Source organism: Garra rufa, chromosome 1, assembly GCF_049309525.1.
Source record: "Garra rufa chromosome 1, GarRuf1.0, whole genome shotgun sequence".
Lineage (NCBI taxonomy): Eukaryota > Metazoa > Chordata > Actinopteri > Cypriniformes > Cyprinidae > Garra > Garra rufa.
The window spans coordinates 47,675,692-47,819,870 of NC_133361.1; the positions used below are offsets into that span (position 1 = coordinate 47,675,692).

At 37.9% G+C, this 144,179-nt stretch overlaps 1 protein-coding gene across 1 annotated transcript; it reads left to right on the forward strand.

Moving 5' to 3' along the window:
* Positions 1 to 13,108: 13,108 nt before the first annotated feature.
* Positions 13,109 to 68,825, forward strand: ngfra (nerve growth factor receptor a (TNFR superfamily, member 16)). The gene is made up of 6 exons (XM_073842042.1): positions 13,109 to 13,338; positions 20,736 to 20,898; positions 37,958 to 38,320; positions 49,154 to 49,376; positions 51,912 to 52,114; positions 63,179 to 68,825. The coding sequence occupies exons 1-6, from the start codon at positions 13,303 to 13,305 to the stop codon at positions 63,229 to 63,231; spliced, it is 1,041 nt and encodes a 346-aa protein (XP_073698143.1). The 5' UTR covers positions 13,109 to 13,302; the 3' UTR covers positions 63,232 to 68,825.
* Positions 68,826 to 144,179: the final 75,354 nt, after the last annotated feature.

Sequence of the window (144,179 nt, forward strand, 5' to 3'; positions counted from 1 at the left end):
AAACTTCTGAAACATCCACAGATTGTAATCTATTGATCTCACGGCTCACTACAGTATGTCTTATCCAGCTAATTTGCCTGGATGCTGTGTACAGAAGTCAGATAAAGCACAAAGAAGATGATTGATGCAGCTTGTAAGGTGCTCTTGTAAGCACAGAGACAGCAATTAGTATTATCTATTGTTTGACTGTATTAAACAACTTAATGCTCCATGAATATGTGCATTAAAAAGAAGCTGAACTGAACTAATTGGTCTGTTGATATTTAGACATCCATTTACATAGACATTTGTTTGACTAATGGTTTGATTACAGACGTGAACTCTCCAGAGAATGTCTTTCTGGAGTAATTCATCTGGAGAAGGCAGTCCTATCAAAGCATCTGATACCAGCTTCTCCAAACTACAATGTTCACTCTTTGTTAGAACGCAAAGAGAAGGACATATGGACAAGGAAGAATAGAGCGATGAGATCGGGTGTTATTGGGGGAAGGAAGGAAGGAAGAGGAAAGGAAAAGAAGAGTGTCAGATGAACTCTGATGGACATTTGATATGTTACGCCTGCGACCACCACTTCAGCCCTGATACTATGTGCTCTCTGTGGCCTCCGACTGACCTCAACATCAGTATCTTCAAAACCTGAAATAAGCCGCCTCCTATTCTCTTCAACTTCCTCAATGAGAAATCAGAAAATATGACTAGACTTCTAGTTGTTTAGAAATCCTAACAGTCTTCATGAAGACAGGGAGGACAAGGAGCTGTTGTTCACCATACAGCACCATGATACTTTAAATGAAACACTAATGAACCCCAATCATATTTACGTTTGTTTAGCACACCAGAGTGACTAGGAGCATGAAATTGTCCAGGAGGAACCAACACAAAGGCCAAATTCCCCTAATCATCCATCACAAGGAGTAACACAAAAGAATTTAGTTCTGATGTGCATAACAGGGCTGTTGACCCTGCTGAAAAAAAAACAGCATATGCTGGTTAGGTATATTTTGGTGCTGGGATGCTGGTTTAAGATGGTTTATGCTGGTCCTTTGCTGGTTAATGCTGATCATGTTGCTGGTCAAGGACCAGCATAAACCAGCAAAGGACCAGCATAAACCATCTTAAACCAGCATCCCAGCACCAAAATATACCTAACCAGCATATGCTGTTTTTTCAGCAGGGGAGCTTCACAAAATAGAAAGTGGCTGTAAGAAAAGAGCTGAAGCATTGACAATCCCCATTCCCACCATCAGGCCAATAATTAATTAGTTCCAATTAACTAAAGATGTTACAAATCTGCCTGGAAGAGGATGTGTGTCTATATTGCCCTGATGCATGGTGAGAACGAGAGTTTAAGTGGCCAAAGACTCTCCAAGAATCACAGCTGGAGATTTGCAGAGATTAGTTAAGTCTTGGGGTCAGGAAAAAAAAAGTGTTCTGGAGTGTTTTAAGACAAATCATCCTCACTTATCCAAAGAAAAACTCCAGCATATTCAGTTGTCAGACACGACTGGAACTTCAAACGGGACTGGATTCTATGGTCAGATGAAATAAAAAAAAAAGCTTTTTGGCAAACAGGGATAAAAAGTACCAAATGCCCACGGTTAAATATATACTGTTGTGGGCCTATTTTTCTTGGACATCTTGTTCAGATACATGGCTTTTATCATATATCATGGATTCATGGATTCAAATACCAACAGACTAAAAAAAAAAAAAAAAAAATCTAAACCTGACTGCCTATGTTAGAAATCTTATAATGGCATGAGGTTGGATCTTCCATCAGGATAATGATCCAAAACAAACATCAAAAGCAACACAAAAAATGTGTCACTGAGCACAAAATAAAGCTTTAGCCATGGCCGTTCCAGTTTCTTAACCTGAGCCCTACAATATGAGTGGGGTGAACTGATGCGATCTAGGAATCTGAAGGATCTGGAGAGATTCTGTCTGAAGGAATGGTCTCTGATCTCTTGTCAGGTGTTCTCCAAACTCATCAGGCATTACAGGAGAAAACTTAGAGCAGTTATCTTGGGAAAAGGACGTTGCAATAATTGGGTGTAAATGTTTGTGGCCAACATGAACTAAAAAAAACATTTACTTCATAATGAAATTTTCCGCCCACTATCCATTGATTTACTTCAAAGAAAAGTTCGAATTTTGTGCATTTTTTGAATGAAAGATCAACAAGATAAACAATGGAGATTTATTTATCACGCCCACCTTTGCTCATATTTACCAAGGGTGCCAATATTAATGGAGGGCACTGAGTAAACCACTAAAAGTACTAGGGATATTTAAGTAATCATGTTATTTATTGAAAATTATTCAGTGAAAAAATTACACTTGCATAAACTTAAATATTTAATAAAATTCAATTATTAAAGAGATTTTTTTTTTTGAGTCATGAAGACAAAAGGTTTGCTTAGATGGAGCCCTGAAACTCATTATGACAAACACTGCTTTGTCGTGTCGTGCCATGGAATAATCCGCTGTAGTCATGTGACTGATTGTGTGTGGTGTCTAATGATGTGTGTAACTTTGGCAGAAAGGATACATGTTCTGTTCCACCAGCAGGGGATATGGAGACCACAGGCATGAACACACATACAAGCTGAGACCACACACTCTCACACATGCATAGACAAACAAACACACATGCACATGGTCTAAGACACATAATGAAAGAAAAGCCCACAAAGTCACTTCTGTACAATAAATAAATAAATACAACTAAACAATAGAAAGAGAGGTTCACAAATAAACCTGAAGTGAATAACGAAAGAAGAGAAAGTTCTGATATACAGCACATATAAGCTGTTCAAACATGACGAGCATGACCTTTGACCCTCACAACTTCTCACCTCATCTCCCACTACGCCTTACACCTGACCTTTTAACCCTTTTATATTTTGTGTGTCACAAGAGGTCATGAGGTTACGAAGATACATTTCCCTTTGACACTCACATGAACACAAGCACACAGTAGTCAATTAGTTTGCTTTAGAAATTGATTTGATATTGATAAGCTTTTCACTGCTGGACCACAATGCCATTCAGTTTTTTTTTTCTTGATGTGAATATGTGTGAGATACTTTCAAACATCTGACCTTGCCTTTGCAGATACACACACCTTCCACAGATGTTAAATAAAATCCCATCCTGTATATTATCCTGACATATTTGCGTTATAGGTTCGCTCTGCTGATTCTTTGTAAGACTAATCATAAATAATGCAGTCGAAACGTTTATGCTTCATTGCAAAGGGGTCAGCGTGTTTGATGTTGCATCTGAATATATGTCTGGCTGCAATTGAAATTGATGACCTGGAGAGACTGCAAAAATATATCTTAGTAAGAAACATTCTTCAGTGCTCATATGGGAGTGTGTGAATATACATGTGTGTGTGAATGTGTGTATTCTCCTTATGGCTCAAATTGGGAGCAAATGGTCCGGAACACGATAGAAATGACCGATTCGCAGAATTACAAGGCTACATGTCATGCGTGAACTTTCGGTCATGGAATAAGATATCATGAGCCCTGTAATAAAACCTTTATCTAGTCATCAAACAGATTCTGAATGAGTAGCCATACACATTAGAAGAGAAGTTTAGCATAATGGATTGTAGCAATATGCTGAACTGATTTAACCCCAGAAGAGGAAGTATAATTGTTTGCTTGATTGAGGCTCAAAAGCTCTCATGTCTGTTTCTGATATTTATGCCTGTTATCTTCTCCTACTGAGATTCTCAACTGGTTTTGATTCAGATTGTATACTGGATAATAAAACCAAAAGTTGCATCAAAGTTTCAGCAAGCTTTTGTATAAACAACTTTTACATTACATGAAATATGAGAACTAATACACAGTGCTTTGCGAAAGTATTCTTAGCCATTGATTTTTTTCACATTTTGTTATGTTGCTGCCTAATGTTAAACTGCTTTAAATTACATTCAATCTACACTCCATATGCCACCATGGCAAAGCAAAAACGCGTTTTAACATCTTTGCAAATTTATTAAAAACAAAAAAACTAAAATGATTCCATTGCATAAGTATTCATATCCTTCAAGAGCATTCATATTGTTTGTAGATGTTACTACACTTCAAGTGAAGGTAACCTGTGGCAAATTCAGCTGAATGGGTATGATTTGGAAAGGCACACACATCTTAATAAAACGTCTAACAGCTAAGAATGCATTTCAGAGCAAAAAGCCCTGAGATAAAAAAAACTTCCTGTAGAGCTCAGAAACAGGATTACGTCAAGCCACACATCTGGGGAAGAGTTCAGAAAAACTTGTGCTGCATTGAAGGTTCACAGAAGCATGTAGTCTCTGTTACCCATAATGGAAGAGGTTTGAAACAAACAGGACTCTTCAATTATTGAAGAAATGCTATGGTTAGAGTGGTGACCAAGAAGCTGATGGTCACTCTAGTTGAGCTCCATGATCATATATGCAGATGGCAGAAACTTACAGAAGGACAAACATCACTGCAACTCTCCACCGATCTGGGCTTTATGGTGCTGTGGTCAAACTCAATCCTCTCCTCAGTGAAGACACATGAAAACACAGTTGGAATTGCAAAAAAGCACCTAAACGACCCAGAGACTGTAAGAAACAAGATTCCCTGATCTGATGAACCTCAATTCCAAGCATCATGTACACAGTAATATCCCAACAGTAAAGTGTGCTGGTAGCAGCCTCATGCTGTGGGGCTGTTTTTCAGCGGCAGGGACTGAGGGACATCGGCCAATGAATTTTGAGCACCTATTTGACAAGGTTAATGGAGACTGATTGGAATGAAACTTGGTGGGCATGTTCGACTCATTGCCCTAAAGGTCTGTAAGAATAGAATTTTGTCCTTTAGTTAGCTATATCAACGTAATTTAGAAAAGGGGTGTGGCCACATATACCCAAAAGCTCATAAAAAGCTCATGAAAACATGTGGCAGATGACTCTTAACAAGCATGCAAAATTTAATTGAGATCTGACCGTAGGTGGCGCTATAACAATTAAAATAGTGTCAAAAACATGATATTTGTATTGTAAAAGCACTAAAATTGCAATAAAATGTCCATATATTCACATATACACTATATCTTAATATCATATGATAGATCTCCTCATTCTGAACAACTTGTTGAATTTTCTTGTTTCTTGGTTGGCTATAACAGGGTCATTTAGGAATGGGGTGTGGCAATATATACCCGAAAGCCTATAAAAACTATACAAAAATTAAAAAATTTACGAAAATTGGTGAAAATATGTGTCAGATGACTCTTTGCAATCATGCAAAGTTTCATGGAAATTGGACCATAGGTGGCGCTATAACAGTTAAAAAGCTTCAAAACCACACAATTTCTATTTTAAATGGCCTCAAATTGCTAAAAAAAATGCTCATATATTCACTCAAACACTAGATCTTCATATCATGTCATTTATTTCATGTTGGCCTACACCCTAACAGCACAGAAGCCAAAAGGCCTTAAATGCTCGAACCCCAGTAATTGCTGCTTGCAGCTATATTTTTTTAATAAATTTGTGAAGTTGAGACAATTCTGATTTTGCTTTGTCATTATGGTGTATGTAGCGTAGATTGATTTTGCAAGGCACTGTAAATACACTGAAAAAACTGGTGAAGAAACAATCTTCCCTAAAAAAAATTTAGATAAAGTTCAGTAAATTTCACAATTTATTACAAAGGAATGGCAATATTGAATTAAATGTTTAATTTTTAAGTAGAAAGGCTGTAATAGTACTCCAATAACCATAATCCAATAATCTTTATTTACACCTTTGAATTTAGCATTTTTACAGCATATTTTCACAGCAAAATTGTTATTATGAATATTCACTTTCTGTTTGGTCATTAGCTATATATGCACTGATGGACAATGGAGGTGCAGTTTTATTTTATTTGTTAACAAATAAAGCTTACAGATCATTTTGTGTTCCATGTCATTTGACGTTCATTTTGATTCAGACATGTTGAATATTGATGGTGTCTAAGTGGTTGAGTAGTTTACTTTGTATTTAGTCCATTTCCACCATTCTGAAGAAGCCTTGGCACCCCTTATGAACATCATAAATGGGCGTTATGCCGTTGACAGCGTGATCAGCCAATCACAGCATTGTGGTTTTTTGCCTATATCTTGCATTACCCTCCATGTTTTAGGATGAGAACACAATGAATCTGAACTGAGGTGGCCAGAAATGTGGCTTCATCAGGACAAATAAGAGCAAACCACATGTACAGCTAAAAATACCAATGCTGCACTGATTTTCATTACTATAGCATCTGTGTAAACCACTCTATTTTGCATGGCAAAGCAAAAGAGACTAAATTTCATCAGACTGCGTGTAATCAATTGCAGTGACTGGATGAACTTGTGTTTGTGTGTGTGAGAGAGAGTGAAAGCTCAAAGCAAGACCCAGAGAGAGGAACGTTTTATAAAGACACTGAAGCACAGAAGAGCACATAGGAATGCAATGATATGACTTTGATGGGTTCATCACTTACCAAATTCCTCCTCTGTGCATTTCAATCTCTGTTTCCTTCTAGCCTTCTGTTTTTCAGATAAGGTATAGGGGGGCCTAGAAAATGACAACATGATAAACAGTTAGGATGAAAGAGATGGTAATATATGTGCTTTTAAGATGCTCTCCCACTCTCCAACAGCTTGGCTGGACTCCACACAGACACACACACACACACACACACACACACACACACACACACACACACGTGTAGTTTCTGAAGGAAGGTATATTCATCAAGTTTAATTTTTTTTCAGTAAGCAATCACAGGTGATGTTCTCTCTCATGTGGCTGGCATAAATGCTCACATGGACATTTTTCTTTCTCTCCAACTAAAATCAACACTCCTCTTGCAAACACAAGTACATTTACATGCACAGATTACAGAGTGTTGTTGCATATTCAAATGTGATCCCTCACATTGTGCTCCTTATTGAACAAAGATTAATGGATGCTTGTCACATTTCCAGGGTTCTCAGAAGCAGAGGTCTTTATAGTTGCATTCTAATATATATATATATATATATATATATAAAAGTGAGTAAATAATGACAGAGCTTTTATTTTTGGGTGAACTATCCCTTTAAATTGGCCATCACTCCTATATGTCAAGGCAATAAAAGATTAGTTTTTGTAATAAATAAAAAATAAGTTTAGCGTTTAAAAATAAGCATAGCCAGACTCCATGCAAATGCACAATGATGTACAATACCAGTCAAAAGTTTTTGAACAGTAAGATTTTTAATGTTTTTTTTTCTGCTCACCAAGCCTGCATTTATTTGATCCAAAGTACAGCAAAAACAGTAACATTTTGAAATAATTTTACTATTTAAAATAACTTTTCTATTTGAATATATTTTAAAATGTAATTCATTCCTGTGATTTCAAAGCTGAATTTTTAGCATCATTACTCCAGTCACATGATCAATCAGAAATCATTCTAACATCTGATTTGCTGCTCAAAACTATTATTATCATTATGCTGAAAACAGCTGAGTAGATTTTTTTCAGGTTTCTTTGATAAATAGAAAATTCAGAAGAACAGCATTTATCTGAAATAAAATGTTTTGTAACATTATAAATGTCTTTATCATCATCACCATATATATTATCACTTTTGATTAATTTAAAGCATCCTGGCTAAATAATTTCTATAATTTCTTTCCTGAATTTTTTTCTTTTTTTACAAATATAACATTTGTATAATGTTACAAAAGCTTTTTATTTCAGATAAATGCCGATCTCTGGATCTTTCTATTCATAAAAAATCCTGAAAAAATGTACTTGACTGTTTTAAATGTTGATAATAATAATAGAAAAAAAAAGTTTCTTGAACAGCAAACCAGCACATTAACATGTGACAATGAATTACTAAAGTAATGATGCTAAAAATGTAGCTTTCATCACAGGAATAAATTACATTTTAAAATATATTCAAATAGAATTTTAAATAGTAAAAATATTTCAGAATTGTACTGTTTTTGGTGTACTTTGGATTAAATGAATGCAGGCCTGGTGAGCAGAAGAGACTTCTTTAGAAAAGATAAAAAATCTTACTGTCCAAAGCCTATGCCTGGTAGTGTAGGCAGCAACTATCAACAGCAATGGAGAATAGTACATTGGAGTATGATATGAGCAACCAAAAGAGCACAAGCTCCAGTGATTTTTTTCCCCACTGTCTGTGAATGCACTCACTCATCGCTTTGGCACTGAGCCACAATGCAGGACAGGACATGACCAGCATATTTCGCTGCTGGTGACCCGTTTCTGTTGCACATTTGCAATAACTGGCAAGGCGAATGCCATCATGGAGTCGGCATGCTTTAGATCCGTCTGTCATATGGATGGAATCAAAGAGGCACAGCTTTCCGGGTGGGAAAACTCCACATCTGTAGTGTGGATTATTTGTAACAGGCAGCAGTGGAAACGCATTTTTGTCTGGAGAGTATTCATCGTCGGCTCTTCTGTACTGTGTGTGCTGGGAGTCTCAAACACTGAGAGATTCTGTTGTACATATGGCAATAACAATCCTAATGTTGCTTATAGACTTTGTCAGCTGATTGTTTAATATAACCTGCTCTTTCCCCCATCCAAATATAGCAACATCAGCGAACACTCAGCAGATTCATTACGCTCGACCTGCAGGACCCACAAACTGCATATTATGAACTGATGATGAACAATCAGATGACGCCACAAGTTCTCTCGCAAGCCAGAAGTGCGTGAGCTGCATGCATTCAGAAAAACACATGGCAATGCTGCCATATTCGCAACTTTGTACTGTAAATAGGTTTGTGCGTTTAACAGACCGTCGGCCTGAGAGTTCCTGCGTGCAACCATTTACAAAATCAATATGTGCATAGCAACAAAGAAAAACGTCTTCTTAGATTTGCAAGACAGTCCATCAAGTAATTGCCAATCTTCTAACACTCCCTCAAGTTTTGTTAAGAGTTCCCTTCCACAATGGCAATTAAAATCTGCTGTCAATTAACTCAATGACAATGGATCGTGATGCCATTAAAGAAGTGTATGAACACTGGTTGCAGATCAAAAAGTGGACAAAAGGATCCTGTTTTTTCTCATACTAGATTGAACACACATGTTGGTAAAATGGGATGTGAATGTTGCTTTTTTGCTGACTCATGATAAAGCAGGTCAGTTGATACTGGAGCCATGATAAATGGCTGATGGAGTCGTATATTTAGACTTATATAGCATATAGTAATGTCGCCGTTTATCTATATTTACCAACGGAGATCAAATGTAACGGCCGTGTACTATTTTCAGTTTAGGAATGCGCTGCATGTAATCTGCCGTCGTGAGAGTAATAGGTCTCCATCTGGACATACTTGTCCTTTCTCAGGGGAGACAGGGTTTTGAAGACACAAGACAGTAATGGCTACACCATTAAATATAAAGCAGGATAATACTATAAAACACATACTGTCTATTTGGATTGCACTAAGACATCAGCGATAATACCAGACTCTTTTAATCTGTGTGTTATTGTTAAAACAGAAGAGATAAAAGAGCTAAGACTATTCTAATCAATAAAAAATGTTCAAATACAAACTGTGCATTATGAGTATTACATTGTTAATTTATGTCTCTACCGCCAAGGAACATCAATATATCCTGACAGATTTAATTTTATCCTGACTGGATTCATTATCCAGACTGAATTAATTGCACCGGCAGAAAAAAAAGAGGCTGATCTTGCTGTCTTTCCTGACTGCTCGCTTGTTATCCATCGATCACGAAGCTCTTTCTGCGATGTCTTAATTTCAGAGAGTGAGTTAACTCAAGTGTGTGTGTGTGTGTGTGTGTGGGTATGGAAGGGGTAGTGGTGGTCGTCTTTGACAATGTAGGATGTGGATTTATTGATAAATTAACAGATCGATGGAGAACTGCTTCCGACTGGCTACATGATCCCAGTGATACCAGATCTTCATGAGTTCAAAACACCTACTATCCAGATTGTAAAAGTGATGATGATGTGAGACTGGAATCCAGATTGTTTAGCTAAAGACTCACTGTCACATGCATTTATATGTAGCTGAGTAACCAAAAGTAATTATACTAACTTTAAGCAATTACAATTCATTATCAGTTCAATATTAATTCATGTCATGTAATGAACGCAAACTCTGAAACTACCACTGCTCATCACTGTTTCATCGTTTATATAAATTATGATGTTATCTAGAGGTAGTGTAAATTAATCTGTTCAAATGTTTATAAACGATGTGTTTCTAATTGAGATAAACATTGCTCTGACAGCTAAAAAGCTGTTTTCCTGCTGATAAACAGATGTTTGGAATCCTCTTTAACAATTGTAAAATAGATGGTCAGTTTCCGAAGCCCCATCCCGGTGTCATTTGATCTTAAGATGTGAGTTGATGCCAGTCAGCAGTCTCTGTAAATCTGACGATTGGAAGACCACTTTAAGAAAGGTCTTGCTCGGCTTTAATGGATTGGTTAAGCTGATGTTACAGGTCTAGGTTACCTTTAAAGCTTATATCAGCACAAAGGATCGTCGCTCCTTACCCTCAGCACTTTCTGTCATGGACGGGGGGGGAAAAATATCACAGACTAACATTATTTATGCATAGATATTTTCATAGACCTTTACAGTTGAAGACAAAAGTTTACATACACCTTGCAGAATCTGCAAAATGTTAATTATTTTACCAAATAGGAGAGATCATACAAAATGCATGTTATTTTTTATATTTAGTGCTTACCTGAATAAGATATTTCACATAAAAGACGTTTACATATAGTCCACAAGAGAAAATAATAGTTGAATTTATAAAAATGTCCCTGTTCATAAGTTTACATACATCTGATTCTTAATACTGTGTTGTTACCTGAATAATCCACAGCTGTTTTTTTTTTGTTCGGTTTTGTTTATTGATTTGTTGTTCATGAATTCCTTGTTTGTCCAGAACAGTTAAACTGCTTGCTGTTCTTTAGAAAAATCCTTCAGGTCCCACAAATTCTTTGATTTTTCAGCATTTTGTGTATTTGAACCCTTTCCAACAATGACTGTATGATTTTGAGATCCATCTTTTCACACTGAGGACAACTGAGGGACTCATATATAACTATTACAGAGGGTTCAGAAGGTAAACACAATGCATTAAGAGCTGGGGGGTGAAAACTTTGAAGATCAGAGTAAATTTAACTTATTTTGTCTTCTGGGAAACATGTATCTTCTGTAGCTTCTGAAGGACAGTACTAAATTAAAAATATATGATATAGATAAAATAAGCAAAAATGTACACATTTTAATTCTGTTCAAAGGTTTACACCCATGGCTCTTAATGCATCTTGTTTTCTTCTGGAGCATCAGTGAGTGTTTGAATCTTCTGTAATAGTTGCATATGAGTCCCTCAGTTGTCCTCAGTGTGAAAAGATGGATCTCAAAATCATACAGTCATTGTTGGAAAGGGTTCAAATACACAAAAATGCTAAAAAACCAAAGAATTTGTGAGACCTGAAGGATTTATTTATTTATTTTTTTCAGTGTAGGTCTCAGAGAAAGTAAATGGGAGAGTATGAACAAGTATACTGATTTGGGATTAAAACAGCTCATATTATACAATATGCATGCATGCAATTGAATTAATTTTCTAAATAAGCAGAAAAATAAAAAAATAAGTTACTTGAGAAGCAAAATTGCATGATTTACCAAGACATTTCCCCCAGAGAATACATCTTAAATTAAGTTTATTTTTAAATACATTTTCTTTTATAAAGGTTTATGCTAAACCCCATAAAGCCTGGCATATGAAATAATAATCAGACATAAATTACCAAAAAAAAAAAAAAAAAACTGTTTATTGAGCCTTTAGTCAAACTCTTGAAAAAAAAAATACAAAAATTTTGATACATTAAGTTGATATGACTCGTACAGTATTAAATAGAATATGATCATCCAAAAATCATTAAATATTATAAGATTTCATAGCAAAAGAACACTAATGGTGGACATTTTTAGAACTATAAAGGGCTTTTACTTGCTAAAAAATATAAACTATCAATCAAGTAACAGAAGGCATGTAGAATATTATGTGCACCATGTTTTACAGTAATGTTTTGACCACATTTATAATTGAGATGCCTCCAAAATGTGTGCATGAAATATAATACAGCAGGCTTTATAGGGTTAAAAAAAAGAAAAAACGCTAATATGGTAAATTTACTAAATTCAAGATATTAATTAGTTTTGTTAGTTCTTCAGCTAAAAATAAGAAGAAAAGAAAATTAAGAAAATGATTTTTGCAGTGCATCAACCTGCTTCTACACGAAAATATCAAAGCCATATTTACAACACATGTATTCATGTGCAATTTACACGTGTCCCATAAACACCGAACAGGTGGAAAAAATATCGGAAGAATGGAGGTGAAAAGGAAAAACTCGTAAAAACCTCTCATCCCTGGCACTTAACCGTCTATGGCCTTATCACGCCTCATATGTCACGTCGGTGACTCACTGGCTGCAGTCGCCCTCCTGTGGCGTCTGTTTGATTACACCAGTCCCGTGACGTCACACCCATTACACTCATTCACTCAAATCATTTTATTTATTTATTTTTTACATTTCATTTTTAAAGGGCTTGGTGTGCAGATACACCTGATTTAAACAAAAAAATTCAAACAATCCGATTTATTCAATAATTAAAATACGGAACGTGTGGAACGGAGTCAGTGTACATGTGAGTAAGAGAGTTATATATATATATATATATATATATATATATATATATATATATATATAGATATAGAGAGTTATATATATATGCACATAGATATACATGCATGCATATAAAGGCGACGCCAAAGCAATACGTAAAAATAATGAGTTAGATCAAACCAGCTCGTTCGGTCTTCTGCATATGCGTTTCTGTTGAAGATAAAGTAAGAGAGATACTAGAAAGAGAGAGAGGGAGCAAGAGAGAGAGAGAGGTGCTGATGGGGGGAGTTGGCAAGCACTCGTGCCCCCCTCATCTCTGCGTGCACGACTCTCTCCTCCGCAGTGCACTGCTGGACAGCGCTGAGTGCGGAGTACAGGACAGTACAGGACAGTTAGCGCGCATCAGCGAGGGGACGCGCTTCCGTACAGTCCTAAAGTCCCAAACACCAGGCACGCACCAGAGCAGCACCCACATGGAGCTAATATGAACTGTCGGAGGGCTGATCTTCACTTCACGATTCACACTTACTGATTTACAGTTTGAGAGGCAAGGGACATTATCAGACATGGACACCTTGGTGTGGATCTTGATTTGTGGAGCGGTAAGTGTTTAGATCGGACCGCATGAGCGCAAGTGCGCGCAGCGAGCACAAGCTGGGTTTCAGTGAAAATGTAGGTTAATTGACATCAGGTGAAGCGCTTCGTGATGCTTCGGTTATGGTGATGCGGATCTGAGGAGCGCCTGCGGATTCGGCTCAACTTGTTTTCGGTCTGTGGTAGTGATGACTAATCTCAGCTGCCCGGTTTCTGGAGAACAGGTGTCAGCCTTCTGTACTCTTACAGTCGTTTAGAATTAATCTACACGTTTACTATGTTTATTATGTAGCTACCAGAAAATAGTCTACAGTTACTGCACAGAAATGTGTGCCTAACTGTAACCAAACTTTTATGTCAAGTTGCCTCAGTTGTCGAATTTTTCGACCGGCTTAATTCATTTCATGTTTGCCACATTGTAGCTAATTTAAGTAGGCTACATTATCGAGTTTTACAAATGTGTGTGTGTGTTTAATGTGTCCGTATTATAATGACGTTCAGGGGAATCAACATTTTTCAAAGGAATTCCCTCAGGTAATTTTCGCGCCGCGTTCTGCTGAAGTGCACCTTCCACAACCTGAAATTGTCTCTTAAAAACAAACGTTCTTTACTGGCATCGAAGGTTCCATAAAGAACCTTGAACATCCATGGAACCTTTCAAATGCAGAAAAGGCTCTTTATAGTCGAAAAAGGTTCTTTAGATTTTTTAAATGGTTCTTTAAGAACTGTTCACTGAATGGTTCTTCTATGGCATCACTGCAAAAATACCCTTTTGGAACCTTTATTTTTAAGAGTGTTTAGTCAACGACTTAATGACTTAAAGAGTTTTGGAACATTTTTTTAAGGATGTATTTGCGGTATTTAATCTGTTATGAAAGCATTCCTGCTGAAAAAAAACAACAACAACAACTAAAACCAGCCTAAGTTGGTTGTCTGGTTTTAAGCTGGTTTAAGCTGGAAGTTGCTGGTTTTAGCTGGTCTCCCAGCCTGGCCAAGCTGGTTTTAGCTGGTTGTTCCAGCTGGACCAGCTAAGGAAGTGGCCAGAACCTTTCTAAAACCAGCTGCTGACCAGCTAAGACCAGGTTGGATGACCAGCTAAAACCAGCCAACCACTTTAGACTGGTATTAGCAGTTTTTTTTCAGCAAGGATAAGCAATGTTTTGTAAATGTTTGGTATGATAATTATTTGAAATTGCTACTGTTGCCATGGTTAAGTCCTCGGGCAAATGATTTGTGTTTGCGAACGGCAGGTGAAAATACATGCCCTGAGTAACTTTTGTGGATACCTAAACATTAGTTATTAAAAGTAACCTGCTAAAAAAAAGCCAGTTGGCTGGTTTTTGCTGGTCATCCAGCCTGGTCAGAAGACTGGTTTTAGAGGGGTTTTGGCCACTTCTTTAGCTAGTCAGGCTGGTCTTAGCTGGTCAGGCTGGAAGACCAGCTGGCCAACCAGCTAAAACCAACTTGGCCAGGCTGGCAGACCAGCTTGAACAGTTTAGCCAGGCTGGGAGACCAGCTAAAACCTGCCAACCAGCTTAGGCTTGTTTTAGCTCTGTTGTTCAGACGGGAGGCTTCACCTCCAACAAAACCCCCATAATTCATACCCTGCGTAGGTATTTAGACTATTTAGACTTAAAATGAGAATTACCAATGTAACAATAGTTTCCACCAAGCATTGTAATGATTGTTACTACTGAAAATCATAAAAAATCTCTCAATGTTGCCTAATACAGGATTACAATGTAAGAAGTTTTTTTTTTTTAACGATGACAGTGGTGCCACTGTAGACAGCTACCTGTGGTATTTTTGGCGTGAACTTATCATGGTACATTTTTGTAAGGGATACGTCTGATGCTCAGGGTGAAAAACTCAAAGTGCGTAAGCATGTGACCCCGAGGGTCCCCTACCAAGTGCCCTACGTGACCCTCACCACCTCCAGTCTCGTGTAACACGGACCAAATCAATTTAAGCATGCACACGCTCTTGACTAAACACAATTACACCGTGACCTCTTTTCAGTGATCTGATTTGCAAAATGGCAAACGGAGCCGGCAATTGAGTTTGATCCAGGTGCACGGAGTCAGTGAAGAAGCTCCGCCGACACATGAGCCAGCAGCGCTCCGTCTGGAGTGGGATCTTACAGCTGCACGAAGGCGCTACGCTCCCAGTGCACTCTGGCGGGGACAGAACCGGCCTAATTGGTGGTGAAAAAAGTGAGATCGGGTTGAGCCTCTTGATGTTTGACAGTATTAAAGCTCAGTAGCATTTACTGGCTAGTGCAGATCACTGAAAAGCACAGTAATGACAGGGCCTGCATACAGTATGTAAACTCAGGACAAACCATAGACTTCAAATAACCCATTATTTGAGAATATTCATGGATTTGACCAGAGGAAGATTTTGGCAGATTTAATTTAGTTAAGTAAATCCACAGACACTCGTACACACACAGATGTCTTAAGCATTGGGCATGCTCCATACTGGGGAGTCCATTAAAGCATGCCAAGTTAACTCATCGGCACGCTTACTCAAGCGAATGCAAATTGAGAGAAAAAAGAAAGGAAGACAGCCAGGGTTTGACGAAGAGAGAGAGAGAGAAAGAGAGAAAGAGAGTAAATGAGGGGGTGAGTTGGCTGCTGTACTGGTGCATCTGTTTCTGAATGAGAACGAGAGAGGATGTGGATGAGGGGAGGAGGAGGAGGAGGGCAGAAAGAGGAGTCTTAAAGGGCAAAGAGAGTGTGTGAAGAGAGAGTGAAGGTAGGAAGGGAGATAAGATTAGAAACAAGAGGTGAGGTTTGAAGGAAAACGTGCAGGAGATCAGAGAGGTTTCCCTTTTACTTTGTGGGGAGTCTAGATGGTGACGATCTGTCTGAATTGTATGTAATTGTTACAACTTGTAATGTGCTATGGTTGCTATTAAAGGATGTTTGTGTGTGAGCAAGGGAGAGAGAGAGAAAGAGAGAGAGTATGCTAATTCATTAATGAATGCAAGGAGAAAAATGTGCTGTGAGTTTAATTACCCTGTGTGTGTGTGTGTGTGTGTGTGTGTGTGTGTGTGTGTGTGTGTGTGTGTGTGTGTGTGTGTGCGTGCACATGCTTGTTTGTGAGTGTGTCTTTGAAACGCTCTAAATTCCACAGGTTAATGAATTAATCTGTGCTTCTTTTCATAGCCATAATAAACAGAAATGCTTCTACAAGGCCCACTTAGTCCTCAACAGTAGGGCTCCAGAAGTGAAAATGCCATTCATTTACACCAGACAGAAATAGATTTTAATGATATTGCATAAATCTTTCAAAACAAACCTACCTGGTGCTCAGATATTAAGATATGATATAAGTTGCTACAGCGGTCACAAGCCAGTGGAATTTCAAGTTCATTATTATATATTGCTTAAAGGGATAGTTCACCTAAAAATAAAAAAATACCCCATGATTTACTCACCCTCAAGCCATCCTAGATGCATATGACTTTCTTCTTTCAGACAGATATTTTGAAACGACGTTTTAAAACGAAATCGCACAAGTGCAAACAGGACCTTAATGAAGAAACAGAAGTATTCCTATGGAGAAAATGAATAGGAAAAATACCTCTGTTGTGGGTGGTCACCGCAGAGCTCTACACACATAAAACACACCACCTATCAGCACTGAGCTAAATCACATGACCAGATTGAACCTACAGAGAGAGGAAAAGTTAAGCGCCGCAGTAGTAAATTAAATCAAAGTGAAGCCTGCGCCCTTACTAATGAGCCTCCAAGTCCTCTTAAACGCACCGCTCACACACCTCTGTTGTCTGAGACAAAACGAGCCCATAAACACCTCTTGTAGTGCCAGTGTGTACAGATGTTTATGACCCCTTGGGTTATTGTCAATACTCAACAAACAGATCAGGACCTGTGAAAGAGGAAGCACATAGAGGAAGGGTAGGGCTAATAGATGTCTTGGGTAAAGAGGGTCTGCGGACTCTGATCTGTGAGACCTCGATGTGTAAAGTATGTGTAATCGTACCCGTGACAATACGACAGAAACAGCTGGACATGCAGTAGACATATGTATAACTCTGAGCGCCTGTCTCATCTTGCTCAACACGCCCCAGCTCTTGGACACACCAGTGAAATGCAATCAGCATAAAATGCTGGGATGCAGCTGTTAGCAAACTGTGGTCCCCATTTGCAGCAAATATGAAGGAGGTTATAGACAATAAGGGGATTATCTGGCAAAATTACATAGACAAAAAAAAAAAAAAAAGGTTTCAGTACAAATATTTAAACATTCTTAAATCAAGAGTAAAATTAAGTCTTGTTTTCTGAACTAGTGCTGGGCAATGATTAATTGCACTTTTTGTGTACATAATATATGTGTGTGTAGTGTGCATATTTATTATGTATATATAAGACACCCACAATATATATTTCAAAAATATTTATATGTACAGTCGTGGCCAAAAGTTTTGAGAATGACACAAATATTAGTTTTCACAAAGTTTGCTGCTAAACCGCTTTTAGATCTTTGTTTCAGTTGTTTCTGTGATGTACTGAAATATAATTACAAGCACTTCATACGTTTCAAAGGCTTTTATCGACAATTACATGACATTTATGCAAAGAGTCAGTATTTGCAGTGTTGGCCCTTCTTTTTCAGGACCTCTGCAATTCGACTGGGCATGCTCTCAATCAACTTCTGGGCCAAATCCTGACTGATAGCAACCCATTCTTTCATAATCACTTCTTGGAGTTTGTCAGAATTAGTGGGTTTTTGTTTGTCCACCCGCCTCTTGAGGATTGACCACAAGTTCTCAATGGGATTAAGATTTGGGGAGTTTCCAGGCCATGGACCCAAAATTTCAACGTTTTGGTCCCCGAGCCACTTAGTTATCACTTTTGCCTTATGGCACGGTGCTCCATCGTGCTGGAAAATGCATTGTTCTTCACCAAACTGTTGTTGGATTGTTGGAAAAAGTTGCTGTTGGAGGGTGTTTTGGTACCATTCTTTATTCATGGCTGTGTTTTTGGGCAAAATTGTGAGTGAGCCCACTCCCTTGGATGAGAAGCAACCCCACACATGAATGGTCTCAGGATGCTTTACTGTTGGCATGACACAGGACTGATGGTAGCGCTCACCTTTTCTTCTCCGGACAAGCCTTTTTCCAGATGCCCCAAACAATCAGAAAGAGGCTTCATCGGAGAATATGACTTTGCCCCAGTCCTCAGCAGTCCATTCGCCATACTTTTTGCAGAAGATCAATCTGTCCCTGATGTTTTTTTTGGAGAGAAGTGTCTTCTTTGCTGCCCTTCTTGACACCAGGCCATCTTCCAAAAGTCTTGGCCTCACTGTGGGTGCAGATGCGCTCACACCTGCCTGCTGCCATTCCTGAGCAAGCTCTGCACTGGTGGCCCTCCGATCCCGCAGCTGAATCCTCTTTAGGAGACGATCCTGGCGCTTGCTGGACTTTCTTGGACGCCCTGAAGCCTTCTTAACAATGTAGTGGAAAGTTTTTTTCGGGATTAAGTTAATTTTCATGGCAAAGAAGGACTATGCAATTCATCTGATCACTCTTCATAACATTCTGGAGTATATGCAAATTGCTATTATAAAAACTTAAGCACAACTTTTCCAATTTCCAATATTTATGTAATTCTCAAAACTTTTGGCCACGACTGTATATATTTACATTCATATAATTTATATTATATATAAATATATTTAATATATAAACTTCCTAAATATATACATGCATGTGTGTGTATTTATATATACATAATCAGTATGTACACAGTACACACACTATTATGTACACAAAAACTTTTATTTTGAATTCGATGAATTGCGATTAATCTTTGCCCAGGTAAGAAACATGAACCTGTTTTCTCTTTGAATTAAGTTTATTTTTCTTCCCCGACTGGGAGATAATTTGATTGAACTTTATTTTACAGTATGTGCACTTAGATGTACTTACCTAAGAAAGTAATAAATGGGTTAAAGTTAATGGTTTAGGGGATAGGTACATAGATTTTACATAGAGTTATTGTAATTACTATAAAAAGGACAAGGTATGTACATATGGACCAGGACTGTAAAATAAAGTGCTACTGATACGTTTTCTTGTATTAAGCATAAATTTAATTTTGGTACTTTTTTAATATATCCTAAAAAAATGTTGCCTTTCATGTAAATGTATCTTATTTGAACCTCGTTTAAATGAATGTTCTGTCAGTTGTCACAATTCAATATGCAAAATTAAAGGATTAGTTCACTTAAAAATTTAAATTTCCTGATAATTCACTCTCCCCTATGTCATCCAAGATGTTCATGCCTTTCTTTCTTTCTTCAGTCGAGCAGAAAAGGTTTTTGAGTAAAACAATTCAGGATTTTTCTCCATATAGTGGACTTCAATCGGCATCAACGGGTTGAAGGTCCAAATTGCAGTTTCAATGCAGCTTCAAAGGGCTCTACGCGATCCTAGCCGAGGAGTAAGGGTTTTATCTAGCGACATGGTCTGTCATTTTCTAAAAAAAAAAAAATCTAATTTATATATATTTTCAACCACAAAATCTTGCACTAGCTCAACCTCACATATTAGTAGGTGGAAGTACCGACCCAGTGTTTGCAAAGCGAGCGTGCAAAGAAAGTCAAACGCCTTTTACAATAAAAATGGTAAAGTCAACGATGTCGGATGATTATGAAATTGGAGGATTAATAAGATGGAGTTTTTCACCCTACCCTACCTTTTTGAACTGACAAACATGATTATGTAATATGTGATGCAATGTGATTATATAATGCATGAAGTGGCGTACGCACATTGCAGAGCTAGTGCAAGATGAGCATTTGTGGTTAAAAAGTATATAAATTTTATTTATTTATTTTTTTAGAAAATGACCAATTGTTTCACTAGATAAGACCCTTATTCCTCAGCTGGGATTGTGTAGAGCCCTTTGAAGTTGCACTGAAACTGCAATTTGGATCTTCAACCCACTGATCCCCATTGAAGTCCACTATATGGAGAAAAATCCTAAAATGTTGTTTTTTTTCAGTCGAAAAAAGACAGACATGAACATCTTGGATGACACGTGGGTGAGTAAATTACTAGGAAATTTCTATTCTGGAAGTGAACTAATCCTTTAAGACAATTTAAAGTTCACAGTAACCACAACCAAATCTAATCCTAAAACTAAGAAGTGTGAATTTGTGGGTGGTTCAGACTGAATTAATTGCAGCAATTAGTGGTGAATAAGAAGGAAATAGCATTTGAGGAATATCACTATGACTATATTGCTTTGCAAACACTTTAATTAATGTATTAACATCAAAATATCTCATGGGTTTTATGGGTAATTGGAGACTAGGAACCTGTGGACCCCTTGAGAGATAGAATAATAATGTCATTTCTTTCTTCTCTCTGCAGCTGGGGCTGGTGTTTGGCTCTAAGCTGGAGCGGGCCATAGAAGAGGAGTGTGAGTCGGGCGATTACACTCATGACGGGGAGTGCTGTTTGCAGTGTCCTCCAGGAGAGGGAGTGGTCAAGGAGTGTGGGGCCACCCAGACCGAATGCGGTCAATGCTTAGACAGTATGTACAACTTCTCATAAACGCAAACAATACTCACATGCAAACCCACACACATGTAGGCCATGCACATGCATACTTCATGTGCTCATAATCTTCTATGCATATGCACACATAAATATTCACAGCATCACAAACACTTACTTTCACGCAAATAAATTCATTAACACATAATTAGTGTCTCACACGTACACACGTATGCTTATTAACACATAATTATGTTCTCTTGCTCCCTCACACACAGGCACATATAGACTCAAAGAACAGGCAGAAAGCTGAGAGTAATTATGCAATTAGCCGGATATGGTATATGAGCCTCTCTCTCTCTCTCTCTCTGTGTGTGTGTGTTTGATGCATTAATTTAGGCCAAATGTTCAGCGTCTGTGAGGAAAACCAGAAAGAGAGTAACAGAGAAAAACAGGACATGATAGATGGACACAAACTGACAAACTTTAAATGAGAAATGTCTAGTCTCTTATGCTCACCAACGCTGTATTTATTTGAGCAAAAGGACACTAAAACTATAATTTTGTGAAATGTTAATAATATTTAAAAAACAGTTTTCTATTTTAATATATTTTAAAATGTAATTTATTCCTGTGATGTTAAAGCTGAATTTTCATCATTATTACTCCAGTCTTCGGTGTCACACGATCCTTTTAAAAATCATTGTAATATGCTGATCCGCTGCTCAAGAAACATTTATTAATATTATTATCAGTGCTGAAAAATTTTGACATTATGCTTGTTATATTACGACTTTATTTTCATAATATTTCTGCTTTATTCTCATAATTTCGAATTTATTCTCAAAATATTACGACTTTATATATTGACTTTATTCTCATAGTATTTTGACTTTATGCTCATTATATTTAGACTTTATGTTCATTATATTTCGACTTCATGCTTGTTATATTTTGACTTTTTTGTTGTAATATTTTGACTTTATTCTCGTAATTTTGAATTTATTCTCAAAATATTATGACTTTATGCTTGTTATATTTCGACATTATCCTCATAATTATTTAACTTTATTCTCAAAATATTTTATCTATAATATTGTGAAATATAATTAATATTCAAAATAACCGTTTTCTACGTTTATATATTTTAAAATGTGATTAATTCCTGTGATGTTAAAGCTGAATTTTAAGTATCATTATTCCAGTCTTTAGAGTCACATGATTCTTCAGGAATCAGTCTAATATAATGATTTACTGCTCAAGAAACATTTATTAATATTATTATCAATGCTGAAAAAAAAAAGTGGAAACAATGAGTCTTTTTTTTCAGCATTCTTGATGAATAGAATGTTTAAAAATATAAATAGTATATTCTTCACATTCTTCGACACATTTACAAGCTGCACTGGCACATTTAGAAATTACAAGACACATTTTCACGCATTTTACAGCAGGTCTCATTCTTTTGTTGTGAGTGTTTCCTAAAAGGGCTCTATCCTACTTTCTGCTCTGGGTAAGAGAAACGTTCACAGACCTCTGTGAGCGCTGTGAAGCACTTAGGACGACAGGCCTGAAATAGAGGAGGTCTTATGTTTCAGGACAGGACACTTTACATCAATAACCCAACTGGGTGCTTTTTGTTTTTTTCTATCTGTGCGGGATATAAATAAAGATGGTGAATGTTATATTAGAAAAGCATCTGCATTCATTTTTAGTGTCTAACAAAACAAGCTTTTTGTTTACTGATAGACAAAAAGACATTCGGTGACCTTTGTGCTTATTTCCTGACCTTTTTTACCCGATGTTGGCAAAGACACACACACACACACACACACGCACACACACACGCACGCGTGCATCTTTCACGCATCCTCGCTTCCTCATCCCGGTCTAGACACAAGCATACATCAGCAACTACTGAAATATTTAGCTGTCCATTTTTCTCTGTTTTCCTCTTCCCTCTCACACACACACACACACACACACACACACACACACACACACACACACACACACACACACTCATGTTGGGTTTACATGTTTTATGGGGACATTCCATAGGCGTAATGGTTTTTATACTGTACAAACCGTACTTTCTATCGCCCTAACCCTACCCTACACCTAAACCTAGCCCTCACAGGAGATTGTGCACACTTTTACTTCCTCAAAAAAACTCATTGTGCATGATTTATAAGCCTGTTTCCTCATGGGGACCTGAGAAATGTCCCCACAAGGTCCAAATCTACTGGTATTCCTATCCTTGTGGGGACATTTGGTCCCCACAAAGTGATGAATACCAGGTACACACACACACACACACACACACACACACACACACACACACACACACACACACACAATGGCAATGTGTGTGTGACAGTCGCCATTTCTCCACATATCAGGTCAATGTCTTTGATTCACATACACATATGCTAGCTGACAGATATCAGTTTCAATTGATTACTTTGATTTATTAATAAAGCCTGAGAAGTCAAAAATCTTTCTTGTAGCTCCACTGGTGGAGCTTGGCTCTAACAACCACAAGGTCATTGGTTTGATTCCTGTATCCTGAATCTCTCAAACCCTGTTAACAACATGTTTAAACATATTTCAACACATAATCAAATAAATTAAATACATGTGCACTACCAGTCAATTTTACTTTTTGTACAGAGTTTTTTTTATTTAATAAAAAGTCTCTTCTGCTCATCAAGGCTACATTTATTTGATCCAAAATACAGCAAAATCAGTAATATTGTGAAATATTTTTACTATTTTAGTAGATAAAAAGATCCAAAGTTCAGCATTTATCTGAATAAAAAAAAGTATTATATAAAAATGTTTCTATTTCAGATAAATGCTGTTCTTCTGAACTTTCTATTAATCAAAGAAACCTGAAAAATAATATACACAGCTTTTTTTAACATAATAACAATAAAAACATGTTTTTTGAGCAGCAAATCTGAAAATTAGAATGAATTATGAAGAATCATTAGACTGGAGTACTGATGCCAATAAATCAGCTTTGAAATCACAGGAATAAATTACATTTTAAAATATATTCAAATAGAAGGCAGTTATTTTGAATAGTAAAATATTTCATAATTGTACTGTTTTTGCTGTACTTTGGGTCAAATAAATGCAGGCTTGGTGAACAGAAGTATGACAGTGTTTTAGTGGCATGTTAAAAAATAATTTTGAAGTATTAAAAATTTTTACTTTATTTTCAAAATATTTCGACTTTTTACTCATAGTATTTCGACTTTACTCTTGTAATATTTCAACTTTATTCTCAAAATATTTCGACTTCATTCTCATAGTATTTTGACTTTATGCTTTTTATATTTCGACTGTATTCTGGTAATATTTCGACTTTATTCTCGTAATTTCTAATTTATTCTCCAAATATTTTGACTGTATTCTGGTAATATTTCGACTTTACTCTTGTAATATTTCAACTTTATTCTCAAAATATTTCGACTTCATTCTCATAGTATTTTGACTTTATGCTTTTTATATTTCGACTGTATTCTGGTAATATTTCGACTTTATTCTCGTAATTTCTAATTTATTCTCCAAATATTTTGACTGTATTCTGGTAATATTTCGACTTTATTCTTGTAATTTCGAATTTATTCTCAAAATTTTTCGACTTCATTCTCATAGTATTTTGACTTTATGCTTGTTATATTTCGACTGTATTCTGGTAATATTTCGACTTTATTCTCGTAATTTCGAATTTATTCTTGAAATATTTCGACTTTATTCTCGTAGTATTTTGACTTTATGCTTGTTATATTTCGACTGTATTCTGGTAATATTTCGACTTTATTCTTGTAATTTCGAATTTATTCTTGAAATATTTCGACTTTATTCTCGTAGTATTTTGACTTTATGCTTGTTATATTTCGACTGTATTCTGGTAATATTTTGACTTTATTCTCGTAATTTCGAATTTATTCTTGAAATATTTCGACTTTATTCTCGTAGTATTTTGACTTTATGCTTGTTATATTTCGACTGTATTCTGGTAATATTTTGACTTTATTCTCGTAGTTTCGAATTTATTCTCGAAATATTTTGACTGTATTCTGGTAATATTTCGACTTTATTCTTGTAATTTCGAATTTATTCTCAAAATTTTTCGACTTTATTCTCGTAGTATTTTGACTTTATGCTTGTTATATTTCGACTGTATTCTGGTAATATTTCGACTTTATTCTTGTAATTTCGAATTTATTCTTGAAATATTTCGACTTTATTCTCGTAGTATTTTGACTTTATGCTTGTTATATTTCGACTGTATTCTGGTAATATTTTGACTTTATTCTCGTAGTTTCGAATTTATTCTCGAAATATTTTGACTGTATTCTGGTAATATTTCGACTTTATTCTTGTAATTTCGAATTTATTCTCAAAATTTTTCGACTTCATTCTCATAGTATTTTGACTTTATGCTTGTTATATTTCGACTGTATTCTGGTAATATTTTGACTTTATTCTCGTAGTTTCTAATTTATTCTCGAAATATTTTGACTGTATTCTGGTAATATTTCGACTTTATTCTTGTAATTTCGAATTTATTCTCAAAATTTTTCGACTTTATTCTCGTAGTATTTTGATTTTATGCTTGTTATATTTCGACTGTATTCTGGTAATATTTCGACTTTATTCTCGTAATTTCGAATTTATTCTTGAAATATTTCGACTTTATTCTTGTAGTATTTTGACTTTATGCTTGTTATATTTCGACTGTATTCTGGTAATATTTTGACTATATTCTCGTAATTTCGAATTTATTCTTGAAATATTTCGACTTTATTCTCGTAGTATTTTGACTTTATGCTTGTTATATTTCGACTGTATTCTGGTAATATTTTGACTTTATTCTGGTAGTATTTTGACTTTATGCTTGTTATATTTCGACTGTATTCTGGTAATATTTTGACTTTATTCTCGTAGTTTCGAATTTATTCTCGAAATATTTCGACTGTATTCTGGTAATATTTCGAATTTATTCTCGTAATTTTGAATTTATTCTTGAAATATTTCAACTTCATTCTCGTAGTATTTTGACTTTATGCTTGTTATATTTCGACTGTATTCTGGTAATATTTCGACTTTATTCTCGTAATTTAAAATTTATTTTTGAAATATTACGACTTCATTCTTGTAGCATTTCAACTTTGTTCTCATAATATTTAGAATTTATTCTTGTAATATTTCGACTTTACTCTCATAATACTTTGATTTTATTCTCAAAATATTATGACTTTAATATTGTAATCTTAGATTTTTTTTTTACATGGCACTAAAATGCAGTTGTACTGAAAAGACTTCTTAAAAAAAAAAAACATTAAAAATCTTACTGACCAAAAACTTTTGACTGATAGTGTATATTTTGCTAAAAAGAAAAAAAAAACTTTTTTTTATTACTGTGCATTTATTTTATGGTAGTATTTGTTGTATTGTCCAAGACTGACTGTATTCATCATCTGACTGCATTAACCCAACCGTAACATCTCCGTGATGGTTCGGGACAAATATACAGATTTAAATAATAATAAAAAAAAACATTTATTGTAATGTAATAAAAAAAAAAGCGTTGTCTAATCAAACAAGAATTACCACTGATAATAAATACAAACAATTAAAATGTGTTTCAATTGAAATTTGATAGTAAAATATAAAATAGGTTCTAAATACATTTTCTTTATTTAAAATCTTTGGATTTGGGAGGAAAGTGACCTGGGAAGGTTTTCATAAAATGTACCCATATTTTAATACAATGCATAATTGAAATGCAATTTGTTGGTTTGAAGTGAACTGTACACGAGAGTCAGTCTATTACATATTCATTTTGTGATAGTTCTGTGGGATCCGTGCTAAACTGAAATCAGTCAGTGTGTCATTTTAGACAGAGCTGACTGATGACTGATGGGGATTTGGGAAATAACAGCATTAGATAATGATACTTAAGCACAGGCAACATCAGCTGCCCTAACCAAACCATACAGAGACTAAAACAGCTATTATTCATCTGAGAGAAAGAAAGAAATAAATAGAGAGAGAGGTTAATGCTACTGAACATTTAAGCAGAACTCAGGACTGGAGCCTTCGCTGTTTTTATTGGCCTATGCAGCCGCTCTACTGTTCCACACAGCTTTGATTTATTACTTTACTGCTATTATAACAGAAACAGTCTAATACTAATAAGGAACAACTGAATTGTGAAAACAGAACAAGAGAGAGAGAGAGAAATACATTCCAGTTGGTTCCGATAAACCGATATGGTTGTGATTATAGATCAGAATACAGTGCATTACGCAATGGACGTTTTTCCTCGACCCATTCAGTATTAAGTTACTTCACAAAATCTTTCAAAATGTGCCAGCACAATATTGGCAAACATACTTGGTTACAGTTCTCCTCCAGCAAATGACAGCCAAGCAGAAAACCAGCTTTCAAAGAAAAGCGTAAAAAGATTTCATGCACCTGGCTGATATATCTGCAATTGTAAAAGAATAAAAGCACAGAGACTTTGAGAGCTGAGGACATCACAGGAAGACACACTGCATGAAGCAGGCCAAGGCTTTTTCCTCCTGACAGATACGGTTGTGTGTGTGATGAAGTTATTTATTATGTGTGTAAACAGTCATCAGCAGAGCATGTGTGTGTGTGTGGGTGGGCGCTCTGTTGTTTTTGTTAGTGATATGTGTTTATAATCAGTGCAGGGACGGCTGCGTTCAGGTGTATCCCTGCAAACACTGTTGCACTGTTCATCTGGTCACAGTTGAATGCGCACGCTCCATATGAAAGTCACAATAGTCTTTACTCACTATAAAGACAAAATGTTTAAAGTAAACTCAAACAAGAAGGCAAAAAGTAAACACTAAAGCCAAACTATAACTATATATAAGTAATGAAAGTAAGATGGAGATCAGACAGTATGGGGGCCATGTGTTCCTCCCTGAAGGTCAAGGATAATACAGTAAACACAAAACAGACAAACAACGTCAAACACTGAACTATATATATATACAGTTGAAGACAAAAGTTTACATTCCCTTTTTAGAATTTGCAAAATGTTAATTATATTACTAAAATAAGAAAGATCATACAAAATGCATGTTATTGTTTATTTAGTACTGACCTGAATAAGATATTTCACATAAAAGATGTTTACATATAGTCCACAATAGCTGAATTTATAAAAAATGACCCTATTCAAAAGTGTACATCCCCTTGATTCGTAATACTGTGTTGTTACCTGAATGATCCACAGTTGTTACTTTTTTTTAGTGATAGTTGTTCATGAGTCCCTCATTTGTCCTGAACAGTTAAACTGCTTGCTGTTCTTCAGAAAAATCCTTCAGGTCCCACAAATTATTCATTTTCCAGCATTTTTGTGTATTTGAACTCTTTCCAACAATGACTGCATTATTTTGAGATCCATCTTTTCACACTGGGGACAACTGAGGGACTCATATGCAACTATTACAGAAGGTTCAAACGCTTACTGATGCTTCAGAAGGAAAAACTATGCATTAAGAGACAGGGGTGAAAACTTTTTGAATTTGAAGATCAGGGTAAATATAACTTATTTTGTCCTCTGGGAAACATGTAAATATCTTCTGTAGCCTCTGAAGGGCAGTAATAAATGAAAAAAAAAAAAAAAGATATTTAGGCAAAATAAGAAAAATGTACACATCTCCATTCTGTTCAAAAGTTTTCACCCCCAGCTCTTATTGCATGGTTTTTCCTTCTGGAGCATCAGTGAGAGTTTGAACCTTCTGTAATAGTTACATATGAGTCCCTCAGTTGTCCTCAGTGTGAAAAGATGGATCTCAAAATCATACAGTCATTGTTGGAAAGGGTTCAAATACACAAAAATGTTGGAAAATCAAAGAATTTGTGGGACCTGAAGGATTTTTCTGAAGAACAGCGGGCGATTTAACTGTTCAGGACAAACAAGAGACTCATAAACTATAACTTAAAAAAAAAAAAAAAAAACTGTGGATCATTCAGGTAAGAACACAGTATTCACAGACATATATAAACTGCATTGTATGAATAAATGTAAAATGCCTGAAAACACTAACTTGAGATTCATACATGGCTTTACTAAACAGAATATTGAAAATGTAGATAGATATTGAGAAAAATAGAGAGATATTATTTAACTATATTGCTAGGCCAGCTATAGTTGGGTGACAAATGGTCTGATCTTTAAATTCTCCACTGCAGAACGAGGTCACATCCATCCATTAATAAATAATGAAGGAGAGAACGAGAGAACAAACAGATGGGCTGAAAGGGTTGTTCGGCTGAATTGACACTTTCACAGTGCACCATGGTTGCATCACATGACCCATATGTTTAGCCATCATCCCGCTCTTCTCTAGTTGAGCACTGGAGACCAGTACTCTTTGCTCTTAGAAAGCACATCATTTACTGAGTCAGTCTGTGTTTGTATAAATGAGGGTGTTTACACGGTAAAAAGAAAAAGTGGTACATGATGTGTAAGGCGTTTAGGAGCATTTCGTACCCACAGCATCAAAGCTAACTAATGAAGATTAATTCATCATCCTTTAATCTGGGAATGAGTACAAGTGGTTATATTTGAATTAAGCGTCATTTAGAAACAGCATTATCGCTGCATCAGCAATCTTATGTTTGTCAGCACAACATGTTAGGGCAGATGCCTTGATTAAGGTAACCAAGTCATTAGCCTTAACATCACCTGCATAACAAGAGCAAACATGACAAGAACGCCAAGTGTTTCTAGGAGTGCTTCTGTCCAAAGTATGGCAGAGAGGTGAACACCTCACCCTCAGGCCAACCTTAGGCGTGAACACATCCAACAGACCTGATCTGATGCTAAAACAAGCATCTAAAGTCTGAAGTAATGAAGATCACTCTTCTGCCTTATTCGAATCCTACATACTGGTCAAATGCCTACCTGATCTCATGACGCAAATGCACCTGTAGAAACATTTTCACAAGACGTGAAATACGTACCAATAAGTACATATCACTGCAGTTTCCAACAGAAATGAACGCTAGAAACTGTAAAACAGCAAGCATTTGTTATCGTTTTCTTACAGTTATGATTACAGCTCCATATGTTTTGCTTACCGGCGTTGACCCCCGCCAGATTACTACCCCCTTAGTATTGGTAGGTTTAGGGTTAGAGGGATACAACAATTTGGCAGGGAATCGAAAATTGACATAATACTGGACGTAAGAAGCTTGTTCGGTAGCTCAGCCAGCACGGAATTGGATTTAGGATGCAGAATACTTGGGTACGAATCCCGTGAAAAACATGACACAATAAAAAAGCTGAAAGATGAGAGATCGAAAAACAAGCTAAAATGGCATGCTTGTAATTGCGTTTTTACGTCACATTCACTTTGGTTCATATCCTCAGGTAGGTTTAGTTGTGGTGCAAATGGTACGTTATTTTAAAACATCACAGAGCATTAGAGTTATAGTGCTACTTGATGGACATTTCAAGTCAAAACTTGATTTGTCGTACAAAACCAACGTCACATAAATGTACCATATGTACGTTCATCTGTTCCGGGGAAAAAAACTGCACCACCCAGTGGACATTTCTGTTGGAAACTGTAGTGATATGTACTTATTGGTACATACAGTGCCTTGCAAAAGTATTAATTTTTTTCACATTTTGTTTTGTTCCAGCATTATGTTAAACTGCTTTAAATTAGTTTTTCCCCATATCAATGTACACTCCATACACCATAATAATGACAAAGCAAAAACCAGATTTGCAAATTTTACAAATTTATTAAAAATAAACCACTACATTGCATAAGTATTCATACTCTTAACTCAGTACATAGTTGAAGCACCTTTACAGCCTCAAGTCTTTTTGGGTATGATGTGACAAGCTTTGCACATCTGCATTTGGCAATTATCTGCCATTCTTTGCCTCACCTTTTCACTTCTCAAGCTCTGTCAGCTTGGATGGGGGCTGGCAGACATTTTCTAGAGTCCTAGTTGTTCCAATCATCTTCCATTATGGATAATGCTTCTCTGAAACCTTCAATGCAGCAGATTTTTTTCTGAACTCTTCCCTAGATCATTGCCTTAACGCAAGTCTGTCACTGAGCTCTACAGGCAGTTATCTTGACCTCAGGACTTGGTTTTTGCTCTGATATGCATTTTCAGCTGTCAGACATTTTCTGAGAGGTGTGTGCCTTTCTCAATCATACTCATTCAAATGAATTTGCCATTCGAAGTGTAGTAACTCCACTCGAACTCCACTCATAGTGTAGTAACATCTAGAAGCAATATGAAGCAAAATTTAGAGTGTCCCTGGAAAAGGGTATGAATACTTATGCAAAAGGATCTTTTCAGTTTTTTACTTTTAATAAATTTGCACAAATGTAAAAAGTAATTTAAAGTAGTTTAACATAAGGCAGCAACATAACAAAATGTGAAAAAAAAAAATGAAGTTCCCACATGTACGAGATCAGGGGCTGTATGTATAAGCCGCTCAGAGTAACATTTTTGTCTTAAGTGTGTCAAGATGTAAGATTACTATTGTTTTAGACTTAAGAATAAGAGTGATTCATAAAGGTTCCTAAGTGGTCTTGTGGACTTGGTCTCAGCTCATGAATTATTTAAGAGAGATTGAGAGGTCTCCTAACCTAGTTAGGAGTAACAAGATGGCAGCAAAGAGGATGAGACACACACTTTCCAACAAAGATATGACGTATTGAAGTTATATGATGATATGAAGTTGATACAATGAAACAAACATTATCAAGATATTTTAATCAAGATTTTGATATCAAGTGACCAAGTAAGAGAGACATTTAGTAACTTCATCCACTCTACAAAGCAATGATGTAACTGCAGAAATGAAAGTAGTAATACAATTTTTTGGGGGGTAAAAATTGGAAAAATGCAGCAATGCACTAGTGATGACAGTAAGCAGGGTCTTAAATATTGTGGAACTAACCACACCAAACACAACAGTGGCCAAAAGTAGGGATGCACCGAATCCAGGATTCGGATTCGGATTCGGCCGAATCCTGGGCTTTTTGACGGGGTTCGGTTTCGGCCGAACCTTAGATTTATTTTCCACCGAAACCGAACCCGAACCCTAGACTTGCACTACGGCATCACACGGCCGTTGATTATGTGAAGGTGTTTAGGCTACATAATACCCGTTCGAATGTAGAAGGCTGTAAGAATCTGAAAATGGAACTCGTAAGCAAAAAAAGTTTTGTTTGGCAGTACTTTCAACCAAAAGAAGGCGATTCAAGTCGAGCTTTATGTTCAATTTGCAATGCCAATTTGTCTCGTGGTGGCAAGGACCCTAAGCAGTACACAACATATCGCCGATGTTAAAACATTTGCGTCTAAGGGGCCGTTCACATGTCGCGCCTAAAAACGCGTGGAAAACGCTAGGCGCGCCGCTTTCTTCCTTGTCAACAAAGCGCTCGGGCGCTTGCGCTCCGGAAGCGTCTGCCGTTTCTAAGCAACCATCAGCTGCGCTCTAGCTCCAAGCTGCGGAGCGCTTGCTGCATTCTGAAAAGTTGAGATGTTTTTATCTCGATGCGGCGCGGACGCGCCTGGAAAAAACGAGCGCGTCGCACCGCGTGCGCGTCGCGACCGCATCGCTTCCATTATGCGCGCGCAAGCTGCGCGTCTACATTTAAAATAACGAATTTGAGCGCGCAAAAGACGCTACATGTGAACGGCCCCTAAAACTAAAAGAATATGAGTTTTGCATGAAGGAATCTACAGACAGCAGCCAAAATGCAGCAACTTCAGGTACGGCAGCTGGACAGTCACAGCTAAAAACGTGTAATTAAGGAGGCGAGTAGGAGTCGGTATTCGGTTTCGGATTCGGCCGAATCTTAAACAGTGGATTCGGTATTCGGCCGAACCCCAAAAATCTGGATTCGGTGCATCCCTAGCCAAAAGTGATGTGTGTTTTTTGTATGACCCCACATTTCACATTTGGCATGTTTCATTGGATTATTATCATAAGTAAAACTATTGACACTCAGTAACTATACAATATGCTTACAAAATAATTAACACTTTTATTATTATTATTTTAGCCACTACTTTTAGCCACAATAATTTGTCATAATAAAAAAATACATTTAAATATGAAATATTTATATACAAGCTAATTTCACTGAAATGAACTGACTCAAGAGTCAACAACAAAAGTTCAACAGCTTAAAAAATATATTTTTCAAAGTCCTAAACAAAGATTACTAGAGTACACTTTACAAGAAAATGTTATTTCAGTCTTTCTACTTCAAACTTTCACATTTAATTCAGTGTTAGTTGCCATTTCTTTGTAATACATGTGAAATTTACAAGCAATTTCTGAGTGAAAACTGTCTCTACACTATTTTTCTAATTAATGAGTTTAAGTTGAAACAACATGACGGTGAGTAAATAGCATAGTCCCCTAAGCAATAAATGAGCAACCTCTGAGCAATAAAATATTCGGTTTTACTTATATTAGACTTTACTTAAAGCCTTTATGTATAGTGCATTATAAACTAAGTTTATGCCCTGTAATGCACCTTATAATGCATTGTACAGTCTCATGAATAATTGTAACCACTTATCAATTTAATTGTTGCACTATGTTGGTTATAATTATTTACAACAAGATATATTGCACGTCATGAATAATTACAATGCATTATAGCCTTTAACAACCATTTATAATGTATTATACATGAAGGCTTTAAGTAAAATGTTAGCAAACATTCCTCTGGACCAGTGTGGCAAACAGCTGTGGGACTGTTTTTGTTTCATGTTTGATGAAAAGCCATCCTGTGTTCCAGGAATACAAGACCATTTCCAGCAGAGATCTATCTGTATGTTTTTTCTGAACATGTCTGTTTGTTTGTTTGTTTATTTATCACTATGAGAATAAAAGATCAGGGACACACATGAGAGACACACGCAGGAGAGATTGTGTGAATACCTCAGCTTGATAATATCTTAGCCTTTCTGCATGTCGGACCGGTCTAAAGAAGAAAAAACGGTCATTTCTAAACAGTACGAGGAGAGCCGTTAGATTAGTGTGCTGGTGATGACATTTCTCACGAATGCGCAGATGTATATCTGCTGCTCGCCGTGAGGAACCGATATTATCTTCATCCTCCGACAAACACGGCTGGTTTATTTGGTGTTAACTTGTAAAATCCACCTTTAAGTGTTTATGTCGGAATAAAAGAGTTTCATTCTTGCTGTACTGAAACAAAAATGATGTTTTTGCCTTTTTAACCTGTCCTGTTCACATCCTGTTCACATTCCTTTGCTTTCTGTTGTAAGATCTTGGCTGTAATATAAAAGAGGAGATGATAGTCCAAAAGAATAGTTCAGATTTATCTGTCAGATTCTTTTAATGCTAATGATATATCATCTGCAGGACATAAATTGGTCTGAGCAGGTTTCAAATTTTGTTGCTGTGTGCAACTTGGGGAATGAATACTTGACCTTCTGTTTCCACATGATAGCCCAGAGGAACATGTTTTTGCTCAGAGACGCTTCTCAGTTATGCTTCATGTAATTATCGACTTTGTCTCAGATGTTTCTCCTTAGGAGATAATTTGGTCTTGGAAAAATTGAATGAAAAATGTTAATGCCAAAATTTCTGACGTTTGATAATACACTATATTGGAAAATCTAAACTTAGAGACAAAAGTCACAATTTTAGTATGTCACTTCTCAAACATACCGAGATCCAACAAATGCCGATTCAACATCTTCCGTCGCCCAAAAACAAGTGCCGACCAACGGGGTAACACGCTGATCAGACTAAACCTGACAAATGTGTATGTTGCCCTTGTCAGCGTTTGTTGGTGTGGTGTGAATTGGCCTTTAAAAAGAAAGTTAGTTGTCTGGGGTGTTGGGACACAGCCAGAGACCCCCATATACACAAGCAAGAGCTGCCATGGCTGTGACCAGGCATTTAAAAACAACTTGGTTTATAGAAGATCATCAAGCATAAACCGCTTCCTCTTTCCTGTCAAAACAAACCCAAACTAAACGAACACATTCTGATTGTCCTCTCATCACTGCCTTCTCCTCTCCTGTTATGAGAGTGACACAAGATCTAGGGAACGATATTTGAATCCCAAATTTGCAGGGATTACATTACGAACCCTTAGAACACCACATCATCTAAAAAGCCTGTCACACATTTTTTTTTGTCCTACAGTAAACCCGATTTAACTGGAAGCCTCAGCACAAACAAACCCTCTGAATAATTTAAAGCTTACCGAATATTTTGTCATTCCAATGTTTTATTTTCATATGGAATCTCAAAAAACCTCCTCTTGAGAAAAGCTTTTGTTATGTAATCAAGGTAAACACCCAAAGGCGAAGCATTATTTCATAACTGAATTTAGCCTTTTCAAATGCTATTCTGCAAGTCACAAGTTCACAAACCAAGTTTAAGTTCTTGGAATGATGGAAAGAGATGGAAGAAAAAAGGACAGAAGGCACATCTTGTTCCTGCCTCTTCTCCCTATCACTTTCTATTGTCTCTCTGTTGTCTAGTCATCTTATTCTTCAACGCAGAAGTAAGCCTATTGGTAAGACTTCTGGTGCATTAGCCGCTATAGGGAAATAAGGAGAAGAATAACAACGTGCAGTAAGCAGTAAAACTGTTTGCACTACAAACCAGTGTGCTCATAATTAAGATAATACATTAAAATAATATGGTAAGACACGCCAATTTGCAATATCAAGCAGCAAAAGGAGCAGTTTTTTCAACTAAAAATAGCTGGACTTGGATGAGACCGGAAGCCAGACCCATAAAATTTACAAATGGCTGTGCTTGCTCTTAAAAATAAATATACCTCGAGAACACTGTCCATTAGCAGTGCCATTTATGTCGATGCTGGACTGCTATAGAAAAACTGGTAAATACGTAACTCATGGAAATTACTGCTTTTTGACTGATTGAAGACACATAAACACATACAGTCCTGAACCCTTCACTAGAGCTGTGACTGTCAGTGACAAAAACATCTATAATATGAAGCACAATGCTGCTTCCAGAAATTTTATAGCAATAAAGTCAGAAGTCTTCTATGGACCCTTTTCACATTTCCAGGGTTTGCAAAAGCGGCGGTCATCATAGTTGGGTAAACTTCTAATGTTGTGAATGAAAACTACAAGAAATATATATTTTGCATTCTCATTTGCCCTAATAGCAAAGGAAAAACTTACAATAAGATTTGCATGCCTTCCAAAAATAGAAAAAAATATTGATCATATTATGTTGGTCAGAAGAGTGAAAGATGTCGGATTTCCTGTATGAGAAACACTCATGAAGTGACTAGTTGACTTGTGACTAGTTTTCTGTAATTTAATGAAAAGATAATAAAACAAAAAGTATAGTGTCATAGATGTACATTTATTTTTTTTATTGAAAATATTAAAAACTTATGCTGATCATACATTGGGCAACTTTTTGAGCAATGTTGCCGGGCAACTTTGGCAAATGTTGCCGTAAACGGGCAGCCAGGTGTGATACAGAACCCACAACAGATCTAAATTTTCCAGATAGAAATGTGTTACCCATTTTTAATGAGAAAGTGCCCAAGCAACATTGCTCAAAAAAAGTTGCCCGATAAAATTGCTCAAAAAGTTTCCCAGTCTATCATCAGCATTAGATGTTAACATTAATGTCACAATGTTAAAGGAGACCTATTATCCTCCTTTTTACAAGAATGTAAAAAGGATGTTCTGGCTCCAGAATATGTCTGTGAAGTTTCAGCTCAAAATACCCCACAGATCATTTATTTTATCATTTTGAAAATGCCAATTTTAAATGGAAGCAGAAACACACAGTTTTCGTGCATGTCCCTTTAAATGCAAATGAGCTGCTGCTCTCTGCCCCCTTTTCCAGAAAAGAGCTGTGCCTTTACAGCTCGTACCTCAGATACTCTGCCAAAAAACATCTGTTTGCTTTTGATTATCACGTCTATCGCACTAAAGCCAAGCATTTTAAAGTCATATCAGTTTAAACTTCTGATATACGGCTTTCTAAATGCACACATCCGAAGCATTCACACAGAAATCTGAGTGACTCTGTGAGTACTAAACTAAATTCTCTTTCAAGTCTTATTGCGCTTAAACTGTCAAATACACATAGGTTTATGTTAAAAACACACGAGTTACAAAAACAGTCGGTTAAGTTTGTGAAGGTAAACAGCTAGGAAAGTAATTGCATATTTATATTAGATCTGTGTGGCAGCAGCGTAATATAAAGTAAATAAATCAATAAATCCACTGCTCTCTTGTCTCCTCTGAGGCTGGGACTCTAAATAGTGTTCTGTGTTCATCTGTGCAGCCAAAGACAGAACAGTTAGCATGCTTTGCTTGAACCTTTGCCATGGAGTTAGAACCAATTCACCGTTTGCAAAAAAAAAAAAAAAAAAAAAAAACAAGCTTGCAGAGAAAGGCTTACCAAAAACATTTTACTGGGTTGTTGTATTTCACGTTTTCTGGGTTGGTAGATGCACCGGGGACCCAATTATAGCATGGAAAATGTCAGATTTGAATGATATTTCACCTTTAATATCTGTTTAAACATGTCATCACCATCTGTGAAAAGGGGCAATTGAGAAAGATGCTCTTTGAGGCCAAAGGTATGATATCTACCAGCAGGGGCTACAGGTGTGAACAAACCACAGCTATTACGAAACTTAAAGTATGTTTCATGTTGGGTCTGTGAGCAACTACATTCAGATGCATTAGGTATATAGTAAGGCCCAGTAGACTTGTGTTTTGATTGCAGAAATCATTGCCATACTGAAACAAAAACACACAGACCTATACAATACAATCAAGCACACCATTCCTCTCCTTGATTGCTAATTTTCCCACGTTGTCTTTTTTCTCTCCTGCTCAGTTTTTCCATGCCTGTAGTGTCTTATTATTACTATCATCACTGATTAATTATAATTAAAGCACTAAGGACGTAATAATTTATCCTGAGGGGTCATTATTAACAGCAGACGGGTAGATTGTAATTATCTTGTCATTATGATTTTTCTCCGTCTGTTTTTCTCCAGGTGAGACGTACTCTGAGTCGTTCAGTCACACGGAGAAGTGTCAGACGTGTCGAGAGTGCATGGGTCTCATGCGCATGCAGACCCCCTGCACCGACTCGAACGACGCTGTGTGCGTGTGCAACTACGGCTACTTCATGAATGACCTGACGAACGAGTGCGAGCCGTGCACCGTGTGTCCACGCGGTCAGGGTGTGCTGATACGCTGCGAGCACTCTCACGACACACTCTGTGAGGAGTGTGTGGACGACACCTACTCTGATCAGGACAACACGCTGGACCCCTGCCTGCCCTGCACCATCTGCGAGGAGGGAATAGAGATTCTCATGAGGAACTGCACACCTAATGAAGATGCGTGGTGTCATGGTGAGTGAATAATACCTTCAATATCATGTGCAAACAAAATAAAAATGTAAATTAAATAGTTGCATTAAAATGGTAAAAAAGAAAAGAAAAAAAGAATTAAAAATTATAAAATTATATTAAAAATAAAATGAAAGAGTTTATATAATGGGTATATATATATATATATATATATATATATATATATATATATATATACATACATATATATATATATATATATACATATATATATATATATATATATATATATATATATAATTTTTTTTTACTTTTTCACCCCATGTTTGTCATAAACTATATTTCTGCTTCATTTGCATTATTTGTAGCCTGTGGTTAATCACTATGAGCAACTGCACAAACAACACAAGCAACTTGTTTGGCCGTACTTGACGTGATTGAGCCTGATCTCTTTCACATTCTTTCTAACAGCTAATTTCTCTCAGTCTCAGTCATAATGTTTGCTTTCCCCCATGTGTTTATGGATCAATCTGGGTCATTTCCGTATGTGTCTGCTTGTGGCCTTCCAATTTAAAGGTCAAAGTGTGGATATTCTGTGCAAAGCCCTGTAGTTATAGAGGTCACAACAGTCCAAAAGGTCAAACCCAGTGACACACACACACACACACACACACACACACACACACACACACACACACACACACACACACACACACACACACACTGGTTTACATGTTTTATGGGGACATTCCATAGGCGTAATGGTTTTTATACTGTACAAACCGTATTTTCTATCGCCCTAACCCTACCCTACACCTAAACCTAGCCCTCACAGGAGATTGTGCAATCTTTTATTTCATCAAAAAAACTCATTGTGCATGATTCATAAGCCTGTTTCCTCATGGGGACCTGAGAAATGTCCCCACAAGGTCAAAATTTACTGGTATTCCTATCCTTGTGGGGACATTTGGTCCCCACAACGTGATGAATACCAGGTACACACACACACACACACACACACACACACACACACACACACACACACACACACACACACACACACACACACACACACACACACACACACACACATTAAAGTCAAAAGTTTACATACACCTTGCAGAATCTGCAAAATGTTAATTATTTTACCAAAATAAGAGTGGATCATATAAACTGCAAGTTATTTTTTATTTAGTACTGACCTGAATAAGATATTTCACATAAAAGATGTTTACATATAGTCCACAAGAGAAAATAATAGTTGAATTTATAAAAATGACGCCATTCAAAAGTTTACATACACTTGATTCTTAATACTGTGTTGTTACCTGAATGATCCACAGTTGTTGTTTTTTTGTTTAGTGATAGTTGTTCATGAGTCCCTTGTTTGTCCTGAACAGTTAAACTGCCTGCTGTTCTTCAGAAAAAATCATTCAGGTCCCACAAATTCTTTGCTTTTCCAGCATTTTTGTGTATTTGAACCCTTTCCAACAATGACTGTATGATTTTGAGATCCATCTTTTCACACTGAGGACAACTGAGGGACTCATATGCAACTATTACAGAAGGTTCAAACGCTCACTGATGCTTCAGAAGGAAACACGATGCATTAAGAGCCGGGGGTGAAAACTTTTTAAATCTGAAGATCAGGGTAAATTTTACTTATTTTTGTTACTGGGAAACATGTAAGTATCTTCTGTAGCTTCTGAAGGGCAGTATGAAATGAAAAAAAGAAAAAGAAAAGATATTTAGGCAAAATAAGAAAAATGTACACATCTTCATTCTGTTCAAAAGTTTTCACCCCTGTCTCTTAATGCATCGTTTTCTCTTTCTGAAGCATCAGTGAGAGTTTGAACCTTCTGTAATAGTTACATATGAGTCTCTCAGTTGTCCTCAGTGTGAAAAGATGGATCTCAAAATCATACAGTCATTGTTGGAAAGGGTTCAAATACACAAAAATGCTAAAAAACCAAAGAAGAAAGAACAGCAGACAGTTTAACTGTTCAGGACAAACAAGAGACTCATGAACAACTATCACTAAACAAAAAAAAAACAAAAAAAAAACACAGCTGACTTAGAACATCCATCTCTCTTAGTTAATCGTCTGTATATTCTGGTTTAAATAAGTAAGGCTATGATATAATCAAAGTACTTTATTTTTCTTCTCAAAGTCTTTTATATTTCTTTAACTAAAAGGCGACCAGGTGAATGTTTGTTTCTGTTAGGCCTGTGGTTACCTAAGAGACACTCTGGCTGTAGCCAGCAAGTGAAGTGATGGCGCTTTTTCTACCTCTTTAACACTCACGCTCAACTAAACACACAGAGAAAGCTCTGTTTTCATGGCTGGAGAGGGCATGTAATGTGGCGTGTCATTGCATTAGTGTGCTAGCGCTTGGGCGGTGGGACTGTCTGATGTCTGAAGCCTGGGGCTATGTGTGTGTGTGAGGGTCATTATGGCTTCTGCTGCTGATGATGATTGGGCTGGATGTGTCAGTTTGGGGTTTAGTGTCAGCCGTGGCTCTTTGGTTCATGTGTGTGTCACACCCAGACATCTGTCTCAGGTAATCTGATCACAAACGGACAATGCTAACTACAGGTGTAAACGGGGGTCCAGAACGCTTTGTTATCAAACCACATGTTAGAGGTACCTAAAAAATGTATAGTGTAAACGCTAATGTGTCCTGATGCATCCCGGACAACATAAAAAAGGTAAAGTGTGACTTAATGGAACGTCTTTAAAAGTCTAGTGGCGACAAACAAGTTGGCATAAAATGGATTGTTTCCAAAAAGGTTTCCTTAAAGTTTCCCACAAAGACAAACAGAGAGTGCCCCAAATTCAATCTCTGAGCAGCAACATTGACTCAACTTGAAAAAAACAAAACAATGTTTGAAAAGAACCACAGCCACATACACAGCCAAATAGACACTTTCAGCAGATTTACCAAGTGTATGTCGGCTAAAACGGTGTTTCAGGTCTGTGACTTGAAGTGCTCTGCTGTGTGTATGTGCTGTAGTGTGGCATAATGTGTGCAGCATAAGGAGATGAGAGATACCTCTACAGATGGAACCTGTAAATCATGAAGCATCTGCAAGTGCTGTCAGTTACACACACACACACACACACACACACACACACACGTTCAGCTGCACTGGCAGCAGTTCCTGCTCCCATGTGACTCTCATCAGCCTCTTTCCTGTCAAGAGAGAGAAGAGGCACAAATGACACAAATAGAGGAAAAATGAGCAAAGAGCTGCAACGTGACGGCTAGTTTTGTGTTTCCGTTAACAGCGTTGGAGAGTAACTTATCAAATCAGCGTGTTTGCTAAAAGTTTATTTTATGTAGTGTAAGTGTATGTTCAAATTTAATGATGTCACATTAACTGACATATTATTTCTAATTACTTTTGTGCTTTGTACATACTTATGTCATACTATCCCACAGGTACGTTTTCATCACGAGATCAGGTAGCAAAATTTACTCAGCAAGTGCACATTAAATTAAAGATGTTTATAATGATACTAATTGCAGTTTTTTATATATACAGTGGTGTGAAAAAGTGTTGGCCCCCTTCCTGATTTTTTATTTTTTTTTGCATGTTTGTCACACTTTAATGTTTCAGATCATCAAACAAATTTAAATATTAATCAAAGATAACACAAGTAAACACAACATGCAGTTTTTGAATGAAGTTTTTTTAATTATGAAGAAGAAAAACAAAATTCAAACCCACATGGCCCTGTGTGAAAAAAGTGTTTGCCCCTACACTTAATAACTGGTTGGGCCACCCTTAGCAGCAACAACTGCAATCAAGCGTTTGCGATAACTTGCAATGAGTCTGTTACAGAGCTGTGCAGGAATTTTGGCCCACTCATCTTGGCAGAATTGTTGTAATTCAGCCACATTGGAGGGTTTTCGAGCATGAACCGCATTTTTAAGGTCATGCCACAGCATCTGAATAGGATTCAGGTCAGGACTTTGACTAGGCCACTCCAAAGTCTTCATTTTGTTTTTCTTCAGCCATTCAGAGGTGGATTTGCTGGTGTGTTTTGGATCATTGTCCTGCTGCAGAACCCAAGTTCACTTCAGCTTGAGGTCCTTCAGGATTTTTTTGGTATTCATGGTTCCATTGATCACAGCAAGTCTTCCAGGTCCAGAAGCAGCAAAACAGCCCCATACCATCACACTACCACCACCATATTTTACTGTTGGGATGATGTTCTTTTTCTGAAATGCTGTGTTACTTTTACGCATGTAATTGGACACACACCTTCCAAAAAGTTCTACTTTTGTCTCATCAGTCCACAGAGTAATTTCCCAAAAGTCTTGGGGATCATCAAGATGTGTTCTGGCAAAACTGAGACGAGCCTTTATGTTCTTTTTGCTCAGCAGCGGTTTTCGTCTTAGAACTCTGCCATGCAGGCCATTTTTGCCCAGTCATGAGTCATGAACACTGACCTTAACTGAGTTAAGAGAGGCCTGCAGTACTTTAGATGTTGTTGTGGGGTCTTTTGTGACCTCTGGGATGAGTCAAAGTGTGACAAACAAATAAAAAATAAAATAAAAAATCTTTAAGGGGGCCAACACTTTTTCACTCCACTTCTATTCATCAAATAATCGTGAAAAATGTATCACACTTTCCACAAAAAATATTAAGCAGCACAACTGTTTTTAACACTGATAATAAAAAAGCACCAAATCAACATATTAGAATGATTTCTGAAGCTGTTTTTGTATATACTTTAAAAACATTAGTACATTTAAAGTCTCCATGAAATATGCTTTCCAGACCACAAAATGTATCGGACCCATTTGAATTCTACACAGAATGCTATATTTTATAGTTATATGGATGAGATTGTGGTTGTCATATGCTTTCAAATAAAGCTCTGGCCCAAGCTGTGATGTAAATGAAACGTTATTGGCTATTTAAAAAAGGGGGCGGGACTGCTTGAAATGTCCCACCCTGTCTTACTGTTTCAGTTGAAATTACGTCAATACATAGAATAAAGCTCTTCCGTGGACCTTTAAGGTTGCGAACTACTTTTCATTATTAACTTTATTGTAGTGTAGCAAACTAAGCTACTTTTTCATATGACTGTAATTCAACTACTTTATTATTAGCTTGTGTAATCGGAAGCTACAGTTTTAAAATATCCTCCCCAACACTGTCCTGAAGATGATGTGATCATCCTTTGTGTGTACGGTTACAGCACAGAGCAGTCTTGTTCTGCCATATTTCTCTCTCTCTCTCTCACACACAGTCATAGAGGTCCTTGTGTATTTCTGTACAGATGACCACCCTCTGCGAGCACAGCATTATCATCCTTAAATTGACCTTATACGTGACCTTTCCTGCCTCTCTCTTTCCATCTCGCTCGCTGTCTGTGCATCTCTGACCCTTTCATGTCTATCTCTCTGGTGGGTCGGTCATTTATGTGCCCTTTGATGAGGGGTGGTGTATTAAAAACAAGCTCTTTCATGAGAATGACCACAGTAGGAGTCAAAGGCACACATGCCTGAATGACCAGTCTCGCTCCACGCTGGTGGTCCATGATGCATGGTGATTCACTTCCTGCAGCTCGGACTTAAGTGGCATGTGTCTGTGTGTGTGACAGAAAGAGAGAGATGTGCTGAGCTCTTTCCTTTGTTGGATCGATAAGGCCGCTGGAGTTTCTTACACTCGGGTTTCAATCTGTGACCTCTATCGCAGCTACTGCATCACACACACACTCTTTAATACACACATACAGATACATATCAGAGTATGCTCCATTCTGGGTTTAATTTCCCACTCCAAGCCAAATTTTCATTTGCTGCTGGAAGTTTGATGAATGACATTTCATTCCACCTTTTGAGAAAGTGTTAAGACATACACTCCACAATATTAATTTGTAAACGTTGAATATTAAGAGAATAAGGTTTGTCTCACATCATGTTAATGTTCATAATGACTTCACCTTAGTCTGAAAGAGTGTGTATAGACAAAATTACAGTAAAATCAATACCCTTATTTTTATTCTTCAAGCATACTGCCTGTAAAATTATTAGATTTGGCAAGAAGATGCTGAACTGTTGCCTTGAACATGAAAACAGGATGGTGTGATGTTTCTCATCCGGTGTGCATCATGTTTGCAACAAGTGGTTTACCATCGGGTTCAGGTTTCCTGAGCAACTTCTCTGAAAGTTAAGTCTCTGTATAAATTATAGTTAGAGATTCAGCACAGTTAACACAGTTAATCAGCTAAGAAATACAAGATCGTTCCAAATTACACAAATGCACTCACAGTATCGTGAGTAAAATTGCACCACATTTGCCACATGAAACTCGTGGTTATGTGAATTGTCACTTCTTCCTCTAATCAGCACATGCTCAGTTTCAGTTTCAAATCAGTAAGGGTGTTTCTGAAATTAGTAAGGGTGCTCTAGCCTTAATAATCATTTAGACATTTCATTTTTTGTCCCATCTATTACTATTGAATCCTGCATTTATATGTCATATGATTAATTTGCAACATGTGGCATAGAAAGTGCACAAAGAGCTTCCTTTATAACCACTAAAATCTGTAACTCATCACAGCGATCTCATCTCCCACAGTTCCTTTATAATTAATCAAGCGCTCTACACTTTACAATGAATCTCTTATATTGTATCTACACTTTGTAATAATTAAAGGCGTGTGCAAAATTTTACATTGTGCATAAAACTTCTGCATTTTGAGCCTTAAATGCATCTGATTGGTCAAGAAATCTACAGATATGTCTGTTCATGCTCAATGCTGCAAAAACACATTCACACGTTGTAAATAGAAACCTCAGATGATCTCCAGAGTGCAAACATACGCATCTGCCAATCAGAGCTGGGTAGATTACTTACAATTTGTAATCCATTACTGATTCCAAATTACATGGCGAAAATTTTAGTTAGTAATGTAATCTGTTACATTACACATTTTAGGTAATGTAATAAGACTGCTTTTTTATTGCTTTTAGATTACTTTTTTGTGTTATTAACCACATGAAGTGCATTAAACATTATATTACATCAAGGTTTCCCAAACTGGTCTTTGTGAAAGAACTTCAGGGGGTTTATGAGTTTAATTTAAAACGAATAATTCATTCAATTATAAAAATGTTACATTAAAATACATTATTTAAAATCTACTAAAAAATGTCAAGTGACTATGTAATCAGAGAACCAATGAACATTCAAATGCGATACTTAATTAATAAAATATTTATTTTTAAATACCAGGGGTAATTCAAGTAAATTTATTAGGTAAAAGAGGATCAGATGACAAAAAAAGTTTGTGAATTTATGCTTTCGAATGTGTTTGAAAGACAAAAGCCTTCCAAAGACATAGAAACACATGGCTAAATAACCTACTGAGTGATAATTAAAATAAAATTTAATGTGTTTGTCAGTAGTTGACGCAATATTGAAACATTTTAGTAAATCAAGGGTCAAATGCTGTGTCGCCACAATGGCTGACCTTTTAGTAAATGTTCACAAAACTTAAAGACTTTGTGAATGTAAATAAGCAGTAGGCTATTTATAAAGAAACATTTAAAAGATAAAAAGAGGAATTAGGGAGAATTAGTAAATAATAAATCACTTATTGCTGTTGTGTAAATAATATGTAATCATTTAATCCATAAAAAAGTAACTGTAGTCTGTTCACGAGTATTTTAAAATGTAATTTAATCTAATTACAAGTACTTAATTTTTGGAATCTGATTAATCAGTCACTACCCAGCTCTGCTGCCAATACGCTGTTATTATAAAAATGTACTTTTATACTTCTAAAACTATACTTCTTGATATAGTATAAAACTAGAACTAACTATGATAAAATGAAAACTTACGAAACCTACACTAAACTGAAAAAACAAAATTAAAATAGAAAAACTAAATAAAAAAATTCTAAACAACAACAAAAACACAAACATGTATATATAAACAAATAGTCTCAATTTTAAAAACTTCTCTATTCATATATATATATATATATTTTAAATAACACATCCTTGTTTGAGACAGATTAATAAGTATGTGCGTGTCGTGTGTTAATGCCTCCTGCTAGTGTAATTACTGCAGCTAATCAGAGCACTTAACAGCAAAGCTTCTGTTCATTTAGCCATCCATCCGTTCACACACACAAGCACACACACACACACACACACACACACACACACACACACACACACACACACACACACACACACACACACCCATCAGGCTCTTATCGCTCCCCCTCCTGTCTATCACACACTCCCACACACACACACACACACACACACACACACACACACACACACACACACACATATGTAGAGAGAATAAGGATTGCTGTGTGTGTGACAGTCTTTCGAGAGTGTTTTCTGTTAGATAAAGAGAGCCATTATAACAAACTTGAAAAGGGTTGCCAGATAAGCATTAAAACCCCTTTCAAAAAAACAGCACTGTGAGAGGAGGAGAATAAAGACTCCTCATTAAAGAAGGCGCCCAGCTGAGGGTTAACAAGCACTTCACACCTCGTCACGAAAACGCCCACTTAAGAAGGAAAATGGTTAAAATAAAAAGGGAAGAATTGGAAATTGTTAACCTTTGGCTTGGGTGAGTTTTACCGCCTCGAGTCCAAAAAAGCGACGACTCGTTTTCACTCAGGTTTCAAGCTCAGTCAGGCCGAAAACACATCCGCAGATCGCAATTTCACGTACCCTGTTTTCAATCAGACAGACAGAGAAAGAATAAGAGAGAGCACTTTCAGAAATCGTTTAACTTTTAGCACATACTCGTTCAGAAAACAAATGAATGTTTCCTTCAAGCAAGGGAGAGGTCTTGAAAAGACTGACAGCTACTAAGGGAGAGACAGCAAGTGAAACAGACTGATAAAGAAAAGAAAGAGGGCTGCTGCACATGTCTTCAGATGCCCACAAGTTTGAAAGGTGTGCCAAAGATAAGAAGCCTATGTGTGTGTGTGTCTGCAAACCAATCTAGAGAACAATGTTCTTTAATTAATTGTTAAACAGCTCATGACTGAGTCACTTTCATTATGATTTTACTATTCAAACATGACTCATATTTTTCAGACACTTCATAGACTATAAAATGAGGCAAAAGCAATAAGCTAGTAGCTGTGGAACAGAGTAGCTGGTTTCAAGATTTAACTATAATGATAACAATAACCAAGTTTCTTTTCCTCACAGTCTTCTTTTAATTCCGGTGAGACATTAAATGTAACCTTGTACCTTAATGTACCTGATAAATAAACTTTCCATTGATGTATGGTTTGGTTATGATAGGACAATATTTATTCGAGATACAACTATTTGAACATCTGTAGGGTGCAAAAAAAATCTAAATATTGAGAAAATCACTTTTAAGGTTGTCTTAGCAATGCATATTACTAATCAAAAATTAAATTTACAAAATATCTTCATGGAACATGATCTTTACTTAATATCCTACACTGTAAGAATTTTTTTTTCAAAAAGTTGTTTCAACTTAAAATAATTTAGTTTAGTCAACTTCAAATTTTATGTTACTTAATGTTAATTTAAGTGAAAACTTGAATATTTTAGTTAAAACTAGTAAACTTAAATTTAAATGAGCGGGGTAACAAATGATTTTAAGTTGAAACAATTATATATATTTTTTTTACAGTGTAATGATTTTTGGCATAAAGGAAAAATCAATAATTTTGACCTATACAATGTATTGTTGGCTATTGCTACAAATATACCCATTTGTGCTACCCTGACTCAGGTCTATAGGGAAGGTCTCTAACAATATCGTAGGAATTACTTTCAGAATGTTTTTTAGCTTTTAAAACATAATGGCTGGTCAATAGCCAGTTTAAGATGAATTTTCAGACTGTGGTGAGATCAAAGGCAAGATTAACAGCAGTTTCCAAATCCTGAATGTTCTGTCGATGTAAATCAAGAGCGCTGGTTCTGTTTTTTTTATTTTTATAAATGGCACCTTCCTCTCCTTTAGCTGGAGCTTCTTGTAAATCTTGCAAAAAAGGTTCTCTGTTTCAGCACTGCTCAATCAGTCACACATATGGCCGCTCTGGAATAGTTCAGATGAGAATGAGAATGTTTTAGACAGTCATGGCAACGTGAAGACCTCCTGTTGAGGTGGATCGAACCCTGTCACCACCAATTTTACAGCCATGAGAGATATGAACCATAACAATCTCCACACCATTCTGGACTCTTTTCTTGAGAAAGAGTGAAGAGTTCAAGAGTGAAACAAAGGAGTTGTGTGTATGTGTGTGTGTGTGTGTGTGTGTGTATACAACATTTGGGTTCTATAAGTAAAAGCCATTTATTTAATCCATTTTTTATGAAACTTTATGAGACTTTAAATCAATAGCTTTATATTGCACCATCATTTGCAAAGCTTAACTGGAGTAATTTATTATTAATAGTTTTAAGCACTTTGATTTAAATCAAAAGTAATCTCAAAGCTGCTTTTTGGGGGGGAAATACATCTGTCACAAAGGCCTCTGAAAAAGTGGATGGCCACTGCTCTATTGGGAGCTGGAAGGAGTTTATGGGGGGTTGCCTTTGTATAAATTATGCATCAAATCAATAGAGAGAGGAAGAAAGATAAAAAGACAAATAGTGCCTTTAGTGGGTGAAAAAGGCTATATATCATATAACACCATCCAGACAGCTATAGGTCAATTTCACAGCTTCTACTAACGGTCTCATTAGGTTCAGTTCGATATCCCATTTGCATTTTAAATTACATGAATAGTGTGAATTCTGTTTAGATGTAACAGCAGACTGCAGAAGTTTTAACCATCGGTTTGCATGTCCAGTCATTCGCAGCTGTATGTGTAATGTGTCTTTCTCTCTGTTCTAGATCCGTTGAGTCCTACCGATCCCGCTTCCACTAGTGATTCCAGTTCACTTGTCACTGATCCGAACCGTTTGTGGAGCCCCAACCCCGGAGGGGATGCAACAACACCCAAACCAAGCACCCCTCACTTCATTGGCAAAGGGCTTAACGAGAACCTGATTCCCATCTACTGCCCTATCCTTGCAGCGGTCGTAGTTGGCCTCCTGGCTTACATCATCTTCAAGAGGTGAGTTTTTTTTTTATTACATATTTTGGACTATAGGGGGCAACATTATTTCGATGACATGAAATGGTTGCACTTGGTGAGCTACTGGCGTTACCTATTGCTGTTTTTACCGCAACAAGGAATAAGCAACTCAGAAAATAAAATACTGATACGATGCCAAATCATGCAGCTTTTGGTTGTCATTTTTAGTCAAAGAGAAACAATGCAAGTCTTTACTGCTTTCATAGTATTAGTAGAGGAGAAAAGGTACATGTTGGGGAATAAAACTTCTTAAAGACTTTGTTCTCTCACTTAAGGGGAGACACTGCAGATAAAAACACTGTTTTTTCATGCACCTGTCAAATCTGTGATTTTGGTCTTTTTGGTATTTCATTAGGTGTTTTTTCAGACTAGTGGGAAGAAAACACCCAAAAGACACTGTTAAGTGTTTCTTTTATAGCACTTTATCTATTTGTTTCAATAGATTTCAATTACAATACATATTTTTAAAGGTAGTTTCTTAAAATGATTTTTTTTCTCCTAGACTGAGCCATAAACCTCCACTTCAGCAGCACTTACACACACCAAACTTTACATTTGTATTCCTGTCTATATCCTGAAGGTTTTTACAGAGGGATTTGTTCATATATAATTTGCTTGATTTTATACATTTTATTCCCCAAAAAATGGTAAAAAAAATACATTGTTTTCTGCCTGTTCTAAGTATTTTCTGAATTATGGAGTGACAAAATGAGATACCCAAAATGCCTTCCGTAAAAACTTTTGACTCTAATATGTCAAAAAAATTAAACAAGGATTTTGAAAATGATTTTTGTACTAGAAATGTATGCAAATTAGCGCATATTTAATTAAACAATGCCTCATTTGAATATTTAAACCTATCATTTTCAAACACTTATAGTAATACAAAAAATGTTTGCAATTATCAATGTAATCAATTAACTGAGTAAGTAAGGTCATAACTATTAGTTAATTTTTTTTACCCAATTCACTTGCAGTGTCTTGCCTTAAGCCCTGATGCCTTTGAGGCTTTTAGTAGACCACAGCTACTGAAAGAGCTTAAAAATGGCAGAGACAAGAAATGCTAGATGCCATCCTGGAATGATGTATACATGGCAACGCTTGTCTTGACGCCGCAGCCACTGAAGGAGTTTCTTATTGCGGAGATTTCACCCAATATCCAGGGGCATAAAGACTACTTGTGGGGAAAATGTATTTAGTTTAAGCATACACTTATATCCACCGCCACCTGTAGCTGTGATTATCCTATTAGTATTTTATTTTCTGAGTTGTGTTGTGGTAAAAATGCAACCATTTTACATTATCGAAATAATGTTGCCTCATATAGTCCAAAATATGCATAAAATTTGAAATGTGGATTTTTTAAATAACGTAAATCTTTCATAGGTTTTCTACTGTATATTTAAGTAAGAGACATAATTTGCATTACATTAAGCCATGCAAGTCTTAATACCGGGGGATTCCTTTTAAATAAAGACATAAGAACAGATTAAAATGATTAAGGACAGTGATAGGAGGTGAACAATTCAGGCCTTATCTTCATTTAGATTCATCCAGAATTTTTGACCTGAAGAGGATATTCTTTTTCCCAAAAATCATACTGTACTGAAATTTAGTGACACAGTCACACTGGGTATATCAACCAAAATTGGACAATTTTCACTCTTTTTGGGAGGATTTTTTCCAAACTTGTTATACTTCTGGTGTTCCCAGTCAAAAACAACCAGCCTACAAAGAAATTGCTTTAAAAAAATCTCTTATTATCACCTAATCTTGCATTCAATCTTAAATGTTAACATTCAATCCTAAAATGTTAGGTTTAAATATGCAAATGAGGCATTATTTAATGAAATATGCGCTAACTTGCATACATTTCTAGTACAAAATCTAAACACTGGATGAAGTCCGTTTCAAAATTCTTGTTTAATTTTTTTTGGACATTTTAGAGTCAAACGTTTTTACAGAGGGGATTTGGGGAATCTTTTGACCATTTTTTGGGGAATAAAATGTTTAAAATCAAGCAAATTATATATGAACAAATTCGTCTGTAAAAACCTTCAGGGTATAGACAGGAATAAAAATGCTACTGAAGTGGAGATTTGTGGCTCAGTATAGGAAAAAGAAACTCATTTTGAGAAAGCAGCCTTTAAAAAATATGCATTGTAATTGAAATCTATTGACACAAATAGACAAAGTGCTATAAAAAAAACACTTAACAGTGTTTTTGGATGTTTTCTTTCCACTAGTCTGAACATGTTATGAAAAACCAAAAAACCCAAAATCTCAAACTTGATAGGTGCATGAAAAAACAGCGTTTTTGCATGCAGTGTCTCCCCTTAAATTACATTACCGTATGTGATATTCAATATAGACTACATTTCAAACATATTTAGGCATATTAAAAAACACCACTATGCAAACATATGTGTTTGTTGTTGAAATTAAAAGCTGCTGATGCTTTCCTCTCACTCATTACATTCATTTGTACTGTACATGTGCATCTGTGCCTTCCAGGTGGAACAGCTGCAAGCAGAATAAACAGGCAGCTAATAATCGCGCAGCCACAGCCAATCAGACGCCGTCTCCAGAGGGAGAGAAGCTACACAGTGATAGCGGCATCTCGGTGGACAGCCAAAGTCTGCAGGAGCAGCAAGCGCAGACACAGACGCAGGCGCAAGCGCAGGCCCACACACAGCTGCATGCAGCAGAGCAGATCGGTAAGATCACGAGCTAAAGACAGGGCTAAAGAGGATTACTGTCATTTCTGCACCAGTCTAAACAATGAAAAGTTTCTGAAGTCAGTTTCAAACACATCGCCCCCAACGCAAGCTATTGGTTCAGCCAGTGCCACTTTTCACTGTGTATTTTACAAATATACTACAATACTTCTCACTTCTCTTGTGTGTCTCTTAAGTATCTCTCTCTCCCTGACCCATCTCTCCATTCTCTCTCATATCTTTCTTGTACGTTCCACTATCTTATACGCTTGGCATTTCCATGTAAGGCTGGGTGTGGATGACACAGCTGACACGTTTATCATTCAGATCTTAAAAGGAACACACAAGTCGAGAACTGCATAGATATACACGTGCGAAACCTGAAAATAAACCCAAGAAGTGCTTTTATACATTCCAGGGAAATCTCTAAATCGCTTGTGTGCTGTTCAATAATATTTAAAAGACCACGAGACGCAGCGATTGCAGTCCACTAGTTCTCTCACACAGGACTGACGCCATGGGGGCGAGACAGGGAGGGATTGCAGCCCAACAATAAAGTGGGCACGTTGATTCAACCTGCTGCAAAGTGCAGGGATGGATGTCAAACATCTTCACTGGGGACAAACGGTTGGCAGTGCATTAAATGTATGCATATTACCTGATGAAACTGATTCAGCACAACAACAAAAAATGCATTTAATGGTCCAGTGTAACTTTTGCGCCACTAGTGGATCCAAAAGGAACTGCAAGTAATAGCAATTGTTGCAAAAAGATTTCCCAAGCACTCTGTCTGTCTTACAGCAAAAAAAAAAAATCCAGCAATGCAAGAGCATAAAATGTCTAAAATGTTGTGCTTGTACCTTTAAAACACTAAATGATCATCTGGAAGGAACTTAAGGAAGAACTAATCACTGTTTTTTCTTTGTGACTAAGGTCTGCAAATATCACAGAGCCGAGAAATGAAAGATCAGTATAGTGTATTTACACAGAGAGGATAGTGCGTAGAACAGTTTATTAAATATTAAAATGTCAAATATGTGACCCTGAAGTGTAGAAAACCAGTCATAAGGTTAAATTTGACAAAACTGAGATTTATACATCATATGAAAATTCAATAAATAAGCTTTCTATTGATGTATGGTTTGTTAGGATAGGACAATATTTGGCTGAGATACATTAATTTGAAATCAGAAATCTGAGGATGCAAAAAAATCAAAAAGACTTGAGAAAATCACCTTTAAAGTTGTCCAAATTAGGTTCTTAACAATGCATATTACAAATCAAAAATTACATTTTGATATGTTTACAGTAGGAATTTTACAAAAAATCTTCATGGAACATGAACTTTACTTAATTTCTTAATGATTTTTGGCATAAAAGAAAAATCAAAAATTTTGACCCATGCAATGTATTTTTGGCTATTGCTACAAATATACCCCAGCGACTTAAGACTGGTTTTGTGGTCCAGGGTCACATATGTACCGTTCCGCACAACTGTGTGTGTGTGAGAGAGAGAGTGGCCTGAGTGAATCGCTACGGATAAAAGCACCTTCTTAATGAATAAATAAATAGCAGCATTTTCATTTGCATTTATTGAAAATAGCTCTGTGTGCCAAGGGCATTATGTTAACCTCACTGTCATACATATATCAGTTCACTCTTAAAGAAAGAAAGAAAGAAAGAGAAAGAAAGAAAAGACTACCAGCCTACAGGCTTTTGTGAAAGAGGCGGTCAGACTATTGAGTTCAGACCCAATTTAGACATGGGAGAAAAAACAAGACAGTCTTGGGTTTTGGAGATGAGACTTATCACGTTCTTGAGAGGGTGCAGCAGTGCATTATGGGAGCTGAGTGGTGAATAGTGATGGGTATGGGGGGGGGGGAGGAGATGCAACCTTTGCAAAGAAACAGGAAAACAAAAACAAGAGTGTCAGGAATGTGAAGCAGACCCTTGAAACAACGCCATCATAGAGGCCCAGGATTCACCAAAATACGTCCAGGTCACATTTGCATTGAGATGATCGTAAGGATTGTTTGCATTGTGACATTATTTTTGTAAGTGAGTTTTCATTGAAGCTGGAGTTTTCCGTCAACATAAAAGCTGAAAAGTGCGGATTTAATTGCTGACAGCTAGTTTAAATGGGTAACATTACTGCAGTCCAAATTCAAAATATCTCTTTCAAGTGTAGAAATTAGGAAAGAAGTATTGTAATTTTCCTACTGTAGTCTAAAGCAAAAATCATATACCTATGAAATATTCATTTTCATTTAGTTTACAGTGCAGTTGTTTTACAATATATGGATATTAATGTTATAGGAATAACAATAATATAAAATTGTTGTTATTATTATTATATTGTAATTTTTTTGGCTTCCTAAAATACCAGTGTGAATGTAATTTAGACTGAGACAGTATACCACGAATAAAAAGAGGGTTAAGGCCCCTTTAAAGTTCAGGTACAAGCTTTTTCTGACTTTAGATAGAAGAATTTAACTTTAAATTGTATAAAATAAAATAAAAATTTCCAAGTCTTAATTTGTATTTTATTTTAAATATCACAATAAATATTGTATTGTGGACTTCTTATCGAGATATTTTCACGTCATGAGATTTTGATATCATTAAATCTCTAATATACACACAAATACCAGATGTAAATTGTACAAAATGTAAACGTAACATCAGTGTTGTTTTTGACAACCATCTTAGATTTAGTCTTAGTCTTTTGGACTAAAATGGTTATTAGTTTTAGTCCAATTTTAGTCGACGAAAAGTCAAGAAGGTTTTAGTCTAGTTTTAGTCGACGAAAAGTCAAAAAGGTTTTAGTCTAGTTTTAGTCAAAAAAAGGGGAAAAAGTAGTCTTTTAACAAATTAATGTAGGTCAGTAAGTATTTTGCTGTTGGGTAGTGTCACTTGTAAGTTCTGAAAATAGCAGATCTATAGGCTAGTTCAACACAATGTGAGCTTCCGGATCGACTATTTTTTACCAATAATTACAATAATGAAGGAATGTTTTAAAACATAAAAGACAAACAAGGATGGAATGCTAAAACGGCTTGCCATACTAGTATAGCAAAGAGCATTTAATGCTAAAACGGCTTGCCATAGCGGCAGGTACTTTTTTCGGTTTTAATTGGCATGCACAATAAGCAGAAATGTCATGCATTTTAAACGTCTGACGGACCACCCACTAACATTTTCGTCTATTCTCGTCTCGTCAACGAAAACTCACACACGTCTCGTCATGTTTTAGTCATCAACGAGCCATTCGTCATGGAAAAAAGTGGCGTCAACGAAATGATTTCGTCATCGTCATCGTTGACGAAAACAACACTGCGTAACATCTAAGATTTTTTCCCACACAACAGTAATGAAAATGGGTTGTCTAATCGGATAGTTCACCCAAAAATATAAATCCTGTCAATCATTTACTCACATTGCAGTCATGTTGCTCTACTTGTATGACTTTCTTTCCTCTGTGGAAAAGTATTTAAGTATTTTGAGAAATGTCCCTGTGGGTTATTATTCTTTCATATAATAAAAGTCAGTGGTAACAAAAACACTTTGGAATGAAGCCAGGGTGAATAAATGGATTTTCATTTTTGGGTGAACTGTCCCTTTAAGGTGTGATTTTCATTTCATTTAGCATTTCTTTTTTCATTCCTTTGATTTTGGAGTGAAACATGACTTGGACTTTTCCCCGAGTCTCATCCACATGCCTTTTAGTTCATTTCAATGCGATTTCTCATCAACACTTGCTTGGTCTCCTCTAGCGTCCCTTTCACTTTGCCATCCTCCTTGAGTCCCTTAGGATCACAGTGGCAGATGCTGTCAGTCTAAACGCACACGCATTCACACATGCATTCACACACATAATGCAACAATGTCAGCCAGAACAGGTGTGATTGTTCCATCAGGTCTTTCTAACAATCCCTTCTTTATTCCTCAAACACTGCTACTGTAAACACACAGGCGCCAGTTGTATACAAATTAGTGCCAAGGGTCTCTCTGTCTAGCTTCAGTCCTCAGTGCCCACACTTAGTGATCAATGTTTTGTGCTTGGGTCTTCCATTACAGCTCCTAATACAGTGCATAATAAACATTTATTTTTATTTTACCATTTTAAATAATGTTTAAAAGGCTTTTTAATTGATGTATCACTGCACTTTTTAAATAAAATTAACTATGGGGTTCAAAATGACCAAATTTAAAAGCTTTTAGAAGGTTTAAAAAAACCACTGCCTCTTTAGCTAATGAAACATCAATGTCAGTTTCATCTTGCACAGCCAGACTTTCATCTAATGGCATCTAAAGTCCCCACTGCATCTTGTTTTGTCCAAGAACCGTCTACTTAAACACAAATATCTGTCTGAACGACAAGTCTCATTTTAATTCTTATGTGTCGTTTCGAGACAGGTTTATCTAAAGTAGTCAAACCTGCTGGAAATTCAGCAGATTTTTAGACAGCACTTTCCATTTTCTTTCGATGGTCAGTGAACGTAGGCAGCCTGTTTAAAACAAGAGAAATATGCACTGGCCAGACAGTAAGACTGGCTCATTAGGAGCTGTTGTATGACAAATCACAGGACGACTTCAGACCTACTGGTGTGTCAGTGCCTGCACTTTTTTGATCTACCAACAAGCTGCTAATAAGCATCAGCTACAAATGTTTGCCACTGCTTCTACAGAATCATTAAAACGTTCAGACGACCCACATGGTGTGTTCAGAAATGTGCGCAGATGTATTTTTTTTAGCTAATAGGGCGAACTTGTTATAGCACCCAAGAGGCCAGTGAGTGTGCTGCAGAATCAGCAGTTCCTGCCTGTGCATATCTCTTCATTTTACTCTTAGTTAGAGTCAGTGGTCTCTGTTGTCTGTTGCTGTCAATTAGGAGTGACATATACATTGATTAACTGGTGTAAATGTGCTGTGTCAGTAACTCAGAAGGAGTTACCAGCAAACCGTCAGCAGTTAGTGCTAGTATACCAGGGCTTTTTCTTTCTTTCTCCCTCTCTGTCACTCTCTAGCAGCTCTTACTCTCCCAAGCTTTCACTAGACTCTAGGGAACGGACGAATGGATGAGTGTATATCAGAGGAGATGGATGAAGGTGAAAGGGTATTTAATTTTTTAAAGGAATTCAGTCTTCTTCGGTTCGGGCACTTGTGATCGCATGGATCCGCACTTTGCTCAACACGAAGATCAGTCACGCCATCTGCCAAGGTCTGAGCGGCTAATCAGGAGAGTCGGGACAATTCCCGTCGGGCTGTGCATCATTTGAGCTGGTCGAAGGCTGGCAATACGGCATGAACCATAGCAAATTTGGGGCATTCTGCTATCTTTCTGATATCACTCTATGCTCTTCTTCCTTTCTATATATACCTTTCAGATTCATCCTCATCCATCTAAATGCCCTATTTTCCCTTATATCAGAGCAGGTTTAACACTGATGTGTCATTCCAAACCTATGTGACTTACTTTCTTCTGTGAAGCACTAAAGATATCTCAGAATATCAAAATATTTTTTATTTGTTTCACAGAAGAAAGTCAGTCACACAGATTTGGATTAACCCAAAAGTGAATTATTCTTTTAAACATTTTGCGACTGAAAACTACTGTGTGCGACCATGATTTTTTGTTTTTTGCAACATTGAGTAATGTATCAGACATATCTCACAAATCCTTTCATAAACAGAATGTAGAGAGAGTGTAAATAAGAGATTGATTGTGCAGAGTAGAAAGCTTTGTTGATTGTAATGGAACTTTGTGAGATTGCGATGAACTAAGATGAGTGACAGCTTTTAATGATTTTTAAAGGGATGGTTCGGAGTAGAATTGACTTCATTGCTATGCACTCCGAAGCCCATCTAAATACCCAATCCAAAGTTTTTTTTACCTTAGTCGAACATTTATGGAGATATTAGAGTTTTTCGAATTGCTTGTTACAGGAGTGAATGGTACATGTGATGTATCTCGTAAATTGCACCACTAAATGTGCAAGTAATCTTACCAAACTTGTACAGTAGTGTAAATGGGTTATGTACTCACAAAACGCTGCATCGGAACATTTGTAAGTCCACCATGAGTGTTTTAAAAACACGTTTTAGCCGATCCCTACTAGTCTCAAAAACTACAAATGGCGACACGTCGACGTCACTTCCCTGGTTTGAAAAAAGCATGTAAAAGTCCTCCTACAAGTTGACATGCACGCAGATGTAGTAGGAGGACTTTTACGTGCTTTTTTCAAACCAGGGAAGTGACGTCAACGTGTCGCCATTTGTAGTTTTTGAGACTAGTAGGGATCGGCTAAAACGTGTTTTTAAAACACTCATGGTGGACTTACAAATGTTCTGATGCAGCGTTTTGTGAGTACATAACCTATTTACACTACTGCACAAGTTTGGTAAGATTACTTGCACGTTTAGTGGTGCAATATACGAGATACATCACATGTACCATTCATTGCTGTTACATGCAATTCGAAAAACTCTAATATCTCCATAAATGTTCGACTAAGGTAAAAAAAACTTCGGATGGGGTATTTAGATGGGCTTCGGAGTGCATAGCAATGAAGTCAATTCTACTCCGAACCATCCCTTTAAGGGAGTTTGCAAATGTGATATTGATTTATACAGCAGTTCAATAAACAAGAAGTTAATATTAAGTGACTTACATTGTCTGACTATAATACTATTTCCTGATGTTGCTCTCATCGTCGTCGAAAATAGTTTGAAACAAAGTCACAACTAAGTCACTGCGCATCTCTATTCAAACACATCAGTGTTTGGTTTATGAATGAACATGTGTTTTAAAATGAATCTAGTGAGTCAGTGATTTAATTTCCCATTCATAAAGTAATTTGCGTTATTCCTGAATGAATCAGCTGTTCGAACAAATCAAAAGAATGAATGATTCAGTAATTAAATCAGTGACTTGCCGCCACCTACTGGCAGATTTAGTTTCATTTTTAAAGTATCTTTTCAGCTATTTAAATCATTTAATATTTCTGTATTCAAAATGTTATATTTAAAACATTAATCTCAACATGAATTTATCAATTTAATTGCACTCATGCCACCTCTGAGTCTCATTAAACATCTGACAATACACCTACAAGCCACTTTTGTGTTCTTCTGCGCCGCCTCTGTAGTACAAATTCATTTTGTTGATACTGATTTAATTTGATTGGTAACTCATTCTTCTTATTCTACTTGTTCTCGTTCTATTGTTTTAATAAGAAATATTAAAAAAGAAGCTTATACATATATATTTAAATTTTGACATAAAAGATGACATACTTTCAACAAAAAATGCCATTAGAAAGGTAAAAAACAAAATTCCCCTATAAATCTTTTAATGGGAAGGCAAATTTTTGATCAGATTTTTTTGATTGTTGATTAAGCGCTCCTAAATTTTTGACTATGCTCCTAAAAAGAAAAGTAATCATAGAGCCCTGTTAAAAGTACGTGTCCTGCACCTCTCTTACTATTCACATTTGGTACAGTTTAAGAATTTTCTGTGCGTGGGAGTTTTTTTTTTAGTCAAAATGAGTCAAAAACTGTCTGTTGGTTTCTTTATATGTGCCTTTGCATATATTGTTGAACTATATTTGACTATGACAGAAGAAGCTACATTGAAATAAAATGATTACTTTGCCTACGCACATTTTCTCACACTTTCTCAGTGTTCGGTTGCTCTTGAGCGTAACGTTTGGTCCGAACTACTCTCGGTAGGCCAAGAGAATGTGATTTCAAAATACCGCATCCCCCACTGAGGACGCTTAAAATGTAGGACGCCCCTCATGGGACAAAAGACTGTAGCATTTCCAGGTTTTATAGAAAGTGTGCATAGAATATGATAAACAATCTCTAGTTTGATAGACATGCTTTTGGGTTAATGTGTATTTTACACCCCTAAAAATCAAAATTTGCTTTTATTCAGCGCTAACTACTTTTTTTTCTTGTTTAAATACTGCTTGTTTATGGTTTAGTTCATATGGATTGAGTCCTTGATTTTCTATTGACTGGTCTTGGCACGTCCGATCTAAAATTTGTAGTCTAATTACAACAGTAGACTTTTGTTTCTCCACATTTGTCTCTGTAGACTGCTATGATGTCATATACATGACGGGAAAAAGGTGTTTTTTTGGGGGGGTATTACATAAATGACAGCTCTGAATTGCTCCAGACACAAAACGGTACCTCAGAACTAAAAGCCTACTTGCAGCATTCCGGAACTGTTTCCATGGCTTCCCACAATTGACAACAGATTGAAGGGTTAGTGGGAAAATGAGGCATTTGTGTCTCAGGCTGAATGTAGTAGTGATTGCAGTTAAATGGCGAGGGCAGGCAGAGGGGAACTGGATGCTCAGAGCTCCAGGGGGACTGCTCGCTGCTCGCCTCAAACCGGCTAAAAATGGAACCTGCATGTTATTTAGTAAGAAAAACTTTTCCTCAAGTATTTCATTTTGGCATGACACGAGGCAGTGCATAAAATGTATTTAGTGCACACCAATAATATTTAAAGGTTACTACTGCTCATGCACAAATACTATTTTTTCTTATTAGCTTTATGCAAAGGGAAGTATCAAACAGTGTTTGACTAACTAAAAGTCCCCTAGTGTAATATAGGGCAGTGTTCACTTTTAGGGAAGTGGTTAAACTGTAATTGTATGAAGCTACAAGAATACTTTTTGTACGCAAAGAAAACAAAAATCGCATTTCTGCTGTTCCATGTCAGTTTTGACACGCACTCACGAGAGTTCTATGACGCATAAAACTAAATGAAACAAAAAAATGTAACCAAACGCTATAAAACTACAAATATAAACTAAAAGTGATCAAAATTAATTATTTGAACTAACCATTCCGTTAAAATGAACTGCCAAAGCCAGAAAGGAAAATTATTTGAATTATTAAATAATAAAATAGTATAGGGTCATTCCTTGTCAAATCAACCAAATTTCAAAAACTTCCCCCGACTCAAATGTTTGATTTTGCTAATTTTTTTTTTTTCTGAAGAAAGATACACATTTATAGTGATGGATATTAACTGTTATACAGATTAATATTTACAAAATAATCCATTGTTTTGTAGAGGGGGGTCAAAATGGCAATTTTCACCTGAGATTCAGAGCCAAATTACAGGGATGTAAAAATGGCAGAAAAATATTTCTTTATTTAGTTCATTAAAACATTATTTATTCTTCAGACATTGTTCTTTAAATAAAATAAATATCTGCTGTATACAAAATGACCAACATTTGGTTTTCAACCATTGGAAATGGGTAATATTCAACAATCTGGACGTGTAGCCTCATTGAGATTTTGAGATATTTAATACTTGATGAGTTATAGACATACAAACTTCAGAAAAAGAATAGTTATGGCACTCAGTGCACTCTTTTCAATGCAAATGTCTTTACAGAAAGGAAACAAGATTTCCTTTCTGTATCTGTATAAAGATTTCCTAAGTATTTGCTGTCTGCAGAATGACCAACATTTAATTTTTCAACCACTGGAAATGGGTAATATTCAACAATCTGGACGTGTAGTCTCATTGAGATCCCTATATCTCAGACTGAATGATTTAATCCATTGCAAATAAAGATTTAAAAAAAAAAGTTTATTAAGAACTAGAATCTAAAATCATATTATGATACCTTTAATACTTCTTGAGTTATAGACATAAAAATTTCGGAAAAAGAATATTTATGGCACTCAGTGCACTCTTTTCAATGCAAATGTCTTTACAGAAAGGAAACAAGATACAAATCTAATTTCAACATTATTTCCTATTCAGTCATTGTTCTTTAAATAAAATAAGTATCTGCTCTATGCAAAATGACCAACATTTGGTTTTCAACCACTGGAAATGGATAATATTCAACAATCTGGACATGTACAGTAGCCTCATTGAGATTTTCAGATATTTCATACTTGATGAGTTATAGACATACAAACTTCAGAAAAAGAATATTTATGGCACTCAGTGCACTCTTTTCAATGCAAATGTCTTTACAGAAAGAAAACAAGATACAAATATAATTTCAACATCGAGATCCCTATATCTCTGAGACTGAATGATTTAATCCCTTGCAAATAAAGATTCCAAAAAAAAAAAAAAAAAAACTTCTTGAGTTATAGACATACAAATTTTGAAAAAGGATATTTATGGCACTCTGCAAAATGACAAACATTTGGTTTTCAACCACTGGAGATGGGTAATATTCAACAATCTGGATGTGTAGTCTCATTGGATTTCTATATCTCTGAGACTGAATGATGCAAGGCCTTGAAACTAAAGATTCACACAACACACAAATTTTGGAAAAATAACATTTATGGCACTATTATGGAAACTAGATACATTTCTAGTTTCAACATTCATACATTCCTCTTTTAAAGAAAAGAAGTATCATATTTTTTGCAAAGTGACCCACCTTTGGTTTTTGGCCATTGAAAATGTGTATAATTTAACAATTTACTGCTGGAGCCATATTTAGATCAGTATATTTTTGGAACTGAACCATAAAAGTCTCTAAAAAAGAAGATGTCAAAAGTAAAGTGTGTTAAGTCCCAATATCTAAAAGAGCATTAAAATATCTTTAATACTTCTTGAGTTACAGGCATGCAAACTTTGGCGAAAAAACATGAAAAAATGCTATTTCCCAAATGGCATATAAACAAAGATTGCTAAAGTCAACAGATTTTACTAATAGAGCTAACAATCTCTGTGTAAAAGTAACATTATGATGCTGCCATCTTTCTGAAGTAATTTATAACCCCCTGTAATTTGGCTCTAAATCTCAGGTGAAAATTTTCATTTTGACCCCCTCTACAAAATACTAGATTACTCAGTAAATATTCATCCATGACATTTAATATTTTGGCTTTCATCACTATATATTTATCTTTCTTCAGAAAAAATATTAGCAAAATCAAAAATTTAAGCCAGGGACCTCTGTTTAAACTGACATGGAAAGACCCTATAGTCACAAAGTCCCAAACATACTGCTTGAAGAACTTAACCTTGAACCATGTTTTCGTTCTCTTTATTCCTCTAGTGGTGAGAGTGGATGGAGGGGCTCAGCCTGACTCCCCCCCACCTCAGGCCTAACCAGTGAAGAAGAGGACGCTACGTTATCAATACAACAGAAAAGAGAGGATGAGAGGTTGGAGTGAAGGAAACAAGAAAGCAGAAAGAGGAGAACGGAGGAGCGAAGCCATGATGGCCATCCAGCAAGGGACGCAGAGACCAGACCTTTGATCCTTTTGAACCCAGCATGGACGATTCGTTGATGAGCTGGTTCAACAGCACCAATGGATCCACATCAGCGATCAGACTCACTGGCTTAAAATAGCTACTTCGAAATAAACACAAGCCTATTATCAAGAAGAAAGATCACCATAATGTAACTGAAACCCACCACAAACTCTGATGAATGTTTAACATATATTGGGTTTCTCAGATGTATTAATGCGCCCTTGTGACACAAACTCTGGATGGGCTTCACAAGAGGATGCGAAGAGACGCTATCACAGGCTTTCACGGATATCGCGCAATTTAGCAGCCGCACCATGGTTCCTCAACCCGGAGCCTTTTGCCTAATCTAATAAGGATTTTGTTTTTGCCTTATCTTTGAAGTATTAACAGATTTTGTCTATAACACCAATGCCCTTTATTTAATCAGAATTGAACACATTTTCATTCAGCCCTTTCCAGGTGTGTGTAAAACCTTTGGTGGGTCATATGCAGTTAGCACATAACTACCGGTCGCCGTCTAGTTTCAACGCAGCCGATCGCAGGTCAGCGTTTACGGGCAACAACTCACGACTGTGACATTTGCTGACCTTTAATAATGTAATGACTCAGATCTATACATAGCTCGCTTCCTTTTTCTCTCTTTCACAACCTTTTCTCTATAAAACACACACATAGCGTGTCATATTCCCTGCCTTCCTCTAGTTACTGCAGTTTAGGTTTCATCGCCTAGATCTTCTCGCCTTACCTCCTCAGAAATCTGAGTCACAATGCAAACAGAAACCAGAACTGAAAGAGCTACAGAACTATTTTCATGCATCACGCACTCCTAGAAGTAACCGCCATGTTTATGTCCTGCCATACCATTTTTCAGGATTGATAGGGATTTGGTTCAGAGTCAACTGTTCTTATAGTACTTTTGAGGAAACCTTATCGACCCCCTTAATAATTTGTCTTAACTAGTTACTAAACAAAAACTATACTATTTTGCTAATATAAGTTGAAAACTCCAAATGTGTGTCTTTAACTACATAGTGTCATATGAATAACCGATAACTGACTTAAGTCTCACAAGTCTTAAATTAAAAACCAGTCTTAATGTTTATTTTAAACGGTTGTTTGTTGATAAGAATAAGTCTTATGTGCGGCCAATACTAGAATCTCTGCATCATATTTTCAAGTGCCCTTTTCTTATTTTCTTAGACTCTACAATCATTGACTCTTACTGTAGTTGTTGATGAGTCATCTGTCTAGGTTTTCTTCATCTTTTGTCAGCACATTTGCTCTTTCTTTCTCACTCTTTGTCTTGGCTACATGATTCATTCCATGAACGCTGGTGCAGATTCAGATGCTATAATGTCGTTTGAATTACTCAACCATCTCAGCAGTCATGTGCTAGAAACAGTCATGACCGCTGTGAGAAAGAGAGCTGGATTAAGGATGCGTCACTGACCTTGACTAAAGGGATAGTTCATCCAAAAATGAAAATTCTGTCATTAATTACTCCAACCCTGTAAGACATTCGTTCATCTTCGGAGCACAAATTAAGATATTTTTGATGAAATCCAAGAGCTTTCTGACTCTGTATAGTCAGCAACACAACTGTCACGTTGAAGGCCTAGAAAGGTAGTACGGACATTGTTAAAATAGTCCATGTGACATCAGTTTTTAAACCTTAATTTTATAAAGCTACAAGAATACTCATGAGGGAAAATAATGACAGAATTTTCATTTTTTGCTGAACTAACCCTTAAGGGGCAATAAAAAGTACTTTAACATTGTTATATAAGCTTTAAAGCAAATGGGAATGGTCTAACCAAGCAAACAAGTTAACACGCAACGAAAAAACTTAACAACTAAAAATAGTCTTTGCTTCCTGTTTTCTATCCATCCGATGGATATTGCACTCATAAATAGACGTTAGGGACCTAACACAGATATTCCATAGCGCATCCACACACACACAGTGTCTAATGGACTGTCTTTCAATGCATTTCTAATGCGCTCACTGTCAGGCTCTGGAATAAACACGAGAGGCATTAGTGAGACATTCCTGTCAGGCAGGTCGTAATTACCCCTGAAGCTTTCCATTTCTCTTCCCCACAGTCAGTTCACTCTCCTGGGGCTCCGCTCTGCTCGGCTTCCCTTCTCTGGAGCTCTGCCTTTCAATTCTGGGACTCACCATCCAACTTTTCTGCTCTTGGCTCCACTAATATTCCTACACTCTTAAAAAAAAAGCCTCCAAAAGATGTTTTCAAAGCGATGCAATAGAAGAAGCATTTCAGGTTCAACAAAGAACCTTTTAACCATCAGTTCTTTTACATTTTCATTACCTAAAGAACCTTTTTTTTCCACTATAAAGAACCTTTTGTGCAATGGAAAGGTTCCATAGATGTTACAGGTTCTTAATGGAACCATGGACGAGTCAACATCAATGATTAATGCCATTGATGGTTCCATGAAGAACCTTGAACATCCATTGAACCTTTCAAATGCGGAAAAGGTTCTTTATAGTGGAAGAGAGTTTTAAAATGTTTTTCAAAATGGTTCCTTTAAGAACTGTTTACTGAAAGGTTCTTTGGGGAACCAAAAATGGTTCTTCTACAGCATCACTGCAAAAATCTCACTTTGGAGCCTTTATTTTTAAGAGTGAAGACCATGCATTTCCACCTCCAAAATCCATCTTAAGCAGGTACTGTAGCTGTATTTTGGAAAATTTAAGCTGATTTAAGATCTTTTAAGTCTTTGGCTGCTTGATCTTCCACCTTTGTTTAAAAGCCAATTTGACCAACTTAAGCTGGTAGCTGTTTTTGGTGGTTCCAAAAAATGCTACCAGTTTAAGATGGATTCTCCAGCAGGGCTATTAGTCCTGTTCTCAATGCAAGTTACTGACTGGTTTAAGCTATTAGACTCTAATTCAGTTCCTACTTGAAGTCATGCATTAACTTAAAGTTTGATATATGAGTCGGTGGAACATCTCTGCCGCCTGCTTTTTGGCAGGCAGGTTGTCGGCTCCATCAGCTTTTATACGGCTTTAGTAGCGAGCATCTCCCCTGGCGCTGCGCTTTCCATTAAATCAGGCATCGAAGCATATCATTGGCTTCTGGAGTTGCTCGCATGCTAGTGTTTAATGCACATCATGGGTTGAACGTTCACTCGTGGGGCACTTCGCTGATGTTTGTTCTGATATTAGCCTACTTGAGAGAACCTGATGAGATCAAGATAAGATCTCTGGGTCTGTCTGCGGGAATGCGCTGAGAACAGACTGGCTTGTGTTTATCCCATGCTTTGATTCTTAACACAGAGCAGAGAAGTTGGCAGACATCAAATAGAGGGAGCTGTGATGACAATACAATAGAAATCGGAGTGATTGATGCTTCTCAGGGGGTGGTGATGTGAATATAATATATATCGAAATAATGGCTATATTTTCATAGAATGATAAATTGGTTGTGGTAATGTGTTCTGAGAATATAAGTGTGAGAGGGAGCCGTTTACCATGTGTTTCACATATAACTTTGGCACCATAGTGCTTGGCATCTCCAAGGCGTTTATGCATCAATCAATCAGTAAGCATCTAAAACAATTGAAGTTAACAGGTGGATGGAGTCTTGAATCAGTTCCCTGGAATGTGCCAAAAGTTTCCACAAATAAAAAACCTCCACATTAAAATGTCCACTTAAATGGTTATAAATCCATTTGTCAGCCAGAAAGTGTATCAGATGAAAACAAAACTTGTTGGCAATATATTCACATGCTAAAAACTCCATCCATGTCCCTCCGTCTTGCTTCATTTCTACTTCAGTAATTCTTTATTTTTTTACAAGCTGAAGTTTTTTTTTAAATTTCAAATAGATTTATTCTTTGAGAGCAGTATTTTATAGAGACAGTTTACTTTCATAGCACTTAAACCAGATTGAATTTGAACACTCAAAGAGTGTTCATCACCAGAAAGTGCCTGTGGACTTTGTCAGGTGTCTTTGAGCAGTGTTCAACAAGTTTGATTTCATGTATAACGTTTATGTATCTATTTTGCCTGTGTGTTCTGTGTTAAGTATATGTGATAGTTTTTTTGCCATTGTTTTTTATCTTGTTAATCTTTAGTTATAAGAAAATGTTGATGAGGATTACAAAACAGTATGTCATTATCCAGGGAAAATACATCCAGGTGAATGTGATCTATTATTCTGTTTCTGAGAAATACATACACTGCAAACATTGTTATTCAGGTAAAATATCTAAACATCCTTGCTTTAGAAACAAAACTAAGACATTTTAAGAGAGAATTTATGTTGAATTAGGTGTCTTACCCTTGTTAGATTTCTTAAAACGGTTTACCAGTTGGGTAAATAGGGTCATTGCACACTGAGTCCAAAATTTTAGTTAGTATTTGCCATCCTTTCCTATCAAAATGCTTGCTACGAATGCGAAAATGCAGAAAATTAAAAGTGATTTTATGACGGAAGAAAGTATCGGAGAAGGTGTGTAAATGTGATTGACACAACGTGAGGTTGTATTTATTTTTTAACGTGCAATTATTTTGGACGAAAATTTCTGACCCAGTGTGCAATGACCTTAAGGCACTTTTAATCTTTCTTGTCACCGGCCTTACCAACCCTAGACTGGTCTGGCTGACAAATGGGGGCTCGTCCGGGATATAAAACCAGGGACGAGCCCTCAACTGTCAAAACCCAACCAGTCTTTAATTTTATTATCATCACCAGCCTTACCAACCTTAGACTGGTCGAGATGTGACAATTGGGGGCTCGTCCGGGATATGAACCTGGGATGAGCCCCCAATTGGTCACGTCCCAACCAGTCTTTAATTTTATTTATGTTACTGACCATACTAGCCCACGACTGGTATTTTGCTTGATGAATGTTTAGATATTTTTCTTGGAAAACAAGACAAAAAACTGATTAGAATTAAGAAATTCATTTTTTTGCAGTGTAAAAAAATATTTGTATGTGTTCTGTCCATCCAATTGTGGGAACAGATGATGCACCCTCCCCAAAAAACTGAAAGTATCATGTAAACGTCACTGTTAATTCACATCAGACCACTTTATGCATTCACCTCACAGCGCAATCTAATTTACAAAACTTTGACCTCTTCACCCATAAGCCTAAAAAGTGGCAATATTTGATCAATTTTGTGTTTTAAAGATATGTTGATATAAAAAGGGATTGTACATTAACTATTAGTTCAAATAGAGACTATATCACATTTAAAAGACTCAACTTAGGATGTTAGGAAGAAACCTCCACATGATGCTTTAGAAAATCAATTTCCCTGTTCGGCCTATCCCTCCAATAGAGCTGAATGTTCTCTGTACGTAACCCATGCTGTACACTGCATTGTGTAAACTGTTTCCTGGAGTTGTTATGACAGTACACTTATGTAAACAAGAAATGAAAGCATTAGAATTCTATTAAATAAAAACCAAATATGACTGCAACAATACAGGCTGTTTCCATTATTAGCTGTAATTTTCCAAAAATGCAGCTGGTTAGACCAAATTTTATGTCAATATCATGAACAATGGTTTTTATAAACCATCAAACATCTAAATGCTAATGGCTTCAGTTTGGTCGCATTAGTAAGTGAGTCTGACCCTCATAACTCAGACTTTTTGACATTTTCTGAAGGAAAAAATATCCCTAATTAAATTTTTAGACACCCTGTTTTGATTTGACATTTGAACACCCTGGGAAACATGAATCAGGCAGCAAACTCATGATCCATGGTTGAAGTTATTCAGTGGTTCAACCTTTATATGGCCCTTAGAGGCTTCACAACTAATATCAGCCCGAAATCCAGACCTCGCCAATATACATGAACCAAAACAAAGCCCTTAAGATCTGCACCCCAGTAACAACATGGGCAGAGCATCAGATTCTTTCTGTAAAACTATGTGAAATTTGCTGTGCTGGGAATTTTAAGCAAGCATGAAGAATTACACAGCACAATTTTATTAGTCTGTTAGCAACACGCACATTGTAAGTCTATTCCCGCATTGTTCGTTTAGTGAGAAGGCAACAAATAAATTAAAAGAAACAATTCCAGATGAATGATCATTAAATAACTGACTAGTCTTTCACGTTTCTAAAGAGACATTTTGACGGAAAAGTTGGCCGTGTCACTTTATCTCTAGGAGAAGTGAGAACTGTTTTAAATTCTGTCAAAAAAGGTTTGAAAGTGGCAGAAAAACACAGACCACAAAATATGTTTGGACCAAGTGTTTGCCAAACCACAGCGCAAAGCACATCCATATGCTTCATTGGAACCAGCCTTTGAGTCACTGCAATTGTAATGCTGTTCGCATTCACGCAGAAACCCAAAGAGGGCTCACTTTTATTGCAAACAAAATCAAAATAGCTGTCATGCACTTTGATAAACTGTGGGTACCCACTAAAAGATTGGACGCACATTAATCATAGTAATAGGAAAGTCACTATAACCGTTATTTATAATAATAATAATAATAATAATAATAATAATAATAATAATAATCTATATTAAGTAAATGTACTTATTAATTGTATCAGATAGTGAAATAAAAGTAATTATTGTGTGTATAGAAACTATATATATATATATATATATATATATATATATATATATTATTATTTTTTTTTCTCCTAGTAATTTACTCACCACCATGTCATCCCAGATGTTCATGTCTTTATTTTTCAGTCAAAAATAAATGAAGTTTTTACTTAATAAAATAGTTGTTTACAAAAAAAAAAAAAGGAATGGGTTTTTGAGGAAATCATTCGAGGACTTTTCTCCATATAGTGGACTTCAATGGGGATCAATGGGTTGAAGGTCCAAATTGTAGTTTCAAGGCAGCTTCAAAAGTCACATGTGGTTAGTTCTTTGTCTGTACTTTGGTTTAAAAAGATAGGGTAGGGTTTCTCCTCCAACTTTAAAATCGTCTAAAATCATTGTTTTACATTTCTTTGCACGTTCACTTTATAAACACTGGGTCGGTACTTCCGCCTACGTCAAACAAAACAAAAAAACAATACTTTATTTTTAACTGAAGAAAGAAGGACATAAACATCTTGGATGACATAGGGGTAAGTAAATTATCACGAAATTTTAATTCTACAGTGAACTAATCCTTCAAATTAAATTAAATGTAATTAATCCAAATCATTATAAAAAGTAGCAAACAAGTTTACAGATATTAGGTTTTTACATTATTATGCATATACGATTTACTCTTGTCTACAAAACAAATTTGAAGCATTCAAGTAAAAGCCTTTAGATCAAAAGGTTCGTGAGAAATAAATCTACTCAAGTGTGTCCAAACTCCTGACTGATAGTGTATGTTAGCATTTAGACATGCTCATACACCAGCTACACACCCACATAACCGCCGTGTGTGAAAACCGCTTGAGAGAACAATGCTTGCACAAGAACCAGCGCTTTACAAAGCCTGTACATCAGAGCCTTTACCCACTGATGGTTGTCAGCAGGCTTGTAGACAGCGATGAGCAGCAGGGTGTAAGAGATAAGCTCCACTGTCACCACATTCACTTTCAATTAGATTAGCCAGACGAACCAGCTACCACAGCAAAATGTAGTCACTTAATCGAATAATTCATCCCTTTTTTGTCCTTAACCCTCATATACGTAATAAGGTCCATGAGTCAGCTAAAACTTGAGATTAAACGATTAAAAGCTGTCATAAAAAGGGGCATTAATGAAGCTGAATTACATTCATTCTGACAACCAAAGACTGGCAAAGTGAAGAATGATGTCATTGAATCTGTCCATAGAAACACATACAGTGCCATTACCAGAGAGAAAGAGACAGAGAAGTGGAAAACAAATGGGTAGAAGGTGAATAAAAATCTGGTAACACTTTATTTGGATAATCCACTTTAGACATTCTACTAACTGTAAGTAATTTTGCAAGCACATGTCAGCTACCAGTCATTAGAGTATTAGGAGACGGTCTGCTTAAAATCTGCTATCACTTTATTTTGATGGTATCCCAACTGATATTCTACTGACTATAAGTAACTTTGCAAGTACATGCACATGGAGTGAGGTGGAAAAGGTTGTGAGACAAGCAAGATCAGCATCAGCACCTGGGCCTAATGGTACCTCTGGAATCTGATGAGGCTGGCCTGGCAGAAAGGGGTAATACCAAAAGCATGGAGAAGGGCAGGAGGAATTCTGATCTCGAAAGAAAAGGATTCAGCAGCCATCAGCCAATTTCCGTCAGATCAGCCTGCTGAACGTAAAGGGAAAGATATTGTTCAGTGTTTTGGCCCAAAGGCTCTCTAAGTACCTGCAAAGAAACAACTTCATTGATACATGCAAAAGGCTGGGATCCAGGTGAACCGGTAGTTCAAGGGCAAAAAAAAAAAAAAAAACTACTACGTGCGACTATGAAAAAATATTTAGGAGCACCATGTGCGACTAACCCGACCAGCATATTTGTATTTGCGCTGAGTGGAGCTTCAAAGGTTTCTATGTGTTTCGCACGTTGACAAATGTATCTCAAGTGTAGAGAGTGTAAATAAGAGACTGAATGGGCAGTAGCTTTGTTTATTATAACAGAGCTTTGTGATATTGCGAACTAAGATGAGTGACAGCTTTTAATGATTTTAAACGAGATATTGATTTATTATAAGTTATTATTAAGTGACTTACATTGACTGACTATAACAATATTGCCTGATTTTGCTCTATATGTCATCAAAAGTGTTCTGAAACAAGTCACAGCTGAGGCGCTGCGCATCTCCACTCAAACACAGCGGTGATTGGTTTATGAATGAACGTGTGTTTTTAAACGAATCTAGTGAAATGATTCAATTTCCCATTCATAAACACAGTCATTTGCTTTATTCCTGAATGAACCATCCGTTCGAACGAATCAAATGAATGATATGGCAGATCGTTTCAGTTTTTTAAATCATTTAATATTTCTGTGTTCGGAATTGTATATTTTTGTATACGATATAAGTGCAAGAGAAAAGCATGGAAATATATATTTTCCTCCCATCTCATATTTATTTGTCTTACAAACATTTACTGTGTCTGGTATGATAAGAATGGGGCCTGGGGGAAAGCGATCACTGATGTAGTTGCAATGTAAATTGCAAAATATATCGTGCCCATATATATTGTGGAAAGCTGAGGTTTCTTTACATGCTAAAAATAGTAGGGGGGAACAAAAACGATTTAAATCGTAAATCTGATTTTTTTGTGAAAAAATCGGGGATTTCATTTTTAGGCCATATCGCCCAGCCCTATCTACAACAAAACCATGTACCAGATGCTTACTTCAGAAACTACAGGAAAACATCCAATGGGCAAGAATGCAGTTCAAGCCAAGTAAGTCACGCAGCATTTCCATTGTTAAAGGCCAATTAACAGGAGAGTGGTTTTACATCAGTGAGGAACCAATTCCAACAGTCCTTGAGAAGCCCATCAAGAGTCTTGGGCGATGGTATAGTGCAGACTTCAAAGACACACAGCAAACTGAGCAACTCCAGCGGGATTTGGCTAATGGTCTTAAGCAGATCAACAACACTGCACTGCCAGGGAAGCTACAGCTGTGGTGCTACCAGTTTGGGCTTCTACCCAGAATCTTGTGGCCTTTGACCATGTATGAGGTCTCACTAAGCCATGTCAATCGACTGGAAAGGCTAGTGAACACGCAAGTGAGGAAGTGGCTTGGACTTCCAAAGTGTGTCAGTAGTGTCGGATGTATAGCAAGGGAGCCCTGTCACTACCAATCTCCAGTCTGGTGGAGGATTTTAAGTGTGCTAAGGTGAGGCTGGACATGTCCCTTACTGACTCCTGGGACCCCGTGGTATAAGGTACTGCTCTTACCCTGGCAACTGGGAGGAAGTGGACCCTGCAACAGCTGTGCTACAGGCCAAATCTGCTCTTCTGCATCGTGATGTAGTGGGTCATGTCCAGCAAGAAAGAGGAGGTTTTGGCCTGGCAGAAGGCATCTGCATCACAACTCTGGCAGAAGGCATCTGATACCGAACGTCGAACCATGGTGGTACAGGACGTGCGTCGACAGGAAGAAGTAGCTAGATGCTCCAAAGCTGTAGGGCAAGCCAAGCAGGGCTGCTGGATGAGTTGGGAGGGGGTTGAGAGGAAGAAGCTTACATGGAGCGAACTCTGGGGCATGGAATCCAATCGGCTGAGTTTCATCATCCGAGCTACGTATGATGTGCTCTCCTCCCCCTCAAACTTGCAGTTGTGGCTTGGGAAGGATCCATCTTGCCTTTTATGTACGACCCCTGCACATTCTGGTTGGCTGCAAATCAAGCCTCACTCAAGGGAGATACACTTGGAGACATAACCAAGTTCTCAAGTGTCTGGCCGATAAACATGAATGCAAGAGGGTATTTATTAACAGCCAGCCCGCCAGCAACCAAAAGGTGCTTCGTCACCAGCCAGTGTTTGTGCGCTGCAAATCAAGATCCTGCCGCACTGAACGCAGCCAGGGATCGGCAGATGAGAGCTAATCTAGATCAGCGGCTCATCTTCCCTTCCAGAGATCGCAACAACAGCTTTGCCACCAGACATTGTCCTTTGGTCTAATTTCTGCCAGCTCGCTTACATCATAGAGCTAACAGTTCCCTGGGAAGACGCCCTTGAAGAAGGCTGTGAACGTAAGAAGCTGTGATATTCCAACATAGCAGCTGAGGCGGAGAACAAGGGATGGAAGATTAGGGTGCGTCCAGTGGAGGTGGATTGTAGGGGCTTTGTAGCCAGCACAACAGCAAAGCTGTTTAGGGAGGTTGGAGTCAGAGGGCAGGCTTATAGACAGGCCATCAAAGAACTTGCCAACACCGTCGAGAGGACAAGCCATTTGCTGTGGCTAAAGAGGAGTGACACCACTTGGGCTGCTAGGAACAGCTAACCACAGGACACACACCCAGGCGTGATCAACCTGTGGTGGGCCTGCCTCAGCAGAGGGTGTATTGTGTTAAGTGGCCGAAACACCCTGTGAAGCTGAGGTACACAACTGATGATGTATCCCGCTGGATAAGCCGTGTAGTTCCCACCCATCCTAGAATTGGTGCAACATTAGGGATTGTAACATCAAGTCTCTTCAATGAACCTAGTCCAGTCAGTTTTTAAAGCATTGCTTACTTTCAGAACAAAAATTTACAGATAATGTACTCACCCCTTTGTCATCCAAGATGTTCATGTCTTTCTTTCTTCAGTCGTAGAGAAATTATGTTTTTTGAGGAAAACATTTCTGGATTTTGCATTTTGGAGGTTCAAACTCTGGGGCACCATAGAAGTCCATTATATGGAGATAAATGTTTTCCTCAAAAAACATAATTTCCTTATGACTGAAGAAAAAAAGACATGAACATCTTGGATGACAAGGGGGTGAGTACTTTATCTGTAAATTTTTGTTCTGAAAGTGAACTACTCCTTTAAAGATTTTTTTGCTCAACAAGACTGCATTTATTTGATCCAAAGTAAAGCAAAAACAATACAAAAAAAATACTATTTAAAATAATTCTATTTGAATATATTTTAAAATGTAATTTATTCCTGTGATGTCAAAGCTGAATTTTTATATTCTGTTTTGCTGCTCAAAATACATTTACTATTATTATTATTATTATGTTGAAAACAGTAAAAAAAATTTCAGGCTTCTTTGCTGAATAGAAAGTTCAGAATAAGAGAATTTATCTGAAATAGAAATCTTTTGTAACATTATAAATGTCTTATCCAAACTGAAATATCAAAAGTTCTTTGGGGCAGGGGAAATACATCTAGCTCACCACAGTCATTAACACATCTACAAATCAATACCTTCCATCACACACACATATGTAGACCCCACACCACATACCACCTGCTGCCCCTCAAGAGAAATGAGGCAGGACCACCAACGGAAGAAAGGAGAATGGAATATGAGACAGAATTAGGACAGAAAGTGAGAGAGTGACACAAAGAGAAAAATGGAGGGACGCTCAGATATAAATACATTAGGAATTGCAACACTTTTCGTCTATCTGTAGGCTAACACAAAGGATAATTTATCCAAAAATGAAGATTCTGTCATTAATTACTCACCATTGTGTTATTCCAAACATTTAAGACATTCATTCATTTTCGAAACATAAATTACAATATTTTTGATGAAATCCGAAAGCTTTCTGTCCTGAATAGACAGCAACGCAACTGACACATTCAAGGCCCAGAAAGGTAGTAAGGACCGTAATCATGGTACTCTCGTGAACACAAGGTTGAACCACTGATGTCACATGAACTATTTTACAATGTTCTTACTACCTTTCTGGGCCTTGAACGTGTCAGTTGCGTTGCTGTCTATGCAGGGTCAGAAAGCTCTTGAATTATAATCAAATATATCCTAATTTGTGTTCTGAAGATGAATGAAGGTCTCACAGGTCCGAAATGACATGAGGGAGGGCAATTAATGACAGAATTTTAATTTTGGGGTGAACTATCCCTTTAATATTAACAGAGTCAAATACAGACATGAAACTCTGCACGCTAACACACTCTTTGCCCACCCACGCTTAGAAGACCACATGCACACACACACACACGCACAAACAGCGGGCTATTACTCTGTCATTGTCTCAATCAGAGCATTCCATTGGCACACTTTAAACAGTGACTGCCATGACATGATTCCACCATCTGTTCATGTGGAAGCAACACCCAGCAAATGATGAGCGCACGCAAACACATACTGTCCCTCTGATTCTCTTCCTGCCTGAACAGACACCGAGGAACTTAACACTTTACAATAAGGCATGAGTTAAGGCATACTAATCAAGACCTAACCTTCATATGAGCTCATGTAAGAAAACTAAACCTAAAGTGTTAATGCCAAGTTCTGTAATGAAACTCTAGATGGAGCAGACTGATGTCCTTAACGCAAACTGATGGTACTCATAGCGTTAAACTACTTGGCACAAGCTGATTGGTTCATGTTGCATACGCAGTCAATGAGCTTGCTGCTTTACATTTAAATGGCTGGTTATCATTCACTAGAGCATTTCGCAGCTTTTAGAGTTATTCTGAAATCCTCTACCTCCCCAGCTCCACCTGTATAGATCTGCTATGGGTTATTTTATATGCTGCTTGTGCAGCAGCAGTATGTCTTAAATACTCACAGCACCATATCTGCTTATTTACTGCCAGTAGCAAGTTTCTGTAATTGCTTCAGAGAGTTGTCATGATAGAAATTAATACATTAATTAGTTAATGTTTATTAGTATATTAGAATTAGTACATGATTATTCACATACTATTGTTATGTTCAAACAATTGACTAATAGATCTATAGTACAAATACCAACCTGATCTCATGACGAAAACGCACCTGTGGGAACTTTTTCGTGAGACATGAAATACGTACCAATAAGTACATATCACTGCAGTTTCCAACAGGAATGTCCATTGAGTTTCGCTAAAAGAGTGTTCGCTTTTCCCCCCAGAAGAGCTGAACGTACATATGATACGTTTTATGTGTCGTTGGTTTTGTAGGTGTCACCGCAGTTCTGACTTAAAATGTCTGTTGATTGGTGCTATAACTCTAATGCTTAAAATAAAGTACCATCTGCACTACACCTAAACCTACCCGATAGTATGAACAAAAGCAAATGTGACATGAAAATGCAATCGAAAGCGTACCATTTTAGCTTGTTTTGCGATCTCTCATCTTTCAGCTCTTTCATCGTGAGTCATGTTTTTCACGGGATTCGTACCCAGGATTCCGCATCCCAATTCCATGCCGGCTGAGCTACCGAACAAGCTTGTTATGTTACGTCCGGTGTTATGTTCATTTTCGACCCCCTGCAAAATTATTACGCCCTCTCGATGAAATCGCTACATGATTTCCTAACACCTAACCCTAAACCTGCCAATAATAGGGGGGTAGTAATCTGGCGGGGGTCAACACCGGAAACAAAACATATGGAGCTGTAATCATAACTGTGTACAAAAATGATTACGAGTGCTCGCTGTTTTACTGCCTCTAGTGTTCATTTCTGTTGGAAACTGCAGTGATATGTACTTATTGCTACGTATTTGGAATCTTGCGAAAATGTTCCCACAGGTACGTTTTCGTAATGAGATCAGGCGGACAAATACAGATCAGTCAGATCGATAAAGAAAATGTTTTGTAGCTCAACCAGTATGGCACTAGCAACACAAGGTCACAGGTTCGATTCCCAGGGAACACTTTGGATGAAAATGCCTGCCAAATCAATAAATGTAAATGCAAATCTACAGAGCAGCAGCTTTTCCTTTCTTGAAAGAAATGATTACTGTTATTCAGCAAGGCTGGAGTCAATTAATCAAAACTGAGAGTGAAGACGTTCACATTGTTAATATATATTTAAGTTATAAAGGAATGCTGTTTTTTCTATTCATCAAGAAAGCATTCTACATTTTAAAATATTGGGCAACAAGCACAAACTGTTTTTAACACTGATAATCAGAAATGTTTCTTGACAGCATATCAGCACATTACAATGGTTTCTGATGGACCATGTGACACTGAAGACTGGAGCAATGACTGCTTAAAAATTCAGCTTTGCATCACAGGAATAAATAAAATTTTATCAATACAAAACACAATGTTTTATTGTATTGATCAAATAAATGTAGCCTTGATGAACATAAGAGGTAGATCATTCTATTGTAGGCTAACACACATGAATCTACCTGGTCAGTTTGTGAGTACAGTGTAAGTGTGTGTGTGTATATGCTGCAGTATTGCTACTGGCTACATGCCACATGAATACCAAACCACCATCCGCTTGAGAGTGAGTCACCATCCTGGTCCCCCTGTATGTGTTTGTGTGTGAGAGACTAACAGCAGATGGAGAAAAACTGCAGAGGCATTTCTTTCCCAATTCTTCCCATTGATAGGGTCTGGCCTCTGCGGACCTGTTCTGCGTTACTCTCATTGTGTATGGCCGGCCTTGCTTAAAACCACTCTATTTAGATGGAGTTAATCTAGCCATCATTCCGGCTGACCTAATCAATATTTATATGCGATATGGAAATTTATGGTAAGCTTTTATTTATCTCATAATACTTTTAGTTGTGCCTATCATTGGCAGCAGCTGTGTGATGGAGAGGCTCACTGAAGTAAGACGGAGGAAAATGGAAGGGTGCAAATCATCCATTCTTAAGCTTTATTTGTTTGTTTGATTTTAAAGGGTTTAGGAATTCCATTCACTCCCATTTTGATGAATAGCTTTGGCTGGAGAAACGGAACAACAGATGTTGAATTCACTGCCTCATTCAGGGACAGGCACACAAACACACAAACAAACAGATAGACAGATACCAACCCAGGCTCATTGGAAAAACGTGCCTATGGCAGCATTTGAGCACAAGGATATTTTTGCTGTTACTCTTTCAAAGTGAAATGTCCACTAAAAGTGTGACAAGTTTTATCTGAAACAGATGAACATGAATCTGGCAACAATTTATTATGCTGCTTGTTGTACATATCGTGGCAGTTTGGAAATTAAATGTCCGGTGGGCGGTGCAGAATTTTAATGCTCTATTGCATTTAAAAATAATGTTTCACCTACACTAAACTTGAAGTTGAAAGCAGATGTGAAATAAAATGCATTTGGCGAAGAAACTATACTTTTTATTGTGATTTGTGTTTCAGAGTGCTCTGCCTGAAAAGTGCAATGATGTACCAGGTCGGCTACCAAGCAAGTTTACTATGTTGAAAAAGCCACATAGAGGTGGTTATTTGATGCACATTTTAAAATGTATTAATTTACAAATCATGCACTATGTTAAAAGGGTTTTGAGGTCAGTGCTATTTTAACACCAAAAGACAGTTTGCACACCAGTGTTAGTAAATCTGGCCCAATAACTAAAACTAAATCTATAATCAATAATCTATCCTCATAATCATAACTGTTTTTATCTTTAGTGGTAGTTGTTTATGAGTCTTTGTTTGTCTTGAGCAGTTCATCTGTTCTTCAGAAAAATCCTCCAGCTCCTACACATTATTTGTTTTTTGTTTTTCCAGCATCTTCTGTATATTTGAACATTTTTCCAAAAGTGACTGTATGATTTTGAGATCCATCTTTTTACACTGAGAACAATTGAGGAACTCTATAACTATCACAAAAGGTGAAAATATTTACTGATGTGTACATTTTTCTTATTTTGTTTACAGTTTTTTCCCAGCACAGCATGCAATTTTTTAAGATCCCTCTTATTATATTAAAATTATTAACATTTTGCATATTCTGCAAGGGGTATGTAAACTTATGAGCACAAATGCAGAAGTATGTATTTGGAGTTTAGTAAAAACGTAGGCAGATGCAACTTTTTCCAGTGTTTTAGAAATTTAGAAAATATAAATTTGCATTTCATGGAACAAAAAACATATAACGCTTGAAAGGCTGCAGAAGAACAGTGTCAATATTTAAAAAAAGTAAATCAGTAAAGCAGAACTGGAAAAAGAAAAAGTTCCAGCTGACATTAGAGAAACATATATTAATTCATTCTTGACATACTTTGAATACCTAATATAAAAGTGTAAATAAATAGGAGATTTTAAAGGTTTAAAACTGTCTGCAAAGTCTAAAAACACACAGCATACCTAAGGCTGAAATCATGTACAAAACAGTGATAAAAGTGACAGTATTTAGAGTTTGAATTATAATTTATTGTCTTTTTTGCTTGCAATTTGTTTTGGACTCTAAACTTGGTTTCTCTTTAATCGATCAAAAACCCTCTGAGTATCTCCCGAGTGCTGATGTTTTTTGGAGATGAGTGCTTATATCACATGCAGGAGCACAGGGAACACAACCACAGCCACAGCTGAAATTAAAATAATGGCCTACTTATGATGATGCACCTTCATTTAAATGTCCGCATTATTTATAGATGACATTTAAAAAAAAAAGAAACATGAACAATAAACACAGAGAACCCGTCTGATTCGGCCTCCTTAGAGTGAGGCCACGACCCTGTGAGTGCTATCGAAGTCTATTAAGTGCTTTCTAATTGCCGTGGGCTCAGCGTGTATTGTTTTATGAATAGTTAAAAAGGAGCTCCCTCAGGTCCTCGAGCTCTCACAGAAGACAAAAACATCTCCTTCACTGTCTATGACACAGGGCTCATACAAGAACCGTGACATTTACAAGTGCCATTAAACAAATTTAAAACTCCACGAGCCAGTGTATTCAGCCCAAATTGGTGGCACTTCTGATGAGCCACAAGGACAGCTGAATATCAATGGAGTGTTTGGAATAAAGTGCATTAGATAATTTAGTAAATACCAAGATCATCAAAACATGATTGTGTGTTACAGTTTCATGGTAGTATTTGAAAATCTGAGTTATGGCATTTTTAATGCTTTTGTATAACAGGACAGTGAAAAGAAACAGGAAATTATTCAGCAGAGAAAGAAGGAAATAGGAAAATATGACACAAGAGTATGTGTTTTTTTCTTCTTCTTAAAATAACGAATCTGCGTCTATCGGATGTTTTCTCAGCTGTTTCTTCATTTTTTTTTTTTTTTGCAACAATGAAGGTAGTTTCGACATCTACCAGAAGGGACTTCTGAAGCAACTCCAGCAATAATTAATAAGGTTAAGAGTTCATCACTAAAACAAATTTAATTACTTTCCTTCATTTTGTCCCAAACCTGTAAGACCTTCGTTCATCTTTGGAACACAAATTAAGATATTTTTGATGAAATCTGAGAGCTTTCTGACCCTACATAGACAGCAACACAACTGCTACGTTCAAGCAGCACCACATGCATTGTGGTACTCTCATGAATGTTAGTCAAAGACTGACACAGAAGAGAAGAAATTGTTAAATAAAGTCATTATTTTAGTTTTATTTGCACACAAAAAAGTACTCTCGTAGCTTCACAACATTAAGGTTGAACCACTGATGTCACATGGAATACTTTATTGATGTCCTTACTACCTTTCTAGGTCTTGAACGTGTCAGTTGTGTTGCGGTCTATGCAGGGTCAGAAAGCTCTTGGATTTCATCATAATATCTTACACTAGATCTCCCTCTGTGTAATCTGTCAAAGTGACCGACGGCCTTCAGATTTTTCGGTTAACGCGACCTATGATATCCTGATCGGGAGGTAACGTCCGATTCCGATCGAGTCTGAAACCACGTGATCGGGCCCGATTTCTGATCACCTGATCGGATCGGGACATCCCTAAGAAACATCTTGGATGACAAGGGGGTGAGTACATTATCTGTACATTTTTGTTCTGAAAGTGAACTTCTCCTTTAACCAAGATTAAAAAATGGTTCAAAACAGTTAATTATTAGTTATTCATACCTAATACAATGATTAGTGTTAATGAAAAACTTTAATGTAAAGTGTTAACTGCAACGCGAATGCATTACGATAATGAAACACTATGGGTTTAATGAAACATCATAGTCTATGGTCTGTCCTAATAGCCATCATCAAAACTCTAATGAGCAGCCCGGCCCTGCCGTCATCAGCTCAGCTCAGCTTAGTCTGCTGCTAATTAAACCCACATATGTTTACTGTACAAGTCTGCCTATAGCTGAGAATCACACACCAACCACAACAAGCTTGTATTGTTCTGAAAATGACGCTCTGTATACCAGCAATTTCACAAGATGTTGTCGCATTAACAAGTTGTGTTATAAAAGAAATGTAAAGGCAGTTTAAATTAGGTTAACTGTAAAATTGTATCAAAGTCATTTGAAACATTAAGGGTAAATCCAACCATGATTATTTAACCAGTTTGACTGTGTGCACGCAACCTAAACATAATATGACAGATGAGATGAAGTAAGTATTTCTTATAGGTGAAGGAATGTTGATATACTCCAACTTGGCCACATGACGCTTCAAGATAAAGAGAAAACATCTTGTGATTTTTGGCAAAGCTCACAAAACCTTTGGACTTCTGACTTTACAAAAGGCCTGGTCAACATTACTGCTTTTTCTGGCCAAGAACCTCCAGCTTTATCCAAAGTGACTTATATTGCTATGCATTTTTTTCAGTTGGTGCATTCTCTGTGAGTCCATGAACCCATGACTTTGACATTTCTATTGCTATGCTCTGCTTATCATCTCAGCAAAAGTGACCAATCATAGTTTATTGTTTTTATGTGCCATTTTCCTTTATTAAAAAAGTGTTTTACCCAGTGCGTTTGCACTTGGCTTTTACATGAGAAGGTGAGAGGTCAAAAGTTAGATGCTCTATAACTACAGTATATTTGGTTGTCTGTTGTACTGTCAGACGGTACACACAATCTGCACACCACATGTGCAGTGTGTGTATGTGTGGGAGAAAGAGTAAAACTATAAGGAAAGACAGGTGGTAGGAAATGGAATATGGTGGGAAAAGAATATCTTGGACACAAGAAGACCCATTCGAATACTGTAAACCAGTGGTTCTCACTTCCAGTCCTGGGGTTCCACTGCTCTGCACATTTTGTCTTCCCTATTTAATGCACCTGATTCAGATCATCAGCTCGCTAGGAGGGAGATCCATGAACTGAACCGAGGGCGTCAGATAAGAGAGACATACAAGTTGACGCCAGTAGGTTTGTAGGCAGCGTGCCGGCATATGGCACAGTTGTGCTTTGGGTGTCTTGAGTTCAAATCCCGCCTCGTGGACCTTTCCCGATCCTGTCCTCCTCTCTCTCTCTCTCTCTCTCTCTCTCTCTCTCTCTCTCTCCTACTTGCTTCCTGTCATATCTCAACTGTTCTATCACAAAAAATGCAAAAACACCAAAAAAGAGAGACATATGAACTGTACAGAACAGTTGTGCTCCAGAACTGGAATTGAGAACCACTGTTGTAAACAAATCAATTGAACTTTTAATCTTGCTTATAAAGGTTCTATATAAACTCTGGTTAATAGAGGATCAGATTTTGCAAATGTGACTGCCGGGACAAGACACGTAAGGGAGAGACAACTGACTTAACACCGTGTTTTAACCAAATGCGACACAACAAGATTCCAGCGACAAGCGATTTGCATGTCCACACCAGAAAAATCAAATATCACAGCCTGTGCAGAAGCGTGTGCATGTTGACTCTCTCTGGAAGCACTGCACTTCCAATTAAATGGATAAGTTTATAATCTAGTTCATAAATATTAACATTTTTAAAAGTACATACTGAATGGCTGATACCATCTTTGTTTTAACATACAAATCTATCGTTGCTTTCAGTATGGCTATAAACTGGACTTCTGAAACTGAGATTTACAAATTGAGATACAACTATTTGAAAATCTGGAACCTGCAAAAAGTAAAATAAAAATCTAATTATTGAGAAAATCGCATTTAAAACTGTCTAAATGAAGTTCTTAGCAATGCATATTGCTAATCAAAAATTAAGTTTTGATATATTTACGGTAGGAAATTTACAAGATATTTTCATGAAACTTTACTTAATATCCTAATGATTTTTGGCATTAAAGAAAAATCGATAATTTTGACCCATACAATGTATTTTTGGATATTGCTACAAATATGCTAATACTAAAAACCTGTGTTACTTAAGACTGGTTTTGTGGTCCAGGGTCACATTTGACATTTTTAAAACTGAATGAAGCACATAATCAGTACTTAAGATTATCATTACCATAGTTTGTATGTTGTTGTTCCAGCTGTGATGTCACAAAAAAACATTTCAAAAATATCATCCGCGTGTTGCATGTTGTGTCTTATTAGAACAAAAACTCTGATTAACATGGAAAAGATAGCTTTTATCGCATGTCGCAGCCTCACGCCACGTCTGGTTAGGACACAAGTGATTTCCTGTAAGGACATGCTTCTGGGTCAACCTCCTTTGCTGTTGTTGGAACAAATAGTAAAGCAATCAGCAAAATCTTAACGCCATCTCTGAAAGCAGGGGGACTGATTGTTTGATAGGAGTGTTGGTAAATATTTACACTCTTAAAAATTGGGTCATTTTTAACATTTTCACCCAGGCGCTGGGTAGTTTTTCAGCATTCTAAAAAATGCTGGCTTTTTGTTTAACCTTAGTGCTTGGTTCAGCTTATTGGAACATTTTATTGGTTTATTTTAATATTTTTTACACATAATCTTTATGTAACTCAGCTGCTGGGTCATTTTACTATCAATACAAATGATGAACCCCCTCACATACCTACCCAGTGCTAGGTCAGTGTAACCCAATGTAGTAGTCTGTGCCAAACTGGTTAAAACTGGTTACATTTGTCAGCTGTCATTTTGTGTTCTGTCCTAAGCGAAAAGTGACTGACAGAACACTTTCCGAATTAAATTAAGGTTTGTATTACATTGTATTCCTTTCAAATGATCACTGTATATATAAAAAAACGTCTGTAGTCTCACTTTTTTCCTTTTTTGTTTAAATGCACGTTGTAGCTAACATATGTTTGGAATGCTAGCCTTCTACAAATGCAGTATTCGTTAGATCTACACTCAAGGCGAACGACACACCGGCGCCACCATCACCAGGGCTGAAACACAGCGCAACTTCACTGTTATATGTAACAAAGTTTCTGTCCACTCCACTGACTAAAATAGAAGCGCTATTGATCTAGTGCGCCATTGTTGCAGCTGTGGTCACGCTATCCATTTGATGGGTTAAAATTTAGGCTAAATGTCTGACAGACAAGATGGCATGAGGTAAAGCTGTTTTTGATGTAACTTTTCAAACATGAATATAAGATAAGTCACGAATACAAGTCATTTAGTGAACTGGAACAGCCTCCTGAAAGAAGTTTTCTTCCCACAGATTCCCATTGGATGCTCTTGCTGCTTCTGTCACGTCCTTTAACCTTTACTGAATGTTTTTGAATATTTTATGAATGTAGAAGATTTGACATTGAATATAAAAATATATTTTATATGAACTGTTCTTGTCTCATACCTAAAACAGATTTTAAAATACATTTTGATTATTTCAAATATAAAAGGGTGACTGACCACTATATAAAAACAATAAACCCAGCAAGTTCTGTCCAATATTTACCTAATCCTGGGTTGCCAAATAACCCAGAAATGGTTGTTTTTATTCCAGCAGTGTTTGGCGCGCTGTCCGGAGAGGGGCTCTGAGCTCGGGAGCTCCTTTTTTTTTAGCCGGTGGACCAGGGAACCTAATCACAGTAAACTGCACCATGAAAAAGGAGCAATACATCACAATTGTCAACAACAACATCAGGCAGTCTTGAGAAGCTTGGCCTTGGACACCAGTGGACATTTCAGCACAACAACGACCCAAAACACACAGCAAAAGTGGTGAAGAAATGGTTAGCATACAAAAACATTGTTTTGCAGTGGCCCAGCCAGAGTCCTGACTTAAATCCAATTGAGAATCTGTGGAGGGAGCTAAAGATCAGGGTGATGGCAAGGAGACCCTCCAACCTGAAAGAGTTGAAGCTCATCGCTAAAGATGAATGAGCAAAAATACCAGTGGAAAAGCTGGTCAGCAATTATTGAAAGCGTTTGATTGCTGTAATAGCCAAAAAAGGCTTTTCTATTGATTATTGAGAAGGGTATGAATAATTTTGGATATGCCACTTTTTGTTTAAATATAAATAAAAGAGGAGTAATATTTTTTCCACAATGATGCCTGTTGTACATCGTCTTATTATCTTTTGGGAGAAGCCTGTGTCATTTCTGGACAAAAAAACCTGCTGATTAAATAAAAGTAACTTTAAGTCAGAATTTGCCAGGGGTATGAACAATTTTGGGCTTGACTGTATATGCACAGTATTTGTATAATATGACAGAACTCCTCATTCCGGACAATTTTGCCTCTAGAACCACTGCTGTCAATCAAATCATTTTAAATGATTGAGATGCAAAAAAAACCCCAGACTTTTTCGAACTAGTCCTACATTTTTTCACTCTCTAGGTGTCACGGTTCATGAATCCACTGCGTTCTTCATGTCATGTGTTTTGTGTGTATGTGTGTGTGTTACGTGTCTGTCACGCCATTCTCATCAGCGCGACAGCTGATGCTCATTTTCTCACCTATATATTCTCACTGCAATCTCTCCCGTTTGTCAGATCGTTGTTTGATGTCCGTGAGTCAGTCTCTGCAGTCTGTGTCTTCGTTGTGGATGTTTATCGTGGTCTCGTTCTGGTTCGTGTCTTCGTTGTCACTCATCCCCGGATTACCCTGCAGTGGATTACTGCTCACCACTTCTCATCACGCTGACCATCTCCTCCCTGCACCACCCATCCGAGAGACATAATCTGGTTTCATTTCATTGTCCATTCATCCTTTTCAATAAACCTTGTTTCACTCTGCATTTGCTTCCTAATCTCTTTGCACCCGTTACACTAGGTCAATAATTATCAAAAAAAATGTTGAAACATACCCTTTGGGGAAGGTATCATGGAGTTGTTTAGAAAAGGGGCCTGTCCGAATTTACCCGAAATCCTAAAGCCTAAAGGAAAACTCAAAACTTGCTGAGCAAGTTTTAAGGAGATCACACCACAGCTGGCGCTATAACAGTCATAAACGTTACAAAACATAATAGTTCTACCAGAAAGACTCGGGAGAATTTATACTATACCGATTACGTTTATGTAGAAGCTCAGCAAGCAATCCGGTTCTTTGGCGTAGGCCCCGTTCGTAACTCGCATTCCGAGGGTACGGAACAGCGAGTCCCGCCTGAAGACGAAGGCGGGGGCGCCGCTAACCCCCCGCGGAGTCAGGAAAGGGGCCAACTGGTGATGGTGGGGATTGAGGAAGACAATCTGAAGTCTTCGCAAAGGAGGGGATAGCCTGATTGATGGATGTGGTAAATAGAGGGATGACCCAGCTTGGTGGAATAGAGGAGTTAGAGGAGAGATTCCATCTTGGTGGAGGTGGGGAGGATGGAGGTGCTGGAGCAACAGCATCTGCGAACTCAGACATGGTAAGCGCTACCCTTTAAAGCTACAGTAATGATATGATTGGAAGATGAGGAGGTAATTAGTGACGCGAACGATTGAGTCTTCCTGCCAGAACTTGCGCTAGCTTCATTTCTATTGTAAATTATCTGTGTTTGCAAAAAAGGCTTGCTACATAATGTCTTTTTTCACATGTGCTTAAATGCTTAAAGTGCTTGAACCCTGATAATCACTGCTTGCAGCTGTATTTTCAAAATTATTTTTACTTTTATTTTAACCCAACTCCAGTTTGACTGAGATTAATCGGAATGCACAATGAAAAACATGATTTCTGAAAATTGTTAAAAACGGAGTTATCTTCATATACTGACACATGAGGGAGGAAAAAGTAAAGAGAAGAAGGAGATGGACAAGACATGAAGTCGAGGGACCTGTCTGACAGACCTACAAGTGAGAAGAGGTTTTAAAACTTCATGCAGTGTTTGTCACATTAATTCCCTGATGAGGTCATCAATCAGCGTCAGTCTGGGTGGGGGTCTGACAGTTAGTACTACAAGGCAAAGTGTGGGAAAGAGCAAGAGGTGAACTTTCTATGTTTGGTTGCCGTATTTCTGCTTTCCTTCGCTTCGACTATATCTCTCTATCTCTTTATATTATGTTTCTCTCCTGACTCCCTTCACTGATTTCAAAACCACTGCCTTGTTCTCTCGCTCCCTCCTCTTCTCCGCCTGTCTAATGTGAGACATTTCCCCTTTGGCTTGCTATCCTCACATCTGTCTGTGAGAGTTACAGGTCTCATCTATTTTCAGCTGCTGTTTTGCTAACATGTTACTGGAGCTTAGCGCGTCCACCTCTGTGCCCTCTGGGCTGCTCCTACAACACAGGCCTGTGAAACTAAAGAGCCCCAGCTGGACATAACGTCAGTCCTGCCCTTCAAGGCGCTAAACGCAACTGCGGTCCAAACTCACACATTTACGAACTACATTAACAAAGCGTGAAAGTTAACGAACTGTTAATATGTTAACAAGGCCTGACAGGGCGGCCATGAGGTGATGTCCTAAGCTCTGTATACAGTTACAAGTAGCCCATGTACTGCTGTAAAATGCAGTAATCTCTGTGTCTTTCAAACGACTCTGTTCTGAAACCTAGTAAGCTGTCTTGCTTTCTGGTGCCTATATAGACAGCTGTCGTTTTATGCCTCAAAAAGAAGCTCTTTGATGATTTGGAACATTCTCAACCCAGGCTTATTGGAAAAATGTGCCTTTCTGCAAAATGATATTACGTTGTTTCTTGCATGTTTTGATACACTTTTTAAAATTAGGTAACCAATGAGAATTAGAAAGTATAAAGTACATGCCTGTACTGTATACAATATGTGTTTGCAATACTGCATCAAAATGAAAACATGAAATGTAATACTTTACATGACTGGTCAAAGATTAGAATATTTGTTTTCCTTAGAGATTATATCTTATACCTAGAGCCTCACGGTTTGTCTAGCCTGAGCAAACCATTCCGTTCCACCTTAATAAAATTGTGTTTATATATTTGTGGGAGAAAACTGTAGAGTAAGACGTCTGCCAAAGCCACTAAGCTGCAAGATAAGCATCTCTTCACCTCAGGTCATCCTTCCACCCAAACCTCACCGTAATCTTCATACTGTATTGTGCTAACTAATCATTAACCTACAGCCTGCTCATAAACATTTAGGTCATTTACCATCCCATCCTTCTGCAAGCTGACGATAACAAGTGCAGGACATTATTCAATTATTACAGAGAGGGAGAGCGAGAAAGAGAAGTAGAGCTGTTATGTGTGCAAACTGTCTGTTGCTAAAAGATACTTAAAGATTTTTTAATGTATTTCTGTTGCATTGTTGCATACACATCCAATTTTATTCTGTTTACAATCTTGATTATGATAATATTGCAGTTGCTCTAAATTGCCTTTACTCTAATATCCATATTAGCCAACGATTTGTACAAGAAACACTGATTCTCAAAACTATAAATATTATTCCTGTTTCTGAGAAGTTGCAAACCTTTTTTTAGTTTCAAAACTTACAAATTCAGCATTTTACACCATTCCCATGAGTCATGAATGGTTTTAAACAATTCAGAAAATGTCAGCCTGAAGAAAGGGATGTAAAAAAAGTGTAGTTGAGGAAGGCTGAAAAAGAGCTGAAGGTGGAAAATAAAGAGTTAGAGGTGAAAGAATTGAAAAAGGAGGCAGTGATTGATGGGGATGAGTAAAATATACCAGAATTGTCTTATCTTTTTCATATTCAGGAATCTTATGAAGTTTACTATAACGTGTTTTTGTTCTGCATAAATGGTTATAGATTTGACATGTGCCTTAGCAATTGAGAAAACTAAAGAGGAAAGATTAAAAATATCTATCAAAAAGATAATTATTACCTCCCTGAGGTCGACGGCTCACTTTTTTTTGAGATCAGTGCGAAAGACACTAAAAAGACTCGGTCGATTTTGGTCACACAAGTAAGTGTTATACATCATTCGAAACCGTCAAGTGTCTACTTTTATTTATGCACACTTACAATAACAACAAAACTTTGTGCTTTTGTAAAATAAAGAAAACAATCAGGGTGTCTTCAACTTGCCACTAAAATGAACTGAAACTCAGTGAATACTTGACACACAGACATGAGAAAAATCATTTTAAAAACAAATATTCTGTGACAAAGTAATCCGTATGAAACCAACACATGAAACCCGTCTGAGCTAATTATCTTTAATGCGATCACGTCCACAAGATATTTTCGTTTTTGATATTACAATGTTCCACGTGAGACGTGCAACATGTAAACGCCCACATCATCTCCGAACACAAAGCTCGATGATTCATCTGGTTCATCTCAGCTAATGTTTGTTTCTGTAAGAAGACGTGCTAAGCGAAACAACCCAGAATTTACTTCAGAAAAAGAACAAGATGCTACACGCGGCTTGATCCAGAGGAGAAGATTAGTCTTTTCAAACTGTTTTCTTCTGAGAGTGCTGTACCAACATTAGATGTTCAACTACAGTGATATTCTATGGTAAAACAAGCAATTTGACTACTGATGATGGGTATTTTTTCTTGAATCATTGGAAAGAAGCAGAAAACACTTAAATATCAGTTATGGTTTCACTTGTTGAACAGAATCTGTTTTTTTAGGAATGACAAATCTCTGTGGTTAGATCAGTGTGCACAAAAATGTGTCTTTGATCTTTATTATGTATGGTTTGATTATACTGTGTTGTAAATAACATACAAATAATAATAATACATTTTTTTTATCTTCTCACATTCTTTCTTACCTGCCTCAAAGTAACAGTCACAAAGATGGGCCATTAGGGGATGACCCTTTGTATCTCAGGTGTGAATCACTAAATATTCATGATCATTGTCACTCCCTCGCATACGGCTTGTATGCGTGTGTTTTCATCACAAAACGTCTTACGAAGTTAAAAATCAATATATTGTTTTCTGTGAACAAGTATGATTTTCAAATAATTTTGAAGTAAATATTCTAGCCCAGTGGTTCTCAACTACAGTCCTTGGAGCCCACTGCTCTGCACATTTTGTGTTTCTGAATCTGACACACTTAGTTCAGCTCACTGATCTTTCTCATAACGAGCTGATGATCTGAATCAGGTGCGTTAAATGAGGGAGATATACAAAATGTGCAGAGCAGTGGGCCCTGACGACTGGAGTTGAGAACCACTGTTCTAGCCTACAAGATTGAATACTCAAAAGTCTTGTTCAGGACTATTCAGTATGGGTTTTATGGCCTTATTCCAGCTACATTTTTTCCTCCAAAAAATGTACTAACCACACATAATCTTTTTTTTTTTTTTGCTCACATATTATTGTAGCAAAGTTTGAGCTAAATGCAAAATTACATGTTGGCCAGTTGTACAAGTAGATTAAAATGAGCACAACTGTCAGGGAATGTCAAAACATCTCAAGCGCCCCAAAATCACCTCAGACCACAGAGGTTTAAAGGGATAGTTCACCCAAAAATGACAATTTTATCAACAATTACTCACCCTCAGGTCATTCCAAACCTGTAAGACCTTTGTTTATCTTCATAACACAAATTAAGATATTTTTGATGAAATCCGAGAGCTCCCTGCATAGACAGCAATGCAACTGACATGTTCAAGGCCCAGAAAGTTAGTAAGGACATCGTTAAAATCAGTGGTTCAACCTTACTTTACTTTACTTTACACTACTTTACTTTACACTTTTTGTGTGCAAAGAAAAGAAAACTAGCGACTTTATTAAACAATTTCTTCCATTCTGTGTCAGCTTTAGACACGGGTTCACGAGAGAACAATGACCGTGTGAGTTGCGTGGTTGTCTCTGCAGGATCAGAAAACTCCTGGATTTCATCAAAAATATCTTAATTTGTGTCCCAAAGATGAACAAAGGTATTATGGGTTTGGAATGACATGAGGGTGAGTAATTAATGACAGGATTTTCCATTTTGGGTGAACTATGCCTTTAATAATATAACTTTCTTGCACCATCTTCTCTGTAGGTCTTTACTGGTGGAGGATTGAAAAGATCATCCCTTAAAAGTCTAAATTTAGTTTTCATATAAAAGAAAACGTGCAAAAACCACAACCTCTGATGTGGATCACTGCATATTATGACAAGACAGAGGCGTGGAGAGAAACGTTTGACGTTTGTGTGTTTATAAGGGGAAAAAGGTTGAAAGAGTAAAAGCTTCCCCGTACAGTAGACGAGTTTGTCTCTGTGTTGAATTACTGAGAATCAGAACCAGGTTCCTGAAAGAAATACCCTCAGTCTAGCACTAATAACAACCTCTTAAATCCAGACACACACGCACGTGAAATGCTGTTAACACTCCACACATCACTGTCACTCACAAGCACATATTTTACAACTTATACAAAGCATCATTATAATGCCACTGCTTACACGCACACACTGCTACGGTAATGGGCATAATGACAAAGCGATTTTGATTTATGCTACTTTACAATAAATGATGCCAATATAAAAACCACAATCATCACAAATATATGTGTGTATGTAAGAGTCTGTGTGTATTTGCGGCATAATCGGCGTCTCCAGAGTTTTAAAAGTATCACAAACCTGCGCATTTCCAAACCAAGAAAATGAGCCACATTTCCATTAAAGACCGCAAGGCAATCAGGAGCGAATACCCAGATGACCTCTTCATCTCTCAGATGAGTGGATCAACAGTGAAAAATAAATCAGAAACTTTTTCATTTATAGATCTTTTCAATAGATAGTAGAACAAAGTGCTGTACAAGTGAAAAGGTGTTTAAAATTAACATACATAAAGTAAAAAGTTAATGAGTTCACTGAAAAGAATGACTGCCAATAAATAATAGATATTAAAACTGTCCTGCTTGAAAGCTGACTTGAAAAGGTATTAAAATAAAATACACATTTAAAAATGTAAACTGAGCTTGACTGTTTAATAAAACACAGCAATAAGTTTCGTATAGTGGGTCAGTGCTGACAGCACCCAAGCTTTTGGTGGTTTTTCAGCATGTCTGCTGCATATATTCTGTTTAACTATGTCTTTTTTTAAATGTGTTCTTCATAAAACATTCCACCGCTTCAAATAAAGCCCGCTGGTGACTTTTTAGATCCCAATGAAGTCCAACATCATTTAAGCATATACCTAGGCAAAGCTTTCAGTGATTTTACCAGATAGCGAATGAGAATGTTGCTCCAGGAAACAAGCACATCAACCAATGCAATTTTAAGGTTATACATTGTGCTGCAGTTGTGGGCTATCAATTTCATTTGACTTCAAGGGCTGTTAACGGTTAGGGTACGGTAATACAGAACTTAAAGTAGGGGCATTGAGGATCTAAGTGCAACGCAGGAAAAAAAGTAGTACATGTGCAAGAAACATAAGAAGAAACAAAAGCCCAAAAGTGCAAACACAACAAAACCATGCCATTACAGTGGTGCTCCTGATACTCCAAAAGACAACTTAATATTTATTGTTTAGAAAAACAATGTACCCATCTAAATGTACCCATCTAAATATGAGAAGAGGCTTGTCTCAGACACATTTCAACAAAACCTGCCACCCAGAAGACATCATTTAATGGGCCAAAACAGTAGATGCAGCAAGTGTAAATGCTCAAAGAAACTTTAATATTCTACAGAGCTGCTGGAGAGAAAATATATATGTTGCATTGTCTTTCTTCTGATTCCAACAGTAGGAAAGATGAACTTTATTTTTAATGAAGTACCAGACTGCATCACAGGGCTCGAAATTAACTTTTTTACTTGGTAGCACTGGTGCTCCCAACTTCAAAAAGTTAGGAGCACCAAAAAAATTTTAGGAGCACCTAATTTCGTTTTAGTAATGCGCCGATCTTGATTCTTCATGGTCAATTCTTAATGCAGATGTTTTACAAGCAAATGGGCTGATTCTGAAAGCCTTTTTTATATATATTTATTTTACGCCTTAAGCAAGGGACAAGAAGGAATGAAAATATGAGTACATGAACACGATGTTTATTTTCTCTATTATAGTTACAGCCATTTAAAGAGGTTAAAGATAAAGAGTTAAAGCCATTTAGAGGCAACCACTGCATTTTTAAACAATCTACAGTATAAACAACAAAAAATAAACGACACTTCTTTCTTAGTCGTGTAGACAATAAATGCAGGCATGATCAAAGTAGGCTACTCTTTCAATATTCAAAGTGCAAATGACCGAATTTTTCTGATACAGAGCTATAGACACAATACAGCTTATTATAGCCCACATACTAATAACAGCCTAGATATGTTATGTAGCCTAATTTGCACACATTGGGCAGTCGCCCCACATTGGGTCATCTAATTGTTTACTGCTCTTTGTTCCAAGAACTCGTCTAAAAACTAAAGGGGACTTTTTCTGTCATTGGCCCTAGACTGTGGAATGCGCTTCCCCCTGATATTAGACTTGCACCATCAGTTGATGTTTTTAAAATTCACGTGAAAACGTATCTGTACTCTGTGGCTTTTAATTCTTGATTCTGTCATTGTATGGTATGTGGCTTGTATGTTTTTTTTTTTTCTTTTTTTAGATGTACAGTCTTTTGGTCTACATTGTAGTAGAAAGGGCTATATAAATAAATAAGACTTGAGACTTGAGTCGCTCTTTAAACGTGGGCTATTAAAATTGCTTTTGAATGCGTGTGCGAGTTTTACTTTTGGTTTCGTTTTAACGATACCACGTGCATTCTACAATACAAGAGATTACTTTAATAAAACCATTTGAAAGTGGGAGGACACCAACGGGATTTTGAAAAGTGTCCCGAGTGGAAATTTCGCCCCTGCGTGAGTGAATCTCTGCTGCTGAGTTATCATCTGATGTGAATTTATGCGGCGTTGTACAGTATATTGAGACGGAGGCGGCAGAATTGTATCTGACAGAATGTACGCTGTAGCACGAAATATATTTCTTCAAAAGCAGATTGTGGAGACCTTCTAATTGTCCACAATCAAAGGAGAGAACGGTGAATCTGTAACTGCATCAGCTCACAACAGTCTGTGCAGTAGTTGGGCTAGCCAAAGTTTTGTAAAGAAAGACCAAAATGATCGCAATTTCGAGCCCTGCATCAGTAAGAACTTGGTTCTTTGTTCACTTCATTTTACTGTGGTTTCGTTTATAAACAAGGCACAATTGAACGCAGGATTCAGAAAAATTGAAACTAAAAGACGATGCTGTGCCGACTATATTGGATTTGACTACATAAGTGTGAGTTACTGTTTTTATTACGTGGTCAGTATTGTTTTGTCTGTTTGATATGTATTTACGTGTTTTTAACCTAAAAAACACAGCTCCGTCCATCTTTAAAGGATGTAGACCAGGGCTATTCAACTGCCGAATCCGGCCCGAGGGAGAAGTATGCACAGGTGTTCGGCTGCACGCATACTCTGAGCTGCATACAGAGCACAAGCAGCGTTTCAACGGACAAAAACACACAATTATGACAAAATGCGCGGTTTTGGCAAATTACCTCGTAAACGTATTCTTAAATGAGTTATAAACCCAAATGTCTGTAAAGAGTTGGGAGAAAAAAGGATACGTGTTAGATCCACGTGCATCAGGTTTTAAAGAGACAGTGCTGATTTTAAAATGAAACCTGCTTAAGTTAGTCATTAATGGAAATATACATTTGTAGTTTATGTGAAGAATGTTTTAAAATCACTTAAATTAAAGGTTATATATTTCAGAGCCTACACTGTAAACAAAATCTGTAGAAATTACAGTATTACTGGCAGCTGGTTGCCAGTAACTTACTGTAGATTTAAATTTATGCTATTTACTGGCAACAGTTTGTTCAAAGTTAATTGAACATTTAACATTAACAAGTCTTTATCTTTACAGAATAAAACTAAAATAACAGCCTCATGCAAAGCATTCTGGGAACCAAAATCTGAAGGAAAAAAACAGAAAAAGGTTGATGAAGGTTTCTGGTTCCCAGAATGCTTTGCAGTAGGTTGTTATTTTATAGTTTTATTCTGTAAAGACAAAGACTTGTTAATGTTTAATGTTCATTTAACTTTGAACAAACTGTTGCCAGTAAATAACATAAATTAAAAATCTACAGTAAGTTACTGGCAACCAGCTGCAGAACTACAGCACATTTTTTACAGTGTATTAAAGCCTATTAGGGCCTATTAAATGTTACAAATAATGGTGTTCAATGTTGAGTGACTTTAAATAATAGGTAAAATTGAGGGATAGACACCAGTAGCAGTATTGGCATCAGTGCTTCATTAATAATAGGCTACTTGGTAAAAAGACGCCATTAAACAAGTTTAAAATATACTGTCTTTATGTTGTTTCTACATGAATTTGTAGGTCCATTGTGAAATTATGACAATTTAAATATATAAATATATATTAATTTGATTATATGATTAATTACAGAAAAATGTGTGATTATTTTTTTTAATTGATTGACAGACAGCACTAATGTTCACCTTTTATAGATGTTTGTGTTAGTAATATTAGCTTCTTTTTACTGCTAAATATGCATTTTATTTATTTTTTTCTAATTTTATAGGCCCCCAGAAAGAAATCAGGACGGCCCCCACACCCTTGCCCCCCTTCAAATTGTTCGATAATCTGGCCCTCAAATAAATCTAATTTTTATAGCCCTGATGTTGGCTGTCAAACATGCACAAGTGTTAGCCAATCATAGCAGTGGGCATTTACTTCAGAGTCTACAATCCGCCATGCCTATTCAAACAAATAGTTCTGAAGAGGGGGTCAAAACAGGATAGAAAATAGCTTATCACTAAATTATGTTTTTTGATGTAAAACATAACATTGATAACATTATAAATGTACCTCAGAGAAGAGTAAAAAAATATTTAAAAGGTAGTTCATGACCCCTTTAAAAACTAGTTTGACCAACTAGAAGATTGATTCAATGATTCAAATTAGACCAGTTTACCCTTTTATGCTACTGACTTTAAAAATTATGACCAAGCTTAAAAAAAAAAAAAAAAAAACACCAACTTTTTAAGACTAGTCTAAGCAGTTCATGCAACTGGCCCCTGGTCTTCTGTAGTGTGTAACTCAAGGAGGCTGTGAGGATGTGAATCCAAGACTCTCTATACATCCAGATAAGACCAGACAAAAAAGGCAAACAAGAGGATTTGAAATACACAAGGATAAAGGGTTTAGCGGGGCTAATTAATGAGGCACACATGGAAAAAAATAAACAAGAGCAACAGGAAACTACAGAGAGGAAATGATACCTCCATAATTGGAAACATATCATAAAAAAATAATAGATAAACAAAGGGATTTCAAAACAGAGCAATAACCTGAAAGCACCTCATACAAAGACAAAAGTGGTACTTTAAGACTATGTTTGCTCTCTCTTAATTTCATTGGCTGCTGCTCAACTGATTGATTTCAAACAAATTTGGAACACACACACACACACACACACACACACACACACACACACACACACACACACACACACACACACACACACACACACACACACACACACACACACACACACACACACACACACACACACACACACACACACACACACACACACACATACAGTGAACCCTTCAGCATCCCACATGGAAAGAACCTATATGAGGATATATGCGCATATATGAAACCTATATGCAGTATATATGCACATATATGATAATATATATATGCTGCATATATGCGTATATAAGCCACATATAGGCAAAATTGAGGTGTAAAATGTTAATTTTATATGGCATTTGCACAGACTTTGTATTGCAGACTGTTTTTTGTCTTTTAAATAAAACTTAATTTTCCTCCTTGAGCATGTTTTGACACTTTATTAAATGTTTTTTTATTGTAATGATTTGTAAAATAACAGGGTTTCTCTGGAGAACATTTTGTGCTTTCATTGTAATAATCTAGATAAAATTTGTCAAATAAGGGTTTTACACTGTAAAAAAAAAATGGTCAAACGACTGGCAGCTACGGCTGTCAAACAAAAACCATAAAGTTAAAGTAAAATATTCTACACACAGAAAGAACCTATATAAACATATATGTTTTAATATAGGTTTTAAATATATGTGACATATAAAATTGGCCGTTTTCCTATATTATATGTACATATATGCATATATGTACATATAATATAGGAAAACGGCCAATTTTATATACGTCACATATATAACAAACCTATATAAAAACCTATATTAAAACATATATGTTTATATAGGTTCTTTCCGTGTGGGATGTTCTGTATAAATACACTCTTAAAAATAAAGGTGCTTTAAAAGATTCTTCAAGCAATGTCATAGAAGAACCGTTCTTGGTTCCACAAAGAACCATTCAGTTAAAGTTTCTTTGAAGAATCATCTCTTTCTTACCTTTTTATAATCTGAAGAACATCAGATGTTAAAGGTTCTTTAAGGAACCATTTAGACAAAAAATGGCATTCTATGGCATTGTGAAGCACCTTTATTTTTAAGAGTGTATGACCCAAAACATCATCCGGTTTTCACATTTTCGCAAGTCCTGAAAGTAGATAATAAGAGAAAAATATGTTCTTTATCTTTTTTTTTTTGAGAAAAAATATCCATTGTTCCATATATGTGTGTTGCAAACTATGTGAATCTTTGCTTTCAGAGTTTTAGCCCATCTCTCAGTACAGAACCACTTCAGCTCTGTGATGTTGTGGGTTTCCTCCTATGAACTGCTTGCTTAAGGTCCTTCCACAACATTTCAATTGGATTAAGACTTCAACTCAACCACTCCAAAACATTAACTTTGTTCTTCTTTAACCATTCGTTGGCAGAACGACTTGTGTGCTTGGGGTTAATGTCTTGCTGCATGACTCACTTTCTCTCGAAGACTTAGTTCTCAGACAGATGTCCTTATATTTTCATGTAGAATTTGTTGGTAAAATTTAGAATTCATTGTTACATCAATGATGGCAAGTCGTCCTGGCCCAGATGCAGAAAAACAGTTCCAAACCATGATACTATCACCACCATGTTTCACAGATGGGATAAGGTTCGTATGCTGGAATGCAGTGTTTTCCTTTCTCCAAACATAATGCTTCTCATTTAAACCAAAAAGTTATATTTTTGGTCATATCTGTCCACAAAACAATTCTCCAATAGTCCTCTGGCTTGTCCACATGATCTTTACCAAGCTGCAGATGGGCAGCAATTTTCTTTTTGGAGAGCAGTGGCTTTCTCCTTGCAACTCTGCCATGCACAGCATGGTTGTTCAGTGTTCTCCCGATGATGGACTCAAGAACTTTAACATTAGCCAATGTGAGAAAGGCCTTTAGTTGCTTAGAAGTTACCCTGGGGTCTTTTGCAACCTCACAGACTATTACATGTCTTGCTTTGGAGTGATCTTGTGGAGCACTCCTGGGGATGGTAACAGTTGTCTTGAATTTCCTCCATTTGTACACAATCTGTCTAACTGTGGATCTGTGGAGTCCAAACTCTTTAGAGATGTTTTTATAACCTTTTCCAGTCTGACCAGCAATAGCAACTCTATTTCTAAGGTCCTTAGAGATCTCAGAAAGTTCATGCCATGATTTACCTCCACAAACATTATCAGAATTTGAAAGATTACTGTTCTTTGAATAAAACAGGGCAGATACTGACACCTGAAAACAGATAGACTCTATTTCCCCTTCAAATTAACTGCTAATCCTAGAGATTCACATACTTTTGCCACTCACAGATATGCAATATTGGATTATTTTCCTACATAAATAAATAGCATAGAAAACATTTTTGTCTTATTTGTTTGATTGGGTTCTCTTTGTCTACTTTCCAAACTTGTGTGAAAATGTGAAGATGTTTTGGGTTATATTTATGCAGAAAATTCCAAAGGGTTCACAAAATTTCAAGTAGCAAAGTATATACAGTGAGGAAAAAAAATAATTTGATCCCCTGCTGATTTTGTACGTTTGCCCACTGACAAAGTATAATTTTAACGGTAAGTTTAATTTGACAGTGAAGGACAGAATGATATAAAAAATCCAGAAAAATTAATTTCAAAAAAGTTATAAATTTATTTGCATTTTAATGAGTGAAATAAGTATTTGATCCCCTATCAATCAGCAAGATTTTCGGCTCCCAGGTTTTTTTCATACAGGTCACGACCTGAGACTAGGAGCACTCTCTTAAAGGGAGTGCTCCTAATCTCATCTTGTTAGCTGAATAAAAGACAGCCGTCCACAGAAACATCAACCAATCAGATTCCAAACTATCCATCATGGCCAATACCAAAGAGCCATCCAAGAATGTCAGGGACAAGATTGTAGACCTACACAAGGCTGGAATGGGCTACATCGCCAAGCAGCTTGGTGAGAAGGTGACAAAAGTTGGTGCGATTATTTGCAAATGGAAAAAACACAAAATATTTGTCAATCTCCCTCGGTCTAGGGCTCCATGCAAGATCTGACCTTGTGGAGTTACAATGATCATGAGAATGGTGAGGAATCATCCCAGTACTACACGGGAGGATCTTGTCAATGAACTCAAGGCAGCTGGGACCATAGTCACCAAGACAATTAGTAACATAGTACGCCGTGAAGGACTGAAATCCTGCAGTGCCCCCCTGCTCAAGAAAGCACATGTACAAGCCTGTCTAAAGTTTGCCAATCGACATCTGAATGATTCAGAGGAGAACTGGGTGAAAGTGTTGTGGTCAGATGAGATCAAAATCGACCTCTTTGGCTTCAACTCAACTCGCTGTGTTTGGAGGAGGAGGAATGATGACTATGACCCCAAGAACACCATCCCCACTGTCAAACATGGAGGTGGTAACATTATGCTTTGGGGGTGTTTTTCTGCTAAGGGGAAAGGACAACTGCACTGATGACGAGGACGATGGACGGGGCCGTCAGGGCCAGGGCATTGAAGCCAGCCAGGGCATTGAAAATGGGTCATGAATGTTTATGCACGGCCAAGGAAACAAATGATTGTCTCAGATAGAAGCACATGAAGGTCCTGGAGTGGCCTAGCCAGTCTCCAGGCCTTAATCCCATAGAAAATCGGTGGAGAGAGCTGCAGGTTGAAGTTGCCAAACGTCAGCCTCGAAACCTTAATAACTTGGAGAGGATCTGCAAAGAGGAGTAGGACAAAATCCCTACTGAGATGTGTGCAAAGCTGGTGGCCAACTACAAGAAATGTCTGACCTCTGTGATTGCCAACAAGGGTTTTGCTAAGTCATGTTTTGCAAAGAGGTCAAATACTTATTTCACTCATTAAAATGCAAATCAATTTATAACTTTTTTTGAAATGTGTTTTTCTGGAATTTTTGTTATTCTGTCTCTCACTGTTCAAATAAACCTACCATTAAAATTATAGACTGATAATTTCTTTGTCAGTGGGCAAATGTACAAAATCAGCAGGGGATCAAATAATATTTTTCCTCAATGTATTCTGTATAAAATAAATGTTACGGATGTGCTTCTCTCTCATGTTGTTGTATTTGTTTGTTGTGTTTTGTTGTTTCATTAAGTCTGTGTTCTACTTTCAGGCTTCCTTGGCTACGTCTCTTCAATGCTAAGCTTCAAAGCTTACTTCCTGTAAACAGCTGTCCAACCCAATTACATAAGACAATCATCAGATATGCAGTAAATATTTACAATGCGTTGCCCTAGCGTTGACCTCGAGAGACAAGAGTAAACGAATCAACAGCAAACGAATTGACAACAAAGCAGAGCATCGATTCATTTGTCCAATCAGAGAGTCTGCATTGACTGTTTCTAGTCCGAAGTGGCTTGTGTAATTGCAGAGCCTAATAGACTATTGGAGGCTGTTTCTCATAATGTCAGCTCCCTCAATACAGTTTTTAATTGGATCAGGGGAAATGATCCCTTCTTCAAGGAACATAATATGTCCTTATTGGCTAACTACATTTTAGCCAAGAAACAACCAGCTTTGAAGGTATAAGTCTTAATATAAACCTTACGAAGACGGACATTTCCCTATTTGAAAGGAGACGTTGTGCTCTGATGATTGAGAATTAGGACCCTATGTTTCTGAAACTGCTCTAATTAGGACATGAAAGGCCAAAACAGATCCAAGACCAGTACTCCTACTCTGAGAGGCGTTGTACACACAGTGGAAATCAATACTGCAGTCACTGCAGGCTAAAATTAAACTCTGCGCAGATGTTGCATACTGTATGTGTAGGTCACAGTCACCTCACAGGAAACAACACACTTGTTTCAGCATTGATAGATATTTTGTAATTCATGCAACATTAAGGCAAACTATTTTATAACCACATTTTATATAATATTTATATAACAGTGTTCTGTGTACACTGTTTCTGTTTGGAATTGCAATTATGATGTAATTATGTTTCCTCTCTCTTTTCCAGTTTGACCACTAAACAAACATAGGACAGTTTTTTATTAGTTTATTTATTTTTAATTGTAAGACTAGCATTGCAACATGACTTAAACCAATAATTTACTTACTAATGTGACATAATTACGTGTATTAAAGGAATAGTCCACCCAAAAATTAAAATTTTGTTATTAATTACTCACCCTTCAAAACACATAAGACCTTCGTTCATCTTCAGAACACAAATTAAGATATTTTTGATGAAATCCGAGAGCTTTCTGACCCTGCATAGACAGCAATGCAACTGAAATGTTCTCAGACCCAGAAAGGTAAGGACATTGAAAAATTAGACCATTTCTTTGTGCATAAAAAGTATTAGTAGCTTCATAAAATTACAATTGAACCACTGCTGTCACATGGACTATTTTAACAATGTTTTTACTACCTTTCTGGGCCTTGAGTGTGTCAGTTGTGTCTATGCAGGGTCAGAAAGCTCTCACATCAATAATATCTTAATTTGTGTTCCGAAGACGAACAAAGGTCTTACAGATTTGGAATGACATGAGGGTTGGTAATTAATGACAGAATTTTCATTTTTTGGTGAACTATCCCTTTAACAAACAAATAAAATGTGAATTAAATGTTAAGAAGAGAAGGTACAGAAGTATAAAACTTTAGCATTATTTTAAATATAAATGAAATTAATTTTTGACTTGTTGCCATAATGTCACATAAATGACAAAATATGAATCATTTTTTAAATTTGTGTAAAATTTGTGTAATTTATCCTTTAATACGCTTTTATCATTGATGTTTTGCCACAGAGAATGATGGGAAATGTAGTTACACAGATCTCTCCTCATATTTGTGTGCATCATAATTCTTAAATGGACATGCCCACAACCTAGAAAGTCAGGGCTTAAAAAAGTAACACTTTTCCTCATGGTCATTTTAACTTGGTGACATTCATGTGCACTCAACTAGCATTGCAACATGACTTAAACCAATAAGTCTGAAATGTGAAACTGTAGCTGCATGAAGTACAAGCTACTTGTAATATACAAGTACTTATTTTTACAACAGAACAATACGGTGCCTTGCGAAATTATTCATACCCCTTCATTTTTTCACATTTTGTTATGTTGCTGCCTTATGTTAAACTACTTTAAATTACTTTTTTTCCCACATCAATCTACAATCCCTACTCCATAATGGCAAAGCAAAAAATAGGTTTTTAACATTTGTGCAAATTTATTAAAAAAACTGAAAAGATCCCGTTGCATAAGTACTCATACCCTTTTCTGGGACACTCGAAATTTAGCTCAGGAGCATTCATATTGCTTCTAGATGTTACTACACTTCGAGTGGAGTTAAACTGTGGCAAACTCATTTGAATGAGTATGATTTAGAAAGGCACACACCTCTCTGAAAAGGTCTAACAGCTAAAAATGCATATCAGAGCAAAAACCAAGTCCTGAGGTCAAGATAACTGCCTGTAGAGCTCAGTGACAGACTTGCGTTAAGGCAATGATCTAGGGAAGAGTTCAGAAAAAAATCTAACAAAATGTGAAAAAAATAAAGGGGTATGAATAATTTCGCAAGTCACTGTACTTACACTAACGCTCAAAAGCTTGGGATCAGTACGATTTTTAAATAATTCTTATTTGCTCATCAAGGCTTGATACAGAAAAAATATAGCCATTACTTCAGTTTTCAGTGTTACTGTCACAGAGAGGGTCAGAGACATGCGGATCCATATGCAGCATTTATTGAGAATGGTCAAACGGCAAGTGTAAACACCAGAAAACAGGAACAACGTAGGTAATCCGGGAAACAGTTCAATAGACAGGTAATGGTCGCAATGGCAGGAAGCAGGAATCGTCAACGGGGTACACAGTCCAGAGTCATACACAGATAATCCAACACAGAGAGAAACGCTTAGAATTACGACCATATGGAACGATAAGACTTCGCAAGGTGGCTGTGTGTGTGAGTGGCTTAAATGCATGTGGGTAAATGTGAAACAGGTGTATGCAGCAATCAGTTCAGTGGGAAACGAGGAGCAGCTGTGTGCAGTGATTGGTGCAGTGGCTTATGGGGATTGCAGTCCAGAATGTGTGTGCAAGAGTTCATGATGAGATAGACCAGATACGTGACAGAGCCCCTCCCCAAGGAGCGGCTTCCAGACGCTCTAACCACCTTATACAACCTGGAGGGTGGTGGAGCGGAGGCGGAACAGGGGGAGGGATGGAGGGCCAGGTCCATGTAGGGGTACTGGAACCACAAAATGAGGCGGAGCCGACGGAGGGAGAAGCCATGGTGGAGGAAGGGTTGGCTCCTGCATGGGGCCGACCGACGGAGGTGGAGCCGGTGGAGCCCGAGGCGGAACCGGAGAGTCGATGGTCCTGGGCGACACAGAGGATCCGGAGGGCCAAGGCGGAACCCAAGGCTCTGGCGACCCCGGCGGAGATGGAGGTCCGGAGGTACGCAGCGGAGCGACAGAGGATCGAGGCTGTGCCCACGGGAGGGAGGAGGTCCACAGAGCCGGCAGGACGGAGTGACGAGGCGCAGCCGGAGGAGTAGAGTCCAGAGGCGAAGGTGGGGCGACGACTGACCGGGGCGGAGCCGGAGAGACGATGGAGCCCGGAGGAGCTGGTGGGCCAACGGCCGACAACGGAGACGAGGGAGCACAGAGCCGGGGTGGAGCCGCAGGGTCGGAGGGCCGAGGTGGAGTCCAGGACTCTGAGACTGGAGGTGATGGTGAGGGGTCCTTCAGTCTGGACACCGATGAAGACTGGCAGTCCCACGGCAAGTCCTCTGCACCGAAGGTGGGATGTGGGTGAGCAGAGAGACAGAGGTGTCAGGAGACAGAGGTGGTGGGACTGGAGCAGCAGGGAGGGTGGGTGGGAACAGTCCATGCATGAGCTCCGTGACCAGAACCTAGCAGACAGGAATCTCAGGATGGCTGGACGGAACCAGCGGAGGCTCTGGAAGACTGGACGGAACCAGCGGAGGCTCTGGAAGGCTGGGCGGAACCAGCGGAGGCTCTGGAAGGCTGGGCGGAACCAGCGGAGGCTCTGGAAGGCTGGGCGGAACCAGCGGAGTCTCTGGACGACGCTCTTGTGAAGCTGGCTCTGGACGACGCTCTTGAGGAGCGGGCTCTGGAGAACTGGACGACCCCAGCGGAGATTCAGGAGGGCTGGGCATCTCCAGCGGAGACTCTGGAAGAGCAGACTCTGAGCGAGCGGTCACTGGAGGGCGCTCTGGTGGCGCAGTCACTGGAGGGCGCTCTGGCGGCGCAGTCACTGGAGGGCGCTCTGGCGGCGCAGTCACTGGAGGGCGCTCTGGCGGCGCAGTCACTGGAGGGCGCTCTGGCGGCGCAGTCACTGGAGGGCGCTCTGGCGGCGCAGTCACTGGAGGGCGCTCTGGCGGCAGAGACTCTGATTTGACGGTAGCCATCTTAGGTGCAGACTCAGTTTTGGCGGCCATCTTGTGTGGTGGCTCTGAGCTGGAGTTTACTGTGGGCACATTGTTGTTGTCTTCTTCTTGAATTCCCACAGTAAAAAGAGAGCCACTCATTTGCAGAGCAAAGTCAATGTACGTTTGTAACGTCCAGCCAGGTTCGAACATGGGCATGTGTGAAGCTAATGGCTCTAAGAGTCCTCCCCGAAAGAAAATCATCAGGCACTGCTCATCCATCGTAGACCGATTAGCCAATTCGATGAAGGCCATAGCATATTCCTCAATTGTCCGCTCACCCTGCTTGAGAAGCATGATCTGTACCGTGGAGTTCGTGCTGGAACCGGATGACATCATACTCGCTGCTGGATCCTTGTAATGGCGAAGTCTTCTGTCACATGGAGAGTCAGACTAAGACGTGCGGATCCATTAGCAAGGCTTTATTGAGAAGTGTCGACAGGCAGGAGTAAACGCCAGAAAACAGGAACAACGTAGGTAATCCGGGAAACAGTTCAATAGACAGGTAATGGTCGCAATGGCAGGAAGCAGGAATCGTCAACGGGGTACACAGTCCAGAGTCATACACAGATAATCCAACACAGAGAGAAACGCTTAGAATTACGACCATATGGAACGATAAGACTTCGCAAGGTGGCTGTGTGTGTGAGTGGCTTAAATGCATGTGGGTAAATGTGAAACAGGTGTATGCAGCAATCAGTTCAGTGGGAAACGAGGAGCAGCTGTGTGCAGTGATTGGTGCAGTGGCTTATGGGGATTGCAGTCCAGAATGTGTGTGCAAGAGTTCATGATGAGATAGACCAGATACGTGACAGTCACATGATTCTTCAAAAATTATTCTAATTCTATTCTGATTAATTACTGTTATTATTAATGTTGGAAACATTAATTTTTTTGGAACCTGTGATTCTTTTTTTCCAGAATTCTTAATGAATCTAAAGGTTAAAAAGAACAACATTTATTCAAAATACAAATATTTAAGTCTTTGCCATCACTTTATATCGAATGAATCGTTGGTTAATAAAAGTATTAATTTCTTTCAAAAAAACAAAGAATAAAAATATACTGTCCCCAAACGTTTAGATGGTACTTTATATTGTTACAAAAGATTTCTATTTTAAATAAACACTGTTCTTTTTAACTTATTATTTGTTAAAGAATCCTGGGGAAAATAATCACAGAACAAAACCAAATAAAAAGCAGCACAGCTGTTTTCAACATATATAATATATCAGCATATTAGAATGATTTCTAAAGGATCATGTGACACTGAAGACTGGAGTAACGATGCTGAAAATTCAGCTTCGTATCACAGGAATAAATTACATTTGATAAAATATTCACATAGCAAAGAGTTATTTTAAATTGAAACAATATTTCACAATATTACAGTTTTTTCTGTATTTTAGATCAAATAAATGCAGCCTTGATGAGCATAAAAAACGTCTTTAAAAAACATGATCCATAACTTTTGAGCAGCAGTGTATATGGCACAAAAACAACAAGGATCTTGATATGGGTAACAACATTCAATTTGAACACTGTATATAATTCACTAACACAGAAAACACATTAGAATCAACTGCAACCAAACTAACATGATACATGCATCACATAATAAATTGAAGAGTGTCCTAATGAACTGATTCACTAAAATGAATCAGTACCAGAAACACTACATATGAGAGAGGGCATACTACAAGAGAATATTTGATTATTGCCTCAGCGTGCTTGACCGTATAAAGCTGTTCTGTGAAAAACAACACAGCACTTCCCAACACTAGACTGTTTGCTGTCAGCTCATCTCTGTTTTCGGAGTTGACCCCAACACTAAAATGAAACATGACACACACTTTTTGCAATACAGTAACTTAATTATCGCAACACATTACTCTGCATAATGGCGGCTGTGTGTCAAATAACCAGTTCGACCTGTTTTTGGCCCCAGGGACCTTTAGCCTCTCTTTATCTTTTGCTGACCAGTCTGAGAGTTATTTTGAAGTGTCCTGTGGTCTATTCTGAAATCCCACACCTTACACAGAGCACATCTCGCTCTTATTCTCTCGCTCAGCTCTTTCATACACCACATAAAGGAGTAGTCCTCCGTCTATAACTTAATGCACCAGATGGGCCTTGATGGATCAAAAAAACAGAAAAAAAACAAAGCATGAAGCTTGCCTGGTTGTCCGGATAAGTGCCTGACCTAATTATCACGCACAAAGGCCTCCATCTAAGGCCACAGGAGCACTTAAACTTATGCCAGGCTGAATTATTAAAATATGTACATAGAAATGTGCATTAGGCATTAGGATACTATATAGCCATGCATCTAAAAGCTGTGCAATGCTTTTGAGAAAGACTGATTTAGCTGTAGTGTTTCTCTTAATGCAGGCAAACATCATCAATATCTGTTTATTTTGGAATAACATCGGAGCTTTACTTAAAATCCCATCTTTTTTTTCTTCCAAATCCTGAACTACAGAATAATCAGTTTCAAATGACTGCAGAGGTGGGTAGAATTACAAAGTGGCTTTGCATTTCATTGTCAGAAGACACATTAGGGTTGCATAGATACTTTTGCAAATAAATTGAAAATTATATCAAAATGTAATGTTTTAAACAGCAGAGAAGAACATTGTGTTCAGAAACAGGATGCATTATTTAAAGATTTGATCTTTGGAACCACATTATAAGCAGCAGTATTATACAATGTTGTAGCATCCAGTTATCATTTCGGAACTGACACTACCAGTCAAAAGTTTTTAGACAGTAAGATTTTTAATGTGTCTCTTCTGCTCACCAAGCCTGCATTCATTTGAACCGAAGTACTGCAAAAACAGTAACTTTTTGAGATATTTTTACTAATTAAAATAGTTCCCTTCCGGGAACTCGAGCCGCGTCAGGAACGCTATGGGGAACGCCATTGGCGGGCCGCACTCTGAACTGTGTATAACAACCAATGAAATGACGGGAGTGACGTCACAGGCGCGGTGACGTCATCGACCGGGAAGTATAAAGCGCGTGCGTTTGAAGCCGGCGGCAGCTTTTGTCATTCAGCGAGAGCGCTCTGTGTCTGTGTCTGTCCCGGTCATACTGCTGCTTTTTCGTGCCAGTTTGCACGGCTTTTTATTTGAGTAGTATGACTATTTAAATGCAACCAAAGGGGGAAAGAAAGTTAGAAACTAAGGCGGTTCAAGCAGCCAAATAGATAGTGAAACACAGTCTATGTTTAGTCTGCTTGAGTGTAGAGCACGCACAGTCAGCCCTCGAAAAGGCTGGCTGTCCACAGTGTGAGTGTAAAAATCTCCACTGCCGGTGCTCCACGGAAGGCTCTCTTCGAGGAGGGAGCCTTCGCTAGCGTTTCTCGCGGGTCTGGCCCCGCTTCCGCCGAGGCGGAGCGGTTGCTGCACTCGCTGAGATCGCGGCTCGATCTATTAGAGGGACTGGAGACGGGTGTTTTAAATACCCTATCTCCTCTCCTATCTGGTGGATCGGTGAACCTTTTTTTTTTTCTGGATATGGAAGCCCGCAATGCGGTTACTTCCCTCCAGGAAAGGTTTTCAACGCTTTCCATATCTTCCTCTAAGGAGGTTGATGTGAAGTACGTTGTCAAAAGTATTCAACCGCCCCCCCTGATCGCCTCAGTATGATGAGCTGGTGGTTGTGCTGACTGTGCATTAGCTAAATAAGCAAATATGAGCCGCAGAAAAGCAAACGTTCTGCTTCCTGCGGACTAAGTCAGCACTTCCAAACGGAGCTTTCTGTCCTTCCCGATCTATATTGAGTTTTTAGATCTGGAAAAAATAGAAAGTAAAGATGACGCCGCGGGTTAAACAGACGCTTTCAGCTATCTGTCTCCCGGTCTGGCATCATTCTTGAAGGCTCCGTCTTTGCTCTCCAAGCCGCCTAAAGAAAACTTCAGGCTTGATCAGCAAAGATACACGTGCTGGGGTTCTTGACGGGATAATAAAACCCCAGCCGTGTACCAGCTCCTCACATAGAGGCTCATAATAGGAGCGTTGCAGCCCGTTTCCCTCCGGTGACACCTAGAGGGCGGGATTAGCGACACTCCTGACCGGGGGCTTCAAAGACCGAGCCCGGTCCGAGGGTCGTGCTTCGGTCTAAGAGGTCCTCGGCTAAACGGCCCTGACTTTATGGAAAATAAATAAATAAAATATAGGGCCAATGAGGGCAGCCCCTCTCGGGGAGGTCTGCGGTGCACCATAGAAAAACTCGGTGACCACACCTTCCCGGCCCTCTGGAGATCCGAACAATCTCCCGCGAACAGACTTCGCAACCCCCGCGGGGGTCTTAAGAGCAACTAATTCAGGTGTATCCTGCCAGCCCGCTGTTACAGGTCACCGAATCAGTTCCTCAGATAAATCCAGAAGCCAGCCGCGAGGGGCTGGTTCCCTTAATAGAATTTCTGGCAGCGTGGAAACTACTGCCAAATATTTCTATGTGGGTCCTGCGCACTGTAGAGAAAGGTTATTGCAAAAATTTCAATTCGGCTCAAGCCGCCGCCTTTCAGCGGGGTATTTCACAGCTCTGGTGAACCCCGAGCAGGGTCTGGTAATCGAACAGGAGGTAGAACTCTCCTGAGGGAGGAGGCCATCGAGGTGGTCCCGCCTCGGTGTAGAGAGTCTGGGTTCTACAGCCAGTACCTCATTGTTCCCAGGATGGAGGGCTTCGGCCCATTTTCGACTTCACGTCTCCATCCTTCCACAACACAGGAAGTTTCTCAGGTTCGCTTTTAGGGGCAAAGCTCACCAATACAGAGTACTTCCTTTCGGCCTAGCTCTCTCACCCCGAACTTTCACGAAGTGTGTGGATGCTGCTCTGGCTCCTCCGTGACTCCAGGGCATCCGCATACTCGACTGGTCGATTCTGGCCAGCTCAAGACAGTTAGCGGCCCAACATCGAGGTGTTGTTCTCGCTCTCATGAAAGAATTGGGGTTGAGGCTCAACACCAACAAGAGTGGGTTTTCTTCACTACTAAAAACCACTTATCTAGGTGTTATCTGGGATTCGACCACGATGCAGGCACGAATGTCACCTGCTCGGATCGAGTCGATCCTTACTGCAGTAAATGCGGTCAAGCTAGGCCCGCCACTCACTGTCAACAGTTCCAAGTACTGTTAGGTCTTATGGCAGCCGCTTCCAACGTGATACTTCTTGGACTGCTGCTTATGAGACCACTTCAGTGGTGGCTCAAACCAGGGGGTTCTCCCCGAGGGGAAACCCATTCTGCAAGATCAAGGTCACGCGGCGCTGCCTACGTGCCTTGGCCATGTGGAAGAAACCCTGGTTTCTCTCTCAGGGTCCGGTTCCGGGAGCTCTTCGTCGCCGCGTCAAGCTAGCGACGGACGCATCCCTCACCGGATGGGGAGGCGGTCATGAGTGACCGCTCAACCCAGGCCTGTGGAGCAATCCTAGCCGTGTTCCACACCCTGAAGTGTTTCCTTCCAGACCCAAAAACCGTCACGTGCTGCAGTCAGCACTGTGGGGATTTATTATATAAATCATCAAGGAGGTATCCGCTCACGCCCCTTATATAAGCTGGCGTACCGGATCCTCTTATGGTCTTAAGGAAAGACTTCTCTCCCTGAGAGCAGTCCAGTATCTCTGGACGTGGGAGCAGACGTCCTGTCAAGGCAGGGGCTGAGGCCCGGGGAATGGATGCTTCACCCAGAGGTGGTGAAGCAGATCTGGAGAATATTTGGCCAGGCACAGGTGGACCTGTTTGCGACTCAAGAGACATCGCACTGTCCCCTCTGGTACTCTCTAGTTCCTCCAGCTCCACTGGGGCTGGATGCCATGGTACAGACGTGGCCGAGGCTTCGTCTGTACGCCTTTCCCCCGATCGCTCTGCTCCCGGGAGTTCTGGAACGGGTCCGTCGGTTTTAAGTACGGCTGCTGCTAGTAGCCCCGTACTGGCCGGCACGAGTATGGTTCTCGGACCTGGTATTTCTCCTCGATGGCTCTCCGTGGGAGATTCCCGTCAGGAGGGACCTCCTGTCTCAGGCTGGGGGCGCAATATGCCACCCCCACCCAGAGAAATAGAGGTTATGGGTGTGGCCCCTGAGGGGGCACAACTCATAGGAGCGGGTCTCTCAACCGAGGTTGTTGAGACCCTTCTCCAATCCAGAGCTCCCTCTACGAGGAAACTGTATGGCCTCAAGTGGAACTTATTTGCGAGATGGTGCCGCGAGCGCCACTTAGACCCAGTCAACTGCCCGGTCGGTACAGTTCTGGAGTTCCTACAGTCTCGCTTTTCCGCAGGGCTAGCTCACCCCACTCTAAAGGTATACGTGGCGGCCTTAAGTGCCTACCACGCCCCTTTAGGTGGCCTCTCAGTGGGCAAGAGCCCCCTGGTCACACGTTTTCTCCACGGTCGGGAGATCGAGGCTTCATCAGCAAGTAATGAAGCATGGAGACTATGGGACCTCTGGCGACTCGATAGATATCGCAAGGTTCTCTTTGGTTCTCCTTAGTGCCTCCAGGTCCGCCCGGACTGGACGCCATAGTACAGACGTGGCCGAGGCTGCGTCCGTACGCATTCTCCCGATCACTGTGCAGTTCTGGAAAGAGCATGCCGGCATAGTCACGGCTAGTCCAACCATGGTCTTGGACCTTCCCTCTCAAGCTGGGGGCGCGGCCTGCTACCCCCACATGGAGAGGTGGAAAGTTATGAGTATGGCCCCTGGGGGGGCGCAACTCATAGACTCGGGTCTCTCAACCGAGGTTGTTGAGACCCTGCTCCTATCCAGAGCTCCCTCTGCGAGGAAACCTTAAGTGGAACTTGTTTGCTTCATGGTGTCACGAACACCATCTAGACCAAGTTACTGCCCGCTGGTACAGTACTAGAGTCTCCGCAAACCCACTAAACCAGCCCACTCCATCCTGAGGGTGTTCGTGGCGGCGTATTGGCCTACCACGCCCCTCGTGAGGGCTCGTCGGTATGGTTTCCTCGGTGGTGCACTCAGGTTGAGACCTCGAGGGGTCTCAAGCCTCTATTACCTCCATTCTTGGAGTGCGACCAATGGGAAGTATATCTGCCCAGTGCAAGCACTGGGCACATACGGCCACAAAGAAAGAAAGAAAACATGTGGCACGATCAGAGCTATTAGTAGATGGATCACAGATGCCATTCCTACTATTTCCAAGTCCTCTGGTCTCCCAGCTCCATGGGGAGCCAAGACTTACTCCTTCTGAGGCTGTCTGTCTCCAGAAAGCTCTGTCAGCAGGTGTCCCCCTCCAGGACATCTGCAATGCTGCGGGTTGGTCCTCGCCCCCGACACGGGTTGGTCCACGCCCCTGACATTTGTCAGGTATTACGAACTTGACCTCAGAGCCGCTCCAGGCTCAGCTGTGCTCTCGGCCTAGTGCGCTAGGCCTAGAGAGTCAGCCACCTCCCTAGCCAGGAGGAGACTTCGCAAGGCGCCTTCTTTCTGCGGAGAGAAGAGAAGTCACTTCGCCACTAGAGAGATAATGCCCTGATGCTGCCATCAGACCCAGTCTTACTCCCTCTCGTTCTGGGCGTACTCCCAGACAGAGGACTAAGATTCCTCGTGTGCCTGCGGGCCGAGGACTGCCTCAACAGCTGTCCGCTGAGTGCTAGACAGTGGCATCCGGTCCCTCTTGTTCTGGCTAAACCCCAGACAAAGGACTAAGACTCCTCGTGTGCCTGAGGGCCGAGGGGTGCCTCTTGCACTGGCTGGCGAACCAGGCAAGAGGTCCACGGTTCTCTTGAGCGCCTGGAGGCCGAGAACTGTACAGCCCTCTTGTCCGCGGAATGCTAGACAATGGCTTAATTGTCCTCGTGTTCTGACGCAGTGTGCTATCAGACCGAGTGTAGTTCGGTCCCTCTGGTATTCTGGCCTCTTCCCAGACCAAGGACTAAGACTCCTCGTCTGCCTTAGAATAAGGCCGAGGAGTGCCTCACGCGCTGGTTGGCTACCACGCAGAGGCCCCTACTGTCTTCCCCGTGTGCCCGAGGGCCGGGGATTGCAGTGCCCTCTTGTCCGCGGAATGCTAGACAATGGCCTATTCCCTCGCGTCCTGGCGGAGCTCCAGGCCGAGCCTTGGATCCCTCTTGTTCTGGCTGTACCCCCAGACAAAGGATCACCCTCTCCTCGTGTGCCCGAGGGCCGAGGAGCCTTGAGGTCAAGTTCACCGTCCTCGTGGGTCTGCGGACCGAGGACTGCCTTACACCATCTGTCCGCCGAGTGCTAGACAGTGGTCATTCGGTCCCTCTTGTTCTGGCTAACTCCCAGACAAAGGACTAAGACTTTGCGTGTGTCTGAGGGCCGCGGAGTACCTCTCGTTCTGGCTGGCGACCAGACAGAGGAAGACCTCTATTCCTCGTGTGCCTGCGGGCCGAGGAGCACTCTTGGGGTCGAGTGCACTGTCCTCGTGGGTCTGCGGACCGAGGACTACCTAACACCATCTGTCCGCCGAGTGCTAGACAGTGGTCGTTGCAGTCCCTCTTGTTCTGGCTACTCCCAGACAAAGGACTAAGACTCCTCGTGTGCCCGAGGGCCGAGGAGCACCTCTCGCTCTGGTTGGAGACCAGACAGAGGTAGAACCCCATTCCCCGTGTGCCTGCGGGCCGGGGAGCACTCTCGAGGTCGAGTGCATTGTCCTCCTGGACCAAGGACTACCTACACCATCTGTCCGCCGAGTGCTAGACAGTGGTCATTCGGTCCCTCTTGTTCTGGCTAACCCCCAGACAAAAGGACTAAGACTCTGCGTGTGCCTGAGGGCCGCGGAGTACCTCTCGTTCTGGCTGGCGACCAGACGGAGGAAGACCTCCATTCCTCGTGTGCCTGCGGGCCGAGGAGCACTCTTGGGGTCGAGTGCACTGTCCTCGTGGGTCTGCGGACCGAGGACTACCTAACACCATCTGTCCGCCGAGTGCTAGACAGTGGTCGTTGCAGTCCCTCTTGTTCTGGCCACTCCCAGACAAAGGACTAAGACTCCTCGTGTGCCCGAGGGCCGAGGAGCACCTCTCGCTCTGGTTGGAGACCAGACAGAGGTAGAACCCCATTCCCCGTGTGCCTGCGGGCCGGGGAGCACTCTTGAGGTCGAGTGCATTGTCCTCCTGGACCAAGGACTACCTTCACCATCTGTCCGCCGAGTGCTAGACAGTGGTCATTCGGTCCCTCTTGTTCTGGCTAACCCCCAGACAAAGGACTAAGACTCTGCGTGTGCCTGAGGGCCGCAGAGTACCTCTCGTTCTGGCTGGCGACCAGACAGAGGAAGACTACCATTCCTCGTGTGCCCGAGGGCCGAGGACTACAGGGCCTTTTTTGTCCGCGTAATGCTAGACAAGGGCTCTCTCTCTTTCCACCCTGGTTGAGCAGACACTCGCAGGGCTCGGAAATTATGGAAGCGTTGGTAGTCTCGTTCCCCATAGCGTTCCTGACGCGGCTCGAGTTCCCGGAAGGGAACGTCTCGGGTTACTATTGTAACCTTAGTTCCCTGAGGGAACGAGACGCCGCGTCTCGGACCATAATTCCCGCACCCTGCGGCGCTCGCTTCATTCCTAAAAGAGCTGCCGCCGGCTTCAAACGCACGCGCTTTATACTTCCCGGTCGATGACGTCACCGCGCCTGTGACGTCACTCCCGTCATTTCATTGGTTGTTATACACAGTTCAGAGTGCGGCCCGCCAATGGCGTTCCCCATAGCGTTCCTGACGCGGCGTCTCGTTCCCTCAGGGAACTAAGGTTACAATAGTAACCCGAGACGTTTTCTGTTAAAATGTTAAACTGTTTCTGTTTTCTTTTTAAAATAACTGAATGTTTTAAAATGTAATTTATTCCTGTGATTTCAAAGCTGAAATTTTGGCAAAATTACTCCAGTCACATGATCCTTCAGAATATTCTGATTTGCTGCTATTCTTATTGTTTTTGTGAAAACAGCTGAGTAGATTTTTTTCAGTATTTTGGAGCAAATAAATGCAGGCTTGGTGAGCAGAAGAGACTTCTTTTAAAAAAACATTAAAATTAGTTTAATAAAGACTAATTACTGTCCAAAAAAGGTTGACTGGTAGTGTATATCAGTGGTGTTCAATATTCTGTTTGTTAAACCATGTATGAATATCATCAAGTTCGTGTTTTTAAGCATTTTAAATTTATTAAAATAATAACTCAAGGCAGTAACAATTTAAACAATATATTTTATTTGCGAATTATGCTCAACCTTTTTTTTTTTAATAGTTAACTTTTTAAACTATTTTTGAATTTTTCAGATCATCAGAGCTCGGTAATTATTGGTCACAGAAATTAAGATTTACTTTAAATTTTGCTGATTACTCCCAAAAAACTCCCACAAATTATGTTTTTACACCATTTGAAGTCTTATGTTGAAGTAACAAAGTGGTTATATCTGAGTGTGTGAGTTGTTCACTTCATTTATTTATTAGTCTTGCCCATTAACACCATTATATTGTTCATTCAAACTGATTCATAAATGCGCACGAATACAAGAGGCAGGATTTCTTGCATGAACCAATCACAGCCAAACATAACCAATCATATTGCGATAGAGGTGTTGCCTCATCTCACATGACTTTCGCCCATTCATTCTCAATTACCCCCCACCAAACTCTCTTTAGGGGGTCTGTTAAAACTCAATGGGCTCAGGGGAAGCGAGAGACACACGGACTCCTGCTGTAACTATACCTGCTGGTGTCACTGTTGGACAACGTTTCTTCAGAAAAACAAGTAATTTATACACTTTTTAATGCTACTGGCATTGTTTTATTTTTGTACTACTGTCACAGTTTGTGTGGGATGAACTCGCACGAGGATGAAGGTGAAATCAAAAAGTCAGGTAATTCTAAAACAGGTAAATCCACAAGGAGGGTAGGAACACACGAACACAACGATGAGACCGGACGACAAACATTGAACTAAATGCAACTTATAAAGGGTTGTTAATGAGAGACAGACAGTTGATAACGATACACTAATAATGACATAACAAGGACAGGAAAAGGAACAACCATAAATGGGCATGTTAGGGAGAAAAGACAACCAAAAAGTCCAATGGGGTGTGACAGTAACGATTTTTTTTGTTGACAAGTCTCTATTATGTAAATTATGTATTAACAAAACATGAAAGTTTTTTTTTTTTTTTTACTTTTGAACACAAAAGAAGACATTTTGAAAACTGTGGTAACCAAACAGTTGCTGGTAGCCATTGATTTCCATAGTATTTGTTTCTTGGAAGTCACTGGCTACCAGTGACTGTTTGGTCACCGACTGAGCACGTGCCATTGTGATGAATGGGAATACTAACAAATAACTTTCTCTTGGTATTTTAGACCTCCTCGATTCCACACACACCCTTCAAAATGGCAACAATGAGGTTTAAAACCTAACCTTACCAATTACAGTTAAGGCTACAAAAATGAGCTAAGAATGGTGCCAAAGGGCACCAAACGGCCATCTACTGCAGCAACAACCATAATTTGATTAAGGCCGCTTTATCGCCCCCTCCATCTGTTCTCCCTCTTACCCGAAACAACACAGAGCTCAGGGCAAGGGGAAATGTCAAAGCTTTTATTCACCAGCTTATAGTGTGTGTGTCTGTCTGTCCACCCTTTATGCCCAGCAAAGAGTCCTATGCCACAAACAGACAGTGGCTCTCTTCAATAAAGATGCCCTGTAATTTGTAAGGTCAGGAGCGAGGAAGAGATGGACACAAAGCCGAGAAAGAATGAACAGAAGAAGAGCGTGATTAGAGGGAAGGAATTTGACGTCATAACACAAGACTGAAAGCTCGTAGGTATTTGATGAGCCCACTTTGGAAAGAGTGAGAATAGAGAGCGAAAGAATTATGAGGTGGGAGACTGATAGCGTAGGGGGAAAAAACACAGTTAGAAAGACAGAGAACACACATACGCATACACTCCTCCTTACTCCCTATGGCCCAGTGTAAATCTAACAGAGGTTTTTACGGCCCCCAATCCTGTGGGTGATGTCGGCCCTTAAAAAGACTGATGATTTTGTGTAATATTCCTCTTAGAGCAGGACAAGGCTATTATGACCAGCATTTCACACATAATCAATGCAGACGGGAGGATGTATAGTGCTAAGTGCAGCCAACAAACACACCAGTTTCTCTTTTTCTCTTGCTGTCCATCACAGGGACTTCTGCCCGGTCTTTAAAGGCCTGAGTGAAAATGTCTTTCCACAAATTTCCAGTCATGAAAAACTCTGAAACACATAAATTGTAAACGTTGGACTTGACCACAAGGCCCAGATGGATTCTGCAGACACTGTTTGATGAAAGGTTCTGCAGAAATGGATTTAAACATGGTAAATGAATCTGAGAGCATAATATTTTTTATCAGCAGCTGAACGAACAATCAAATTAGTCAAAATATTACACACAAGGCAAGGCTCAACAATGACAATTTTGTGTTGCTTGATTGTACATGCACAAGTAATTAATAAAATTTATTATTCTAATTTCTTGATAAATTACTATGTAAATTAGTAAATCCAATCCAAATCCAAGATGTTCAGGTCTTTCTTTCTTTAGTCAAAAAAAAAAATAAAGGTTTCTGAGGAAAACATTCCAGGATTCCAGGATTTTTCTCCATATAGTGGACTTCAATGGGAATCAACAGGTTGAAGGTCTAAATTGCACCCCCCCCCCCTCAAAAAAAATACTGACTCCACGCTTTTGAATGAGATGGTGTATAATGTTACAAAAGCCTTTTATTTTAGATAAATGCTGATCTTTGGATCTTTCAATCCATCAAAGAATCATGAAAAAATTTCCTCAACTGTACTCAACTGTTTGTCCAAATTGCAGTTTCAATGCAGCTTCAGGGACTCTACATGATTCCAACCAAGGAATAAGGCTCTTATCTAGCAAAAAGGATTGGTAATTTTCCAAAAAAATTAAGATGTATATACTGTTAAACCACAAATGCTCATCTTGCACTAGCTCAACTTTACAAAACACTTTATGTAATCATTGCAAAGCAAGTGCAAGGCAAGAATTTTTTTATTTTTTTTTTTTAGAAATTGACCAGCATTTCACACATAATCAATGCAGACGGGAGGATGTAGTGCTAAGTTCAGCCAGCAAACACACCAGTTTCTCTTTTTTGGTTGCTGTCCATCACAGGGACTTCTGTCTGGTCTTTAAAGGCCTGATTGAAAATGTCTTTCCACAAATTTCCACTGATAAAAAGCTCTGAAACACATGAATTGTAAACTTTTGACTTGACCACCATGCCCAGATGGATTCTGCAGACATTGTTTGATGAAAGGTTCTGCAGAAATGGATTTAAACATGGTAAATGGATCTGAGAGCATAATATTTTCATCAGCAGCTGAAAGAACAATCAAATTAGTCAAAATATTACAAGGCAAGGCTCAACAATGACAATTTTTCATTGCTTGATCTTGTACATGCAAAAGTAATGAAAAACTTTTTGAGGAAAACATTCCAGGATTTTTCTTCATATAGGGGGCTCTACATGATCCTAGCCAAGGAATAAGGGTCTTATCTAGCAAAATTTTTCTTTTCTAAAAAAAAAAAAATATAGAGCTGTATATACTTTTTAATCACAAATGCTCATCTTGCACTAGCTCAACTTTACGTTATTACGTTGGAAAGGTCATGCGTGACATAGGTGGAAGTACTGACCCAGTGTTTACAAAGTAAACATGCAAAAAAAGTCAAACACCCCTTACAAAAAAAAAAAAAAAAAAAAAAAGGTAAAACAATGATGTCAGGCGATTTTGAAGCTGGAGGAGAATTGAGATTTTCGAACCAGAGTACACAGACGGAAAACTAACCACGCTTGCCCCTTTCAACGTGATTACGTAATGCGTAAAGTCATATAGACGCGCATCACATCCTTATTCCTTGGCCCTTTAAAGCTGAATTAAAACAGCAATTTGGACCCTCAACCCAGTGATCTCCATTGAAGTCCACTATATGCAGAAAAATCCTGCAATGTTTTCCTAAAAAACTATAATTTCTTAATTTCTCATTGTTGAGCCGTTTCAGAAAGAGAGATGTGATTTCCAATCCTGTGGAAATCTGCAGTTGCATGTGAACAGATTCCATGTGGGCCTGCCTTTGACCTAAAACAGTACAGCGCATTGAAAGAACTTCTTCTGTTTATTTCTTTGTGCTGTAGAAATATGCTGCTTTGATCACAAGGTTGCAAGTTTTACCTTCCGTTGGTCTGGTTCTGAGAGGAGAGGTTTGCATTCATCTAGTTAGCTTCCAGGAAGTAAGTTGTTTGGCTGTGGTTTGGGAAGGAATCATCTGGTTAGGATTACAGCGTATAGCCAAAGGGGAACCAAACTTAGGTCCATTTTTAAGTGAGTTTAAATAGGGCATGCCTGCCTTGAGCTGAAGAACACAAGGTGAGAAACCTGACCATCATAAGGTGGGACACTCAACACATCTGCAAATCAGCAGTGCCATCTCATAATTTATAAATTATAAACACACACTCTACACCAACACCTGCCACCCTCCAAGAAGATCAAGGGCTTCTTCATTGTTCAGAGAGGAAGACCAAGACTTAAGGGCAGAGGTTAAAGACAGATGGTACATGGGTTCCTCTCCAATCTATGCACATTACAGAGTCACACCTGTTATTCACATACACTCACACCCAAACACACACAATGAAAAATGTCAGTTATCAATGACTTCAGTCATCAAGCAACAGGTGCAAGGTATTGACCCCTGACACATGGACACACACACACACACACACACCAATGCAGTCCTAAACTTAATGCCATTAAACAATCTGCAATTAGCAGTTATGTGAACATACATAAACAATAAGGTAAAAGAAGCTATGCTGAACTGTAAATATTTGGTAGGTAATGGAACTGGTAACTGTCTCAATATCATCGTGGTCACATGGCAATATGAAACAACAGGTCTTTTGGGCAAAAAGTGTAATTTTTATAATACTTCTTTCTTATTCTAACATAAAAATTCTTTAAAGTTGTGTTTTTAGCCATTATGCTTCGACACAGTTATCTGTCAAACAAACTAAAACCGAAAGCGCAATTTGTCTAAATCCCTTCAAGTGGGTTCGCTGCTCATTTCAAAGTGAAGCGCGCACTTCATTCAGGCGATCCGTAATCCGTAATCCGTAACGACTCAGTTCACAGTAAATGCAGTGAACTTATTTACTGCATGTGCTGTAAGTTTAGCGCATGTTTGGGAATGCAACAGCCACCAGTTATGCTTTATTTTTGCAGAAGATGATTACAGCATTTCACTAGATTTGTAGTGAGATGCATTTTTGTAAGCGTTTGCACTGAAGCTGTAGCCTGGAAAAAATCCAGACCCAAATCTATTAAGATTAAGGGTCTGGCATCGAGCAATGAAAAGGGCCTAACTCGAGGGGCGGCACCAAGCATGCATTTGAAACTCTCACTGCACGCAATTGGATAACGCCACGACCAATCACTAAGTTTTCACTAAGCCCCATACGCTTAGCTACCAGCAGAGCTAACTGATAGATTAAACTCTTGCCGCAAAAAACAGCAAAAACGTCCTTCTTGCAAAGGAACGATTCGAGCGCGGTTTTCTGTTGATCTTTTATATGAAAAGCCAAGTCTAACTCGTTCATTGTAATGGCCAAAGCTGTTTCAAACAACTGGTGTTCATGATTCCGGACGTCGCAGCGCTGTCGTCATCAGTTTATCTCGCCTCTGGCCCGCCTACATCAGATACACCGATTTGATTGGTTCCCAGAACTGCTTACGTAATGCGGCAACATGCATCATTGCTCGATACCAGAGTGTCTTGCAGAGACAATTCAAATTGTGCTCTCGTGAGACCTCTGGATTTCCAGGGTACTGAAGCTGTAGTTTTCCTTCAAAAAAAGCCATTTCTGTCAAAATAAAAGCTTAAAAGTACAGTATGAATTGCTGACAGCTAGTTGAATGGGTAGCGTTACTGCAGTATCGTTAAAATAAATAAGTAAAATATCTCTTTTAAGTGTAGAAATTAGGAAGTATTGTAATTTCCCTACTGTAGTATAAAAGTAATATACCCACTGTACGAAATATTCAGTTTCATTTATTTTACAGTGTTTATTTTTGTCTGACTCAAGTTTTTTTTAGCTAAGAACATGAGTTAGAGCTCTTAATTTTGAACTCTCAAAGTGCATTAGATAGAAACATTTCACTTTAAAATGTACAAAATGTTACACCCCCCCCCCCCCCAAGTCTTCATTTGTCATACATCACAGCTTGAGTGTCTAATTACTTTTCTAAAACGATTAAGCATAATTTAGGCTCTTAATGTTTTTATTTTCATTAAAACATTAATTAATCAAGCTAATTCATTAAGTGTCATCCTCCTGGAGGAGTAGAGTCTTAACTATTTTTATAATAACTAGAACAAATCCAAATTCTAATAATACTCAATTTTACATCATGTGGCATCATTCAAGTGTCATCACCCCACTAATGTTCACTGACCAGATGTCATTCTGATCAGTGACCAGACAGTCAAGTGCTCAATTTCGTGTCAGTTGGGCAGCTGTTAGAACCACTTTTTCAGTAGTTTCTGGAAGATTTTTTTTCCTATTCATTTTCACCAACGGCATTTCAAAAAAGTCTTCAGTGGAGTCATAAACCTGACTTAAAGAGATAGTTCACCCCAAAATGAAAATTCTGAATTAATTACTCACCCTCATGTCGTTCCAAACCTGTAAAACCTTTGTTCATCTTTGAAACACAAGTTAAGATATTTTTGGTGAGATATGAGAGCTTTCTGATCCTGCATAGACAGCAACACAATTGGAATGTTCCCAGGCTCAGAAAGGTGGTTTAACCGTATTTTATGAAGCTACGAAAATACTTTTTGTGTGCCAAAATAACAACTTTATTCAACAAGGTCAGTCAAGGTCTTACGGGTTTGGAACGACATGAGGGTGGGTAATTAATGACAGAATTTTCATTTTTGGGTGAACTATCCCTTTAAAATCAATTTTAAAAGGGATTTGGACATGTGAAACTCTGCTACTGCAGTCTATTCAGTTGCCAGCAATGTCCAACAAAAGAGTTCCTGGGCTAAAGCATGTCATGATTGGCAAGCATTAAATTCAAATAGGCATGGTTTCTGCGTTTTACACGTGAAACCGTGGCAGCTGCTCTTGAACCAAACCATTATGTCTCATAAAAAAGGATCTCCTCTTCTCCATCTACTGGCTGGACTGTAAATGTTTACAGCTCTCTGGAATGCCATGTCCAGACAGGATTTTAAATAACTTATTAGGGAACGCTTAATGAAACCTAAGAGGTGTGTTTAGTCTACGAGAGCCACGCTAACGCCTTTCAGTGAGGCAGCAGGTGCGTCTTCTCATCACAACACAGAGACACCTCACTCAGAGTATGCATTAAAATCAAGATATTCAAAATGCTGGACCAAGAATTTTCATTTTGTTCTTACATTCTGCCAACGTAAAAATTAAAAGCATGTCTTGATCTCTTGAACTCAGACTGTAAATCAGGAATATAATTAACTACAATGCCCATGAGGCTGTAGGGTCATTATATTGGAGTGCATCTGAGGTCTACCCTGCTTTATTCATTCAATTTACTGCAATAAAGAACAGGGAGGCGTCTTTAATCAGCTAACTGCTTGATGAAGTATGTGCGTGTGTGTCACGAGGTGTCTCGAGGGGTATTACAAATGCTCAAGCTTTCATATTTCACACATTTTTTTATTATATACTGTATATATGTGACCCTGGACCCCAAAACCAATCTTAAGTAGCAGGGGTATGTTTGTAGCAATAGCCAAAAATACATTGTATGGGTCAAAATGATTGATTTTTTCTTTTATGCCAAAAATCATTAGGATATTAAGTAAAGATCATGTTCCATTAGGATATTCTGTCAATTTCCTACCGTAAACATATCAAAACTGAATTTTTGATTAGTAATATGCAATGCTAAGAACTTCATTTGGACAACTTTAAAGGCTATTTTCTCAGTATTCAGATTTTTTTGCACCCTCAGATTACAGATTTTCAAATAGTTGTATCTTGGCCAAATATTGTCAAATAATAATATTATTATATATGTGTGTACTTTTTGAACCATATTTGGGGACAGATTTGTACCCAGGTGCATCTTTTTATGCAGAAAGTTGTCTTTTAGGGTTAGATAAAGTATTTATAAGTAGCTGTTTATGCAAACTGATGAGGCACAGTGGTTTATGTAATGTTCAAGGATATTTTGATGATGGTTCATTAGCTAACAAGCAGTTTAAACCACATTTGTTATATCTATATTGGCAAACCTGGAACAAAGCTAAACTTGGAAATACTTTCATACACATAAGCCTTGTTTTTTTCCGGTTTACTTTATCAATATGTTAAACCATCTGAAAATGAGAGCCATAAATCACAGCTCTCATTTCTCCCCCCTCCTCAAACTCCGGGAAGCCTCTGTCGAGCAGCGTGTGATGCCACTTTGCCAACTGCTAACAGCATTAGCGGTGGAAAAAAACAAACGCTGGATACGATCGTAACTACATTAAAGAAAACTCAATCCACCTCCTAAAGGCACTCAAAGGCACTCGCCGTTACATACTCCGCGGTTATCAAGTACGAGCGAGTGGTGGGGAGGAGTGGGAAGAGTGTGAGATGGGCTTACATGGTGACTAGCTGGGCAATCTTACCGTTTGACATGAGTGATGATGAGAAGGAGGGAGTCCAGGTCGCTCTTCATAATGAGGGTGAAATTTATGGCAACACTTAAAGGGATGGGATCAATAGGCCCTCCATACTTCGGCCGAAACACGAGCAACGTGGAAGAAAGGAGCAGAGGAGAGGAAGGGGGAGAAAAGAAAAGAGATGTCTGCACATCAGGGTCAATACAAGTCAGGGCGGATCGGGTTGCAGGACTGTCTGAATGCCCCGTTGCCTCCGAGAGAGAAAAGAAGAGGGGTACAAGAGAAGCAGCATCAGGTCAATAACTGCAGCGCGCTATTATATCATGGCTTAGATCCATTACTGAGACTAAATATACGTTTTGTGCCTCTGCCAGATGTCTTTGTTACATGTGCGGCAGATCCAGTAGCTGCGATGCCAACTCTCTGCTCTGTGAGAGCCTTTCTCTGTCCTTCAGCCTGAGGAGGACATCAGGAAATGATACACAACTGTAATGTTTCACGGGAACAAAGTCATGGCCTCTGAAGGGAAAGACGACACCAAATGTATAGGATCATTAAAGAGATAGCTCATCCAGAAATTAAAATTATGTCATTATTTACTCACTGTCATGTCGCTCCAAATGTTCTCATGTCGTATGGCTTTTCTTCTGTGAAGCACAAAAGATGAGCTCTTAAAGAATATCCTGGACACTATATTTAATACAGGGCTGTCAAGCACCAAAAACGACCATAAAGCAACTTTAAAGTTGCATGTACGACTTACAGTGCCTTGCGAAAGTATTCATATCCCTTCATTTTTTCTCTCACATTTTTTATGTTGCTGCCTTATGTTAAACTGCTTTAAATGACTTTTTTCCAAATCAGTCTACACTTCATACATCATAATGACATTTTATTTTCAATGCAAAAGTATTCATACCCTTATCTGGGACAGTTTAGCTCAGGAGAATTCATATTGCTTGTAGATGTTACTACAATTCGAGTGAAGTTAACCTGTGGCAAATTCAACTGAACAGGTAGGATTTGAAAAGGCACATACCAAGACCAAGAACCTGATGGTCACTCCAGGTGAGCTCCATGATCATATATGCAGATGGGAAAAACATACAGAAGGACAAACATCACTCTACCAATCTGGCCTTTATCTCCTCAGTGAAGACGCATGAAAACACATTTGGAATTTGCAAAAAAAATCTGAAAAATCCTAAAGGACCCTCAGACTGTGAGAAACAAGATTCTCTGGTCTTATGAACCTCAAATCCAAGCATCATGTTTGAAGAAAATCAGGCACTGCTCATCACCTGCAGAGTATCATCCCAAAAGTAAAGCGTGGTTGTAGCAGCTTCATGCTGTGGGGCTGTTTTCCAGTGGCAGGCACTGAGGGACTCGTCAGAGTAGAAGAAGTGCACCAAAATATTGAGATAGACTTAATGAAAACCCAGTCTAGAGCATTCAGAACCTCAGACTGGTGCTTGAAGGTTCACCTTCCAACAGGCCAAAGAACACAGCAAGAGCGGCTTGTAGACAACCATGTGAATGTCCTTGAGTGGCCCAGCCAGAGCCTGGGCTTGAACCCAATTAAACATTTCTGGAGAAACCCAAAACATGTCAGCCAGACCCCATCCAAACTGACAGAGCTTGAGAGGTGAAGAGGTGAAGTGAAGAATGGCAGATAATTGCCAATGGCAGATGTGCAAAACTTGTTGCATCATACCCAAAAAGACTTGAGGCTGTAAAGGTGCTTCAGCTAAGTACTGAGTTAAGGGTATGAATACTTATGCAATGTACTTATTTTAGTTTTTGAATACATTTAAGAGGCTGTGACAATGCTGTTTTTGCTTTTTCATTAAGGTGCATGGAGTGTAGATTGATGTGGAAAAAAATTTAACATAAGGCAGCAACATAACAAAACCTGGAAAAAATTTATATGTTCGCAAGGCACTGTATGCTCTGTATTTCTGAAGTTATTTGATAGCTTTATTTGAGGAACAAACTAAAAGCTAATTTAGCTTTTACACAAAGCTATCGTAAGGCCTCAGAACAGTTGGAATAAAGTGCACAAGACTACTTAAACGATCATTTTATAGCGATTCTCCTTATTTTCTATGAAAGCACTAGTCCCTGTTCATTGCAAATGCATGGACACAAAACAGCGATTCAAAATATGTCCTTTTTGTGTTCTGCGGAAGGACGAAATTTAGTCTGGAAAGACACAAGGGTAATGACTTGAATTTTAATTTTTAGATGAATTATCCCTTTAAGAACAGATGTGGTTTTCCTTCTCATTTATTTAACAAACATGGTTTCTTCTCTTTTTTCACCCTTCAGCTAGTTGAGGTGTATTACAATAAGTTATAGAGTTCCAAGACTTCAGGTTACATGGTTCTAGAGGCATTTTATGGAGCAAGCATCCTAGGAAACATTTACATTAAAAGTTAATCAAGAGTAAAAACAAAAGACAAAAAGAGAAATATTATGACATAGTTTGTGAAAAAGTTTTCTAAAGTAACACTGTTAAATAATTAAGTATCACTGTGAACAAAAAATTCTATTTTGTAAAATAATATTTTAAAAGTGAATAAATCATATTACATAACACAAAGATAAATCACCATTTCAACATTTTAAATTTCCATTTTAAAAATCTAGTTTTATTTACTCACCCTCAGGCCATCCAAGATATAGGCGACTTTTTCTTAAGTAGAACAGTCAAGAAGATTTTTAACTGAAAATGTGGTCCTTGATGATTCATAAAATGCAAGTCAGCGGCTAGCCGTTTTTAAGAACAATAAAAACAAGTGTGTTGAGAAACACAAAATTAATACCTATGGCATATGCTTTCTTTACTCTCAAAAATGTCAAACCACTGATTTGCATTTTATGAATCACTAAGAACAATTTCAGCTAAAAATCTCCTTTAGTGTTCTATTGAAGAAAAAGGTCATGTACATCTTAGATGGCCTGAAATTTAGTGAATTAACAGTAAATTTTCATTTTTGGGTGGACTATCTCTTTAAACCTGGAAAACAAACAGATCAAATATAAATGGAAAATGAATGGACATTGGACCCAAAAAATCCAAAAGCAGAGAAGGGACTTTGACTCCAAATCTCAGATGTCGCCCACACACCGCTGCTTTGTACGTTTTACAAATAAAATCAACCTTAGCAATTCACAAAACACAGATAAGAGATCAGACCATCCTGACCAGTACAGTACGCTCTTAGCATAGACTGAGACGCAGTCTATATTGACCCAGGACAAACCATAATTTGCAATAATTCTCTATTTTCTCAAAAGAATAAAATAGCTTTTTCAATCCATAATTTGTTTTTCTGATAGCTTAATAGGTCTGATCCGAAGCCGGCCGAGCCCGAAGGGCTATGATGCACAGAAAGAGAGAAACAAAGCAGGAGAGCGAGAGGACGAGAGACATTAAGGGAACAAATCTAATTTGTCCCCACGAAAGGGAGTGTCCCTCAGGCGAAAATGCCAATCACATGAGCCTTTCACTTTTTCATTTGTTTGAATGCAGCCTCCATTTGATATTTAAACTAAAAGGCCCCTATATAGTTGCCCCCATCAAGCCCTGCACTGTCCGCTAATGCAGTCTAAAGAGAGCGAAGTCTCCGCAAAATGAAATGTTGAATGACATTTCGCCTCCGGCGTGCATGACTCAGTCTTGACAGAGATATCTGGGGTTTGACAGCTTGTAGTCACACTAATAATAGTCCATCTCCTCCCCTCCATTTTACTCATCAGGACCGCAGTGGCCCTCAAGAGCGAATCGGATTCTGGCAGCAGAATAGCCCTCCTTGTGATAAATTGCTCGAGCTTCTCTGATTAAACATGTATGGTGTGTTGGCCGTGACTCTCATCTGAAGTATACAGAAGAGCTGTTGTACTGGTGTTCAAAGGGGTCACATCATGAGGAATCACGCTGTCCTTGATCTTTTGAGATTAGGGAGTTAATTGTGCTATGAAAATACATTGTAACTTCTAGAACACAAAACATTCTCCCATTTATTGAACACTGAATTAATAACCATTGCGTGTGCGAAGTGCAACAGGAGTTAAGTAAAATGTTGAAAAGTCTGTCAAGCCTTGTGCTGTTTTTGGCAGTTGAGCCCCTGCCCCTCTTTCTAAAAGATCCCTACATTTGAAATGAGCTGTTAAATGGTTTTAAATTAAACAATATCCCTTATCATTCCAATCTGATCTTAATGGTTTAAGTTGAACATTTTAGCAAGAGTTGTTTTATAAATCTGTCACAATGCAATGCAAGCTATGCAATCTGTTACTGAAGGATGTTTAAACCTATACTAAAATCAGACTGGCTTAATATTAGGGCCCTATGATGGACGGAATCATGGAATCCAGTCATAAAAATGGAATTTACTCTATAACACAAAATTTGCCAAATTTGGGATGGCCCGTTCACACCAAGATATATTTGCTATATTTGCATCCACACCAGTGAACAATAACTGTCTGCTGTTTTTGTTGCATTTACACGCCTTTTCAGCATGCACGTTTCAAGCATAAACAGTGAATCTAGTGTAAATCTTCAACGTAGTCAATGTAGTGAAATAAAAACAATACAGACTGTAAAAAAATATATAATAATTCTGAAAGTGATTCCAATGATATTGTTGTCCTGTATTGCTATTGTTATAGTCATGGTGTGAACTCTTCTATTCTCTTCAATTTGAAAGGATTTTTTGAACATTATCTTTAGTGTTCTAAAACTATAGTTAAAGTTATTGTTGCTGGTGTGAACGACCTACAAATGTCTTCAAAGCAATCTGTCAAAATAAAAGTTTGGTTTAACTTGAAGAAATTGTGACATAGATATTTTACTTTATTTAATGATAGTACTACTACTACTAATAAAATTATTAAAACATTATTATTTAAAGAATATTTACCAGAGAAGTTGTTTACTAGAATTTATAAAATTATTGATTTTATTTATTTTAAATAAAATCAATTAATTAGAGATGCTTTTGATTATTATTTAATAAAACCATTCAATTGGAATCCGAAAATTAATGAAAAACACAGAATTTAATAAAAAATAAAACTGAATAATAAAAAAAAGATATTACAAAGGGCCTAAAAAAATTGATTTTTGTTAAATGTTTAATAATTTGCTGTTAAATTGTGACATTTTATGATTTCACTTAATTAGACATGCAGGCATTTCTTTTTAATTTAACCATTAAAACAGTCTAGAAAAAGGAAGGAAAAAAAAAAAACGGAAAATAAAAGAGATTTCATAGAGCCATACTTAATGTCCATGTGATTCTGAACAGGCTTTTACACAACCATTTAAAAGTCTGAGTAATATATTTTATTTTATTTTTTATTTATTAATTTATTTCGAATTTAGCATGGAATAAAACATGTTCTTGCATTTAGAAAAACATCTCAAGAATGATTGTTTTTACTTAACACTCTTTCTTGTGTCTTTTTTACTTGCGTGTCTATTTTGCTTGCAACTATCAATGCAATGTTTGTGATGAAATAAATGATTTAATTTTTTTTTTTTCAAATCTACTCTGCTTCAAAGAGATTGGATTGTTCATATAAGTATTACACTTTCCACACGCCAAACAAAAAAAATGTCTGAAAAAAAAGGTTGAAATGCAGATGTTAAACTACAAAGAGACCAAACCTTCACACTACAGGTCACTGCTATTCATTTCCTTCGAGTAAAAGCAATAAAAGCCCTCATTTAATCCCATTTCCATTGCTCTGTTAACATAGCACTAAGCCTGCGCACATGCAATGTCAACCACACGCCACCCGCGTGAAATATGCTGATCTCATGATGAAATAAAATCCCAGCAGGGAATGCGGTGTTGGAAACGAGCTCAAATCTCTAAAAACGCTCCCACACACAACACCTCTGTCTGCCGTAATTACAGCAAACCATTTGAGGAGATCAAGGTGAATAAACTCATTATGGTGGGAAAACTACGCTCCAGATCACCCACAGTACCAAGATGTTGACTTTATTCAAATATCACCAACATCTTGAATGGAAACTATTTTGCCTCAACCATGGTGTTTTCCAAGATATTTCTCATGACAACTCCCAGCACAACTCAAACACAAAGGACAACCAGTCAGTGTTTGTTTCCTGTTTGTTGATGAGTAAAAAGATATCAGTTCAGCTGGATTCAATTGCAAAAGCACAATTTGAGCAAAAATTTAACCCTGTTTAATGGTTTAGCCTTCGCTTAGATTTTTTTCCTTGAGAGAATTATTATTCATAGGTATTCTCTGCTAAATTCTCCAGTTTGAGAACTATTTCACTTTACATTAACATTAGGATTAGGTTTGGAAGACTTTCATAAGCTGAACAACTAAACTGTGAACTTTTATTTATGCTGAACTGCCCACAGACTAACAGGCAGGTCAGAGTTACTTCGGCCCTCTGGAAAGATGTAAAGCTTCTTTCTCAAGGACACATAGGCAATAGTTTTAGCAGAATTGTACTGGCTGACATACATGAATCCAGAACTAATAACTAAAGTGACAACCCTCAAGATTGCGGCCCAGTTCTTTAACAGAGAGAAGACCCTCCACCCAAACAGGGACACATGATACACACTCTCTTCTCCAGATATGTCTCCCTCAAGAACATCTATCAAATATAAGCTCCTTCACTTTTCTCTTTTGGCCCATCCATCAAAATTTCTCTCGCTCCCTCTATCTGCAGTGGTGTCCTTTTCCAAAGTCTGACGGATGGACTCTGTGGGGAAGGCAGTGGGTCAAGGAGACAAAGAACATAAGCACAAATCAGCTTTGTTGTTGATCAATAGTAATTAGATTTGCTTTCATTGCATTTGGTCATCAGGGTGAATAGTTAAAGACATGTTAGCAACACCTTCTGGAATATAAGTGCCTGAGAGCATACGAGAAAGAGGAATGTGCATGTTATATTGTGTAATATTAAGCATTGTATTTATGTTAATAATATGAATATAGTATGAATAGCTGATGTATGTTTACATGCACGTACACGATAAAGTAATACTACAAATGCAAGCCCTATTGAGGTGAAAGTTAAAGGGGCAAACTATATATGTGACCATGGACCACAAAACCAGTCATAAGGTTAAATTTTACAAAACTGAGATGTATACATCATATGAAAGCAGAATAAATAAGCTTTCTATTGATGTATGTTTTGTTAGGATGGGACAATAATTGGCCGAGATACAACTATTTGAAAATCTGGAATCTGAGGGTGCAAAAAAAATCTAAATGCTGAGAAAATCACCTTTAAAGTTGTCCAAATTAAGTTCTTAACAATGCATATTACTAATAAAAAAATACATTTTGATATATTTATAGTAGGAATTTTACAAAAAATCTTCATGGAACATGATCTTTACTTAATTTCCTAACGATTTTTGGCATAAAAAAAAATCAATAATTTTGACCCATACAATGTATTTTTGGCTATTGCTACAAATATACCCCAGTGACTTAAGACTGGTTTTGTGGTCCAGGGTCACATATATACATATATATATATATATATATATATATATATATATAAAAAACTGCACACTCTCTTACGAATTGTTTATTAGTTACCAACGCTTCGGCAAAACAAGTAGCCCTTGTCATTAGGGATGCACCGAAATTAAAATTCTTGGCCGAAACCGAAAACCGAAAAAGAGGAAACCAAGGCCGAAAACCGAAACACCGAAAGAATTATGCCAATTATTAGTACCATTGCATTTATGGCTATGACGGTGTACTAATCTTACTAAAATCAAGGCATTGCAATTGCATAAATTAATATTTAAGTTTCAAAGAATAAATCAATTATATTAATTTAAACAATTATTATCAATCAAGTATTATATTACTTAAATAACATATACATACATTTTACTGCCTTTGTTTAAATTGTTTAATTGTTTAAATTTTTATAACACATCTTGTGGATTCATCAGTTCACATTTACAAATCTACGCGTTTCTCTTCCAGCAGGAGGCGCTGTCAGATTGGTAGTAAACAAAGCAGCGCAGCAAATGACTTTGAAACGTGCAGCGCTCATATTTATTCAATGGATATAGCCTTTTGAAGTTTCATCGCAATTCTTGTCTTTCAGTCCCCACATTTAAGACCACCTGAAATCATAATTAAGACTTTCTTAAACCCTAATAACACGGCAGTCATCAATAAAAATTAAGAGCTTTATTTCAAGAACCGACTTTCAAAAACAAACCTTACACAAACCTTCTTTTTATTTTTTTCCCACCATGTTCGGGGCACAAGAAAAATATTAGGGGACTAAATTAATATCAGCATATGAAGTATAATTGTCTCTCATTCATTGTCTCTGAGAGAATGCACATCAGATGCTGAAAGCACTGTCAGTTTTTACTTTCACTTTAACATATTGCGCAGTTTTCACGTTGCTTGTGTGATATCCATTGGCTCACCTCCATGGTTTAAAACATAAATATGTATAAAAATACAGTATATAGAAAAGACATATCTTTAAAATACTATGACGTAACACCAACATAAAGCCATTGTTTTTCACTCACTGAAAGCTACATTTGTCTCGATCTCTGCTCTCATCACTGCAAACACGACTGCAGACACACCCCCTCTTGAAATTTCGGCATTCAAGTTTTGCAGATCGCTTTTCGTGGGTCTTTCTCAGATATACTGAAATACGTCCACACCACAGACGTGTTGCTTTAGGCAAGCACGCGCAGGCCACGGTTTCTGTTTGCGTCAACATACTGTTTCGGTCGTGTTGTTTCGGTGATAAAAATCTTTCGGCCGAAACCGAAAATGCACTTTTGGGCCATTTTCAGCCAAAAATTTTCGGTGGCCGAATATTCGGTGCATCCCTACTTGTCTTACTTGTTTTGCCACAATGTTGGAAGACTGGAGTAATGATTGCTGAAAATTCAGCTTTGCCAACAATTCATTGTAAAATATATTAAAAAAAAAAAAAAATGTTTTACCGTTTAAAAATATTACAAATCACAATCTGCAAAATGTTAACTATTTTACCAAAATAAGAGGGATCATACATAATGCATGTTATTTTTTATTTAGTCTCGACCCCGAATGCGATATTTCACATGAAAGATGTTTACATATAGTCTACAAGAGAAATAATAGAAATAGTTGAATTTATAAAAATGACCCTGTTCAAAAGTTTTCATACACTTGATAATTAATACTGTGTTGATACCTGAATGATCCAGAATTGTGTTTTTTGTTTTGTCTAGTGATAGTTGTTCATGAGTCCCTTGTTTGTCCTGAACAGTTAAACTGCCTGCTGTTCTTCAGAAAAATCCTTCAGGTCCCACAAATTCTTTGTTTTTCAGCATTTTTGTGTATTTGAACCCTTTCCAACAATGACTGTATGCTTTTGAGATCCATCTTTTCACACTGAGGACAACTGAGGGACTCATATGCAACTATTACAGAAGGTTCAAACGCTTACTGATGCTTCAGAAGAAAACTCAATGCATTAAGAGCTGGGGGGTGAAAACATTTGAATTTAAAGATCTGGGAAAATGTAACTTATTTTGTCTTCTGGGACACATGTATCTTCTGTAGCTTCTGAAGGGCAGTACTAAATGAAAAAAAGAGAAGAAGATATTTAGGCAAAATAAGAAAAATGTACATATCTTCATTCCGTTCAAAAGTTTTCGCCCCCTGCTCTTAATGCATAATTTTTCCTTCTGAAGCATCAGTGAGTGTTTGAACCTTCTGTAATAGTTGCATATGAGTCTCTCAGTTGTCCTCAGTGTGAAAAGAAGGATCTCCAAATTATACAGTCATTGTTGGAAAGGGTTCAAAATACACAAAAATGATGATAAACCAAAGAATTTGTGGCACCTGAAGGATTTAACTATTATACCTTATTATACCTTATTCAGGTCAGTACTAATTAAAAAAGAACATGCATTTTGTATGATCCCTCTTATTTTGGTAAAATAACATTTTGCAGATTCTGCAAGGTATATGTAAACTTTTGACTTCAACTGTATATGGAGGCTATTTCATATATGTTATATGTGCATCAGCAGTATTCATACATGCTCACAGCAGCATGTTGTGGATGTATTAGCAGTAGCAAGTCTCGGTACTTGCGCTGCCACAGCAGCAGCATAGCAGATATATTCCGCCAAGGCCAAACACATGAACACTGTTATGTACATTACTATGCTAAACTCTCCAAGAGTTGTCACAATAGAAATATATATAGAAACTGAATAATGAGCAAAATTATTGCCAATTCAGCCAATTTTGAAAATATTATGAAGTAATGAGACACCAATTTGTATCATATTTATAGAGAGTACCTTCAGAAGCAAGATTGATCTAAACGGTGTGTGCTTCAGATGAGAAGAGAATGTGTTTTTCCCAACTTAAAGGACACAGATCACCTCTACCTCATTTCTCATCATCACAGGGGGATCATAACATTCCCTCAAAACCACACGGCTCTCTTCAGTCTGTGAAGATGTGATGACAGCCGTAACCCATCAGTGACCACAAGACTGAGATTGCTGCAAAAGGGCTCCCTTTTGAAAGTCCATTAGGATGAGTTAGGGTGCTTTCTGAAATAAGGCCATTAAAGAAATTGATTGGAATTTCAAAATACAAATCTTTGATCATAATATCTATTCAAAGAAAAGGTTTGCTTTGTGGCACAGAAAAAGACTACTTCTGTGATATCCGTATCTCTAGATTTTACATTTACAGTATGCTAAAAAAAAAAAACAATACACATTTACTGTATGTTTTTTTGACTATTAATCTTAAAATTATTAAGGCTTTTTCAAAGTTGTAAATAGAACAAAACTATTTGTGAAATTTACTAGCAATTTCTGAGTGAAAAATATTTCAACGCAAGTTTTTTTTTTTTTTTAATGTAGCCTTCATGACAACTAGCCCTGACCTTAGACAAATCTGTAACAATGTGAGAGCTGAGGAGAGCTTTGATAGCCATATGACAAGTCAACAGTCCCGATTTAGCCAGGAAGAATAAGTGCTTCCCTCTAATTGCCTCAATCAATGTGAACAGTTGATTGCATAGGGTTGAAATTAAACAGAACTTTAATTTGGCCTTTAGGGTCATTAAGGACTCTGTGCTGCATGCTGCTAAGCACAGTTTGGACCTTGGAGGTACGTTTTCCCACAAGTGGGGGCTTGTTCTTTACTGTAAAATCAAATGTGGCTTTGACATTCTGTGAAATTGTACCTGGCACTTCAGGGACTACGGTTGAAACACTGAATCTAATAGGATCCAATGCAGCTGATATGTTATTATTATACAGCCAGAAGCAAACAGCCCTCAACAAGCAGGCAGGATATTTTTGTAGTGTGTGAATAGGTGGACAAGAACTTACAAGGTTTAACCCTATAAAAACAAAGAGGTTTTATGTTACACATGTATTCTGTAGCGTCAGCGTCTCTCTGGTAAAATCATTAGTAGGTGTTTGTGAGAGATGCCAGCCATAAAGGTACAGTAAAAGAGAGGGAGAGAAAGATGCAGAGGTAATAAATCTACATACGAGGAATTGATTAACTTTTTAACCTCATTTTTTTTTCCAGACATGAAAAATGAGATTTTAATACTGACCATGTTTTTTTGCTCTAAAAAACTAACATCTTTTGGACTAAAATAGTTTGGGTTCAGAAACAGGCTGCGGGGGATTTGAAAAATTGGCTTCAAGTTTATGAGTCATGTATATAATTATGGATTATGGCATACATAAATCATTTATATGTCAGTGGAATGCTTTCATCAGAATGATATATCTAATGTATAACATTTCAGGGCTCAACAAAGATGTTTGTTGACAACGCACATGTGTTTTTTATGCCACAAAACTTAACATTTGGTTATGGATTGATAACCATTGTAGAGTTACATTATAAAAGTTTGTTTGTAAAAAATAAAAAATAAAACAAATAATAATACAATTATAAATAAATAAGAAAAATAAGTAACGACAATGCACTTAAGAAAATGAAAATTTCAATGAAACAAAAAAAAACCTTTAAAAATAATTAAAATTTAAACAGATTATTTTTCTAAAAATTAAGGTTATTAACTAAATTAATAACTTTAATTAAAACACAATTAAAAATCTGAACTACACTGCGGTTTAAACGTTTGGGATCAGTAAGACTTATAGTGCTTATTTAAGAAGTCTCATTAAGGCTGTATTTATTTGATAAAAACTTACAGAAAAAAGCAATGAAATGTTATTACAATATAAAATAATGGTTTCTATTTTAATATACTTTAAAATATAATTTATTCCTGTGATGCAAAGCTGAATTTTCCTCAGCCATCACTCTTAAGTTTAGTGTTATATGATCCTTCAGAAATCATTCTAATATGCTGATTTATTATTAGAATTATCAGTTGTGCTGCCAAATATTTTTTGGAACCTGTGATATTTTTGCAGGATTCTTTGATAAATAAAAAGTTAAAAAGAACAGCATTCATTCAAAATGTAAATCCTTTCTAACAATATAAGTCTTTGATATGACTTTTTATCAATTTAACACATCCATGCTGAATAAAAATATTAATTTATTAAAAAAAAAAAAAGAAATAAAACTTTACTGACTCCAAACTTTTGAATGGTACTGCATATTGTAAGAAAAATATATATTTTAAATAAATGCTGTTTTTGTACTTTTTATTCAGCACAACTGTTTCCATTGATAATAAATATAGAATATTAGAATATTAGAATATTCTAAAGAATCATGTGACACTGAAGACTGGAGTATGATGCTGAAAATTCAGGATTGATCACAGGAATAAATTATATTTGAATGTATATTAAAATAGAAAAATGTTATTTCTAATATTATTATAATAATAATTCCCTGTATTTTTGATCAAATAAACGCAGCCTGGATAAACATAAGAAAAGTCTTTAAAAAACATTTAAAATCTTACTGATCCCAAAAATTCCCATTGGTGAGTCCTGCATAAAAACCTAATATTATGTTAAGAATCAATGTCCGCACTCTCCTGGCAGGATTTATTTGAAAAGACCTTGAGGTATTAAGACACATCCATACGGCAGAATTACGTAACCTCATTGCTGATCTCTTTGTATGAATTGGTACATCATTCCTTCCTCTCCTTCCATCTGCACGATTCACCAAGCATAATACAGATGATTAGTTCTGTAACTGAGTTACATCACATATTTTGTATCTCTTGGTTTAAAATAAAAATCACATTTTGAAGAGAATTCAGAAGTTCAGATACTTTCCTTTTTGTATTGATGCACTGATCGCTTTTCTGGCCTTGCTCTCTCATGGTGAACTAAAGGCCCTTCTAGTCACCAGCATATGTTGTGTTGATGCTGGTACTCAACACTGGCTAAAAAAATAAAATAAAGTTTTGTCTTGAAGTCAGCCAAAACAACATAAAGAGAATTAAAATTGATGCTAGACTGTGCTGGTAGACCTTGGTGAAGCATCTCGAGACCCTCAATCTTTCAAAGACTGCAAATGATCTCATCTTAATGGCAAGCAGGAACAGGTGCTCTGAAAGTGTAGATCAAATAAACAACTTTGTGTAGGGTTTATATAATTGCTAATTAAGTTGTTACAGCACACTGCGACCTTGTGTGATCCGTCTTACAGTAGTGGCATCGTTTGCTTGTTTTAATCAAGCCTCTATATTCAACAAACAAGGTCTTCCCAAGATCTAATCTCATCACATATGTTGCAGGAGAAAATAGCCTGAAGGGTGGCCTAATTTAGCAATAATTTGTTTAGCTGACCCTACAACTGGCTGATTGATGTCTGGATTGATGGACTCAGGAGCTAATTATTTGATTGTTGAAGGCGGGACATTTAGGCGTAACATAAACAAACCACTTTCAGTCTGATCCTTCTTAGAAAGAGCCATCAAAATCAAATTCCTGCTTCCGCCCGAAGACTCACTTTCTGAGCGGATATGCGCTTGCTAACCATCCAAAACCGACCTCGCTGACCTCCCTGCTAAAGGGTAAACAGACACCCGCCCTCAAATTTAGGAAAACGGACATAAGACTGAAGAAGTGGGATGGAGAGGAAGAATCCCATATGCCAAAAACCCTAGATAATGTTGGACTAACGTGTATCTCCTTGAGACAGGAGAGCACTAACTGTCTAACCATCTATGAGAAGATTAAAACCAGACAAGGTACTCCAGGGGTTTCTGATATGACTACTCCTACCGTTTTCAGAGGGACGGACGGTTCAGTGATGTCTTTTCCAATCATACACGCATCATTAAGACTGCGGGATACAGTATCAACATATCCACATTTCCCTTTCAAATCATACGGAAGTGGTTTTATGCTCTCATGCCTCCTAGGAACGGCAAGGGCATAAGGCCATGTTTAAAAAAAAAAAAGAAAAAACAGACAGACATATAGAATTGTTTTGCTAAGCCTAGCGCCAGAGTAATATTTAAATCCCAGCTGACAGACCTGTAAGTGCTCCAGTGGACACAATGTTTTCTTTAAAATGAAATAGCCAAAAGACTGTATTTTTACAGAAACCACAACCTGAAATATGTGGGCTGACGTGTCTGTTTTTTTAGACTCGGTTTTTATCAATGGGATGTAACACAATCTATCAAAAAAAAAAAAAAAAAAAAAAAAAAAATCAAATTTAATGCATTTTTTTATATTTAAGTACATTTAAAATTTGTATATACATATACGTATCACAATATAGAGAGCATATAGAAAGCATATATATTTTCACCCATTTATACTAAAAAGCATATATATTTTCACCCCTTTTCATACTAGGTATGATATTAAAAAAAGACAATTAGTTGTTTCCTAAATTAAATAATTGAGTTTTGTTATTTTCTTAAATTCCTGAAATACTATCTAGACAATAAATATCTTTATCTATTGATTTTTTTCTTCTCAAAACATAAAATAGATATCATAGAAATATCATATATATATATAAAGTGCCTCGCAAAAGTATTCATGCTCCTTCAATTTTTACAAGTTTTATGTTGCGGTCTTATGGTAAACTGCTTATTTTTTCCACATCAATCTACTCCATACACCATAATGACAAAACACAAAACTTACCCTTAAATGCATACCTTGGGTCTTTAGCAACCTGGAGCGTCATTCACTACCATCTCCCTCCTTCAATTTTTCAAGTTTGACACCAACTTTCTTAGTATTCCTCAATCTATTAATCATAAACAATATAACAATAAAAAATTAACAAACAAAATATAAAAGTATATCTGTTTTCTGATTTTTTTTTTTTTTTTTAAAAAGTGTATAGGGTCACTAGAGACCTGAGGTATGTAATAGTGTAAGTATATTTTTCATGATGTTTCACTCAAAACTATCGCAGGCATAAAACAAATGAATATCATCAGCAAAAACTGACCTAATTTGAATGGCTTTACTGCGGAGCAACTACTGTTCACAACAAAATATAAATGTCACTGTTATTTGATGGTGGATGTGGTGAATAAGCTGCCAGCGATCAAAATATTGACTTTGAAGTCATTGAAAACGAAAGTTTTGAAAATATGTTTGAGATTGCAATTATAAGCCAGATGCTGAATATACTACAGAAGTTTTCTCTGAGGATGCCGGCGATCGTAAAATCATCAGCTCAAATTAAACCCTTCTAAGTTTCACAAGGTAACGAAATATGCTTTTGTTTTATTCTTATGTATTTGTTCTTTAAATATCATGAGAGTTTTGTTTTGTTTTAGCTCTTGCAGAAGTTAGAAATCCATCTGTGCTGGATATATAGGTCCAGGTCACTAAAGACCTGAATATGTAATAATGAATGGTGAAACATTCATGCATTTAGAGGGTTAAAAATAAAACACTGAAATAAGTACATTGCATAAGTATTCAAGCATTCAATATACTTTGCTGAAGCACCTTTACAGCCTCAAGTTTTTTTGGTTATGATGCGACACGTTTTGCACATCTGCATTTGGCAATTATCTGCCATTCCTCACCTTAACTCTTCACCTCTAAAGCTCTGTCAGCTTGGATGTGGTCCGGAAGACATATTCTCCAGAAATTCTGTGGGTCACTCAAGGACATCTATAAGCCACTTTTGCTATGTGCTTAGGGAACCTTCTGCCCAGTCTGAGGTTCTGAATGCTCTAGACTAGGTTTTAAAAGAGGCTATCTCTATATTATCTCTTCTACTCTGACGAATCCCTCAGTCCTTGCTTCTGAAGAACAGCCCCACAGCATGAGGCTGTCGCCACCACACTTTACTGTTGGGATGGTACTGTGCAGGTGATGAGCAGATTTCTTTAGATGCTTTTTTGCAAATTCCAAATGTGCTTTCATGTGTCTTCCCTGAGGAGAGGGTTGAGTCTTGCCACACTGCCATAAGCCCAGATTGGTGGAGAGTTGTTGATGTTTCCTTCTGTTAGTTTCTCCCATCAGCATATATGATCATGGTGCTCAACTAGAGTGACCATCAGCGTCTTGGCCATCACTCTAGCCAAGGCCCTTCTTCATCAATTGTTCAGTTTGGCCAGGAGGCCACCTCTAGGAAGAGCCCTAGTTGTTCTAAACATCTTCCATTATTGATAATGGAGGCTACATGCTTCTTTGAACCTACAATGCAGCAATTTTTTTTCTGAACTCTTTCCCAGATCTGTGCTTTGACACAATCCTCAATCTGAGCTCTACAGGCAGTTCTTTTAACCTCAAGGCTTGGTTTTTGCTCTGATTTGCATTTGCAGCTGTTAGACCTTTTATTGAGAGGTGTGTGCCTTTCCAAATCATACTCATTCAGATGATTTTGCAACAGGTCAGCTTTACTCAAAGTGTAACATCTACAAGCGATATGAATGTTTCTGAGCTAAATTTCAAGTGTTCCAGAAAAGGGTATGAATACTTATGCAATAGAATCATGTCAGTTTTTTATATCTAATAAATTTGCAAAAAATTTACAAACCTGTTTTGTGCTTTGTCATTATGGTGTATGGAGTGTAATCTACTCCTTATTGTGAAAAAAAAAAAAAAAAAGTAATTTAAAGCAGTTTAACAAATACTTTTGCAAGGGACTGTATTTGTATAGCATTTTTCCATAACAGTTCCAAAATGGCTTTACACAAAAAAGTATCATACCTGTACAACCAGTGCACAGTTGAAAGACGATGACAACACACATATTTTTGAACATATGTTCCGAGGAAGGAAAGACTTCTTTTATTGTAATTATTACTTACCTTTTGGTCCTTTGGATCCATGGATCCCAGTTTAAAAAAACTCAGATGTAGAGTCTCTGCATTACATTAAACAACCTCCACTTTGACACCAATTTACGTCCGCTGTCTCGTTACAAAGGCTTTTAAAGATTTCATGCTTCAGAGAGTTGAGCAACACAAGCTAAATGCGACGGAGGATTGTAAGTGTTTGCATTGACTGTACAAGACCACATGGTGATGAAAAAGCACGTCAGCGCGGAGGTTGTGAGCACATGTCAAACATGCCCTCACCAATCATATGACATGAGTCCAACAACCGTAAAGAAAGCAACACAGCGGAGATACGTTTCTTGATTGGTTTAGTGGTGGTATGTCAAATCATTTCCTGCATGTCTGTGTGTTTATGTGCACATGTTCATGGGATGCTCAAGAGGTATATCATGTATACATGCACAGTCCAAATAAGAGTTATCAGTGTGTCATTTGAGCACTGACCTAGACCTAAAACAGAGTAACGCTATTTTTCTTACCTTACTAAATCAAAAGAAGCTCTTAGCACACCAGATTTGTGTATTATCATTTATATACCTGTGCTTCATTCTACTCAACATACTCTTTCAATCATAATTATTCAATTATCACTCACTGGGTCACCTAATTTGGCTCACCTCACCTTATGCCACTTCCTGTGACCCCAAAGTCGCCTCCATCTGTTATTGGCTGGTGTGTGAAATCAGCTTTGTTCTGCACTTGGGTTTAGCTGCCTAAATGATCCAAATGGAGCGTGTCTGATTGGGTTAGAGCAGCTAAGAGGAAACCATATGTACCGAATTTCCCTAAAGCACAACAGAGTCGGAGCTTCCAAAGAGGACCTGCAATTAAGACCAACTGAGGTGTTTCCAAAGCAAGCTCAGCTACTCATGTGAAACTGCAGTCATCAAAGCTAACATTTAATGTGGCATGAAATTCGCTGGTACAGTTTCTAAAGGTGAAAGCTACAGTAACTGAACAAACGTATCCAGACTGATTCATCAATATTTGTGGTCTGTTTTTCCAGAAGAGATAGACTTAATTGTGTGTGTCTGCTAAAAGTCAACACTGAAGAGTGCACTAGCATTTAGACGACGTAAAAGCTAACAGACGTGGGCTATAAGCCACAAAACTCAAATATTGATTAGACAGGGTCTTTGGGGATACCCCAACTCTTAAAACATACAAATGATACAGCGACACACACAAACAACTCTTTTTCTACACTGTCTTAAAGATACATACCAGGCTTAAGATACTGTTGAGAAAAAAAAATAATAATAAAATAAATAAATGAAAACATTTTTCAAAAAACTAAAATTAGGGAAAAAAGGAGAATAAACTTTTACATTTTTTATGACCCCAAAATACAACATAAATAAATAAATAAATCACAAATTAATTTTAGCTTTAGTTTTTGATACATGGTATATAACAGTATAAAACTTTTACTTCTCATTTTTAACCATGTCTAACAAAAAAAAATGTGTTATACATAACTATAGTGTAGATCATAGAGGCGGACAGTAGTGAAGTATTTTTACTCTGCTGTAAAAGTAGAGTAAAAAGAGTGTTTTCTTTAAAAAACTTTACTTCACAACATTCCAAAGCATAATATTGTACTTAATACTTAATTACATTAGAAATCTATTACTTTCTTACTTTTACCTGAGTAGAAGTCATTCAAGATTTACTTGAGTACAAGAAAGTACTACATTTTTAATGTTCTTAAGTGTTAAAGGTAAAACAAATATCTTTTATTCATGAACTGTAGTGCAGTAAAAAGTATGGCATTATACTTTGGAATGTAAGAAAGTTTTCCGAAGAAAAACAAAACTACAGATACTTCTTAAATTTACCTAAGTGAAGTAAAAGTATTTCACTACTGTCTTCCTCATCGTAAATATCCAGCATTTGTCCATATGTCAGGTCATGTGCATGTTTAGTCCATCTGTTTAGGTGTGGCTCTTTATCAGCCTTTAAATTCCCTCACTCAAGCATCTGTGAACATTTATGTCCAAGAATTGTGACATTTATAGCTTCCCCCTCGTGTCAGGCCACCACAGTTTAAACTATCCGGTATAATTCAAGACAAAGACAACACTAAAACTAACATCAAATAAACAATGCAAAACTTGTTTTCTGTTAGTTTTTTGATAGTAACTGTAACTGTTTATTGTTGGAGTGCACACTGTATGACTGTAAGACAAATTAATGTTTAAACATCACGCTTTCAAGCGCTACATTATGAACTTCAGGCCACACACTATGGAGCTACTCTGTTCACTGTGGGAGCTCTGGGAGTACTATCTTTCCTCATATAACTTCTCATAACCTCTCAATCTCTGTGACTGGAAAAAAATCTAGTCTTTTGGGACACCAGGGAATAACTAGTCACAAGAGTTTGGAAAGTTCACAGCATAAAATCTTAGATAATGATAATAATGAGATGGATATGCATTACACCAAGTAGCTTAACTTTATTTTAAAGGGATGGTTCACCCAAAAATGACAATTCTGTCATTAATTACTTACCTTAATGTCGTTCCAAACCTGTAAGACCTTTGTTCACCTTCGGAACACAAATTAAGATATTTTGGATGAAATCCGAGAGCTT

Bases quoted from the DNA above. Each gene is read 5' to 3' on its own strand.
- ngfra (XM_073842042.1), top strand. From the start codon at position 13,303: ATGGACACCTTGGTGTGGATCTTGATTTGTGGAGCG. The intron at 20,899-37,957 runs GTATGTACAACT...GTTTTTCTCCAG, and splicing joins ATGCGGTCAATGCTTAGACA to GTGAGACGTACTCTGAGTCG. The intron at 49,377-51,911 runs GTGAGTTTTTTT...TGTGCCTTCCAG, and splicing joins GCTTACATCATCTTCAAGAG to GTGGAACAGCTGCAAGCAGA.